The 144,179-nt window shown below is 40.8% G+C and overlaps 1 protein-coding gene and 1 non-coding gene across 5 annotated transcripts; both read right to left on the minus strand.

Annotated features, from left to right (window-relative positions):
• Positions 1-24,027: 24,027 nt before the first annotated feature.
• On the minus strand, positions 24,028-118,803 carry LOC126095261 (RWD domain-containing protein 2A-like). 4 transcript variants are annotated; one of them, XM_049910020.1, is made up of 4 exons: positions 118,283-118,803; positions 117,774-118,196; positions 71,703-71,823; positions 24,028-24,083 (listed from the first exon to the last, which is right to left on the minus strand). In XM_049910020.1, exons 1-4 carry the CDS (start codon positions 118,547-118,549, stop codon positions 24,043-24,045), a joined length of 852 nt encoding a protein of 283 aa, XP_049765977.1. In that variant the 5' UTR covers positions 118,550-118,803; the 3' UTR covers positions 24,028-24,042. The 4 variants fall into 4 exon arrangements, with proteins under 4 accessions (XP_049765977.1, XP_049765978.1, XP_049765976.1 ...); XM_049910021.1 differs by lacking the exon at positions 24,028-24,083 and adding an exon at positions 46,695-47,096; XM_049910019.1 differs by lacking the exon at positions 24,028-24,083 and adding an exon at positions 47,103-48,207.
• On the minus strand, positions 54,757-54,831 carry Trnas-cga (transfer RNA serine (anticodon CGA)). The gene has a single exon. It is a non-coding gene; the product is annotated as a tRNA-Ser (tRNA).
• Positions 118,804-144,179: the final 25,376 nt, after the last annotated feature.

Below are 144,179 nucleotides of genomic sequence, written 5' to 3' on the forward strand. Positions count from 1 at the left end.
GAATCTTCACATCAGTGCCTATAAAGAGAAAAATAAAAATGTTCCTGTGAAAAATATAAAAGAAACTATATAGTTTTCTTATATTATTATTCACCAATGATCATGATGTAAATGCTTATTGTTTACAGATATACATAAAATTTTTGCTTCGCTTCATTGCTAAAAGTTCAGTGCACAAATGAGTAGGCTGACAAAGCTCACTGACACAAGATACGTACTGTAGAATACACAAATCACTGATGACCTGGACACTGCTGTTCCCTGCAGGGCCATGTGCAGCTCTTGTTGCCACGACTGCATTGTTATGCAAGTTCAGGAATAATATGCTGTGAGATATGTTATTATTTCAAATTGGGATCCTCCTGCCCCAATGCCAGGCAATCTATCATGGCTCAAAAGAACCACAGCCTACAAGGGTCTGCATTCTCCTTTCTGGAAGGCAATGATTGCCATGGCTCAAAAGAACCAAGTTCTACAAGCAGCTATCTTCTTCTTTCTGGATGAGAATGAAAGATGAGTACAAAATAATAACAATAATAATACTAATACATGAACAAACAGTGAGGGCTGGCTACCATCAGATCAATGGAAGGCCACATGTCTGTGCATCCACGTATAACTGAATAACTAACAATGATTTTTCCTATAATCATGCTATCTCCCCTCCAACATAACTATATAGCATATATTATCAAATGGCCAGTGACAGGTGGTATGCATAGTCTACATTACATTAATCATACTTTATAGATATTGACTTCCTTACCTCTAATTTAATAAAATCTTTGTGCACTTCATGTGTATAAGTGCAGACATCAGGAGCTATATGACATATAGCAGATACTGCTGAACAATTATTATTAACATAACTCTCCAGTTGCTAAGAACCAAAGTGTAGCTAAATAACAGCATTCATTCATGCTATGTTGCTTATTAGTAATTAGGGTACTGATTTTAAGTTTCCTCTAAATTGTAAGTAGAATCCACTAAAAAGTGTGAGCCAATGCACAAGAAATGTTTTGGATTAATATTTAAGGGTGGTCGACAGGCTACGATTTGTCTGCGCAGATACCTGTGCATGCAATAAATAGCCAGAAACCTAGCAGTACTGCATGTTAAAACTGTGAGATGGATTGGGGCTCACAAGCGGAGTGTTTCTTTTTGTGAGCAAGTGCTCTACTGAGTGAGCTATCCAGGAAAGGTCCACAGCCAACCCCCACAGCTTTACCTCTCCAGTACCACACCTCCTACCTTCCAAATTCCACAGAAGTTCTCCTGCATACCATGCAGGACTAGCACTCCTGGAAGATCAGATATTGTGAAGCAATAGCGTAGCCGCATTCTAGAGGCTTGTTTCCAGGGTCTTGCCTGGATATCTCAGGTCCAGAAAGGTGTACAGAACTCCCATGAAATATGGAACATAGGAGGTAGGTATTGGAAAAAGTAAAGTTGTGGAGTGTATCACGAATTGTGCCTGGATAGCTTAGACAGTAGAGTATTTGCCCACAAAAGGCAAAGGTTCTGGGTTCAGGTCCCAGTCTATCACCCAGTTTTAATCTGTCAGGAAGTTTAAGATCAGTGCACACTCCACTGCTTAGTGAAAATTCATTCTGTCAATATTTCTTTTCGGTTAATGGGGAACATTTTCATGGGTGGAGCGGAGAGGGCTTATGGCATCATTACACTGCACACAATCACTACTGTTGACAGAACTGAAGGTGAACTGTCTCAACAAAAATGTCTCACATATTGAAGGTTGCTGATGCTGAGTTCTTAAATTTGTAGTTTGTAGATCCATGAATAAGATACAAGAATGTCAAAGATAAGTTAAGGATGATCATGAACAGCTAGAAAATGAAGGGTTATACACAATACAGGGTAGATCTGAGGAGTGTACATTAGTAATTCGAAGAGCAGAATGGAAAAATGGATAGATTTGTGCAGAACATGCTTTGCACCAGAAAACTACAGAATTCAGTTTGGTAAAGCCTAGTTCCTGGCAGGAATGAGCGGACACTATGATATGCTGAGGAGAGACGAAACAGAGATAGCAAAACAGGGCAATTTCAGTCTCTAAGAATAGGGCATTAAGCACAGTGGTATTTAGCTTCCAGCACCATTAGGGAGGACGTACACTTCAAAATGTACAATGTGTACGACTTTGCTTCCGCCGTTTTTTCCCTAACATTTGAGTCTTTAATGAAACAAATTGGTTACACATGTATCATTCGAAGTATTTTCCATCACTGGCCACTACTTTCTCCCATCTTTCGAGCACTGTATGAATCCTGGGTCGAAAAAATTGTTCATCTTTTGAAGCAATCCACGAATCAATCCAATTTGTGACTTCTTCATGAGATTGGAAGTTTTGGTCAGCCAGATCATGCGCCATTGATCTAAACAGGTGATAGTCAGAGGGAGCAATGTCTGGAGAATACAGTGGGTGGGGGAGGACTTCCCATTTTAACATTTACAAGTATGTTTCGACCTCTTGTAACGTGGGGTTGAGCGTTGTCATGCTGCAAAATCATTTTATCGTGCCTCTCACTGTATTGCAGCCCTTTATCTTTTAATGCTCTGCTCAAACACATTAATTGCATTTGATAACAAGTACCTGTGATTGTTTCACTTGGTTTTAACACCTCATAGTACAAGACACCAAGCTGGTCCCACCAAATGCAGAATATGATCTTGGAGCTGTGAATATTCAGTTTGGTCATCGACGTGGAAGCATGACCAGGATATCTCCACGATTTTTTGCAATCAGGGTTATCGTAATGAACCCATTTTTCATCCATGGTCACAATGCGATGCAGAAATCCCTTCCGTTTTTGCCTCTGAAGCAACTGTTCACAAACACACAAACACCGTTCAACGTCTCTTGGTTTCAGCTCACACGGGATTCAATTTCCTTCTTTCTGAATCATGCACATAGCCTTGAGACATTTTGGAAACAGCTTGCTGTGTCATTCCCACTAATTGTGCCAATTCTTCTTCAGTTTGATGTGAGTCTTCACTCAGCAAAGTCTCCACTTCTGCATCTTCAAAAACATTCTCTCTTGCACCATTATGCCTGTCTATGACATTAAAATCACCATTCTTGAAGCATTGAAATCACTCACGACACATTCTTTCACTAATAGCATCCTTACCATACATACTTGAGAGCATTCAATGAGACTCAGCTGCTGTTTTCTTCATATTGAAACAAAACAGTAACACCTCCAGCAAACGACGAGAATTAGGCTCGTAAACCGACATTTTCAATCAAGAACAACTTTATGATGCAGACACAAATTGACTAATGTTTGAATGAGGTTATGTTGATTGAGGTCCAAGCTAACTGCCTGAAGTCTGCAATCTCTTTCTTTCGACCTTTGCTTACCGCTGTCACCACCTATCGGCAAACGGCAGAAGCCAAGTTGTACACCTTATAGGATGGCAGCAGATGGTGAATTTAAAAGAGAATGATGTCACCCCTTGTGACTTCCACACTATGATATTTCCTTGTGGTTACATAAGTGTAACATTTATTGCATCTGAAGATTACTTTTATGGTTATAGGAGTTCTTATTTCTCATTGTGCTGCACCCTTCACAATAAAAGATTTCACATATTCTATTATTATTATTATTATTAGTAGTAGTAGTAGTAGTAGTGGTAGTAGTAGTAATAGACTTTCAACTTTACAAATGGCTGATTCACATCATGGCACGTTTAAATCACGTTGTGTTCAAGTGTGGCAACATGCATTATTAAGCACTATACAACACTTCTTTCACAACAGATTCACAGTTCTTTCAAATAATGCATAGCCCACTTCACCCCTTACTCTAAATTTGACAGTTCTAATGAGGCTGTACAGTAGTTTATTTCAACTTAGTGCATTTTTCTAAGTACATTTTCTATACGTTGCATACATTCCCTCTACAAACCACTGCAAACTGCATGGCAAAGTAATTTCCATTGTTGTGGTTCCTTCAGATATCTTTTGTATATGGCATACAAGGAAAATGGCTGTTTAAATATCTGTGCACATTGTGGAATTAGTTTAATCTTGTATTTGCAGTCCCAATGGGAGCAATGTGTAAAGGCTGTAGTTTATTTCCTACTTAATATTCATTCTTTAAACTCTGTAGAGAAACATTTGTAGGATAGTTGACATCTGTCATTAGGTATCTGCCAATTCATGTTCAGCAGGATTTTTGTGACACTCTTTTCCATGCCAAACAAACCTATGGCAATTCGTGCTACTCTTTGTTGTATCTATTCAGTATCTCCTGTTAGTCCTTTTTGGCAAGGGTTCCACACACTTGAGTAATCTTATACAACTGATTGCATTATTGTTTTGTAAGCAATTTCCTTGGCAGACTGATTAAACTTCCCATTATCCTACCAACACATTTAAGTCTGCTCCCTGAGCCTAAGTGATAATTCCATTCATATCCTCACAAAATGATACACACAGATGTTTGTTAGAGTTGACTTATTTCAGTTGCAGTTTGTGGAGCACAAAACTTTAGATTTATGAACATTTAAAACAAGTTACCAATCTTTTCACCATTTTTAAATCTCATCAAGCACTGACTGCATATGTGTGTAGCATTTTTCAAACTGTATTTCAGTATATGGGACATAACTGTGCCATCTACAAAGATTAGGTTAGGTTAGGTTAGTGTTTAACGTCCCGTCGACAACGAGGTCATTAGAGACGGAGCGCAAGCTCGGGTTAGGAAAGGATTGGGAAAAAAATCGGCCGTGCCCTTTCAAAGGAACCACCCCGGCATTTGCCTGAAACGATTTAGGGAAATCACGGAAAACCTAAATCAGGATGGCTGGAGACGGGATTGAACCGTCGTCCTCCCGAATGCCATCTACAAAGAATGAGAGGTTATTATTAGTAATGTCAACCAGTTCAGTAATATACAACATCAACAGGGTCTCAACACAGCTCCATGTGGCACTCCTGAAGTTATGTCTGTTGATGATTCACTGCCAGAGTCCATCTCCAAGTTTCATTTGAGAGCCCTCTATAATTATACTTTAGTTAATAATGACTGGTGTGGTACTAAGTCAAATGCTTTTACAAAGCCTAGAAATACAGCATCCATGTGATTGCCATGACCTACTGCATTCAGAGTTTCATCCGAGAAAACCATTACATTGGCTTTTGGTTGACCTGTATTTTCCGAATCCATGCTGCTCCACATGAAGGAAGGCATTCTGTTTGAGATACTTCATTATGTTTGAGCTCACCAAATGTCCTAAAATTCAACAACATATGGATATCAATGATATGGAATAACATTTCTGTGATTCACTTCTACTGCCTTCTAATAGTTGGGTGTGACTTGTGTTTTCTTCCAAAATTTTTTCCCTTCAAGGGGTCTACAAAATATTAGGGGGGAAAAATCAACTGCAAATATTGTATAGCATCTGACACTCATTCCACAGGTGCCTGGAATCTTGTTCAATTTCAGCAGTCTCAATTGTCTCTCAATGACTCTGATACTAATATCTATATCAATCATCTTTGCAATGACGTGAGAGACAGCACTAGCAGTTCTGCTTTTTCAATGCTGCCCTTAATTTCGATTCTTGTGTCATCCACTGGACACTAACTTTGGTGCACTGACAGGCTTAACGTAAGACCAGAATTTCTTTGGATTTTGTAATGTAGCAAATGCGGCAGCACCAGGAGTGCATCAACCACTACAGGCGAGATGTGGTGGTAAGTACGAAATCATGCTGGCCCTGGATCTCCTGTATTCATACTACCTTTTTGTCAACAAGCGTCACTGATATGTCCTCGGAGGGAAAGTCAGAGAAGTTGAGTTGCAGTGTGAAAGGGGTAGAAGACAGTTTGTCAGATGCAGGGCTAGATGGCAAGTGTAGAGACAATTCTGCATTAGTCCAAGCTGGCTTCACTCTATTAACAGACATGGCAGTCATTTGCCCACATTCATGATGTCGAATGTGTTTGTGTCGTGAGTAATTACTGTATTAGGGTTGGTACGTGGCAGGTGCAAGGCCTGTCTCACAGCGTCGATGTGTAGCATCCATTGCGAGCAGATGGACAGATTCTTATGGATGAAGATCTGTGGCATTGCATGGTATGATTAGGGATGAGGGTACATGCAGGTTCTGTATGTGACGCCTGACAAGGGCAATGAGATCTGGCAGGTCATGATTGGTGGGGGTTGTGGCCCATACGACAATATTGGTGGGAAGAGATAATAGCTCACTGTACAGGATCTCGGCTAAAAATGCATCAAGGTCTCCCTCATGGGGGGTGCGGATGCCAAGTAATACCCAGAGAAGGGCTTCTGTCCATGATTGAGGACAACACATTAGCACTGTGCTTAATGTGCAGTGCCATCTTTCAATGAGACTGTTTGCCCGTGGGTGATATGTGGTGGTATGGAAGCGGAGGCAGCCATAAAGATGACAAAGTTCATTGAATAGAGAGGACTCAAACGGTCTGCTGTGGTTGGTAGTGAGTGACACAGAGCAGCCAAAATGTGTGATCCACTTTGGCAACAATCTTGAAGGATATATCAGCAGTAGGTATGGCCTCGACACACAGTGTAACTCTATCAATCAGTTATATAACATAAGGCTGTCCATTCAAAATTGGCAGTGGTCCTATTATGTCCATGTTGGAACCTCCCCTTGGGGATCAGGGATTTGCCAAGGGTGAGGGCCTGTTTTGCTCCATTGGCATGGGATGCATGCTCTGTTCCATATGGTGCAGTCTTTCTGCTCATGGGGTCACATAAAACATTCTGTCACTAAATGTACAGAGGACCATACCCCCCAGGTGTAAGAGATTTGTGGATGACATCAGTGATTTGCTTATGAAAAGGTTTTGGGATGACTGGTCACAGGACAAGTCACACCAAATTGGTCTGGTGAAGCCAGGGAAGGTATATTGCTCAAGTTTGAGGCCTGTCTCCACATTTTATTTATTCATTTATTTATTTCCACGTCAAGTTCCACAGGACAAAATTGTGGAGCACTTCTCCAAGGTCACGGAACGTGTCGGTACATGAAATTACAACATAAAAGTAATAACAGATAAAAATAAAATGTTTATGGACCCCAAAAAAGTCAATCCATAAGTTCAGTAAAAGCAACCAACAATACAATAAGAATCAGCTTAATTTTTCAAGGAACTCCTTGACAGAATAGATGGAGTGACCCATGAGGAAACTCTTCAGTTTCGATTTTAAAGCATGTGGATTACTGCTAAGATTTTTGAATTTGAGTGGTAGCTTATTGAAAATGGATGCAGCAGTATACTGCACACCTTTCTGCACAAGAGTTAATGAAGTCCGATCCAAATGAAAGTTTGACTTCTGCCGAGTATCAACTGAGTGAAAGTTGCTATTCTTGAGAATAAGCTAATATTTTTAACAAGAAACAACAGTAAGGAATACATATATATATTGAGAGGCCAATGTCAAAATACCCAGACTCGTGAACAGGGACTGACAAGAGGTTTGTGAACTTACACCACTTTTTGCCCAAACCGCCCATTTCCGAACCAAACATATCGTTTTAGAATGGGAAGAGTTACCCCAAAATATAATACCATATGACATAAGCAAATGAAAATAAGCAAAGTAGACTAATTTTTGTGTTGAACGATCACTCAGGTCAGATACTGTTCGAATAGTAAAAATGGCAGCATTAAGTTTTTGAACAAGATCCTGAATGTGGGCTTTCCAGGACAATTTACTATCTATCTGAACACCTAGAAATTTGAACTGTTCAATTTCACTAATCATATGCCCATTCTGTGAAATTAAAACATCAGGTTTTGTTGAATAGTTTTAGAAACTGTAAAAACTGAGTCTCACTGTGATTTAGCGTTAGTTTATTTTCTACAAGCCATGAACTTAGGTCATGAATCGTACAATTTGAAACCGAGCCAATGTTGCACACAACATCCTTTGCAACCTTTACTACCAAGCTAGTGTCATCAGCAAACAGAAATATTTTAGAGTTACCCATAATACTATAGGGCATATCATTTATATAAATAAGGAACAGGAGTGGCCCCAACACTGATTCCTGGGGCACCCTCCACTTGACTGTACCCCACTCAGACCCTACATCAGAGCCATTCTCAACATTGTGAATAATGACCTTTTGCTATCTGTTGCTAAAGTAAGAGGTGAACCAATTGTAAGCTACTCTCTGTATTCCATAATGGTCCAACTTCTGGAGCAATACTTTGTGATTAACACAATCAAACGTCTTAGTTAAATAAAAAAATATGCCTAGCGTTCGAAACCTTTTGTTAACCCATTCAGTACCTCACAGAGAAAAGAGAATATAGAATTTTCAGTTGTTAAACAACTTCTAAAGCCAAACCGTACACTGGATAGCAAATTGTGTGATATAAAATGATCAATTATCCTTACATATACAGCCTTTTCAAGAACTTTAGCAAACACTGATGGCATATAAATAGGTCTAAAATTGTCTACATTATCCGTTTCTTATTTTTTATTAAGCAGCTTTACTACTAAGTACATTAATCATTCAGGAAACACTAATTCTAAACGAAAAATTACAAATATGGCTAAAGACAGGGCTAACATGTGCAGCACAGAACTTTAATATTCTGCTAGGCATTCCATCATATCAATGAGAGTCCTTAGTCTTCAGTGATGTAATTATTGACTCAATCTTTGCCTTACAAATGTCTGCTTGTGTCTGTGTATATGCGGATGGATATGTGTGTGTGTGCGAGTGTATACCTGTCCTTTTTTCCCCCTAAGGTAAGTCTTTCCGCTCCCGGGATTGGAATGACTCCTTACCCTCTCTCTTAAAACCCATATCCTTTTGTCTTTCCTTCTCCTTCTCCTTCCCTCTTTCCTGATGAGGCAACCGTTGGTTGCGAAAGCTAGAATTTTGTGTGTATGTTTGTGTTTGTTTGTGTGTCTATCGACCTGCCAGCGCTTTTGTTTGGTAAGTCTCACATCTTTCTTTTTAAATATATTTTTCCCACATGGAATGTTTCCCTCTATATATATATATATATATATGTGTGTGTGTGTGTGTGTGTGTGTGTGAGTGTGTGTGATTTATCAGTAACAGAAATATTTTTACTACGAACTGACTTTATATCGTCAACCTTGTGCTGCTGACCAGACACTTCCTTCACAACTGACCATATGGTTTTAATTTTATCCTGTGAATTATCTATTCTATTTGCATACCACATATTCTTTGCCTTCCTAATAGCATTTTTAAGCACCTTGCATTACTGTTTGTAGTGGGCTACTGTAGTTTGATTGTGACTACTTCTAACATATTGATATAATTCCCGCTGTGTTCTACATTATATCCTTATCCTACTAGTCAGCCATCTGGACTGCTTATTACTGCTAGTACCCTGTTTAGAATGTTCTAATGGAAAACAAATGTCAAAGAGTATGAGAAATGTGTTAAGGACAGCATTATATTAATCATCTATCTTATCAGCAAAACATCCTGCCACTCTTGTTCCTTGACAAGGTTTAAAAACTTCTCTATTGCTGTTAGATTAACTTCCCTACATAGTTTGTAATTATATGTGGCATTTGTTTGAGTATGAAAGCTTTTTAGTGTTAAAATTTGTGCATTCACACTTTTCCTAACAGAATGCCCATCTAGTAATGAAGAATGAATAAAAATATTGTCTATGGCTGTGCTACTGTTCCCCTGTACCCAGTTGGAAAAAACACAGTCTACATTAGATCAAATGAATTTAGGGGTCTACCAACATCCTTTTCCTTGCACCATCATATACAAAATTAATATTGAAGTCACCTCATATAACTAATTTCTGGTACTTCCTTCAAAGTGAATCAAGAACCCTCTCTTGCTTCAGCAGAAATGCTCTGAAGTCAGAATTAGGGGACCTATAAACAACAACAATTAGAAGTTTAGTTTCACTAAATTCATTCTGCCCCTGCACAACATTCAAATATCTGTTAGTGCATTGCCATGATGTGTCTATCGAATCAAATGGAATACTGTTTTTTAGCCACTCCCCACCATGCAAGGAACTCCTTGAAAAACAGCCAGCTAATCTGTAGCCTGGTAAAGGAAGCCTTTGAATTGTCAAGTTATTTAAGTGATGCTCCAAAATACCAATAATTTCACAGTCTACATCTATAAGCAGTTTACTACTTTTATCTCTAATACCTCTTATATTCTGATGAAATATGCTAATTCCTTCTCTACTTGGAAACCTTACGTCCTCTGAAGGTGAGCCCTTAGTTAGAGGGACTTCCTTTAAGCAGGTATACCTATCAGCTCACTTCCACCTACTACTACAGGAATTTTTCCATGAGTGATCCCACCACCACCCACTACACTGTCACCTATAAGCTTTGCCACCTCCCCTTCCCATAACTACTGAGGTACAGGCCATGCCAAGTGAAACCAGATCAACTGATAGAGGTTCATTTCCTCACTGAAGGAGGTTCAGTAAGTCTTGATCAAAGTCTTGTGCCTTGGCAATCTGGTTGTAATCGAGCCGGGCAGAGGAAGAGGCGATGCATGACAAACAGTCCGCGACGATGTTGTCAGTGCCTTTGATATAGTGCACATCAGTCATGAAATGAAATCAAGGTATCAAAAACACCTGGGGGAGGGTCCTCAGGTGGATTGTGTAACGTGTCAGCCAGGGGACGGTGATAGATGTAAACAATAACAGATATGCCCACTATCTCTTCTCAAATGCAGTGGATGGCCTTGTAGATGGTGAACAGCTCATGGTCAAAGGTTGACCTCTTATACTGCATGCCTGAAAGATTACAACAGAAAAACTGCTGAGTCTGGGGAAAGCAGGCTATCTCCTGCTGTAGCATGGCACTGACAGCAAGGGCACTTGCATCCACTGTTATAGTAAGGTGGGCATCAGGAGATGGATGAGCCAGTGTTTTCATGCTTGATTTTATCAACGGTGGATTGTGTAGTATGTGTCCACTTGAGGTCGCATTTTCCCACAGTATTCTTCTCATGCAGGACTTTGGTCGGAGGATGGAGAGGCTCAGCTGCTTGCGGGATGTATCTCCTGTAGAAATTTATGATGCCTAAAAATCTGCATAACTCTTTCTAGGTGGAGGGAGGTGACAAGAGTCATATCTAGTCGGCCTTCTCTGGTATTGGGCAGATGCCTGAGGCATCTACGTGTTGGCTAATGAGTGGCACACAGGCTTGCCGTAACTGAAATTTGTCTTCGTTAATGATGACCAATAGGAGATAGTCTGCTGAGCATTTGTAAGTGAGCCTTGTGCTCTTTCACTGATGGTGAGAATATAAGGATGTTGTCTTTGTAGGTATAATGAAATGGTGTACTGAACAAAACTTTGTCAGTAAAATGCTGTCATATTTGCATGGCGTTTTTTAATCTTTAAGGCATACACAAAAATTCAAAGAGTCCGAAAGGTGTAGCGATCACTGTCTTTGGTATGTCCTCTTCCACCATGGAGGTATACTGTTTTACAGTCAATAACATAGAATATTTGGGTCCCCGCTAACTCTTGGTGAAGTGCTGTAAGTTAGGGACTGGATAACTATCTATAATAATTTGGTCATTGGGCAACTGGTAGTTGCCACAAAGGCACCACAATTTGTCTTTCTTTGAAACGAGCTCTACAGGAGGTGCCCAGGGATTGTGCGACAGGTGGACAATGCCTACTGCCATTAGTTTGTCCACGGTGGCCTTTGTTGCTCTAAATTTATGGGGAAGGAGGTGTCAAGGTCTACGTTGGATAGGCGGGCCAGGTGTAGTGTTTATAAGATGAACAGTACCATCAAGAACAGCACAAACTGCATGTGGCTGATAGTAGGGTGCACATCAGTGGCCAGAAACACACCATGCTGTAGAACAGGCTGACTGGGCAGAGCAGTGGGTACACTGTCAGAATTGCACACTGAAGCTGGATACAGGCACTTCACTAACCTGTTCAGATTCCTTGCAAATAGGCTATGGAAGTATGATGGCATCCTCTGATGAGGCAGACAGGTGGTGTGGCTGTTGTGAATGCTGTAGGACAGCAACATGAAGTGATGCTGCAGTGTCAGCAATGCGCTGCCGAAGGTCCATGTTTCTGCATCTCATGATGTCATTTGTGGTGCTTAGCAAAGAATAGTTGGACATCAGAGAGAAAAGTTTGCTGAGTACTTTAGGAGGTGGTTTGGTGATGTATCTCCATCTGACGAAGCGGTGGGAGGTGGACAGGAATGTTCAGGGAGAACTTTGCTGATAACTTCAATGATTGGCTGCTGCCCATCACAGTGTAATAACAAACCATGGGTGAGGTCAGGAAGCAGGTGTTAGTAACGCAGAAAGTCTGCTCCCAGTCTCAGCGATGACGAAGGTCTAGTGCATGTGACACTCTGCCCCCAAGTCCAAAGTCATTGATGCTGTGCTGGTGGCTGCCACGACAGTGTCCTTTATGGCACGTAATTGGAACGATGATGGTAAGAGAGTAGGTGGTGCTCAAGCTGGCGGGAGGGTGCCGATGTCAGCATCTGTGTCAATGAGGAAATAGGTTTGTGTCAGACGGTCATAAACAAATAAGCGTGAGCTGTCAGAAAAGGGATGTTAGGTGGCAGAACTTTGCAAGTGTAGTTGATTAAGGCATCCTGTGGTTGTAGAGTAGCCTGGTGTGCCTCCATCAGGCTGCTGTGCTCGTTTGGGTAAGCTGAAGGCACTCTGCAGTTGCTATCATCCCTTCTGAATCTGCTATGGAACCAACAATATCCCTCGGCTATCAAAGTGGTGGAGGCGAGTGGTGGTGTTCTCTGAAGTGGTGTCTGTCTGTAAACAGTTCCAGGGTGGGGTGGGGGTGGGGGATGGCGGCAGGCTGTGGAGGTGAACGTACTCGCTGCATCATACAGTGATTGTTGTCCATTGGCACTGTAAAGGTCATGCAGTGTGGTGGTGGGAGTGGGCTCTAGCCACATCAGGCAGAGTCAGCTGACCTCGGACGTGTCGCGGCTGCACAGAGCGGAGGCAGTGATGGGGGCTGGTGGCTAGGGGGGGGCTCGGACTGACTCGGTAGTAGTCAGTTAACCTCAGTTGCCTTGCAGCCAACTGGGTGATGGCCTTGCTCTCAGTCCAAGAGGTGAAGGCTGACGTCAAGGGGGTCATCCTCATGCGATAGCATTGTGGTCTGGATGTGTGTGGGAAGTTCAATAGCAACATTGTCCAGAGCATGCAGTCAGGCATCAGTGTAGGACCATCTGCATTCATAGGCATCGCCAGAGTGAGGAAGGATTGTCTTCGAGGGTTTCTTCATGCATAACTGCATATAGCTGCTATTCCAGGGAGTGTGAGAAGTGCTGGAGCAGCAAAGCCTTAGTCATCTTGTACGTGTTGTGAGGGTGTGCTGACAGGAATAGGACACTGATTAAGTCTGCATCATCAGCGAGCTGGATGAGTAAGGTCACAAATCTTGTGTCATCGTCGATGATCCCTTGGGTGGACATCAAGGCCCTCGCATAGAGCAAACCATACTGCAGGAAGGTCGGTACAGAATGGGAGGATGGGTGGTGTGGACACTGTCCGTGGGTTGTACACACGGGACCTGCCAGAGCATGGTGTTGACCAGTGTAGCTGGCGCGGGAGCGATGGCGCATGTAGTATGCGATTGCTGTATCTCTTGGAAGTCCTTTGTCGCAGCAAAGCAGCAGCATGCGATGAGGATGGCGCGGACGTCGCATCATACAAAGGCGTTGCATCATACAGAGCATAGACCTTGTGTGACATACCGTACTGATGAGGCAGTTGCAGAAGCAAGATGTGTGTGGCTTGAAAATCAACATGCAGGCACGAGGTGTATAATGCTTAGTCAATCGAATAGATGTATCTCGTCTCTGTGAGTGGCGCACGAGAGATCCTCAAAGGGCACAGCACATCTAGAGTAGGTGTGACATCAAATGTGAAAGGGCGCAATGTAGATGGAACCTGAAGCAGTGAATGCTGCAAAAGTTCAGGCCTGTCTGTAGGCCTGAACTTAGCACTGTACATGGAATGGGCATGAGAGGCATGAGACGCGAGGTGTGTGGCAGCTTTTAGATTAAATATAATATGCGGCACAGGAGGCATGGCTGGAATGAGCGTGACGTCACCGTTCAATGCACCAGAATCACTTTTGAATGGAACGAACAGTGCAGAATAGTCACGGCATGAGACTCGGACACTATGGCAGGATTGGTCATCATAATTTTCTGTCCATGCATTCAAGCAGTACATGAGGTAACAGCAGGCTTGTTTGACAGAGTGCACTACTAATGTGTTGGAAAGATGCTATTAGGAGCATTATTATAGCATTGTGGCTGGAGAAAATTACTCAAAACATCAATGGAAAGGTATGGAAGACCCTGGGTAGGTGTGAGAGCTGGAACAGAAGGAAAACTACGAGCACACCCGGTAACAGTTTTAGCATAAACAGGGCGCCATAGTTCATTACTCCACTCGACATTGTTTCTGCCTAAATCACGGCACCAAAGTTCCTCTATTCCAGATTATACACTCCTGGAAATGGAAAAAAGAACACATTGACACCGGTGTGTCAGACCCACCATACTTGCTCCGGACACTGCGAGAGGGCTGTACAAGCAATGATCACACGCACGGCACAGCAGACACACCAGGAACCGCGGTGTTGGCCGTCGAATGGCGCTAGCTGCGCAGCATTTGTGCACCGCCGCCGTCAGTGTCAGCCAGTTTGCCGTGGCATACGGAGCTCCATCGCAGTCTTTAACACTGGTAGCATGCCGCGACAGTGTGGACGTGAACCGTATGTGCAGTTGACGGACTTTGAGCGAGGGCGTATAGTGGGCATGCGGGAGGCCGGGTGGACGTACCGCCGAATTGCTCAACACGTGGGGCGTGAGGTCTCCACAGTACATCAATGTTGTCGCCAGTGGTCGGCGGAAGGTGCACGTGCCCGTCGACCTGGGACCGGACCGCAGCGACGCACGGATGCACGCCAAGACCGTAGGATCCTACACAGTGCCGTAGGGGACCGCACCGCCACTTCCCAGCAAATTAGGGACACTGTTGCTCCTGGGGTATCGGCGAGGACCATTCGCAACCGTCTCCATGAAGCTGGGCTACGGTCCCGCACACCGTTAGGCCGTCTTCCGCTCACGCCCCAACATCGTGCAGCCCGCCTCCAGTGGTGTCGCGACAGGCGTGAATGGAGGGACGAATGGAGACGTGTCGTCTTCAGCGATGAGAGTCGCTTCTGCCTTGGTGCCAATGATGGTCGTATGCGTGTTTGGCGCCGTGCAGGTGAGCGCCACAATCAGGACTGCATACGACCGAGGCACACAGGGCCAACACCCGGCATCATGGTGTGGGGAGCGATCTTCTACACTGGCCGTACACCACTGGTGATCGTCGAGGGGACACTGAATAGTGCACGGTACATCCAAACCGTCATCGAACCCATCGTTCTACCATTCCTAGACCGGCAAGGGAACTTGCTGTGCCAACAGGACAATGCACGTCCGCATGTATCCCGTGCCACCCAACGTGCTCTAGAAGGTGTAAGTCAACTACCCTGGCCAGCAAGATCTCCGGATCTGTCCCCCATTGAGCATGTTTGGGACTGGATGAAGCGTCGTCTCACGCGGTCTGCACGTCCAGCACGAACGCTGGTCCAACTGAGGCGCCAGGTGGAAATGGCATGGCAAGCCGTTCCACAGGACTACATCCAGCATCTCTACGATCGTCTCCATGGGAGAATAGCAGCCTGCATTGCTGCGAAAGGTGGATATACACTGTACTAGTGCCGACATTGTGCATGCTCTGTTGCCTGTGTCTATGTGCCTGTGGTTCTGTCAGTGTGATCATGTGATGTATCTGACCCCAGGAATGTGTCAATAAAGTTTCCCCTTCCTGGGACAATGAATTCACGGTGTTCTTATTTCAATTTCCAGGAGTGTATGTTTATTTGTAAATTGTCACACGGAATGTTCATATCCCGTCATGGCATTGTCTGTGAAATATCCTTGGTGCTGTCGTTGACACAGTGAGGAGATGTGGCAAACAAAGGCAGCATTGTCGAATACCCAAAATGCGTGGCAGATTTCCATAAAATCAGAACGTAATGTGGTAGTTGGGGTCACCATTGTCAGAAATGTTGTACCAGCAGGAGTGCACATGTAATAAATGGTACATGGAATGTGGTAGAGAAATCCTTACTTTTTTTGCTGGACAGAATTACATTGTGGTCTACACTGGTCAGAGATTCGACACATACTCCCAGCACAGATTTTATTGTTAACTCTACAGCACAGGACAGTGATGTGTATTTTGTCAGTCAGAAGTGTCATACAGTTGCTATGTCACCATAATGATTTTCAATAATATTTTGCTACAGTGGCCAAAAGTTTTGCACATGACAGCCAAGTGGGTTTCATTTATTAAATCTCCACCGAAGTCCCTAAGCTCTAATTTGCATCTATTATTCTTCTAAACTTGAGTCACAGTTCCTCTACATGTTCCAACCCAGAGCAATGTTTCGAGTTCCTGCTTGTGGTATAATTCTGGTAATTTTAGTAGCGTTGAGAAATTGAAACATATCCAATATTACTTTCCCCTATGACTTCATGAGATAATTGACATGCTTACATGCTACACAGCTTCAGGGGAATATAAATCAAATTTCAGAAACCAATTTTTGCTGTCTGAATACATGTAATCAGAGATCTGGTGCTGCTGTCTAAACAAATATCTATTTTATGAGCATTAGTTGTTGTACATGAATGGTGCCTTTAAATCAATTGTTCCAGTTTAGTCCTTATGATAAAATGTGGTCATCAGTATTGAGTAATGTTTGTAATTAAGAGAGAGTATGATATCCTTAACAGATGTCAGTAAACTTTTTAACAGGAGGAGGAGGAGGAGGAGGAGGAGGAGAAAGGGGTGGGGGGGGGGAGGGGGCTGTGCAAGAAAAGATGATTAAAAATCTTATCCACACCGCCTAATGTGTGTGGAACTGTTTTATTACATCTATCTGGACCACAAATGCTGTGGAACAAGTGAAGCAATAACTGGTCAAATATTATTACATCTCAACATTTTGGAGACTTGGAATGGTTAGAAGACTTCCAACTCAGGAACGACACATTCTTAGGAATATTTTATCACCAGCAACTGATTGTGTATAAGTCCTTTGAACTTAATGCAAGAAAAAATATTCCAGTTTACAAATTGGTCTGCCATGTAGTATATAAAGCAGTACCCTAGCTGTTCAAATTTGCTGATTCAGAGAATATATCAGCATTCATGCATCAGATACAGAAAAGATGTGCTTCTTGTCAGTTAAATAAATGAAATTAATAACTTCCTGGTGAGTCTAGTACTTCCTCTTGTCCATCACTCCACACAAAATCACTCTGTCAACATCAACAACATAAACATGTAGCATTCAGACAAACCTATCACAACTCAGATGCAGTATAGCATTTACATGGACTGAAGACTAACTGTGAAAGTCGAAATCTGGCAGCTAGAATTGCATTTCTAGAACCACTATTGGAGTATTTACATGAACAACCAAAATTACAGTTGGGAAATCAGTTTACTAAAGCAAAATTTGGGAGCCACATGTAAACACACTAAACATGAAGCAATGCAACTAAAGTAAAAATATATATATAAATAAATTTAAAAAATATTTTCCAAACAAAAATAAAAGCAAAACCATATGCAGAGTGGTTAACTGAACTTCTAAGATTTGATTTTTTAAGCATTTTTGGAATTCTTAAACTTACTCACATTACCACACTGGTGACTAAAGTAGTGCAACAGTGAACACATTAAATTAGACAACAGAAGTCAACAGTCAATGTTCACATACCTTTGGGGGGGGGGGGGGTTTGTTGGCTAGACTGATTTTGACATTTATGTCACTCTCAACTGGAGATCAGCAGAGTGGGGATTTTACTCACTCATAGTCACTTAAATGTGCTGAACTCAGGTATGGCTTGTTCGAGTATGAGTGCTCAGAGCTGGAAGGCTGCACTCAAATGTGTCGTGGGGAATGAAGGGTAGAGGTCACTCAGCCTGGCAAGCTCTCAGCTCTGATGATGTGGCCGCCACAGCAGCTAAACATCTGCAGAAGCACATCTTGCTTCCGACATATTCCCATCAGCTGATTGAACTACACTCATATCAATTTAATTACGCTGCACATTGATATCCCTGCATGGAAAACCAACCACTTTAGACAACAAAGAAAATTTGGCAACAGTTAAAAGTCTTGCAGACCACATCAACTGTTCTGTAAAATAGCAATGTCAGGTCATTGTCAGGTGTAACTGTAGCCAACATAAACACAATTTTAACCATTATAAAATTTTTGCACATATACATTCATTATTTTTTCATATGGTATCTGTTTATGAATAGCCTTCTCTCTAGTAAGTCATGATAAAGATAATCTTAACATTTAGAATAGCTTTTGTTTTATTACCTACTATTTTTCATCATTTTGTAATTAACATAAAACTTAATAATAGTAATGGTCTAAATTTCAACTAGAGCCACATTTTAGACATTTTGGCAGTATGACTAACCTGTGCCAATTTTGTTCTGCGGTACCAAAAACAAAGCAAATATATAGCCCACAGAGAAAAATGAACAAATGGAATGAAACAAATATTGCTAAGGTGATTCATGAGCCAGAAATAACACTATATAGACAATGACACTTGCTAAAATATTTAACATGCCACAATTGACATTACAAGTACAGGGTGATTATAATTAAAGTTAGACTTTCAAAATGCTGTATAAATGACACCATTGGTCAGAATGACGTCAAATTGCAACGGAATATTATCGGAGAAGGGGGAAAACGTATGGCAGAAGAAAAATAATAGTGTGGAAATTGATCAATAGATGGTGCTGCATGTGTCAAATACATAAATGAAAACACTGTCATGCATACGGCCCACTGAAGTTGGTATAAACACGCCAGGTACACAGCGTACACGGCATCTGTGACATTTGCTATGACTGTCTCAATGCAGGATTGCGCCCTGCTTGTAAAGCTGTATTACAAGAATGATGACTGTGCACACACATCGCTCTGCAGAAGTTCCGGACACTAAAGGGTTTGAAAAAAGGCGTTGGTCTGATGACTGTCGTGGATCTGGAGAAAATGATTTGGAAATTTGAAAAGATGGGTTCTTTTGATGTGCAACCTGGTAGAGGGAGGAAACAAACTGATACGGCGTCAGTGGAAGCAGTGGCCACAACAATGCAGGAGGAGATGAGTGGCGGCATGCAGACATTTAATGCACAGAGAATTGCCTGAACGTTGGATATACCCGTGAGCACAGTTTGTAAAATCCTAAGAACCATCCTTTTTTTGCTATCCATTCAAAATTACCCATATGCACGAGTTGCTTCCTGTTGACCTGCCAGCAATAGAGACCTTTTCTTTAGAATTTCTTGCTAGCATGGAAGTGGATAACGATTGGCTGTGGAAGATTTTGTGGACAGACAAAGCCCACCTCCATCTGACAGGATATGTCAATACACAGAGTTCTTGAATATGAGCAACAGAAAATCCACACGTAAATCAACCAGTACCACTTCTTCCTGAAAAGGCCATATTTTTTCGAAGAGACAGGTGCTTCTGGTCCTGTTACCTGTACAATCACTGGTAAGTGTATGAGTGTCTTTTGCACAACAGTGTCTTTCCAGCTCTCCAACAATGTGGATGGTACCATTTTTATGCAAGATGGCACACCTCCACACATTGTAAATCCAGTTAAGCAGCTGCTGAAGTGCCATTTTGGAAATGCTAGAATTATCAGCCACCATTTCCCTACAGCCTGGCCGTCGTGATCATCTGATCTTAATCAATGTGACTTCTGGCTGCAAACTTAGCTGCACTGAAGGCACGCGTAGCGCAACACATTCTGAATGTGACCCCAGAAACATTTCTGTCAGTGGTGGAACATACTGTTTCTTGATTGCTTGTTCTGCGGTACCAAAAACAAAGCAAATGCTTGTGCACAGCATACTGAACATGTTTTGCGCCAGTCACACGGAAATTAATAATCCGATTTGATCATAGCGTGTAGGCTTTCACGACCTGTGTCTTCAGTGGTTAAAACTCCCCAGCTGAGAGGCTATGGCTGATCTGTAAAACTACTCCTTCTTGACGTTTTGTTGCCAACTGTGGGTAACATTTTCCAAGTCAACAACTCACCTCGGAAGATGTTGCCTGCAGTTGGCAATGAAGCATCAGGAAGAAGAAGTTTTAAGATTGACCACGGTCTCTCAGTCTGGAAGTTTTGACTAATGAATTAGATATGATTTTGATTGATGATTTTTATGCAGTTTTTGGCCTCAGGACAATTAAAAATCGATGATATTGAAGCTTTTAATGCAGTGCTTGGCCTCAGGACAATTAAAAACCAATGTGATTGATGCTTTTTATGCAGTTTTTGATCTCGGCGCAATTAAAAACTGATGTGAGTGATACGTTTTATGTAGTTTTGGCCTTAGGGCGATTAAAAACCGATTTTCCCCATCTGATGTGATATGACCTTGCTTGTGGTGGATGTGCTTACATAACTAACAGTATCACACCTGCACACCCATGCACATAGTGTAATACAGTTTGTTTAACATCAAACATACACCTTAGGCTTTGTTGTATGATTCCTATGTCATTTGTAGTTGACCACTATTAAATTATGATGCTTACAGTGCCATCTACCGCTACATTTTGTAACTATTTATTTTTCTTCTGCCATATATTTCCCCCTTCTCCGATAATATTATGTTGCAATTTGACATCATTCTGGTCAGTGGTGTTATCTCTACTGCGGTTTGAAAGTTTAACTTTAATTATAATCACCCTGTATTTAACAGGACTGAAGTTTCTCCTTCAAAATTAATTTAACAAAAAACTGGATGAAAACTTGAATTAGGTGCAGAATTGGAAATGGAATTAGTGTTTTATCTACTTTACATAGAAGAGAAATTTTATGGCTTCCCTGAATGGGTTACCAGTTGGTGGCAAGGAATGGTCTACAACATCTGTTTAAGAAGGAGATGCATGAAGAGTTTGGATGGATCTATTTTTGCAACATCATATGAAGTTGACAAGAATTAAATGTTTTTTGGTATAATGTAGAGGGTACTATAAGACTGTATTAGATGATTCTCCAGTGTAATCAGTCACCACTGGGAGAACAATTTCTATATATTTGATGTTTCTGAACATGGATGATTAAAATCACACTAGGGTTTGACACTTTGCCTGCACTGATCTCCAGTAATCCATTTTTCTCTCCTACAGTGCTTGACACTACGCTATACTCATGAGAATGGGTTGGGTTGTTTAGGGGAAGGAGACCAGACAGCGAGGTCATCGGTCTCATCGGATTAGGGAAGGATGGGGAAGGAAGTCTGCCGTGCCATTTCAAAGGAACCTTCCCGGCATTTGCCTGGAGCGATTTAGGGAAATCACGGAAAACCTAAATCAGGATGGCTGGATGCGAGATTGAACCGTCGTCCTCCCGAATGTGAGTCCAGTGTCTAACCACTGCGCCACCTCGCTTGGTACTCATGAGAATTGTGCTGGCTTGTGATCGCAGCATTGGCTGGCTCTGAGCACTACGGGACTTAACTGCTAAGGTCATCAGTCCCCATCGCAGCATTGTCACCATTTAATAACTTCATTTACTTATGAAAGAAGACAGATATCAGTGTCACTACCATTTTATAAACCCTTTTGTACTTTTAGCTATATTTCACTCACTGTAATGTATGGCCTACAACATAGTGATCAGTGAGCAGCATGATGTGACACTTTCTCGATACAAGATTTGTAAATCAAGTCTTGTGCTTGACAAATAGGGTCATTTCATAATGACTGTTATGTGTTATAAGTAGGGAAATAATTTATCAAGAAGCCAAGATATCATGCTACTATGTGTGAAAAAAATCAGATTTTTCAACCAAGTACTTTCTTCAAAATCACTTGAGAAACATTACACACGCACACACACAAAATCAAGCAGAATGAAAATCAGTCATTTTATTTTTTCACAAGGAAACAAAAGATTTTGCTGGAAAAATAAGTTCATAAAATGATGTGGCATACTCTCATAAACCTTCAAGTGTTCCTTTGAACGAAAATTGGAGAAGTGGACTTTTCTCCCTTTCCCAGAGTGGACAGTCGGGTCATTTCAGCACATGATGCCCGAACAAGCGTAAAGGAAATAAAATGCAGGTACTCCCCACATGCAGAGCACCTACATCGTCACCTACCAGACTTTCACAGAACAACACACACAGAATGATTTGAGTATAAATGACACATGCATACTTCTGTTCTCAATAGATCTTAGCCAGTGGCTGGGTCAGCACATAGTAGGATCGCTCATTTCCTCAGGTCTCCTACTAAAGCAGTGGTTTCCAACCTTTCTTAGACTATTACCCCTGAGCACAATCATCCATTAGCTAGTGTACCTCCCCCCCCCTCTCCCCCCCTGCCATCTGTTGCCACCCTTCCACCACATTATCACCAACTTTAGCACACAGCTAGACTGTGGAATGAAAGATTTTTCTTGTGTGTGTGTGTGTGTGTGTGTGTGTGTGTGTGTGTTTGTGTGTGTATATTTGAATGAATGATGAACAAATTCATGGAGCATCACAAGTGCTGTCCACGACTCCTTCTCAAGTAAGAAAGCTAACTGTCCACAGTGAGGGTAGACACTTGTTACAAAATATACTTCCCCTGCATTACTCCACACAATTGTGGCACTTACTTGATCTACACACTGGAATCCCATTTAAAATCAACCACATTAAAATGTGAGCACCATACTTACTGCTCATAAATCACTTGATTGCAGCAGTTCTTACTTCTGAACTGGTAGAAATTGGAAGTCTTCAGGCTGTTAATGCATTGTGTCTGACCACGGCAACTACTACTACTGCTACTACTACTACTACTACTACTACTACTACTAATAATAATAATAATATTGTGTACAGCACTATAGTAGCCCTTACCTGTGTCACGCTGTCAATAAATACATTTTTCTCTTTCACTGTGAGTAATGAAGCAATTTCTTATTTCTAGACTACTGCAGGTACTATCTACGACTTGGAAAAAACATTTTCTCGAGATATTTAGCATTTGTTACGTATATGTCTCACTTTTATCATCAGAGATGTAGAGGACAGAGCACAACATACGTGTGTAGTGGGTGGACTATGTGAGTAACCTATAACCTCCACCACTTTAATGCTACTAACTGAGGAAAAGTAATTATTGATAACTTATATAATCAATATTATAGTCTTCCAAACTTGTGATAATAGTAATGATATTTTGAAAATAATTTAGTTTCATGACTGAAAAAGAATCAAATCGTTTAGTTTTTACCCCTTAGAAAATTTCGTTTTACCCCCCAGGGGAGTAATTACCCCCAGGTTGGGATCCACTGTACCAGAGGCTCTAACAGGAGACCTGAGGAGATGAAGGATCCTACTACATACTGACCCAACCACTGGCTACTACAGGCTCTAGTAGGAGGCCTGAGATGAACAATCCTACTACTGAATGACACAGCCACTGGCAAAGAGCTTTTGAAAATGACATAAATGTTAAAACCAGTCTAGCCAGCAAATGATATACGTGAGCATTGACTTTTAACCTCTGTTGTCCCACACATTATATTTACTCTTAAATGTTATCCATGGCAAATAGTCATTTTCAAATAAAATGCCATAAACAGAACCACAATAGCAGCAGTAAAAAAGGAATTTACATTTGAATCTTGTATTTCTATCTTTATTGTGACATAATAGTATTAACAAGTTTCTCACAAATGTAACTGGGAAAAATTGGAAGCTTTCAGAAATTCAAAACTAATTTAAAAATACATTTTAGTAGCCACTTCTGTGACTTCTGAATATTAGTAACGAGGTGATATAATAACCACTCACCACAAAGTACTGGATCTCTGAATATTGGGATTCTGGGTTCACAACTCCCTGTTACCAGAGTTACTGTCACTAGGGCCACCTAAATAGTGTAATTAGAATAGAATCTATGTGAAATGTGGAGTAAAATATGATTATATTTTTTGACAATTAAAATAAATTAAATTTTTTTAATGATAGTTATTAATCGAACCAACATAATTCATCCTAGGATCTGTCTACTAAGTTATATACTGATGAGCCAAAACATTATGAGCAGCTGCTTAATATCTTGTTGGGCCATATTTGTAATGCAATATATAACTGATTCTGTTTATCATTGATTCTACAGTTCATTGGTATATTTGTGGAGCTATGTTACACCAGGTGTCTACGCACAAGTCATGCAGTTCCCATGAACAACTAGCTGCTGATTTGAACAACTAGCTGCTGATTTGTGTATGCGGTAATGGCACTCGACAGTGACCCAGACGGAAACCATTGGATCCACATCAGGTGAATCTGGTGGCCAAGATGATAATGAGAATTCACTGTCACAGTTCTCAAGCCACTGCAGCACGATTCTGGCTTTGAGACAAGGATAATTATACTGCTGAGACATGACATTGTTTTCAGTGAAGACATCAAGCATGAAGGGATGCAGGTGGTCCGCAGCTGATCTGATGTCCTTGATTACTACCACAGGTCACACGCAAGTGCAGGAGAATGCCTATCATAGCATAATACTGCTCCCACCAATCTGCATCGTGGCACAGTGCCTGTTTTGACCCATTGTTTGTCTTGATGACAGTCTTGGTAGAGATGACCATTGACCTAGTGTTGCAAAAATATGATTCATACAATGAGCTGACATGTTTCCAGTGATACACAGTCCAATCTCAATGATCCTGAGCCCACTACAATCATAACTGACAATGTCATAGGGCGAACATGTGAACATGCAAGGGTGGTCTGCTGTGGAAACACTCGTCAACAATGTGCACTTAATGGTGTGCTCCGAAACACACATGCTCTTTCAGCATAAGTGCCACAGATCATCATCCATCCCATTTCACAGAGCAGACAGGCCTTCAAACCAAATGTTCTGTGAAGATTTGTAGACTTCCAAACACTTTCACTTAGTGGTAGATTCACAGGCCTTCTACCACTTTCCGAAGATGCTCACAACTGTAGCAAATTAACATTTGACCAGCTTCGCCAATTTCAAGATACTCATTCACATGCTCTATGTAATAATAATATGTCCTTTGGCAAAGTCGCTTATCTCGGTGGATTACTCCATTTGCAGCACATATCTTCGCTAGGGTAATCCCCCATACATTTCTGCTTGGCCTACATACTTTTCTTACTGTGACACATGCCCTTAACACTGCCAAGAGGCATCCAACCTTGCAGTTGGCAGGTGTCATAATGTTATGGCTTATAAGTGTGTACTAATCAGCCAGAACATTATATGACCACCTAACAAATAGCTAGTATGCCCATCTTTGGCATGGATAACAGTGGTGACACACAATGGCATTGAAGCAATGAGACCTTGCTTGGTCGCTGGAGGGAGTTGGCACTACATCTGCATACACATGTCACCTAACTCTCGTAAATTTCGGGGAAGGGGGGCAGGGGGGGGGGGGGGGTGATGAGATCTGCTGCCATGTTCAATCACATCTCAGATGTGTTTGATTGGGTTCAGATCTGGTGAGCTGGGGGGCCAGCACATCAATTGGAACTCGTCACTATGCTCTCAAATCACTCCATCACACTACTCGCAAATTATCTTTTTGAAAAATGCCACTGCTGTTGGGAAACTTGATTGTCATGAAGGTAATGTACAGGGTCTGCAACCAGTGTACAATACTCCTTGGCCACCATTGTTCCTTGCATAAGCTGCAGTGAACCGAAGGATGCTCACCCAAATGTTCCCCAGAGCATAATTGTGCTGCTGGCACCTTGTCTCTGACCCGCAGTACAGGTGTTGAGGAGCTGTTCTCCTGGAAGACGACGGATTCGTGTTCCCCCATCATCCTGATGAAAAAGGTATTGGGATTCATCATGATGCTCTGCTACTGTGCCAATGTCTAGTGCCAGTGGTCACATGCACTTTTCAGTTGGAGTTGCTGATGTCTTAGTGTTAACATTGGCACATGCATGGGTTGTCGGCTGCAGAGGCCCATTGTTAGGAGTGTTTAGTGCACTGTGTTTTTCAGACACACTTGTACTCTGTCCAATATTAAAGTCTTGCCACAAATTTGCCACCTGTCCTGTTTTACCAGTCTGCCCAGCCTATGACATCTGACATCAGTGATGAGGGGTGGCCGCCCACCCCCACAATGTCTGAAAATGGTTTCACCTTGGTTTTGCCACTTGTTGAAGACACTCACCAAGGCACACCTCAAACACCCAACAAGTAGCGCAGTTTTCGAAATGTTTGTGCCGAGCCTCCAGGTCATCACAATCCATCCTAGGTCAAACTCAGATACATCGCACATCTTCCCCATTCTGCACACGAACAGCATGCTCACTGATACTACATGCACCGTGCTTGTGTCTGGTTAGCAGTCATTCCTCCCTAGGTGGTGCTGCTATTGCCTGGATGGGTTTATATTGATAGTAGGTCAGTGCTCATAATATTCTGGCTTATCAGTGTATTTTGACTCTTGCTTTCATGACACCATCTATAAAGAAAATCAGTGGCAACATCTATGAAGACAATAAGTAAAAATAATACTGCCACAGATAACAATAAATGCTAAGCAATAATTCTACTTAAATATTTTTATAAAATTTATGAGATAAAAAAATTTTTAAATGAATAAAAATCTGACACACACACACACACACACACACACACACACACACAATGCTTTTGGATGCTCTTACAGCGGTATACAATACAAGTCAGTATTTGGACTTGTGATTTTCTTCAAAGGACTCACCTACTGGTACACCCATCCCTATTAGGCAAAAGCACTGATATTTTTTGCTCTGCTAGAAAATGAGGAATGTATTCTCCAAAATCCCTCCTACCCCACCACAAGTATCCTATCACTTCTCAAGCCAGTGAAAAATCCTAATCCACGATAACACTGTTATTTCTCCCAGTTCTGTACCAAATGGATTACATCCATACAAAAGATGCAGGTGGAAGTTTTATCCCATTAATCCAAACAGAACTGCCATTCCAGCTCTGATCCAAACTACCACTTGTGCACTGATTATAAATGACCGCTGTCAAACTGTGACCAAGTAAAAGCTTGTGGCAGATCATGTTTCTCAGCACAACACAATCAAGTTTCAATGGCTGATTCAAAACACATACCATCAGAATCCTACCCTAATAGCATTAGCTTTCCTGAATTTCATGTGTAGAACTGTCCCTCCAGCACATTCTTCAATGCATCAATCTCCTGGTCACAGCCTCCATTACTCACTGTCCTCCACCAACCCCTTTTCCTTTTCCTAATCCTCAACCCTTGTACACAACTTTTATGTAGTTACAGTTCGACCTGAAACTAACAAAGCAAGTGCTGCAGATTGGTGTTACACTTTTATCTTGTTAATGTGTGTAATGTATTGTTTCTAATCAGACACTGCTTGTAATTACTCTGCAAGACATGGCTGCATATTTTGGTTTAATATTCTAAAAATACCAGATTAGTGGCCAGCAGAAATTATAAATAACAATCAGCACTCAATGACCATACAAATTATCATAAAAATTATAATAATTAAAAATTTAAGAATGATGAGATGTTTGTAGAGTATGTAGGCACTTTATTTGCAACTACTGGTTTCAAGTCAGTGTATACACATCTTCAGGTTTATAATGGTTATATTTCCATAATATAGATGGACAGTTACAGACTCCCAGCCTTTGGGAGGTTCCCCATGTTAACAGTCAAACCACATTGGTGGGTTGTCATACTAAAATTGAGTTCACCCAGAAGATGCTTGTCAAAATGAACAAAGCACGATTACTGAATGAGCCAAGGCAGATAACACCCCCAGAACGTCTTGTAAGATCCGGTAGAAATCAGCTGTACAAAACCAATGAAAGTGAAACTTAAAAAGATGTCAGTCTATCACTAGCCTCCATGGGCTGCTTACACCACATCAGACTGTTAGCAATATTACAATTATATATACCTTCAGCTGCTGACGGGCATTGATATATATCAACGGGGACAGGTGAAAATGTGTGCCCCGACTGGGACTCGAACCGGGGATCTCCTACTTACATGACAGATGCTCTAGCCATCTGAGCCACCGAGGGCACAGAGGATAGTGCGACTGCAGGGACTATCTTGTGCATGCCTCCCACGAGACCCACATTCTCACCTTATATGTCCACACACTACATTCGTAGTGTTCCTACCCAACACACTCATTACTCGTGGAAGACATTCTTACCAAGTCCCGTAAGAGATCAGGTAATATGTGTGATCTGCACTATATACTTATATGGATATGATTCTAAGTTTTACTTACTTTGGTTTCACACATCTAGTGTCTGCCAGATCTTATAATATATCCTATGGGGTGTTATCCAGCCTGGCTCATTCAGCAGTCATGCTTTGTACATTTTGACAAGCATCTTTTTGGTGTACTCAATTTTATTCTGACAAATCATCAAAGTGGTTTGACTCTTAACATGGATAACTTCCTGAAAGCTGGAACTCTGTAACTGTCCATCTACATTATGGAAATATAACCATTATAAACCTGAAGATGCACCTACACTGGTGCAAAACCAATAGTTGCAAATAAAGCACCTTAATACATCTACATGTCCTCGGAAACACCTCATCATTTTTGACTTTTTAATTCTTATAATTTTTTTTATAATTTCAATGGTGATTGAGTGTTGTTATTGTCATTCACAGTGCCCTTGAACTGTGGTTGTGCTCCCCAGGAAATTGTTTGTAGCAGAAATTAGCAATAGCGCATTGCTAACAGCAAGACATAATCGCTGACACAACGATTTCTCTAAATACCAGTTCAGTGGGTCTGATTGAAAAGTTGAGGAGAAGAGAAAACTATAGCATATGGTAGTTCAATAATCCAAATGTTCCTAGATCACAAACAATTGTGTGATTGCGTAATGCAAGTAAAGTATGCACAGCATGAGCCAAAACTATACTCTCTGCCCATCTGTTGATATATGAGGCCAGTTCAAAAAATTCTGGAACATTCGGAATTTTGCGCCAGTGGTGTGCTGGAGCGAAATGCAGTTGACATACCTGCACATGCCTGTGTTTAATTTTTAACTGGTGGAAGTTGCAATATTTTATGTCTGTTAATTATTGTTCAGTGCTGTATTGAGGAGAATGTTGTGTCACACAGTTTATGAATTTCGAGATGGCAGAGCAATGTGTTTGCATTAAATTTTGCATGAAACTCACAAAAATCTTTACAGAAACACACCAAATGATGGAGGAAACCTACAATGACGAGTGCTGAAGCCGTACTTGATGTTATGAATGGTTCACACGGTTTAAAAATGGCCAAACAGAAGTTAAAGTTGACTGTCATTCAGGATGTCCTTCGACACCAACCAAAGACACTCATTTCAGGAACATCTGTGAAATTGTGCATGCCAATGGAAGACTGACTGTCCAAGTGATTGCAGAAGACTGTAAGACTTCAGTTGGGTCATGTCATGAAATCCTGACACAGCATCTTGCAATGCATCATATTGCCACCAAGTTTGTCCCATGGCTTATGAGTCCAGACCAGAAAGACCTCCACCTCACAATCTGTGTAGAGATTTTGGATCGCGGAAATGAGAACAAGATGTTCCTTAAGAGAATCGTAACTGGTGATAAGACATAGGTCTATGGTTATGATGTTGAGACCCAAGTTCACTCTTCACAAAGGATTGGGGAATGTTCTCCATGACCAAAAAAAAGCTCGTCAGGTCAGGTCAACTGTCAAAGCCATGCTGAAAGTTTTCTTTGACTTGGAAGGATTAGTACATCATGACTTTGTGCCACAGGGAGGAGGACGCCTGTGAGAAGTAAACAGCCTGAAATGTGGCAAGACAATTAATGGCTCTTGCATTACGATAATGCACCTGTATATTCATCCCTGTCTGTGCATGAATATTACACAAAGAATGAAATCACTATGCTGCACCGTCCTCTGTACTCGCCAGACCTGGTCCCTGCAGACTTTTTTTTATTTCTAAAGTTGAAAACTCTATTGAAAGGAAGAAGATTTGCAATGATAAATGAGATAAAAGAAAATCAACAGACAGTGCTTTGCAATATCGAGCAAGAGGAATACCAAGACTGTTTTTAGAAGTGAAAATGACATTAGGAGCAGTGCATTAAATGTAGAGGAGAGGATTTCAAAGTAGACTATACACAATAAGTAAAAGGTACGCATAAAAAATTTTGCGAACAAAGTTCTGGAATTTTTTGCACAGACCTCGTATGTTCATCTGCAAGATATCTCTACTGCTAAAGCAGCATGGGACAAGCTAACAGAAGTCTACAGAGACTTTGGTTTCTTCTGACGAATAGGGATATTAAAGAAATAGCTGACACTGGACTGGACTTATTTGGGGCAGCAGAAGAGTATGTGTGAAAAATAATTTACATACCACAAAAACTGAATGGCTTGAGCTTTGGAATTAGAGAAGAATGGACTAGGTGTATTTAATTTGAAGAGCTACCAGAAGGATATAAACCAATGACTCTGAGCCACAAAAATTTGAGCTTACCAATCATAGGAGATTCCTTAGAAAATAAATTACTCCAAGAAATAAATGATGCCTGTAATTAACCAGAAACTGGTGACGCTGCGCTGTAAGTCAACAGGAAGTAGTAGGAACTGCTGTGTTCCAAAACTGTCCTAGGTGTTATAATTGAAGCAGGTATGGGTACTTGGCAAAAAATTATTGCAGCAACAACGAAACTGATGGAAAAACTTCAGCCAAGACAGGAAACTACCAGACATTTCTATCAAATGCAGCTGCATGTAAAAGTATCCAGACTGAATGGTATGCAGTAGACAGAGGTAAACCATCACAGAGGTCCCAATATCAAAGTTATGAAAATACTGTTAAAACAGTGATAGGTTCTCAAGTTGTAATAGCAAATACTGACAACTTACTTGTAAAAGGAACAGATTTTCATACAATGGTGCTTTCATAGGCCACAAAAAAATGAAATGATCATATAGCATTGTTGGCCAGGAGGTCCCATTCGGGTTCGGCCACCAAGTGAAAATCTTATTTCAGTCGACGCCACATTGGGCGACTTGCAACCGATGAGGAAGATGAAATGATGATGAGGACAACATAACAACCAGTCAATGAGCAGAGAAAATCTCCCATTTGGCCGGGAATCGAACCCGGACCCAGTACATGGGAGGCAAGCATGTCACCACCGAGCTAAGCAGGCAGACCATAGGCCTCAAGAAAGGTATGATTAAAGTACAAGATATTCTGTACATACCTCATCTTAGCACGGATCTACTACCTGTTAGTAAAACAATAGAAAAAGGTCATTCAGTTTTATTTGACAGGCAAGACTCCCAAACTTACAATACATCCAAAACCACAGTTGCTAGTGCACCATTTGCAATTGGAATGTATTGACTAGACCAACAACAAAACTGGAATTTTTAAACAAAATCAGTATTTTGTCATACAATGCAGACTTTTGGGTTAAAAGACTAGATCATCTGCATTTTGAAGCTATCCATGCACTACAAAAAGGTCTGCATTTCATAAGAATGAGCAGTTAACATCCCATGCTTAGAGGGTCCACAAATAACGCTTTCTTTTTCATGAACTAATTCCAGAGTCAACGAAATTCTTGAACTAATATCTGGAGACATGTGTGGGTTGATGCAAACTAGGTCCTTTGGAGAAGCCAAACACATCCTTACTTCAACCGATGACTTTTTCCAGGAAAGTACCTGCATGATGTTGTTGTGGTCTTCAGTCTGGAGACCGGTTTGATGCAGCTCTCCATGCTACTACATCCTACGCAAGCCCCATCATCTCCAAATAACTACTGCAACTTACATCCTTCTGAATCTGCTTCCTGTATTCATTTCTTAGCCACCTCCTACAATTTCTACTGCCCCCCCCCCCCTCCCAACCAAACTTTCCTCCAACACTAAATTCATGATCCCTTAATGTCTCAGAATGTGTCCTAACAACTGATCTCTTCTTCTAGTCAGGTTTTACCACAAATTTCTTTTCTCTGGAATTCTATTCAGTACGTCCTCATTCTCCTGTGGCATCATATTTCAAAAGCTTCTAATCTCTTCTTGCCCATACTGTTTGTCATCTGTGTTTGATTCAAATAGTTCAAATGGCTCTGAGCACTATGGGACTTAACTTCTGAGGTCATCAGTCCCCTAGAACTTAGAACTACTTAAACCTAACTAACCTAAGGACATCACACACATCCATGCCCGAGGCAGGATTTGAACCCGCGACTGTAGCGGTTCCAGACTGAAGCGCCTAGAACCGCTCGGCCACACCAGCCAGCATCATCTGTATTTGACTTCCATAAATGACTACATTCCATACAAATGCTTTACTAAAAGACTTCCAAACACTTAAATCTATATTCGATGTCAACAAATTTCTTGCCATTGCCATTTTATATCATCTCTACTTTGGCCATCATCAGTTACTTTACCCCCCCCAAAAAAAAAAAAACTTATCTAGTACTTTAAGTGTCTTTTTTTTCCTAATCTAATATCCTCAGCGTCACTTCACTTAATAAGACTATGTTCCATTATCCTTGTTTTGCTTTTGTTGATGTTTAGGTTATATCCTCCATTCAAGACACTGTCCATTCTGCTCAGCTGCTCTTACAAGTCTGTTGCTGGCTCCAACAGAATTACAATGTTATTGGTAAATCTCAAAATTTTTATTTCTTCTCATTGAACCCTAACTCCTTCTCCAGGCTACAAATCTGTCTCACTCTCTTCTAAACCATTCTTCCCTTTCATGTCCGTCAACTCTTATAACTGCCGCCTGGCTTCTGTACAAGTTTTTTGTGCCCTATATTTTATCCCTGCTACCACTATAATTTCATAGAGAGTATTCCAAGCAACATTTTCAAAAGCTTTCTCTAGGTACACAAACGCTACAACGTAGATTTGCCTTTCCTTAACCTATGTTTTACGGTACGTCATAGGGTCATTATTGCCCCGTGTGTTCCTACATTACTTTAGATTCCAAACTGCTCTTGGTTGACTTCTATCAGTTTTTCCATTCTTCTGTGCTGAATTTGTGTTAGTATTTTGCAACCATGACTTAACAACATGACAGTTCGGTAATATTCACAACTGTCAGTACCAGCTTTCAAATTGGAATTATTATATTCTTCTTGGAAATCTGGGGTCTTTCACACGTCTCATAAACCTTGCACACCAGATTGAAGAGTTTTGTCGTGGCTGGCTCTCTCAAGGCTATCAGTAGGTATGATGGAATGTTGCCTACTCCTTCATTTGACTTAGGTCTTTCAATGCTCTGTCAAATTCTTCCCGCAGTTTCATATCTCCCATCTCATCTTCATCTACACCCTCTTCCATTTCTGTAATATTGCCTGCAAGTTCGTCTTCCTTGTATAGACCTTCTACATAATCATTCTACTTTTTAGCTTTCCCTTATTTACCTTGGACTGGTTTTTTATCTGAGCTCTTGGTATTCTAAGAGTTACTTTCCTTTTCTCCAAAGCCCTCTTCAGTTTTCCTGCAGGCAGTATCTGCCTTTACCTAGTGATATATGCTTCTAAATCCTTGCATCTGTCCTCCAGCCATTCCTGCTTAGCCATTTTTCACATCCCGCCAGTCTCATTTTTTAGAAGTTTGTTTTCCCTTTTGCCTGCTTCATTTGCATGTTTGTATATACTACTATCACAAATAAAAATCAAGTACCACAGCTGATTCATGTCTTTCAAATCTGTGGTGAAAGGCAAACCACAAAAAGGACCTGCACTCTTCACACTCTTAATGGTAGGGAGTATGTGAACAACATTCAGATAAACTTTATCAAGAAAGAAATGATCTGACATCAGACTACAGCATCATATACACTACAACAAAACAGAGTAGCTGACTATTACAAAGGCTCAATAATAGAAAAAGCACAATGTCCGTGCTTCGAAGCAATTTTGACAAATAAATTCTGGGCAGAAGCAGTCCCAGTTACAGTCCACCTAATTAACAGATCTCCAACTAAGGCTTTAAATGAAGACTCCAGAAGAAGCTTGGAAAAACAAGAAGCTGGATCTTCAGTATCTCAATATATTTGAAGCTAAGCCTTTGTTCACATAATGGAAGCCAGTCAACAAAAATGGGACAAATATCTGTTGAGTTTATCTTGGTAGGATACTACCAAGGAATTATAAAGGCAAGAGAGATTATTTGGATGAAGGTACTTCTAAACAGCATAAATAGGGAATGATTCACCATGTTGATTATTCTTTCCATTCACAGAACAAAAAAAAAAAAAGAATGAAATATCAACTCAATTAGAAGAAACTGATGCCAATCCTTATACTAACACATCAAGAACTACTTCAATGACTATTAGCTACAATGAGGGATCAAGTCCAATAATGCAAATTATGATAATGAACAATAGCAGCAATATGGGCCAATACAACGATCACCAAGAATTCCAAAGCCAAAGAACCTGTACGACTTCATTACTCATCAGTCTAAATACTCAACTGAATCCAGTCCTTTGTCACTGGAAGGAGCAATCTTAAAAAGAGAGCCACATGTGGGAGTTTGCCAATTTACCTTCAGACAAGAACTCAATAAATGAGAAAGAGGTCTTTAAAACTAAGAAAGATTTGAAAAACCACATTATATGCTATAACACATAGCTAATAGTAAAAGTTTGTACTCTGAAGAAAGGCCTGGACTATGATGAGATATCTGCACCAGTTATAAGACAGAACCCACTAAAGTATTTATTTGCTATGGTGCTAAACACACTCTTGACATCGATCACCTAGATGTTGTCACAGGTTTCTTACAGGATGACTTAAATGAAGATATCTGTGTAAAAGTTTCAAAAGTGGATTAAGTTATGATGATAGTGGTATTAAAATGGTGAAAAAGCCAGTATATGAACTGAAGCAAGGTGGCCACTGCTGGGACTTGAAATTAGACAGTACACTGTTAAATCTAAATTTCAAAAAGTCAGCAGCTAACCCATGTATCTACTCCAAAAATCATGATTCAAACATTACAACAGTTAACATTTATGTGGATGATATGATAATTTTTAGTAAAAAATCCAAAAGAGAAAGGAGTCTTCAAAAACAAACTACTTTTCCAAGATTCAATCAATCAAAGAACGACTCAAAAGGAACTCGATGAAGCTGGACTGACTGGTTGGAGGCCAAAGTGTAAACAAAACAAAGTGCAACAAATAATCCAGAGTGAGAAAGCCTGAAACTTAGTGAAAGTGGAGGTCAAAAACCAAAAATGTGTTATGACAACAGATTGTTGTGATATGAATATATCACTGAGAACCATGTTCCTATATGGCAGAATTTATAGGGTGGCTGTGAGCTCCAATTGGGCAGTGGAATTCTATGTGGCACTGCAGTAAGGCAGTGTTAGCACTTGTGCTGTAACAGTTCTGCCTAGTAGCCAAGATACAATTCCATGTCCTCCAGCAGGCTTTCAAAGTCACTGGGCCAGGATTCTAGTCAAAATAAGAGAAAAACTCTAGCTGAAAGATTTTGGTGGAGTTACTAATTGTTTAAGTAACCAAATTACCAGGAAGCCCAGAGAACCACTAGCTATAGATGCAGAAAGTTGGTTGTGGACAGACAAACCTCTCTATGTGGGGCAAATTCTCAACATTTAACATGAAAGAGAATAACCAGTATGTAGATCACTGGCCAATAACCAAGTAGTGACTCATAATACGAGAACAAAAAAAGACTAAGAGCAAGAAGCTATGGAGAACATACTGTAGCATGAAGCCATTGGAAGTTTCATATATGCCCAACTAGGAACAAGCCCAGACCTAGCTTATTCAATAGGAATTGTCAGCTACTTTTGTAATAATCTGTGGATATCAAACAGGCAGGCAGTCAAGTGGCGCTTTAGGTATTTAAGAGGTACCAAGAACATGAAGCCACTGGTTTTCACAGCAGAGGACTGCCACATAATATGTTACTGAAATGCAGAATGGGCCACTGATTCTGAGGACATAAAACTGAAAACTGTGTATCTGTTCAAATATGAAGGAGCAGTGATATTTTGGCGTAGTATGAAACAACTGACAGTAGCCTTATCCACAATTATGGCTGGAAGCTCTGGGGCTTCAAAGGTTAGACATGAAATATCTCCAAATGCCACCTTCAGGGAATACTTTCAGATGTTTCAAACACTTATATAACCAATTTATGCAGAACTGTATAGTAGTTTATGTTGTTTGTGGAGATTATAATGTTGGTATTCTGTCAGACTGTTTATATTGGTCACACTTATGGTTGCTGATGTCCAGTTTCAGTTTTGTGTTATTTCCCACCTCAAAGTTACCATTGAAAGTCGAAGAGTATACTGTTCAAAAAAGGTTTTAAGAGGATGAGAGTCAAATATTATGAATAAAATGAAATTACTGCAGAACCTAATATTCATTAATGACTATGTCACAATATTTAAATTCTTAAACATCATAAAATAGTATCTTCAATACTGATACCCTATAAAAGAGATGAGGGTCAAATAAAACAGAAGCAATAGGGGAGGGCAACATATGGTACTAAACAATTTAGTGTCGGGAACACAGTACTGTGTCTAATCCATCGCAGCATTATTAAATAACAAATAAATATTAAATAAAAATTATTAAACAGCAAATAAAAATAAAGATACATATAAATATGAAGCCTGATAACAGCCGTAACAGTGATTACTGCTGAAAGTGACAAGAAACCATGAACCTAATTATACACTGTAAAACAGAAATGCATTCTACATCTACATCTACATTTATACTCCACAAGCCACCCAACGGTGTGTGGTGGAGGGCACTTTACGTGCCACTGTCATTAGCTCCCTTTTCTGTTCCAGTCGCGTATGGTTCGCGGGAAGAACGACTGTCTGAAAGCCTCTGTGCGCGCTCGAATCTCTCTAATTTTACATTCGTGATCTCCTCAGGAGGTATAAGTAGGGGGAAGCAATATATTCGATACCTCATCTAGAAACGCACCCTCTCGAAACCTGGTGAGCAAGCTACACCGCGATGCAGAGCGCCTCTCTTGCAGAGTCTGCCACTTGAGTTTGCTAAACATCTCCGTAACGCTATCACGGTTACCAAATAACCCTGTGACGAAACGCGCCGCTCTTCTTTGGATCTTCTCTATCTCCTCCGTCAACCCGATCTGGTACGGATCCCACACTGATGAGCAATACTCAAGTATAGGTCGAACAAGTGTTTTGTAAGCCACTTCCTTTGTTGATGGACTACATTTTCTAAGGACTCTCCCAATGAATCTCAACCTCGTACCCGCCTTACCAACAATTAATTTTATATGATCATTCCACTTCAAATCATTCAATTATTTCAACTGACATTGTATACACAACAACATAATTGTGTTCATGGTACAAAACCTTAGAAGAGTATGAAAATCATTAGATGAGTAAAAAATGAGAATTTCAAACATTTCTGAGATAACAGACTACAATAAAATTCTGATCCACATTTCCCTGCGTCCAGTTTTGCTTACAGGATTCTCAACAGGCACAATCAGTTATGCTTATTTACAGGATTATCAACAGGCATAAATTATCTCCTAGCAGATCTATGGTACAAATGGCTCTAAGCACTATGGGACTTAACATCTGAGGTCATCAGTCCCCTAGACTTAGAATTACTTAAACCTAACTAACCTAAGGAGGTCACACACATCCATGCCCGAGGCAGGATTCGAACCTGCGACCGCAGCAGCAGCGCGGTTCAGGACTGAAGTGTCTAGAACCACTTGGCCACAGTGGCCGGCTAGCAGTTCTAAAAATGACAAATTGTACTTTTGGTATTTACTAAGACCTTACAAAGACGTTGTTTTAGTAGACAATAAAGCTATATTTGGTAAACTGAAATGTAATAGTAAGCTCCTTGTGTGGATGTATTCTTATTTTCATTGCAGGCAGCAGAAAGTCAACAAACTACATGTTGAGCCATCCGCGGCTCGTGTTCTTGCCGTTTATTGTTTGTCATCTCCTCTTATGGTACCGCCACCTCATTTTCTTATTCCATTTACTGGCATCACTAACTTCCTGCCTTACCTGCTGTGAGTGACAGCAGCAGCACTTATAGATAAGTGCACTGTCGTACCATCTCTGCAGCAACCAATAGTATTTCCGGGTCATTGTGTGTCGGGAGTTCAGTCGGGATGCGGCAGCAGTGAAGTCGGGGTAGGAGCGCAAGTGAGGCGCGGACAGCCAGTGCTCGCCGACTGCTGGCAACACTCTTGAACTGTCTGACGAAAGGAGACTGGAGCGGGAACAACCATTGTTTGGTCGTCTTACTGGCTGACGTGTATTTGGTCCTTTGACCGTTTCTGGGCCTAAGCAGTCAGTTGGTTGGAGCAGAGGAGTGAGGAAGCCTCCATGGCGCGTAGGCAGGCTGGAGCCGCTGGCGACATGCATGTTCGGTTGGAGTTGTGAGGCACTTCTTGCGACGGTTACGAAGTTCATCACCCACCGATCCTGGACACTAAAATTGAGTGCTCACTTAACCTACTATCAGGCCTCAACTGCTATCACATCTCTTTGTTTGATACTGGTTGTCGCTTTCTGGGAGATTCCTGCGAGCAACAATGTGTGTGAATTGAAGTTGGCTAGATTTACAGCCGTATTCCTGTGTGGTGTTTAACTTAATTTAATTCATTCCTTCATTAATGAAGTGTACCAGCAGTATCTTCTGTCTTGTGGCCGTTGATGTTCCAGTGACCTGCCCTGGTTTTTGGCAGTGTATTTTCGTCGTGTTGATGCTGTCCAGCACAGTGTGTATTTCGACAGCTGAGGTGTTGTTGGTAGTTTTGGGCATTATTATGACTTGGCTGGATTGGGCACCAGTATCCAGAACGTTGTCCAATTGACATCTTGTTGTTGATTTGCTGGTCGAGTGGAGCAGAACAGATCTTGTTGGTTGGTTCGTCGGCTGCCTTTCAGTTGGGTTGCCTTCTGATTAATAGGTTGTCAGTCTGGCTGCCTGTCTCACCTAAACGTGCATTAGTGTTACCTTCCCAGGCCGATCCTTGGAACCTTCTGAATGCCACTCCTTGTGTTTTACATAGTGATTTACTTGTTAGTCTTAAGTAAACTGTGTGGCCTTCGGCCGAGTTTCAGCTTTTCAAAATTAAAATTGAAAATTCCTTGTGCCTAGGCCTTAAGCCATAAATTGTTTCAAGTTGGTATGTGGCCTTCAGCCGAGTTTTCAGCCTTTTCAAATCAAAGGTTGAAAAATTTTGTCTGGGCCTTAAGCCATAAGAAATATTTTCTAGTTTTTATGTGGCCTTCAGCCAAGTTTTCCAGCTTAAATTAAAAACTGGAAATTTCCTTGTCTGGGCTTTAAGCTGTGAGATTGTTTGGGTTTCATATGTGGCCTTCAGCCAATCTAAATTAAATCAAAAGAGGCCTTTTGTTAAAATCTTGAGAGTTTTGATTCTTGCTTGTGTGTTTTAAGAAATAAAGTTTATATGTTGAGTGCAACTGACAGTAACTTATTTTGGCCCCTTTCCACAAATATAACCTCATCCACTCAGTCCAGAGGTTTCACACATCTATGGCAAAACTAAACTCAGAATTGGAGTGTAATAGTTTGGAGTGGGAGGGGGTGAGGTGCATGAAATATGGAACAGCATAGCAATATAGTCATAACGACTTATGACACTTCAGATACACTGAAAATGGTATACGGATTCCAGAAGCAGATATTAATGCAGTGAAAAATATAGTAACTTCCAGACTTTATTTTCTTTGTTTTTTTCTCTTCTTCTCTAAACACACACACACACACACACACACACACACACACACTCTACCCGCAGACACATACGCATATATGTCTTATTATCTGCTATTTTACACCACACCAATCCAGAGACAAAGTTAAATGTTTCTGTGGTATTCAGCTGTTTGGCATGATCTTAGATCCCAAAACATCTTGACAAAATTATAGGCTCCCTATAGTGCTCATTCTTGCGACCTGGCTGATACGCTGAACAGCACAAATGGAGAACCAATTGTACACCATACTTTAATCCATTCCAATCAACTAAATACAAAAAAGAAATACCAACACATTATTTTACAACTTTTCACATGTCACAACCTTCTCATGCCTATTCCTGGGAGTACTGGGAATATTTTTTTCCCACAGTACTTTTATGCAAAAAAAGAGTAATGTATATATCAAACTTAGCTTAATTTGCTCCAGGCACCCCTGAGTTATGCTTTTATGTCACTCCTTTTCACCTTCACTCTCAGCTGCATGAATACTGGGAGCGGGGGTTGTCTTCACGGTCATACTAATTTTTTTCCAGGTTGCAGGTGATATGTGTGCTTTAGGTATTACAGAGATGATCTGATGTGCCACTGTCTTTGCACCACACCTCCCTAAACACACACACACACACACACACACACACACACACACACACACACAAAGGCAAAATGTCATTAGGACTGTCACAGATGAGCCTAGTGCCCCCAAAAATTATGGATTCAGAACTAATTAAGTTCATTATTGAATATTTTTACTTGGCATGTCTTCTCATCCACACACCCACATATTTTTATAAAAGTAATACAAATAATGTGCCATGTATACACAAAATTTGGATGAAATTGCTCCAGACATTCCCAAGTTATGCCGCTGTGTCACCCTGTTTTCTCACTTCCCCTGTGGAAGGTAGGTGGTTCTTATTCACAGCGCTTCTTTCCAGAATGTGAATGACATGAATGTGAAGTTTGGTTTGAGTCGATCCACTGGCTTAGGAGATGGGGAACATACATGCATACATCCATTTTTATAATATACTAGATGACAAATTTGGTGTTATGTACCCACCATTTGCCTAAGGATTGGCAACGAATCAGACACTGAAGCATCATGGGTTTTCATATGTAAAAGGCGTTGCCTCCCCAGACTGCGTCGATCACAACAAGGACGAAAGATGGCAGGACAAGCGCCACCAGAGGTCCTCTGTGCCAGGGACCTATTTCCTCCGCTCTGTGTCACATATGCGAAACTAGATTGACACAAATTCCTCTGTATCCCAGCTACGTAGGGCAGTGCAAACCGACAGCACAGCAGTTTGCTCTACTGGAGCTCTGGGCCAATATACGTGCTGGCTCTTGGCAGCCCATCAGTCAGAGCCCTGTCAAAAGCTACTGCAGTGAGACCTATGACTTTCCAGTCATATACCGAGATGTGCCAAATGCTCAACCTCTTTCATTAGGAATTATCATTGATTCACTGTGTTTTGCAGGTATATGCCTGTTAGTGTCTGAGAAGTTGTATTGTTTTTTATTGAGAAGATTTTTTCTTTTGTTATTAAATCTTTCTACTATGGTCATAGTAAACCCTTGTTCTTGATTATCTGTGTCTCCTTATTTCTTATCAAGCATATCCCTGTGGGAAATATATCACCCAGCATATTCATTCTGCCAATTTTTCATTGGAAACAAAAACAAAAAATGAACTGTGTTTTTAGCATAATACTGAAAAAAATTTAACTTCCCTGTGTTCTTAAAAATACATTTGAAACTATGAAACAGTAGTGCAAAGAAAAATACATAATGTATAAACGTATAAGTACAATGTCTGATAGTGTGCAAAATGCAAATTCTCTGTAATGTTTATTTAACTCAGAACTTGTTTATAAATGATATTTCTAGTTACATGTCCAGGCAACTGGGTGCAGCTGCTTCATGTGTCTACAGCACAATTTTATAAATGTCTCTATGGCAATGTTTTTTCACAGTTCTATAGACAACTATTTTTTTTAACTTACAGCCCTTTGTACTTTGCAGATGAAAGCTATCAAAAAGGCTGCCAGGTACCAGGAATTTCCAAAAGTTGACTCGACTAGAGGCATGTCTTAGTAGTAAAGAATAAACATATTAAAACTTCACACATGAAGCCTGATTTTTTTTTCATGCATCTCAGTGTTTATGACATCATATCTCTTGAACTGTGTGTCATACACTGATTTATTTGTATAGGTGCATTTAGTGGCATATGTGGATACTGTCTGTAACATATATTGAGAATAGACTAGCAGCAAAGAAGTAATAAATTTAACTGTTGTGCACAATGCAGCAGTTTTTCATGTATCACAGTTTTTATGACACCATAGCTCCTGAACCATGATAGATAGGTGGTTCTTACCCCCACAGCAATTGTTGCGTGATACTAAGGGATCTGTATACCAACTTTGGTTGAAATTAGTCTAGTGGCTTAAGAGGAGACGTACCTTTTATAGTATGTATGGATAAAACTGCTTGAAAGTGGGAAAGTTGGCACATGGAGAAAAATAAACATTTTATAAATGAGAGTGTGCTTTAGTGAGAATCAAATTCCTGCATAAAATATAACATAAATATTTTGATAACAAAATTTAATGAATGCTCAAGGCATACAAAATCTGGCAGTTATACAAATGCTTGGAACATGAGATTATGCTATAAAAATTACATTCTTATAATACGTTGTAAAGCCAATAACAATATATTATATTTACAATATGTATAATGTAAAAATATGAATTTAATTAAAAGAATAATATCAAAATTTTATTTCTATAAAAGGTGATAGATAGCAGCTGTCATTTTGTTTGAACAAAATAACCATCCAGAATACAGGCAAGAAACTCAAACCTTGTCTCACCTACAGCTCAAGATTGATTACATGAAAGTTTAACATCATATCCAATTGTCTGTAAGTACCAGTGGCACTTACCACAAGTATGTGTCAGGATAATTAGTGGCCTGTTTTATACCCAAAGATGTAAAGTACACAATTCTGCCAAGTAAGTTAGCTGAGTAGTAACAGATGCCTGACTTGCCTCTTAGCAAAACTGATCCTTCCAGTCATTTGGATGAAAGCTATTACTCAAAATGCCACCAATGGTGCCTGTGTCACTGGAGAGCATTTTCTTTGTCTAACAACCTTATGTCGTAGATGATATAAACCACACATGATGCTATTATACTGAAACCAACATGTTAATCAGCTGATGGATGTCACTTGTTTGCAAGTGGCTCATGGAATCACCATAAATTATTCTTGACTGTAGTACTATCAGTAAAGATTTGTTTTATTGCAGTGGTGAAGCCTTATGCGGTGAGTAACTGCACCAAAATATAGCTATGTGTAAGGAAGTAACATTTTGTTCATAGACAGAGTTATTTTTAAAATACAAAAACTCTGCAAATACATTTTTCAAGATAAGTTCAACAAATTACAGGATAAAGCTAAGGAATGATATCATTACCCAACAGAAATTTATGAAATATTAATTGCATGGTCTTTTTTTTCTAATCATGATGTTAACTTTCTAACATCTTGTTACATAATCTCCATACTGAAACAGGTTTCACACTGATGAAGTATGGAAGAATGTTTGGACCTTTGTCTTGAAAAGAGAGAAATTTAATGCATGAAAGAATTCTAATGATGATGATGATGATGATGATGATGATGATGATTGGTTTGTGGGATGCCCAATTACGTGGTCATCAGCGACCATACAAAGTCCCAGTTTTTTTGTACACAGTCCAATCTAGCCACCATCAAGAATGATGATGAAATTATGAGGATAATACAAACACCCAGTCCCTGGGCAGATAAAATCACCAACTTGGCTGGGAATCAAACGCGGGACCCCATGATCCTGAGTCAGCCATGCTAACCACTAGACCACGATCTGCGGACTCAAGCACACTAAGTTTTTCACCTGAATGTTTTGACAATGAGGCCTTAGGAATTGGAGGGAAACTCAAGCCAGATACATCATCAGTTTATGATTTACTACACATTTAGTGCCTAAAGAAAAAGAGGAATCCATAACCTTTGAGAAACACACAAGAAGAGTCACCTTTATCAGAAACGTGTATGATGCCTTTTCTTTTCACCAGAAAATACATTTAGCTGATCTTTGGTTTAGTTTGCCTAACACTCTTTGATAAACACAACTTGGTTTACCGAATCTTAGCTGCTATTGTCAGAATATGAATAGTCCATATGCTGAGATTTATGTCACAGAATGTGGTGTCTATTCTTGAAGAAGTTAGTGGTAAATTGTTGTTAAATTTCTTCCACAATCAGTGCAGAAAATCTGATCAACATTTCACAGATGAACCATTAAAATGGCCAAGGACATTCATAAAATCATAGATAGATGATTACAACAATGAAACATTAACAATGTCTTTCAAGAAGAGGGAAAAACCGTATGTACTGAGACAAAAATGTTGTCATGTAAACAAAATCATCAGCACTAAAGCATTACTATCAGATCTAAAATAGAATGCTGAAAGTACAACTGATGTGTTAGAAGTACACCAAGTCTTATTACCTAAATAAAGCAGCATGATTCCTGTCACTTTCATTCCTCATTGTGATGTTTCGGATTATTTTGTAGTTCCATTGTTGATTTGTTGGTTACTTCATATTGTGATATTTTCTGATGGAAGATCACAGGGATTTTGTGTTTAATGTCCTGTTGGCAGCGATCACAAGGGGTGATGCTATTGCAGGAAGATAAGCACCAGGAGTGGCTTTATTACAAACATATAGACATAAATTCTCTGAAAAGTCATGAAGAGCAAAATAATAATCTCACAGTTTGAAGCAGCTTTCAAGAGAGACTTGGTGCGCATTCAGAACAGTACAACTACCAATGTAATTGCTCTGCTACGGATGCTACCAAAAATGTTAGCACAACACCAAACAACCAAGAAAATAAGGACTTTATCTATAACAAGTTGCCACCTGTCCATGGCGTTACATTCATAAATCATGACCATGATTACAGGCCTCATTACATCCATACATAACTGATTTGTGGCTAAGAAACTTTATACAGAAGTAAAGTGCAGCTTTTGACAACACACACTATGTTCTGTTGTTTTAAATTCATGTATCAAACATAGAAAGGAGGAGATGACGTGTGTCAAATCTAAAGATGTTTATCTGTGTAAAGTGGTGGAGAAAAGATTTTTTTAAAGTGAATAACCCTTTAAAGAAATTATTTATTTCAGCTTTGCAAAACATAAGGGATTATGTTTTCAAGCAGCTGTGTGAACGTGTTACAAATTCTCCTCCCTTCAATCACCATTTTCATCAACGGAAGAAAACTGCAATCCACAAGTATTTCCAAATTAGGCTCCATCATGAAGTGAGACTCCACAGAAAAAAAAGCACCATGCATGGATTAAGCGCTTTGTTATGAAAACTGGCTTTTTTTAAAAAAAAACAATGACACTGTGAATTCTGTACATTTCTTACTAAAGTAGTTTTTATATACATTTATGTGTTGTGATTGAAACAGCTGATTTTTTATTAAATGCACATCTGTAATTTTTGCTTCTTGTGGGTGAGACACAAGCATTAATAAATAAATGAAGTTGAATTCCCTTCTTTAAATTTTCTCTGTATTTTCTTTAAATTCTACTTGGCTCATAGGTAAAGTGCCAGATTATGCATCCAAAGGTCTAATGACTGGTCACCTGTCAGTCCTAGTACTTTTATCTGTCACTTAGCATTTGTTTCGCCTCTGGCAATTCTAGTTAATCTCAAAAATGCCAAGCTGCATTGCGGTTCAGTATACATGATAAATTGTAACTTACCTATAAATGCCTGACAGTTAAGATTGGTGTAGATCCTCGGGTCTAAGATTCTAATATATTCTGCTTCTTATATTCATGATGCTTCAGTATCTGTACTGGATTTAGCAAAAAGCTTTTAAAAGCATAAAAAACATTTCACATATATTTTTGAGAAATTGTCAGGATACTAAATACTTCCTGCCAAACTAATAATTTATCATTAAGGAAATGTAATTCTAGTGAACTGTAAATACAAAGCTTTAAACTTAGTAAGTTACTCTATCATCTGGCCACATGTTAACATGAGAACCAACACATTAATATTAGTAATTTCAAAAAAATTATATTCATTGTTGTATTATATATGTAGTACTAATATAAGTTGCTAATACATCCCCAGATAGCCACACATGCTAGCATACTACTTCTGGGATTCGAGGAGACACTTCGACTCTGTATAGAATCTGCCCAGTGAATTAATGATCCAAGCTAGAGTGCCGGCCAGCCTGAGTGTTGTTTTTAGGCACTTTCTCATATCTGACTACAGGAATACCAGTCTGGTACCCACTTCCCACCTCATTTACATGATTCACAAACATTTAGAAAAACATTCACACACTTTCACATGAGATAACATTAGACACAGACAGTTGTGGTTCAAACAAATTATGTCACACGTGCCTGTGTGTGTGTGTGTGTGTGTGTGTGTGTGTGTGTGTGTGTGTGTGTGTGTGCACGCGTGCACATGTGCGGGTGTGTGTGACAGAGAGAGAGAGAGAGAGAGAGAGAGAGAGAGAGAGAGAGAGAGAGAGAGAGAGAGAGAGAAGGAGGAGAGGAGAGGAGAGGAGAGGTGGTTGTTGTGGTTGTGGTTGTGGTGAACAGGAAGGGTGTCCGGCCAGCCAACCTCTATCACTAACACTGTAAAATACCATAATTAACATTTTATAAAATGCTCTTTAACAATAAGCTGTTTATTTCTACCATTAGTCATCTCCCAGTTTCAGCTATTAACCATCACCCACGATGTAAGGTACAACAGATTAGTTAAAAGCATCCCATATTCCTTTGAAGTTGAACTAGACTGAAATTATCCAGTGAAATAGCACAAACACCTGACATACTTTGCCTTCAGAGTACTGACAGTTATATCCCATGTCAGACAGACAGACTTCCTTTCAGTATTCTAAGGTAAATTCTTCCTTGTCAACAATTAGGAGACAACAACAAATTAACAGTTTTTGTCATCCTTTTTCAGCTCCTGGAATTATCAAATTTAAATAAGAGCAAATACGTAAGATATTAGAACATTTCACCAATTTTTCGCATAATATTAAGAATAACTGTTTGAAGGCTAAAAATAAAGTGTCAGTTTCTCTCTTTACATAAATTAGTGAAAAATGTAAAGCTAAACATAAATCCAATGATTACAAGTTAAAAAATTAAGCGCACTGCACACAATTCTGTTAATACATAGTGTTTGCATTACAATATAGATCATAGCACTCACTCGCTTGAATCTCTGCAGTTTACTCTTCACAGTTTACATTTATACATTAACAAATACAATTATTTATAACCTGCACTCATAAGCATGTTATGTGATGTTAAGGCTTACGAAATTCATTGTCTTATGCCGAATTATAACACAATATGGCAAAAAAGATCTGTAATATTTATTTATGAAGTACATGAAAAAAAACACTGATCACCACAGATAAACAATTGGCTCATATCCCATATAATTTCGTTGTAATCTTACAGTAGCACTGACAGAACAACTGTAATTGGTACTGTGACTGCCTTTGTTTTCAGGGACAAAGAGTGATGCTCAAATAAAAACAAGGCAAAACCTTCATTACAACAAGAATACCAAAGTTAAATTGCAACTCTGTTTACAAGCATCTCCTCTGAATACAGCTACCATTAAAATGTGACAGTTACAATGTAGAAATTAAATTTTCCAGTTCACAAAAAATTCAGGTTCATTTTTTTAGTACAAATACTTGTCTCAGGTATGAGCTAAACAGATAATATTAAAAAAAAATGCTTCTTCCCATCATATCCTACAGTCTGGAGAGCTGCATTGTAAGGAAAAGATGCAGGTGAACTACAAGCTTGTGAAGTGGAACTCCTTAGACTGCTCTCCAAACAACAAGGAGAAGCAAGATCAGAAACAAGCAAATAATGAGATACCTGTAAGTTTAAGTGACCATGGAGGAAAGTCTGAGTGCAATGAGACTGAAGCAGATTAGTCAAGCACAACAGAAGCAGCCAAACTTAATACCCCATCAGTATTTGGAAAGGAACGTGCCAGGGTGAAGACATCTTGGAAGTCCAAGAAAGATGTGGCTGGACCAATTTCAGGAGACCTTTAAAGGAAATGTGAGACAAAAGATGCTGTAGTGAGGGAGGAAACCTAGCAAGACAGAAACAACAGGAGGTAAATTATTTACAAAAATCTTACCTGGTTTGCTGGAAAGACTTCCCAATGATGAAGATTTATTAAAGAAAATATTCACAACATTGCACAATTTCTGAGCATCCTATTGTAGTAAGGGTCTATGTTATGTAATACATCAACATATTAGCTGGAAATGTCACTCACGTTGATAGTAGATCTCAGAAGTTCCCAATTAAAATTGTCTTGCCTCTATCTGTAGTACACTCCTAGGACATATTCTTAGTATAAACATAATAACCTACCTAGAACAAAAGAACTTCTTCATGGAGTCAGTATTAATTCCAAGAACACTGACCATGTAAAGCCCAGTCAATGATCAACAATATGAATTAGGGTAGACTGCTATTCACATGGCGCAACAGACAGGCACATTTAAAAGTAGTGTGAGGAATCATACATAGTCCTTAATTATATTAAGAAAAACACGCACATTTGTATACGCACAACTCTCACACACAGGACTACATGAGTGACCAGAGATAACAGTGACTGTAAGTGAATGTGCGTATGAATGTGTGTGTGTTTTTTTCTGAATCTGAAGGACTTAGTCAGATAGCTTAGTGTACTTTTAAATGTGTGTGTGCCACTCAATACCCCCTCTCTGTGGTGAGTAGCAATATGTACTGTTTCATATAATTAGTATTCCAGCTTGGATTTTCCATTTCCCTGGATTTGTCCACTTCAATGCTCAACCAAGAGCTGTTGGCATGGTTGCCCAGTTGGATTGAGTGTGTCATGTTCTTGAAATGAATTTTGATGCAGTACCATACTAATGCATGCTAAAGAAAATACATTCTTATAGGGTTTCAAGCTAGTCCTGTGGTTGAACTGAATTTAAAAAACAGCATGCTGACCAGGTCAGTGTGAGTAATTTTAATAACCTTGGGTGTGGACCACCAAAGGGTGAATTAATGGCTGAGAATGCAACCTCAATCTTTCTGCAGATGAGTTGGGCATCTATGAACGGGTGTTACCCAGAAGCAAGACCTGTCCCATACATCCTCCCAGCACAGCCTATCCAATCAAAGGCAGGGCTACCTGTGAAAGCAGCAATGTGCTCTACAAGCTAAGCTGAAACCACTGTGCTGCATTCTATGTGGGCATGACAAACAACAACCTGTCTGTGATTCTTGAAGCTTTCCCAGCGCACTGAATGTTCGTTGAGGTTTCAGGATTGCAGCTGGATCATGTTGACTTCTTGCCACAATATTTCGGCTGGCAACCATCTTCAGGTGAGTGTCCATTACTGGAGACAGTAAGTTCCTGGCATGAGCTTTAAAGCAAAACTTGGCACAGAAATGCATATGCATTGGTGGCTGTCATAGGAGCATCCTCTATCAAAATCCGCGCCCTCTGGAAATACTGATCTATCTGCAGCACACAGGCACGTGCGTAAAGGTGGAAACTACACGACCGCCCTCTGCCAGAATGGGCACTCATGTTGCTAAAAACAGCTGGAACACCTACAGTCAGTGTTCAGAGGTAATGGTTACTCTCCACATCAGATTAGCACAGCACTAAGAAGGAAGAAACATGACCACCCACAACATAAAGAAGATAAGGATCTGTTCAAGTCCAGGGTGCTTGTTCCATATGTCGGCAACCTTTCATCTAAAATAGGCAGGACCCTAAGGAAACATCAAGTTAAAGTAATCTCCCAGCCACCAGCGAAGATTAGTGCCCTTCTCGCTTTGGTAAAAGATGATCGGGTCTGCTGAAGGCTGGGATCTACAAAATTCCTTGCTAGTGTGGCAAAGCTTACATAGGTCAGACGACTTGCACAGTACATGAAAATGTGCGTTGAACATGAGCAACACACTTGCCTTTCGCAGCCCAGTAAGTTGGCCATAGCTGAGCATTGTATTACCAAAGGACATGCTATGGATTTTTCTGCCACGAAGATCTTGTCTCCAGTAATTAAAGAATCTGTGTTGATATGCCTAGCACAAAATCTTATAAACCATGATGGAAGTTTTCAACTGGACAAGGCTTTGGACCCGGTGAACCCTCTAATTTCTTCTGAGAGAAGACAGTTTATTCATAATGACATGTCTGGTGACATCCGATGTCTGTTGTTAGTGATGTGAGTGCACATTCCGACAGAGGGCATAGTTTTCACCTTTACGCATGCACCTGCACGCCACAGATAGAACAGCATTTTCAGAGGGCGCAGATTTCGATAGAGGATGCTCCTGTAATGGCCGCCAATGCGCGTGTGTTTCTGTGCCATTTTTTGCTATAAAACCGATGCCGGAAACATGCAGTCTCCAGTGACGGACAGTCACCTGAAGATGGCTGGACAATTGCCAGCCGAAATATCGTGGCAAGAAGTCAACATGATTCGCCTGCAATCCTGAAACCTCATCAAACAACAAGCTGTCTGTCTGAGTGAATGGCCACCGACAAACTGTGGCCAAGAAACAGCTGGACCATCCACTTGCTGTGCAACACAATGTTCTTCACTTCAATGACTGCTTCACAGGCTGTGCCACCTGGATCCTTCCTAGGAACACTACCTTTTCTGAATTGTGCAGGTGGAAACTCTCCCTGCAATATATCCTATTTTCCTGTAACCCTCTTGGCCTCAAACTTCTTTAGTCACTGTCCCCTTCCCTGTTCCCATTACAGCACTACAAGCCTTATTCCAACAACACACCCACAGTCTTTTTACATCCCTCCTTTTTCACTCAATCCCCCCCCCCCCCCCCCGTCTAATGCCGTGTCTGCACCTAGCCACCCTCCCTCACCCCACTATGTATCTGTATACTCCCACAAGCAGCATTTCACCATCCCCCACCTCCACCCTGCTATTCCTTCTCATTGCTGCCACAACGTCCTTCTCACACTCACCATCCAGATTGCTCCTGTTATGATGTGCTGTGGCTCGCAGTCTGACCGCAGTGGCCAGAGACAGTGATTGGTTTTGTGTGTGTGTGTGTGTGTGTGTGTGTGTGTGTGTGTTTATATATATACCTAATATATACCTAAAAACAAAGATGATGTGACTTACCAAATGAAAGTGCTGGCAGGTCGACAGACACATGAACGAACACAAACATACACACAAAATTCAAGCTTTCGCAACAAACTGTTGCCTCATCAGGAAAGAGGGAAGGAGAGGGAAAGACGAAAGGATGTGGGTTTTAAGGGAGAGGGTAAGGAGTCATTCCAGTCCCGGGAGCGGAAAGACTTACCTTAGGGGGAAAAAAGGACGGGTATACACTCGCACACACACACATATCCATCCACACATATACAGACACAAACTTTCATTTGGTAAGTCACATCATCTTTGTTGGATCTTTCTTTTTAAATATATATATATATATATATATATATATATATATATAGTCCATTTCAGAAGATAGCCTTTTGGCTTAAAGTTACTTGTTTAGCAGTCTGTTTTGCCTGTCTGCGACTCAACATCTCCACTATATGGTGAGTAGCAATCCATCCTTTTCATAATACTATTATGAAAAGGATGGTTGCTACTCACTATTCTTTTCATAAGTTTGTTACATTCCATCCTGGATTTCCATTGTTTCTTTTCATAATACTGTTATCCAATAAAAACAGTAATAATATTTTATCCAGTAATATCCTGATAGACTACATACTCTGCACAGAGACGTAACAAATTTATTACTGAAATTGTCAAACCAGTAGATGAGTCTATGGTGGTTGTTATTAGCAGCACATTATTTATAATTTTCCATCGAGCTCACACAATGTTACATATAGTTCACAATATTACATGATTTGGTGCTTAAGCCATCATCAGATTCATTCTGGAGTGTTCTTCACATACATATATCAGTGTCAATATCACTGTCCACATGGGTACCAAGACACTCACGAGCCAGAAAAAACATCTGAGAATGAATCTGATGAGGACTTACAGCTGTTACTATATGCAACATGGTATAATATATAAGGAAAATTACAAATAAATTGGAATCTATCTCTAAATGTACAGCATTATTAGCAGTGACAACAGTGCAAGCCACTGAAGTGGCATTAAGATTGGAATGCTAGAAATAGATTGTGAGCCACATATTATTATTATTATTATTACTGTACAAGCTAACAGTCTGTTAAGTTTTAAATGGCATATACTCAAAGCAACATGTCAAATATAGGAAAAAAGCTTTCACAGAAGATAACACAAAATTCTATTTTCATGCTGAAAAACTGAAGATTATTTAGTTCTCCATTTCCAAGTCATTGTGAAATATGAGAAGTTTATGTTGGTAGATTCTCCTTAAAAAACACAACAGGGGAAAAAAATACCAAATTTAATTTTGCATCCTAATGCTGAGTCAAATATGAGATTTTCAAAAACTCAAATTCCTTTTGAGAAATAAAAGAAAGTACCTGTTTCAGGCAGCCTATCTAAACAAATCAGTTACACTATGGTGTCGCATAGGTGGTCTAATCGACAGGAGATCATATATACTAAAGCCTACATAATTTCAATTTTCAAAAACCATTGTTCATAAATGTCACAAAATGTTTAACAATTACCATCATTCATTTATAAACTGCAATTCTAAATAAATGATGATGTGTTTTAAGGACATGTAAGGCTATCATTCATTCAATTTTAGACACCCATACATTTCCTGTGAGTAAAATGTCTAGAAAGTTATTCTAAGGAAAGTTCTGGCAGTATGGACACATGGGTACCAGAGCTGGTGAGGTGCAGTGTGAGATGAAGATGACAGAGGTGCGGGTTGGAAGGGGTTGACTTGTCCGTCACCCAATATCATTCTAGATTGAAGCACATTCTTTATTACGGCTCTGATTATTTTTCATAATGCCCGCAAATAAGGGATACTCTTCCCAAGATTCTTCTTATTCCTTCTAAAGTGGAATTCCATGTCCACCTGACTTACATAATATTCTGATCCATCTCTACGCTACTCCCTTTCCCAATCCCTAGCCATATGGGTCATATCTCTGTGAAAGACACAGGTGAAAGACCCAACTGATTCGTACGCCGAGCACAACCTGCTCCAGTCCCATCACAGGCTTATCCTACCCCAGCAGAGGAGGAGCCATCTGTGACAGCAGATATGTCATATACTAGCTCTGGTGCAATCACTCAACAACCACCATCGAACTGTGGCCAAAACCAAAGTTGACTACCCAGTGGCACAACATGCTCAAGTTCAATGGCTGCTTCACAATCCTTCCTCCCAGCAACAGCTTTTCTGAACAACATATATGGGAGTTATCCTTGCAATACATCCTATGCTCCTGTAATCCTCCTGGCCTCAATCTGTGCTAACCCACTGTCTCACATCCTTTAGCAAACAGTTACCCCATTGTCTGTACCATAACCCCCTCCCAATCCATGCCTCCACGTCATCATCATCATGTGCTTCACATCATCGGCTTTGGTACCCATCTACCACACGCCTGACTTGTGTACCTGCAACCCCCTTCCTACCTGCAGTCCTTGCCTCTCTGCTGCCTCACTCCAAGCTGTTAGCTATCCATCCCCAACCTCTCCTCCTCCTTTCCATGTCTTTTTCCCTCTACCAATCCCAAATGACACAATCCTCTGTCCAGTCCAACTGCAATCTCGACATAAGTTGTTCGCTTATTGTTTGTCATTTCCTCCAATACAAACATGGAAAAAAAACCTGTTGGATATGTTACTTTAAAAACTGTTGATTGATCTATAAAGTCCAAATTAACAGCATTTATGTCAAATCAAAAGACATATATCCTTCTTGCATCTCAGTGATGTTTCAGTCATTTGGGTAGATGAGAGAGGATAAACTACTATTGGCAAATGATTTTCTGAGACTTTATACTACTGACATCTTCAAAAGATTTGTGAGCCCCAATTCACACTTAATAACTTGCCACTTGCATGATCCTGGGACATTATAATCCTCAGGAATGACTAAGCAGGCTACTGTGAACAAGTTTTATAAACTTTCTGGTTTTAATTTCAATTGTAACAGAAAATGCCTAAAAATATTGACATTCTGTAACCTCAAACTGTAGCTCTGTACTCTCTGTTCACTTAAAAAATTTTGAGGAAAATCTAAAGAAGATTCACGCAGTTCAAGATTTATTATTTTATTCGGTGCTTGTAATTTTCAGCAACTATTGTAATGAAACTTCCTGGCAGATTAAAACTGTGTGCCCGACCAAGACTCGAACTCGGGACCTTTGCCTTTCGCGGGCAAGCGCTCTACCAACTGAGCTACCGAAGCACGACTCACGCCCGGTACTCACAGCTTTACTTCTGCCAGTACCTCGTCTCCTACCTTCCAAACTTTACAGAAGCTCTCCTGCGAACCTTGCAGAACTAGCACTCCTGAAAGAAAGGATATTGCGGAGACATGGCTTAGCCACAGCCTGGGGGATGTTTCCAGAATGAGATTTTCACTCTGCAGCGGAGTGTGCGCTGATATGAAACTTCCTGGCAGATTAAAACTGTGTGCCCGACCGAGACTCGAACTCGGGACCTTTGCCTTTCGCGGGCAAGCGCTCTACCAACTGAGCTACCGAAGCACGACTCACGCTGTGAGTACCGGGCGTCATCTTCAGGTGGTTAATTTAAAGGGATAATGCCACGGTATGTTGAAACTGGTAAAGCATAATAAAATTTATTTGCAACTGATAACTAAACTTTATCCTGGGAAAAAGGGATTCAAGATTTGTTTTTCTTTTCAGTCATTTTCACCCCACATCAGATTATGTTTTGGTTCTAATGTGTCTAGTGTGTTTAAGCTTTTACTAAGTGTGATGTTTAACAATTTTTACTGTGGAATAAAACAGCTTTCTATCCCTTATTGATTAACTGTTTCCCACTGTCCCTTTGTATCTGCTTCACATTCAAGTAACAATATATAAAAGGCTGGCAATGGGTTACTATAAAACATTCCGAGACTTAAAAAAAATAAGGCATGATAAACACACACAAGGAGATAACAAGCAGTGACATTTTATTGGACACCATCTTTTCCTTTGATATTTTGGTCATGAATACAGCAACTGCTGAAGATCTACTTTCACAAAAGTGTAGGCAATATAACAATGAGCATTTTCTGGCAGAAAAAAATGCATCTTCTTAGTGGTGTTAGACAGACACAGTCCCTTAAATACCAAAACATGGCATGCTCTTAGTAAGAAATATCTACCAGAAGTCTTGGTCAGAAAATGGCAGTGACAAATTATGGTTTTTACCAATGCTATCTTTCTCCAAAATATACAACCAATACAGGAATCTTTATCAAAATTACTATGTAGTTCCATTATTCAGTGTATATTTGTTATTGAGTAAATGTACGCTGCTTAGAACATTTTAGTAGGCGCAGCAACACACAAAACAAGTATGTGGAACATTAATAAATCAAAATGAAATTTATCCCACCTTAGTTGCCATTATTACTTTCTAAGAGTCCCAAAATATGAAATGAAGTTCATTAAATTGTTATCATATGTTGTTTTGCAACAATAAACCAAACAAACATGTATTTAATAAAATGGAGATACACATTCCCAGCATACTAGGCTAACTTATGCTACATACACATTCACAGGAAAAGCTGCCTTACATTACAAAAAGTTCCTTAAATACATCACATGAAACCACCTTACTGTGAATAAACAAATTATTTAAACAAAAAAGTTAATACTTCATCAAACCCAACCATGGTTGCATAAACAAATCCAAAATCCATATGTAGAAACAACTAACTATAACCAAGTTATTACTAGTGCACAGAGTAATTATACGCAAAAATGGGAATCTCTGCACAGCATTTCATGCTACTACAGATCATAGAATTTTAAGCATACAATATGATTCAAACTTATTTCTGCAAAAGGGAGATTTCAATATCTGCTTAACACTAACATCACAGTGTCTGCTGATTATATACACAATGATAACTTTTAGTTAAACTATAAAGATTGAGGCACCTCATTTAGTGTACACAGCTCTGCTGTGAAAACACCACTTACATCAATATTACTATTATAAATTAGAAATTTACACTATCACAAATAAAACAGCAAGCACTCTTGTGTCTGATATTACAGCACTACCTAGTTTTGTACTCAAGCTCAGAGTCATAAAATAAATTAGCAGACATAGTTGTGTGAATCAGGCATAATCTTAGCATATGTAAAAAGTAGCAATATGTATTTACTGCCCTGAAGTGACAAGCATTTTCTACCTCATTTTACCAGCATATTTTACTGAGAGCTAGCACTACATCAAATCTGCAACACAAGACATTCTAATATGCTTTGGAGCTAACAAAATACAACACACATTGAAACAGCCGAGGAACCATGAATGGAAGCATGGAATAAACCAAACAGTGTTGTCATTGATGATGTCAATTAAAAAGTTAGAGATAAAATTCACAGGTTTTAACATTTTACAAGCAAGTACAGTGATCACATTGTAGAAAGTAATGCAGAATATCTGACGTCAAAAAATAAAAACACATCATTCTGCTCCTATCTAGAAACAACATTTTTTACTGCTTGTCTGTCCGCTTTTTTTACATTCTTTTATTACAATGAAAGAAAAAAAATGCATTATTTATGTAAATCTGTTTGATAACAGTACTTATTACCACCATAAAAGTTTCTCAAGAACCAACATTACTGGTTAAAATAATTACCAGTCACACAAGTGATTTACTATCACAACTGGTTTTAATTAATGTATCTTCAAATGTCCACCAGGAAATACGGTAGCGCAGTACAAGGTTTATACAAGCGAATTACAGTGAAACAAATCTCAAGAGACCACAAAGCATACTTTGTACAATATTTCATGGTGGATGCCAGCCACTAGATAAACATCATGGTGACAAAAGACCTGTCATATTGGAACTAATTGTTCACTATTTTACATTTCTACAGTCAAGAAATACCTTGTTAAATTTAAAATTTTCTTGGCATACTGTTCGTTCTATAAAATTTTGGAAGAACTGCCAGGTGTCTGGAACAAGTTCCACAAAATTGGCTGTTCTCCTAATATTTTCAGAACAAGAAATACCTTATCACCACAGGTAAGCTGTGGACAAAATAGTTACAAGTTTATCAGCTGTATCACAGAAACTATGAATATTTGTGACATTCTAGTTTTTAACACAGGTATTTCATTTACTCCAGTCCCCTGGTTGTGCTCTGAAGTAGTACATTAGTTCATAATTTGAGCTACTATGCCCCAGTTCTTGTTTCGAAGATTACCCTTTGCTCAATACTTCCACTATACATTGAGTAAGTTATCTTCACTCATTCACAAAATTAGCATGAATCAGACTGATACATAAGGTTTATCATCTCTTAATATTTCCAAGGGATTTCTAATTCTTTTCTAGTGGGCCCACAGCATGCATGAGATTGAATAATGACATATTTTCATTTGTTGGTACAGGTTTCTGTTGCTCTATTTATTTATTTACTTATTTATTTATTTGCTTGTAGTGATACAAGTTACACAACGAGTTCGTTTTGACATTTTGACATTATCAAGTGTACCTATGAAGGTGGTATGATATTGTTCCTTACATCTATATTAATCAATGTCTATGTACAGCACATTATGCTTATGTCTTAGGGAAATGACATGGTGCATATCACATCTTGTAGCATGAATGTTAGTTGCCTTTTTGTTATGTCAGTGGCATGTTATTTACATGTAATTTTATTTGCATGGTCCTGGTAAAATTATTTTTGACAGGTATGTCTAAAAAATTGAACATAATCACTGACTTTTCATGAAATAGAAATTCCATTGTGAACATATAGCATTGCCAGAGCCCTAACTGTCAAAAATAATTTCATTGGGATCATACAAATAAACGTAGTATAAATAACATGATCACAACAAGACAAAAACACAACCGACATTTATGCTCCAAGATGTAATATGGACTACGTCATACCAGCTAAGACATAATGTGCCATACATAAACACAGATTAACACAGACATAAGGAACAATATTATATCTTATACCATCTTCACAGGTACACCTGATAAAGGCAAATTGCTGAAATGAGCATGTTGTGTAACTTACCACTATTGGTAAATAAATAAATAGTGCAGCAAAAACCTGTACCAAAAAATAAAAATATTTCCAGGGGAGTTATTTGCAGTTTATATTGGCAGTAATTCATCAGTTTAGCACAATGAAACTGTAACAGCTGCAGAGCTCTTAAAGTTATTAACTGAATATGTATGATTCCTATTGCACTCAAATTGTAGGTGGTCAGTTTGAATTCTAGAGGTAGGAAAATTTTCATCATCAATATTTGGCTGCCAAGAAAAAAAGAGAGGTAGTGGTGCAAACTTCCTGATTAACTCTCCAGACTTTACACCAATCTATGTGTTAAATTCCCAAAACTCTCCACCATGTCTCATGGAGTGAGGGCATGCAGCAATGTTGGCAGTGTTCCACGCATTGGAAAGAGAAGTTTATCTTGGCAACTCCCAGGACATTCAAGAGGAATTCTCTCTCTCTCTCTCTCTCTCTCTCTCTCCAAGAAAATTACATTTATGACACTTGACATATGAGCCATCCAAGTTGATCAATGAGAAACACTTACATCAGGTCCTGAGTCACATGAGTAAATGCACTAAGCTGTTTCTATTATTAACCCACTATCACAGCTCTGTACAAATTCCTGAACAGATGGCAAATGTTATATCTGACATATCTTATTTGTTGATACTTGTGTAATAATCACTATCAAAATACAGCCAAAAAGTAAGTATTATGGACACACTGATAAAAAACACTGGGCTAATTTAAAGTCTCTAAATTTGGAAGAAAAATTAAAAATCACGATTACACTGTTGAAGAGAACTAGAAATAAAACACAATCTGATTCATAAATATTTTACATCAGAAATGTGTCTAGAAAAAATTATGCTAAACAAGCTTTGGAATGTCTTTAATTTCAGTATGTCTTTGCTCCTCTTGGGGTTCAGTTTATAAGATCTACTGTGCCACAGAGCTGCAAGAGAAATAGAAATCTCCAAAATGAATATGTCACTCTGCAATGAAATAAGTGCTTCTGTAAAACTCCCTGACAGATCAAAACTGTGTGCCAGAATAGAGTTCAAAACCTGGTTCAAGTCCTTAGCGGGCATACAATTTTTATCTTCCAGAAAGCAACAGAAACCAATTACCCCGTGTCTCAGAAAATGCCATGTCCAAACACTCCTTAATGGTAATACTATTCAAGTTTTGTACAAAAGAAGCCTCACAGAGGGATTTACAATGGCAAATGGGTAGGCTGTATATCCACATCTACACTTTTTGTCCTGAGTTGGATGCCACACTCCACAAGACATCAGCTACAAACAAGAATACTGAAAATAGATACCAACATGATGAACATTTTAATCAAACCACACTTCTCTTGAAAAGGTTACCCAAGCTCATCTAAGTATTAAGGGTGCAGTTGTATAGAGCACAATGTTTTCAAAATGCACATATCTGAAGAACAGCAATTGTTTCATCAATGTATGAGCCTTCTGTAAGAAGTGTGAACACATAGAAAACCAAACGACTGCGTAACTTGAACCTAGAAATATCCTACCAAACTATTCTGTTTTACAGTGGCATCCAAAACTGAGATACACAACAGTACCTACGCTGACCACAAAGCTTTGTCTTCACTTCCATTTTGAAACAAAGATTTGGGGTCAACATCCTGGCAAAAAGATGGGGTTGTCAGAGACAGCAGTCAAGATCATATCAGACAAGGATAGGAAAGGAAATCACTAGCTTTCTTTTCAAATGGAGATCCTAGCAGTCACCAAAATGACTGAAGGAAAATATGGGAAAATTAAGTCTTGTTGGGAGGACAATTTGAACACAGTCCCACTTAAATGTAACAGATTTACCCCAAGAAAGATCCGTGAATAACTATATGAAATTGGTGTCAAATACCAGATTGTAGTTGTTTCTATCTTACTTGCTTGACTATGAAAGCTGGGCACTTTAACACCATAGCATTAAGAAACTGTACAACATTTCAATATCAGAAACTTCAGTCAATTATGAAATTAAAAAGAGAGGATGAGATAACCAATGTTCCAGGTCTTACGAGGACTGAAACCATATTGAAGTATTGTCATTAGCCACGTAGATGAACTGGCCACATACAGCACATATGCGATGAAAGAATTCCTGGACAAATCTCTCCAAGAAGTGTCTCTAAAGCCCTAAAAGGGCAGTTCAAAAAGATCTTGAAGAGTGCAATCATAAATCTAAATACTCTGTTACTTAACCATCTCAACTGGAGATGTTCTGCATAAGTGAGATGGGACCTAAATCTTCAACAGACGTGACAATCCTCTGATAAAGCTGACTCTGATCCTCTCCCCACACCTTCAATTAGCTGCAACAAACACTCTCTCTCTCTCTCTCTCAAACTGCGTTCCATGTCACGCACTTTGAGAAAAAACTCATAGAGAAACAGACCACTTGCTTGATACAGAGGTCTACCAATAATCAAGCCCTAAAAGTAAACAAGACACAGTAAGTAACAAACATTAAAAGTTATATAACTAACAAGGGGACTTTACAGGATGAACACTCAAATTTTCTTCATACTTATGGCAGCTGAAGCTCAGTGCACAGACATCAGTTTTCTAAAGCAGGAAGGCACAATTTTCAAGAGAACTTGCAAGCTATCGAGTAAAAAACAATCTGTAGTTGAGTGCTTAGAGCAAAAAATCCTGAAACTGTAATACTGATAATTCGAATCTTGATAGTCATTTTATTAAAATATTATGATTAAACATATGTTAATTTACATTTATTCAGAAATATGGAATTGCAATAAAGATAAAAAATGAAGGAAAAATATAAAGGAAAAAATGTTGCCATTAGTGGGATTCGAACCATTGACAGTACAACACAAACTAGCCCCTGATTATGGGCTAATCTCATTCCTAATCATTTCACAGATTTAAAACAGCTGCCGCCTATAATAGTGCCACCCATTTTCACTACATCCAATGTAAGCCAGCTACTTCCCCCAAGAATACTGGGAAGCCATAGCTGGACAGTTGAATTTACATCCACTATTTTATGGACATGTTACTGAACAGGGGTGCCACTGTTGACAAACTCAATAGCCTTTGGTCGTGTTTGTAGTTAGTAGGCCTGCATGTTTACGATTGCTAAAGAAGAGTACATTAATAGATCGCTACCTGCAGCCTGTACAACAACATCTCCATGCCAAACAAAGTTCAGTTTGCAATTACAAGCCTCAATGGTGTGGGAGAAATGACTGGCTAATATTGACTACCACTGCTGCAGAGAATCCAAACAAACTTCCATTAATCCTTAAAAATGGAAGAAAGGTCCAATAGCACAAATAGTTTATGTTCACATTATTGCTCAGAAAAAAAAAATAACTTGTATGTATCTTCCATAGTAGAGTATAGTTTGGAGCAAACACAAAGAAGGAATTGTCCGAATACAACAAAATCAGTTCAAATACTAGAAGTCAGTTTGAATGTCTGGAAGTACAAATTGGTAGTTACATACAATTGATGAGTTCATCGAATGAATGTTCATTGAATAATTTTATGCACATGAAGAGTGTGACTGAAGCTGATTTTGCTACCTCACTGGAAACTCCCTGAGAGTGACAGAACACAGATATATTGATGCAAAGAGAATCAACTGGTAAATTGGCACAAAGGCACTTTCTGTAGAACACACCATTTATAATCAAAAAGTATGCCATCATAGTTTGTTCCTCCAGGTACAAGAAAAAACTGGACAACAACCTTACAAGAGGCAAGGTACTACTGTGTCAACATGGTGGTGTATTGTACAGAAGCTAGTTTTAGATGTAGCACACAAAGAAACAATATGGCTGTGTGTAAGATCCATCATGAACCATATGGTGAAAGAGCAGAAATGTTGTTATAAGTATATCAACATATTTACTTCTTGTCCCCCACCTCCTGCATTATATGGTCTTCTAATTTCTCATAATGCTCTAAACAGCATCTAAAAGTATGAGAAACGCCTCTAAAAAGTGGATCATTGTTTACTAAATAAAGCATTAGTATTTGTCCAAAAACTGCTTGTTTTCTATAGCTTACTGTATAAAACACATCCAGTCTATCAGATTTAGTCTACATACTAGGCAGTACAAATAAAAATTTTGAGAGCAGTGCTAATCTTCATTAACATTAAAAAGCTGCCTTCACTTTCTACCAGTAAACAGGGATCTTCACAAAATAAAACAAAAAATAGAAGCATATCATATAATTCATTTCTGTCAGTTATTTGGGGCTCAATTCTTGGGCTGTAAATTTCTCTCGCGATTAAAAGGTGCAAATGCAATATATTTCTTGTTTTCAGTGCAGAGGCAGTAATTGTTTTCCATGAGGTATATGTACTTGAATTTGTGTTAAAAAGAGAAAAAAAGGAAGGAAGGAGGGAAGATCAGGGTTTAACATTCCATCTATGACAAGGTATTATAGATGGGACATTGGCACAAATTGATTTAGGGAAACCACGGCAAACCTAAATTTGGATGGCAAGAGGATTTAAATTGCTACCCTTCCCAATGCCCTCCCAGGGGACACCACCTTAATGGGGTGGGAGGGTTTGCGTGCTTCGATGAAGTCAAGGGCTATGCTGACAGTAGTGTAGCTACCAGCAGAGCCACCCAAGTCGGACAGGCCTTCACAGAGGAGCCAGACGAAGTGTGTCCCACAACATAGAGCAGGGAGGGCTCTAGAGGCATAGAGAAGCTAGCTTTCCTAGGGGAGCAAACTGTTACAAGAAAATGAGACACATTGCAAGGCCTCAAAGTGGCAGCCCCACTATCCAACTATAACTGTGCAGCCCCCATAAGGCGGTCAGGCGAAATAAAAAGTTACTGGCAAGCTACGTAGGGAAAGCCAGATGGAAAACCATACAATGAACTGGAAAAGGAAAAAGGTTAAAGATTTTGGGATAGCAGAACATGTAAACTTAATAACATGGAATGTCAAAGGGATATCGACAAAGGAAGGATAAATAAAATATTAGAAGAGAAGAGCTGTGATATATAGCGTTTATCACAGAAACTAAAAATAAAATGAAAGGAACTAAAGATATAGGAAATTATACTATGATATACAATGGAGTAGAACAAAGCAAAAGAGTACAAGCTGGAGTTGCCACAGTAATAAATAAAAAATGGACAAACAGACTGATAAGCTATGCATGGATAAAAGAGCGGGTATGCAGTATAAGATGCAAGATTTCTAGAGGATATCTAACCTGTATAGCAATGTATGCCCCAAAGGAAGAAAGAATGAAAGAAAGCGAGACATTCTATGAAGATCTACAGAAAACACTAGATAAATATGATAAATAGGAATGACTATATCGTAATTGGTGGAGACTATAATGCAAGAATAGGAAGGGAAAGAATAGATAATATAGTTGGCTATGCTGGAGAGACTACAGTCAACAACACTGGAACCATGTTAAGAGATTTTGCAACTTTCAACAACTTCAGAATATTAAACTCTTCCTTTAAACACAAAGCACACACATGGTCCACCCGAGGATTTAGAACCATAATTGACTGCTTAATAGCAAACCAAGAAACAGCTGTTCTGTTTCGGGATGTGTGTGTATATAGAGGGTACGACATTAACACAAACCACTTCCTGCTACAAGCAAAAGTTGCCCTAAAGCAGAGTTGCCATAAAACGCGTAAAAAATCCCCAGAACAACTAAGGGAGGTATATAAAGTCTACTTACTAGAACAGGAGTCAATCAAGAGCCTTTATCAAAGACGCTTAGATGCAATAATGGGCACAGTTCCCGAATCTGAGAGTACTGAAAATGAGTGGGAACATATTAAGAACTGCAGCCAGTGAAGCTTTAAGTAAAACAAAACACAGGATTTGGACAAAAGCAATTGAGGAGGCTGTTGAAATAATGAGAAAACTATATAAAAAATATCTACAACACCCAACTCAGGAGAATAATGAAGCATACAAGAAGCAGACAGCAGAAGTGAAAAAACTAAGCAGGAAGCTCGATCAAGACGATAGGGATAACTCTGTTGCCAGGATCGAAAACGATGGCTATGGGAGACAAACACTTGCATATGAAATGGTAAGACACTTGAATAACAGTGAAAAGGTGTGTCAGATATCAATATAATAAAGAAAAAAGAATGGCTGCATTATTACAAGGAAATGTGGACTGATGAAATGAACACAGAAAATGATTGCAATCCTGAAACAAATCCAGACCATATTGAATTCCAAAAATTAAAACATGCTCTCAGATATACAAAGAACCAAAAGGCATACGAAGTGATGAAATTAACAGTGAACTCATAAAATATTCTTCAGTAGCATTTCAAGATAGGTTCCTCAGATTTTTGAATCTTTGCTGGATAACAAAGGATATACCAACATAATGGATGATCTCACTTATAAAACCAATATCTAAAAAAGGAGACAGATCAAAACCTGAAAATTATATAGGCATATCACTATTAAATACAGTGTATAAGATCTATGTTAGAATAATAACCAAAAGACTATAACCCATAATGGAGTGCCTGCTGTCAGAAGAACAAAATAGACTCAGAAAGGGGAGAAGCTGTACAGACAACATATTTATGCTACAGCAAATTATAGAAAACATAAGGAATTCAATAAAGAAACACACATCCTTTTCGTTGATTATATAAAGGCTTTTGATAAAGTAAATAGACAGCTATTGAAAATTTTAATAAGAAGAGGTATACCAATACACACTGTACAGGTAGTTGAAAAGATCTATGCTAACACAAGAATCCAAATAATTGAGGATAATGAAGAAACAACAAAGGTTATTAATTTAGGAGTTTGACAAGGTTGCAGCCTCTCTCCACTGCTTTTTAATATATACACTGACGACATTATATGGCAATGGAGAATGAAACTCAAGAACTATACATATAACTTCAATTGAAAAGATTACATTATGACACTGTTATTGGCAGATGACCAAGTGTTAATTTCGAATAATGAAGATGGACTGCAGAGAGCTGCCTATGAACTATACTAAACATGCCAGATATATAATATGACAATATCAATACAAAACACAAAATCCATGGCTTTCTGTGGAAAAAATCCACTAAGAAGAAAAATAATTATAGACAACAAGATTATAGAGCAAGTAGATAGATTCAAATTTCTAGGAACCATGCTGTCGTACAGGGGAGACCTAGATCAAAAAGACAAAATTGAGAAATTTAACTACTTAAATGGCACTGTCAGAAGAGCCCTCCAACGTAAAGTACAAACACAAACATATCTAAAATTTTATGAAGTTATGTCAGTACCAACATTATTATATGGAAGTGGATCTCGGGTAATGAAAAAGAAAGATAAAATAAGATTACACGCCAATGAAATGAAATTCCTCAGGTGCATAGCAGGACACCAAGCTAAATTTCAAAAGAAATACAGATATCAGGAAGGAATTAAATATTTTCGATATAAACAGTAACGTTGACAAATGCCGGCAAAAATGGATATCCCATCTGTTACAAATCAAGATAACCACTACTTTTTTGGCGATACTCCGCAAGGTAAAAGAGCCATTGGAAGACCTGCAAAACGATGGAAGGACCGGGTGTAGCTGCAGAAGATCCTTCCCAATGAGAATCCAAGACACCACCTTACATTGTTTTACCTGTGACAGTTATGGGGTGCAAATGGGAGAGTAGCAAATCTTTTTGACTGACTTGCTCCAAAATTTTGCGTATTAATTTAACACAAGAGTTTGCTATTGGAGCAGAAAGTGACAACATATATGAGATTAGTATGTTGCACCACCCCAAAGGAGTTGCACTGGCCAACAGGACAAGAAATAAAAATGCCAGTGAAAAAAGAGGGGGGTGGTAATCAATTATACACAAAGTGATGACTAATATGTAACATTTTGGGGCATACAACACAGCTGCAGCAATGACAAGCCCCAGGAGAAAAGAGTTGGAGAAAACTTACTACCAGCCAAAGGCTTCAATGAAAATGTAAAATGATCAACAACCCAAGACTCACTGAACACATGCAAGACCTTGAAATGGCAGGAAAGGTTGCCTGACCCTGCGGTGGGAACAGCTGTGGAAAAATAAAAGATATCACAAAAACTGTTTCCCTATGAACGTGAATATTCTGAACTACACCTGCTACAAATAAGGTATAGGTTTTGCTTGGAAAACTGTCTTTTGCAGGGCATGGGCACCAGTTAGTTGTACATACACTCTCAGTGTTGCCATAAGTTTCCCCAAGTGAAATTCCCTGACATTTCCCTGATTTCCAGACAAGTTTTATCATTTTTCCCTGACAAATTTTGAGATTTCAAAAAGTAAAGACATAAGTCGGCAAAAAAAAAAAAAAGTAAGGACTTCTGTTTCTGTATTTCTCCCCTGTGTGAGCAAAAATCTTAAGTACCAACATCAGCATCTTTTGTAATGACATGTTTTAGAAGGAGAAAGCAAGCCAAATGGTCCAAATGGTATATATGTTTCATTAAGGCCACTATTATTTTATTTCAATAAAACAAAACACAACTGGTGACAAAAATATGCATTTACTTAGGGTCACAAAACAGATTTAAAATATTTTCACTGATTTCAGATATCACCACAGAAAAAAGTAGGCATCTTGAAAGAAGTTTATAAGGCAGGGAAGAGTTGTGTAAAGCAACACTATAGATGACTGCCAATAAAATGTTGGTTCTACTATGTTCATTATTGTCGATTATTACCCACTGTGTTATGTTTATTATTATACAGGTATTGTGTGATTTTTCAAATGGTTCAAATTGCTCTGAGCAATATAGGACTTAACATCTGAGTTCATCCGTCCCCTAGAACTTAGAACTACTTAAACCTAACTAACCTAAGGACATCACACACATACATGCGCGAGGAAGGATTCGAACCTGCGACCGTAGCAGTCACGCGGTTCCGGACTGAAACGCCTAGAACCTGAGTGATTCTTCTTCCGAGAAATATATGAGTACATAGCATACAAAACACCAGCGATTGCCAGAATTTTCTTCTTCTTATCGTCCATAATTTCTAATATATGAGGACTGGAACTTTAATAGTGGCAACTATTTATTTACAGCTTGTACAAAATAGATACATGTTTCAAAGTTTTACTGACCTTAAAAGTAGTCACCAGCGTTGTGTATAACCTGCTGCCAGCAATGTGGAAGTTGTAGGATACTCGTAGCAGTGCCAGCTGTGTTGACAGTTCGAGCGGCGCAATCTATTGCCTGACAAATTTGTAGCAGTTCTGAAGTAAATGCCGTAAAGTGTTTCCTTCAGTTTAGAAGTAGAGTTGAACTCGTAAGGACTTAAGTCAGGGGAGTGCAGTTGGTGGTATAGCACTTAGCAGCCCCATCAGTCAAACATATCAGTAACAGCTAGCACAGAATGTGCTTGAGCATTGTCCTACAAAATGATGGTCAGGTTCTGCAGAAAGTGTCATCACTTCTGTCTCTAAGAGGGTCGTTGGTTGTGTTCCAAAAATGAACAGCATAGAGACAGAAGCGATGCCACATTCTGAAGGACCTGACCATCATTTTGCAGGACAATGCTCAAGCACGTACAGTGCAAGCTGTTACTAATTTGTTTGACTGATGCTATACCACCAACTGCACTCCCCTAACTTAAGCCCTAGTAAGATCAACTCAGTTTCTAAACTGAAGGAAACACTTCATGGCATTCACTTCAGAACTGCTACAAATTCGCCAGGCAATAGACCGCACCGCTCAAACTGTCAACACAACTGGCACTGCTAAGAGTATCCTACGACTTCCACATCACTGGCAACGGGTTATACACAATGCTGATGACTACTTTGAAGGTCAGTAAAACTTTAAAACACGTATCTATTTTGTACGATTTGTAAATAAATAATTGGCACTATTAAAGTTCCAACCCTTGTATAAACTATTTTTGAAGTGCCAAAATGTACTACAGTAAATAAAAGTCTATAAAATGCTGCACTGTACAGCAAACTTGGGGTGAGACTGTTGCATTTCCTGAAATCTATCACCTGTGGCCTCTAGCCTGCCATGGAGCACCTCTGTCCTGGGTCCATGGATAAACCACGAAAATCCACAGCATTATGCCACACACAAACAGATCCAGCCTGCGGGCAGATCGGTGAGACGAGATTCGATGGGCAGGGCCTGTACATTAGTGACAAATGATGAGCTTCAGATCGGCAGGTCTGATCCGTTAGAGAAGACCGCAGAAATGGCGTGCGGTTTTGGTCCGTTGCAGAAATCCCCTTGTGTGGCCGCTATTCACATGTCACAGACACCATGTTGATGAAGTGAGACTGTGGTGATCAATACATTCAAAGATAACTTGCACAAATAATCTGAGAATCAATACTAATGAGGATAGGCAGCAACTCATCATAAAGGTTATCGCTGAGCTACAGTCAGATATGTAGAAAAGGCAATCAGACTCTCATAATTAAATTTTCAGCCATAGCCTTTGTCAGAAAATGAGTGCGCGCACACATTCACACAATCACTCAGACACAGCTCACGCACACGACTGACATCTCAGGCCACAATATCAACAATCTCTGAGAATTAGATCCAAACAAACCACTCCTCACACGTCCCTGCCTCTTGTCGGCAGCTGCTAGGCTAGCGGCAAGAAGTGGTGGCTGCACCGACTGCAAGCTGAGGGGAGTGGTAGGAATGTAGCAATAGCAAAGTGGCGCACATTCTCGGCTGCACATAGCCAGTGACAATGCTTGTCATCTCAGTAAAGAAACCATTTCATCTACTGACACAAAACAAGATTTTTTGAGTGTCTTCTTCAAATTTCCCTGACAAGTTTGAAATTCCCTGATTTCCAGAACTTGTGGCAACTCTGGCTCTGGTTAAATATAAATACTACATATGATGGGCACCCTAGAAGTGAACTTTTACTAATGCTTTTTTCACATCAGCGTGCTATTAATTCACAATCATCGGCCATGAGCTTTGGTTGTACCAATTGTCACAAAATCAAATTGTACACCAGAAAGCATTTTACTGCAGCAGTTGTTCACAAGAGGCAATAACGTCAGGAACTCTAGAATCTAATAACTACTGTATTAAAGCATCTTTAGCAACTCAATATGATCTCTTTACACTTGTTCACCTTACTAAAATACATGGTTTTCACAACTGGTATTTCAACAATTCACAGAAAGCCCTGGAGGCCATCATTTAACCATCAAGATAAACACACATTTCTGTCAAAACTAGGTTTAATGGTTTGAGATTCAATAGATGTTGATAATGAGGATGAAGCAGAAATTTGTACAGCAACTCAACAATCGGATACCTGCAGAGGTACCTGCAATGATATTATTATTTAAATAAATGAGTAATTTATTGATACACATGACCTTTCCCTGAGCTTTTTGATTGATTTGATCCAATGACTTTGTGCGTTAACTCACCAGGCTTTTCCTTTCATTCTTTCCTTGGTCTTTGCTGGCTCCAACCTCTATCCATAAAGAAGTTCAAGAGTTTCTGCTTCCCCCCCCCCCCCCCCCCCCCCCAATCATTTCCACATCTCTGACAGCTCTTTTTATTTCATAATACTGAGTGTAAATAAACAGATTTAATTTATGTTCTTGCAACTCAAAATCACATTTTTGACTTATTTCGCTCTTTGTTCAGACAAAGAGTAAAGAGATGACAGAATTACAAACAGACAATCTCAGTTGTGTTAAGACAGACTACTCGGACAGCAATCTAGTGTAGCTATCAAACTTACTGAAACAGTCAAAAAGTTCATGTCAAGAAGTTCTAATGGATTTCGTCAACTTGCTCTGATTAAGTTGTTTGGCATGTTACATGGAAAAGGTTAACATGGAATTGAGGTTTTTGGACACCAAAATGGACCTCACCTACTGACTACTTTTTTCAGCTGAAAAATAATGACTTATGAATTTGTAACAAAACATTAACTATTTGAAGCTTTTTTGAGTTTCTTCCAATTCTCATACGTGATAAGCTCCGATGTCATGATGCGTGCGCCATATAATGAGCCCTAAGTGGCAACAATGAAAATCCTGGAAAACTGAAATGTCTCTACGCTGAAGTCAAAATCGTAGTGTAACTCAGTCAAACAGCAATTCACTATTGCATTTTTGTCAAGCAGTCAACTGTTTATTAGAGCAAAAACTGACTTTCTTTGGTACAAAACTGTGTAGTTTTTGCATATTAACAAGTGAAATGGAACAGATATTTTCATTACAATAAAAGATTTCTATGCATTGCCAAAATCATTTTCTATTAAACAATGTCCACAAGCAAGGAGAAACAATGAATGCTGTAAGACATGACCAAACTTGTAACCTGAAAGGGATAGCACAAAGACAGAGGACTTTGTCACTTATGTATTTCTTTTCCATCCATGTCATCTTACTAATGATTCCAGATGAACTACTGCCTCTACTGTTACTTCTCAGTGCTTTTAGCGCCAATCTCATCTATCCTGTTTTAGAAACCCATGCTTCTGAAGGACACAGCTCCAGTACTTTTTTCCAAAAGAGTTAAGAGTCCTTATATAAAACGAATCAATACATTAGGCCAGCTCATGATGCAAAAATATAGGCTTCCAATTCGTATTTTCTTGTGTGCATACAAATGTGATGTAAATACAAAATACTGGTATTTACAAAGAATACCTCTGGTTGTATATTTTAAAACTCTGAAACTACTTGAATTCTAGTTTTGTAAAAATGATATGACACCAAATTGCGTATTAGTTATAACTAGAAAATGAAACGCAAGATTGGTGTGAATGCCACAGTACAGTAATGTCTTTTCAACGAGGAATTACTCTCAACACTGATTCAACTTTTGTTCACTTTAGTACTGCTGATACTACATGGAAATGACAGCTGCTTAAATTTTATTCCAGTGTATGAGGATTTCCTTAAACATCATAAGTATATCAAACATACAAAAATTAAAAAAAAGAAAGCATTCTTAAATAGAAATAGAACAGGAATGAAACATAATTTTAATAGCTAAATGACAGAATTAATTAAATCTGTGAAAGAAACTTAACAACAACAATGGGTTGACCTGTACAACTACTTAAGACTTCATTTGGAAAATAGGTGTAATCATACATTACTATTTACACTAGAACTGTGATAAAGTACAGCTGTGACACAGACATACTGTAATTCAAACCGAGAAACAGTGAGTATTTTTATGGGTGTTTTCTTCATTTACCATCCACACCGAAATAGTCTTTGAATACATAGCTGCAGTTATGTTCTGCAAGATACCTATAAAATTCACCCATGTCCATGTGATGTTCCTGAGATTTTCCCTTACCAGATTCAAAAGAAATCTCACGAAAACTGGGAAATTTCCGAAGTTCATCCATTTCTCCTCCATTTAACTTGAAAGTTTCCTTCTTCTTACACATGATCTTTTTCCAGTTCATGCTCTTCACCTGGAAATTAATCATATAAAAATTTGATTAAAAACAGAAAAAGTTAGAAATGATGTATTTATTGATTTGTATTTCTGAGAGTCTAAGATAAAAACACTTCTTTAATTACATGGAATAATTTCATCTACATCTACATCATTACTCTGCAATTCACATTTAAGAGCTTGGCAGAGGGTTCATCGAACCCCAATCATACTATCTCTCTACCATTCCACTCCCGAACAGCGCGTGGGAAAAACGAACACCTAAACCTTTCTGTTCGAGCTCTGATTTCTCTTATTTTATTTTCACGATCATTCCTACCTATGTAGGTTGGGCTCAACAAAATATTTTCGAATTCGGAAGAGAAAGTTGGTGACTGAAATTTCATAAATAGATCTCGCCGCGACGAAAAACGTCTTTGCTTTAATGACTTCCATCCCAACTAGCGTATGATATCTGCCACACTCTCTCCCCTATTACGTGATAATACAACACGAGCTGCCCTTTTCTGCACCCTTTCGGTGTCCTCCGTCAATCCCACCTGGTAAGGATCCCACACCGCGCAGCAATATTCTAACAGAGGACGAACGAGTGTAGTGTAAGCTGTCTCTTTAGTAGACTTGTTGCATCTTCTAAGTGTCCTGCCAATGAAACGCAACCTTTGGCTCGCCTTCCCCACAATATTATCTATGTGGTCTTTCAAACTGAAGTTGTTCGTAATTTTAACACCAAGGTACTTAGTTGAATTGACAGCTGTGAGAATTGTACTATTTGTCGAGTAATCGAATTCCAATGGATTTCTTTTGGAACTCACACTTTTCGTTATTTAGCATCAACTGCCACCTGCCACACCATACAGCAATCTTTTCTAAATTGCTTTGCAACTGATACTGGTCTTCGGATGACCTTACTAGATGGTAAATTACAGCATTATCTGCGAACAACCTAAGAGAACTGCTCACATTGTCACCCAGGTGATTTATATACACTCCTGGAAATGGAAAAAAGAACACATTGACACCAGTGTGTCAGACCCACCATACTTGCTACGGACACTGCGAGAGGGCTGTACAAGCAATGATCACACGCACGGCACAGCAGACACACCAGGAACCGCGGTGTTGGCCGTCGAATGGCGCTAGCTGCGTAGCATTTGTGCACCGCCGCCGTCAGTGTCAGCCAGTTTGCTGTGGTATACGGAGCTCCATTGCAGTCTTTAACACTGGTAGCATGCCGCGACAGCGTGGACGTGAACCGTATGTGCAGTTGACGGACTTTGAGCGAGGGCGTATAGTGGCCATGCGGGAGGCCGGGTGGACGTACCGCCGAATTGCTCAACACGTGGGGCGTGAGGTCTCCACAGTACATCGATGTTGTCGCCAGTGGTCGACGGAAGGTGCACGTGCCCGTCGACCTGGGACCGGACCGCAGCAACGCACGGATGCACGCCAAGACCATAGGATCCTACGCAGTGCCGTAGGGGACCGCACCGCCACTTCCCAGCACATTAGGGACACTGTTGCTCCTGGGGCATCGGCGAGGACCATTCGCAACCGTCTCCATGAAGCTGGGCTACGGTCCCGCACACCGTTAGGCCGTCTTCCGCTCACGCCCCAACATCGTGCAGCCCGCCTCCAGTGGTGTCGCGACAGGCGTGAATGGAGGGACGAATGGAGACGTGTCGTCTTCAGCGATGAGAGTCGCTTCTGCCTTGGTGTCAATGATGGTCGTATGCGTGTTTGGCGCCGTGCAGGTGAGCGCCACAATCAGGACTGCATACGACCGAGGCACACAGGGCCAACACCCGGCATCATGGTGTGGGGAGCGATCTCCTACACTGGCCGTACACCACTGGTGATCGTCGAGGGGACACTGAATAGTGCACGGTACATCCAAACCGTCATCGAACCCATCGTTCTACCATTCCTAGACCGGCAAGGGAACTTGCTGTTCCAACAGGACAATGCACGTCCACATGTATCCCGTGCCACCCAACGTGCTCTAGAAGGTGTAAGTCAACTACCCTGGCCAGCAAGATCTCCGGATCTGTCCCCCATTGAGCATGTTTGGGACTGGATGAAGCGTCGTCTCACGCGGTCTGCACGTCCAGCATGAACGCTGGTCCAACTGAGGCGCCAGGTGGAAAGGTCATGGCAAGCCGTTCCACAGGACTACATCCAGCATCTCTACGATCGTCTCCATGGGAGAATAGCAGCCTGCATTGCTGCGAAAGGTGGATATACACTGTACTAGTGCCGACATTGTGCATGCTCTGTTGCCTGTGTCTATGTGCCTGTGGTTCTGTCAGTGTGATCATGTGATGTATCTGACCCCAGGAATGTGTCAATAAAGTTTCCCCTTCCTGGGACAATGAATTGATGTTTGGTTTGGTTTGTGGGGCGCTCAACTGCGTGGTTATCAGCGCACGTACAATTACCCAATCTTTGCTCAGTCCAATTTCGCCACTTTCCTGGATGATGATGAAATGGGACAATGAATTCACGGTGTTCTTATTTCAATTTCCAGGAGTGTAGATCAGGAACAGCAGAGGTCCCAGGACACTTCCCTGGGGAACACCTGATATAACTTCAGTTTTACTCAATGATTTGCCGTTTATTACTACGAACTGCGACCTTCCTGACAGGAAATCACAAATCCAGTCGCACAACTGAGACAATACCCCATAGGCCCGCAGCTCGATTAGAAGTCACTGTGAGGAACGGTGTCAAAAGCTTTCCGGAAATCTAGAAATACGGAATCAACTTGAGATCCCCTGTCGATAGCGGCCATTACTTTGTGCGAATAAAGAGCTAGCTGCATTGCACAAGAACGATGTTTTCTGAAACCATGCTGATCACATATCAATAGATTGTTCCCTTCGAGGTGATCCATAATGTTTGAATATAATACAGGGTGATTCAAAAAGAATACCACAACTTTAGCTGAATTAAGGGAGCTATAAAGTTTCATTTAGTTGTACATTTGTTCGCTTGAGGCGCTGTTGACTAGGCATCGGCGTCAGTTGATGCTAAGATGGCGACCGCTCAACAGAAAGCTTTTTGTGTTATTGAGTACGGCAGAAGTGAATCGACGAAAATCTGCGGGAAACAACTCAGTATGAACGTGACTCGCCTAAGGTGAACGTTTTCTGTGCCATTTCAGCCAATAAAGTTTTTGGTCCCTTTTTCTTCGAAGGTGCTACTGTAACTGGACTACAGTATCTGGAGATGTTAGAGAATTGGCTGTTCCCTCAGCTTGAACAAGAAGCACAACAATTCATATTTCAGCAGGATGGAGCGCCACCACATTGGCACTTATCTGTCCATAACTACCTGAACGTCAACTACCCGAGGCGATGGATCGGCCACCAGGCAGCCCGTGACAGAGCACTTCATCACTGGCCTCCAAGAAGCCCTGATCTTACCCCCTGCGATTTTTTCTTATGGGGGTATGTTAAGGATATGGTGTTTCGGCCACCTCTCCCAACCACCATTGATGATTTGAAACGAGAAATAACAGCAGCTATCCAAACTGTTACGCCTGATATGCTACAGAGAGTGTGGAACGAGTTGGAGTATCGGGTTGATATTGCTTGAGTGTCTGGAGGGGGCCATATTGAACATCTCTGAACTTGTTTTTGAGTGAAAAAAAAAACTTTTTTAAATACTCTTTGTAATGATGTATAACAGAAGATTATATTATGTTTCTTTCATTAAATACACATTTTTAAAGTTGTAGTATTCTTTTTGAATCACCCTGTATATGCTCCAAAACCCTACTGCAAACCGACATCAATGATGTAGGTCTGTAGTACGATGGATTACTCCTACTACCCTTCTTAAGCACTGGTGTGACCTGCGCAATTTTCCAGTCTGTAGGTACAGATCTATCGGTGAGCGAGCGGTTGTATATGATTGCTAAGTAGGGAGCTATTGTATCAGCGTAATCTGAAAGGAACCTAATCGGTATACAATCTGGACCTGAAGACTTGCCCGTATCAAGCAATTTGAGTTGCTTCGCAACCCCTAAGGTATCTACTTCTAAGAAACTCATGCTAGCAGCTGTTCATGTTTCAAATTCTGGAATATTCCATTTTGAGAAACACATAAATGAATAAGTAATACTCTTAATTCAAACTCCACAGGTTTCAGTACCAATCAGAAAGTATTAATGGTGTCTTTCATTGAAGCTCACTATAGCAAAATCGAGCTGATCACGTATTAAGTCATGGCAGGTCAGTGGGGACAAAATCTGAGGTCCAACAATAATACGAAAATATTGCAATCGTAAAGGCAACTATTTGCTAGACTGATTTCATTAAACAAATCAAAGGTTCTAGTCTAATTATAAAGCCTCACAGAATTCATACATTAAAATTTTAGGAGTATAAGGAAATATCACTCCAAGGTTCTGCAAGTTTTAGTGAAAAATAACCTGCCAAGAAGCACTGCTGCAAAAATTATATTCACTCCATCCAGGAATTTTACGAGGTCTGTCTGGAAAGTAATGTCACTAAGTCCATAAAAAATAATTTATTGATCAGAACAGTATAATCCATCCAAACAGAACTCTTCTGAGTAAATACATCTCCACCACTGAGAGTTCCAAGTGTAGTAGGTGTCCTGGAAGGTCTGGGTGAGAGTGTACTTATGACACATGTAACAGCAGCTTTCACGCTGTCAAAGGCCTCAAAACAGTGTCTTTTGAGGGCACCTTGAGACAGGAAACAAAACCGAGGCTGCCAGAGAGAGATCAGGAGTGCAGGAGGACTGGGCCAGTGTTGCCACATCGGCTTTTGATGACATAATTGCTCACCAAGATGGCGGTGTGGCTGCATGCATTGTCTTGATGGAGCTTCCAGGTAACGGTGATGTGTGGTTTGATGTGCATGACCCTTTTCTTAGCTTCTGAGCACTTCAACATAAAAGGTTCCATTGACAGTCTGTATGGCTGGTACAAACTCAACATAAAATAAGATAAAAGAGATTAAGGCTCGTATGAAGGCATACAGACAGTCATTTTTCCCGTATTCCATTTGCGAGTGGAAAAGGAAAGGAAATGACTAGTAGTGGTATAAGGTACCCTGTGCGACACTTCAAACAGTGGCTTGCAGAATGTATGTGTGTGGATGGTGGACGATACCACTAGCAGAAAAAAAGGAGTTGGAATCATTTCTACACAATTGTGATCATCAGTCAAAATTTTTGAGATCTGTTTTGCCTACATTTTCTTCACCCCCAATTGTTCATTTATAGTTCTGTGGACTTTGGTTTGGCTATATCCAGTGTCTGAGCTATCAGACGAATATTTATTCTACAGCCTTCATTCAGAACTCTTTACACACACACACACACACACACACACACACACTCAGTTTTCACCTTTTGACACTGAGGGACGTCCACAGTACGTTTCATCACTGACATTATTCTGGCTTTGCTAAAAGGCCTTGTGCCACCGAAACACCAGCTGTTGTGACAGACATTAATTCTCAAACATTTGTTCAAAAATTGGAAATGTTTCAGCAGCAGATTTCCCAATTTTCAGGCATAATTTCATTGTGCACTGTTGTTCCAGTGAACGCTACATCACGGTTTGAACTGGACCACCAAACAGGAGTTCACATAGGGACTCATCCTGACTCTTCAGGATCTTGGAGGAAATTATGGTTATTTGAGTTGGGAAGATAACTATTGCTACCACCTACACCGGGAGGGTAGACCAAGTACCGATGAATAGGAGTGTCAGATTTATAAGTCGGTGACATTACTTTCTGGACAAATCTTGTAGTATTTACCAACTGATTCTGTCCAGAACACTCAGTGGCTCTTCTTCATTAGTTACATTTCTATTTCAGACAATCAGAGCACAACAGGTAACGGCTTCTGCTATGAATATGAGTAGTTGTTGTCATTGTTGTTGTGGTCTTCAACCGAAGACTGGTTTGATGCAGCTCTCCATGCTACTCTATCCTGTGCAAGCCTCTTCATCTCTGAGTAACTATTGCAACCTAAATCATTCTGAATCTGCTTACTGTATTCATCTCTTGATCTCCCTCTACAATTTTTACCCTCCACACTTTCCTCCAGTACTAAACTGGTGATCTCTTAATGTCTCAGAATGCATCCTGCCAACTGATTCCTTCTTCTAGTCAGATTATGCCATAAATAATTTCTTTTCTCCCCAATTCTATTTAGTACCTCCTCATTAGTTACATGATCCACCCATCTAATCTTCAGTATTCTTCAGTAGCACCACATTTCTAAAGCATCTAGTCTCTTCTTGTCTAAATTGTTTATTGTCCATGTTTCACTTCCATAAATCTATACTCAATGTTAAAAAATTTCTCTACTACAGAAACATTTTTCTTGCCATTGCTAGTCTACATTTTATATCATCTCTAGTACAAACATCATCTGTCAGACTACATTCCACTACTCTCATTTTGATTTTTTGAAGTTCATCTTATATCCTCCTTTCAAGACACTGTTCATTCTAGTCAACTGCTCGTCCAAGTCCTAACCCATCCTCTATGAGAAGTCATAGGGTCAGTATTGTGTCATGTGTTCCCACATCCCTCCAAAATCCAAACTGATCTCCCCTAAAGTCGACTTTTGCCAGTTTTTCCGTTCTTTTGTAAAGAATTCGTGTTAATATTTTGCAACCATGACTTACTAAACTGATAGTTCGGTAATTTTCACACCTGTCAGCACTAGCTTTCTTTGGAATTGGAATTACCAAATTCTTCTGGAAGTCTGAGGCTATTTTCTTCTGTCTCATACATCTTGTGCACCAGATGGAAGAATATGAGTATATAGAGTTAATGAGTACTAAAGGATCTGAAGTTCACTGCTATACACTAGATGTCACATGAATACCTGGGTATAAAAAACTAAACAAACCAAGGGATATTCAATTCTTATTCGATTGAGAAAATATCATCTACATATTAGAAACATTTTGGAATGCACCTGGAAGACCATGAAAGCAAACTATTTTATACCAACCAGCAGGCCAATGCCACTTGCGAAGAGAAAAATCCAATTTCTGAGCACAGCGAGTTCTTATTGTGCATTCAAAGATAACACTCAGAAAAAATTGCACAGTGGCAACCTGGAAGAAATGGTTGGTGTGGTTCTCTTTCTGAGCTAGATGTATTAATTGCAGTTTTGTATGTTCATGACTTTTTTGGCCCAGGGGAATTGAAATTTGTGGTGTCATCTGAATACACAGTGGGAGTTGCAAAGCTGGCACCACCAGAGGAATTATTAAGAGCATCAGACCAGCCCAGCAGCCATTAGTCACAGTGGCCCATGAAGCCAATGCCTCCAGAAAACTTCATGATGCTGCCAGCACCCCAGGTCACTGCTGAGGTATTCTCGGCAATTCCTTTTTAGCAGTGTTACTCATGATCTGCAGAGCCTACTACAGAGAGAGAGAGAGAGAGAGAGAGAGAGAGAGAGAGAGAGAGAGAGAGTCACAATGTGTTACTACACAAAGACTATTAGTGCACTGGGCTCAGAGTACTTTGTCCAATGTTTAGTAACCCTCAAGAATTGAACAGTCTACACACGGGCTTGCTTCTAAACCTCAAAATCAAGTTCTTATCAATAAAGGTATTAACTAAGGAGTGTGTCACAGTTGTTTCTTGTTTTAGGACATAACTTCTCTACTCCAGCATATCCTTGCTTATCACGTTGTTCTTCCTATGAATGGCAACGGATTGGATTGACTGGGTTAAAGGAACCAAACTACCAGGTCATCAGCCCCTCCATCCTATATGCATCAAGCCAGAAGTAGTCCTCAGAGGGAAGGACCAGAAGACAAATCCCAATGAACACGGCCAGAACCAGAATCAATAAAACTAAGAAATAGAAGCAGGCAGAAGTGGGAGAGGGGTAAAAGGGTGGAGAGAGGGGTAAGTTGCTTCACTCATAAACTAGCTGGAGGCCACCAGGACATATTACATGATGAGAAATGCACCCTCTGCATCCAACCAATGTTTCTTCACCATCAACTACCACAAGAAAACAAGCAACACGCACAAGTTGATAAAATCTGAGGAATGAGATCAACAATGATGAGACAGTAAATAGACTACAAATGTTAAAGAATACAAAGAGTTAAAAAGGTGGGAAGGGAGGAGCCAGGCTGGACCACCGAGCAAAGGCAGCCATGGGGCCCCCAGGTCAGAAACAGGCAGTGGGGCAGCAATCAAATCCCTCAAGTGACCGATGAGGCTACTGTGCCCTACCTCAAAGAGCAGCAGTAAACACATTCAACAGTAAAATATAAAACTAGATACGCCAATTTGGTGTAGTTTACTAACACCGGAGGCAGGGTGTCAGCAAGTTTAAGATTTCATCATATATTGGCCAAATTAGGGTAGTCTAGTAGGATGTGAGCTACTGTCAGACGGGTACCAGACAGTGGAATGGCTCCTCATAGGACACGAGCATGGGTCAGCCAAGTGCGAACAATGTGAAGCTGACAGAGAATGGTAGAGAAGCATGAAGCCACATAGTCATGGTCCCCTTTATTGCTAGCAGTTTGCTCAGAGAAACCAGAGCACTCCAGTCTGTGTTCCAGGCCTGCAAAAACTGATGGTGTAGAGCCACCCGAAGGTCCAGTTTCTGGTACCCCACCTCCAAAATCAGCATCCTGGTAGCCAACTTCGCCAACTGACCAGCATAGTTTGTTCCCTGGGATCCCAACATGACCTGTGGTCCAGATGAAGATGACTGACCTTCCAGTGAGATGGAGGTCAGGAAGAAGGTACTGGATAGACACAACCAATGGTTGTCAAGGGTAGCACTGGTCGATAGCCTGAAGACTACTCAGGGTGTCACAGCCAATTAAGAATGCCTTACTGTTGCAAGAAAGAACATGGCTGAGGCCTCTTTCATGTAACTTAAACTTACCTGTTGTATTAGAAACCTTCAGTAGCTGTGCAGCTTCACTGGATCACTACCTGAGATTGCTGTTGCAGGACTTATCCTTAAAATCAATAGCCAGAAGCTTCTCTTCTAAGTTCAAAATTGCAAGTTCAATAACCTTTAATTACTTCTTTCAGATCCTACCAGTAATGACCAGGTCTCTTACAGTCTATAATAATGTTTAAAAAGAGGTAGTTAGTATGAACATATGCGAAGCTTAATTGTTCTTATCTATTCAGAAAATAAAAGTGCACACAGTACAGAAAAAGTGATTACAAGTTGCTTCACACTCAATCAAGAGAAAAAATTCATCACAAATATTATTCAACTGAACCGAAACACACACATTTTGATGTCTACTGCTCTTAACTATAAAATATGTTCTCTCAGCCTGAATTAAATGAACAGAGAGGCAACACAAATAGTTCCTGATGCTGGTCTAAAAAGCTAACTGAAGCTATATCAGACCAAGATTAAGAGCAGAATAAATGAATACGAAAACGAGACTAAATGAAGACTAAGAGCAGATTGACTGAAATGGCAGACTTATAATGATTCACTCAATGGTATTAATGAACTTGATTAATTTATAATAGTTTAAAAATTTTGTAGGTTAGAATGTTGTCTTTCATTGTCTACTGACTCTCTATTATTTTTTGTTTGTGTATTTATCAATTTAGTAATTTTAGGTAGGTACTCTTGGTCATGACTATGTGTGTCCCTAGATTCAGAAAAATCTAGCTATCAAAAGCTTATTAACATATCCCAGAAATGTAAAGCAGTTTGGCTAAAGCTGGCACTGAGGGTTCAGACCATGTGAAATCTTTTACTGACAATACCTTTTGAACTAATTAAGTTTGGGGTAATGTAAATACAGGGCAATTATAATCAAAATTTCAAACTACTGTAGAAATAACACCACTGGTCTGAATGATGTCAAATTGCAACGGAATATTATCAGAGAAGGGGGAAAACATATGGCAGAATACAAATAAATAGTTACAAACTGTAGCAACAGGTGGCAGCGTAAGCATCATAATCTAATAGTGTTCGACTACAAATGACAAATGAATCATACAGTAACACCTAAGGTGTATGTTTGATGTTAAACAAACTGTACTACTCAGTATGCGTGGGTGTACAGGTGTGATACTGTTAGTTATGTCAGCCCATCCACCACAGCAAGGTCATATCACATCGGATGGGAAAAATTGGTTTTTAATTATCCTGTGGCCAAAAACCACATAAAAAGCATCACTCACATCGGTTTTTAATTGTCTTGAGGCCAAAACCCCCCAAAAAAGCATCAATCAAAATCAAATCGAATTATTAATTTCTGTGTGATTGACACAAAACATGTTCAATATGCTGTCCACCGTTTTCTGAAACAAGTTGAAATTGAGATACAGCATGTTCTACAACTGATCAAAGTGTTTGTGGGGTCACATTCAGAATATGTTGCGCAATGCATGCCTTCAATGCAGCTAAGTTTGCAATTGGATCACTGAACACAACATCTTTCAGATAGTCTCACAACCAGAAGTCACACACATTAAGATCAGGTGATCGGGATGACCAGGCTTTAAGGAAATGGCGCCTGATAATTCTAGCATTTCCGAAATGGTGCTTCAGCAGCTGCTTAACTGGATTTGCAATGTGCGGAGGTGCCATCTTGTATTAAAATGATCCCATTCATGCTGTTGGAGAGCTGGAATGACATGGTTGCGCAAAAGACACTCATACGCTTACCAGTGACGACATAGGTAACAGGACAGGAGGCACCTGTCTCTTCGAAAAAATATGGCCCTATGATAAATGATGCCGTAAACCTGCACCACACAGTGACCTTTTCAGGATGAAGTGGTACTGGTTGATTTGCGGGTGGATTTTCCGTTGCCCATAATCCAAAATTCTGTGTATTGTCCTATCCTGTCAGATGGAAGTGGGCTTCGTCTGTTCACAAAATATTCCATGACCAATCATTGTCCACTTCCATGCAAGCAAGAAATTCCAGAGCAAAGGTCTCTCTTGCTGGCAGGTCAACAGGAAGCAACTCGTGCATAGGGGTAATTCTGAATGGACAGCAAAGAAGGAGGTTTCTTAGGACTTTATGCACAGTGTTCATGGGTATGTCCAATGTTCGGGCAATTCTCCGTGCACTACACGTTTGCGCACCACCACTCGTCTCCTCCTGTACTGCTGTGGCCACTGCTTCCATAGACATCAAATCAACTTGTTTCCTCCCTCTACCAGGCTGCACACCAAAAGAACCCATCTTTTCAAATTTCTGAATTGTTTTCTCCAGACCCATGGCAGTCATCGGACCAACATCTTTTCTCAAACTCTTCAGTGCCCGGAACTTCTGCAGAGTGACGTGTGCACAGTCATCATTCTTGTAGTACAGCTTTACAAGCAGAGCACAATCCTGAAAACAGTCATGGCGAAAGTCGCAGACGCGAAAGGAGGAAAAGCCATGTACCCAGCGTGTTTATACCAACTTCAATGGGTCGTGAGCATGACAGGTGTTTTTATTTATGTATTCTGACACATACAGTGCCATCTGCCATCTACTGATCAATTACCACACTTTTTTTTTCTTCTGCCATACCTTTTCCCCCTTCTCTAATAATATTCCATTGCAATTTGACGTCATTCTGACCAGCGGTGTTATTTCTAGTGTTTTGCAAGTTTAACTTTAATTATAATCACCATGTATGTCACTGAAAAGAGGAAAAATAGCTCTTCAACTTGAAATTAGTCTCTCCTTTTGAATTTATCTTTTAGCATATAAGATTTTTTCCCACAGCTAGATGTACAAAGTTTTATAATTGCATTAACTTTTGATTGCCATCATTTCTGATAAAACCAACTAACTCATTGCAAACAGAACAACAAACTAAATGATCTGAACACCAAAGTTTTGCAGGAGGGGTAGGATGGGGGAACATGCTTACTGTAGGAACTTTAAGACCGCAATTTCGAAAAGAAAATTAGCGATAATTTTATATGGCCCGTAATATTTGATACAGGAGTGTGCTAAAAGCAGGATGGTGTGAGCCAACATGCTTCGTCACAGCCTGAACGATGGCCACCAAGCTCTGCTGTGAATACACTACATCCATTTGGCAGGAAGTTTAGGTCACTGCTCCTTGCATGTGTGTAGGGAAAACTGGTTCAGAGGTCGACCATAGAACCGACAGTGTATACCACACTGGACACCTCGTAGCTTGTGTTGTCAGCTTCCGGACCCAATATTTTTGTGGATTACTTTTATGAGGGGCATTGTCTGTTACTTGTCATGGACCTACAAAAACAAATTTAAGCTGGTAAAGTGATGACAGTTCTTGATTTTAACACAGACTGGACATTCACCATTGATGATGGTTGTTATCAGCTGAGGAAGGCTGAGAACTCTACCTAGCCACACCAACTGTTGTTCTGCAGCATTCTGTAATAACTCCCTAAACCATCTGATACAGCATTTATTTACACCAGAAGATGGAAACCGGTTGTGTGCATCTCTAATTGAATTAAATAAATACAGCTACAGTGGACTACTGGACTTTTCATTTGGTTTTATATTTTAATAGTTTTAACATCTATCCGTAAACACCTGTCAGAATGTATGAATTAGTCAATCAATTATGTGTAACTACCCTGGCTGTGGCTGCCCTAGTTTTTAAATTATCTGTTTAGAGATTCTGACGATAAGAAAGAGGAATGAGTCAAAAACCATTCACAGCTGGATGCACGTTTTATTGCGTACAGCATACAAGGTACACAGTGTAGATCTCATTTTATTTCAAACGCAGGTGCAAAGATCTCTTGCTTACATTCAAAGTTACTCCTGGATTTTGAAGCATAGACAAATGTCGCAGCTGCCCATTTTAAGTTTTTTGGATGAGGAAGCAACTGGGTCAAATAAAAAAAACTGACAGTGGTTACCCAAATTGAGGGTTCTTGAAGTATCCTTGTGGACTTTCACACAGTGATTCTATGCTCTGTGATGCCATTGCTCAAAATGTGTCTGAAACATGCATTTGCGCTGCAATTTTGAAGCTTCCCAACCCCAGTCTTCAACCTGTACTGCCAATAATAGGTTCATAAGACAGTCACGTGTGATACAGATAAGACTTCTGGTCTCTGGCTATATCAGTGGTTCACAGTGCGCACATAGTCAATCAAATTGTCAATCAGGTGAGGCGCATTAAGCAATGACCATTTAAAATAACAGTCACTCCCAGCTGAGGTGCGCACTGTCGTTTCCCGACTAATGACATAAAATTTTGCCCACAGTCTTTTAGTGAGCATGATCACCAACAGTATCTGTTCTGGGAGTTCCAAGTGATTTGTGTGTGGCAAGCTGGGACACATTCAATCAATTTTTTTATGATGATGTATTGCCTTGTGGCAGTCAGATTCCCGCTCACAGAGTTCTGAAACAGAAGTTAACACATTATCAGCCAAGCCTTCCGTAAACCACACACCGTCAGGTGGCTTGCGGAGTATGGATGTAGATGAAGTGTTGTTTTCCCAGGACAGTCCAAAAATTTTTGGATTTGATTCCTTTGATTAATTTAGTCTTTAAATTCAAGGCAATGTGCTGCAAGTGAATTCTACAGTGCCTCAACTGTGTGACAAGTAAAGTCAGTTGTTTCAGGAAGGACGTAGTAATGATTTGGAGCCTCATCTTAGTCTTAAGAACAATTCTCAGTCAAGATTTTGACATGCTAGGGGTGTCCCACATGCAGTTCGCATTCAGGTCACACAGGAGTTGCTATGCTGGCAGGACAGTGGTGTCATTAAACATGTTTCAGCAAGTTTGTGGCCATCCTCCCTGGCTGATATCAAAACACTGTCAGATGGATTATGGCTCTGCACGGACTTTGAGTCTACAGTCAATCCTAAGACAGTGCTGGACTCCTTTCCTCTCCCTAGGCACGATGAACTCATGGACAATTTGGGACAAGGCCAGTTCTCTTTCAAAATAGATTTGCAGGGAGTTGCAGCAGTTGCAATTGAATAAGCAGACAAAACATTTTTCTGTAATCAATACTCACACAGAAAAATATATCTAAAAACAAAGATGATGAGACTTACCAAACAAAAGGGCTGGCAGGTCGATAGACACACAAACAAACACAAACATACACACAAAATTCTAGCTTTCACAACCAACGGCTGCTTCGTCAGGAAAGAGGGCAGCTGTTGGTTGCGAAAGCTAGAATTTTGTGTGTATGTTTGTGTGTCTATTAACCTGCCAGCCCTTTTGTTTGGTAAGTCTCATCATCTTTGTTTTTAGATATATTTTTCCCACGTGGAATGTTTCCCTCTATTATATTCAATACTCACATAGAGTTATTCTCGTTACAATGCTATTGTTCAGCACTGTGTCTGTTCCAGCCATTCAATATTTTTTTGGAACACCCGACAGCTAGGTCTCTCGGTGTTAAACTGCGTTGATAACACTGAGGTTTTTGGTCAAATGTCTGGAGAAAATTTGTCAAATTTGGAGCATCTCTTCAATGTGCTTTCTGGTGCTGGCTTCAGGCATAACAAGGAAAAGTGTTCAGACAGAGATCGAATGTTTGGGTCATGTCATTAAAGCTCAGGGTATTAACTTTCTGCAGTTGAGTTTTAAGCTATTAATGACTCACCAGCACCTCACAATGTTCACAAGCTGCACACAATGATGGGCAAGTTTACATATTACATAATGTTCATCCCTAATAAAGCGTAGATTGCTATTCTACTGCACAGGAAGAATTTTCCTTTTGTATGGTCCAAGGAGTGTCAGCATGATTTTCAGCACCTCAAGGACGCCCTTCTCTTTGGTCCATGTTTATTCATTTCAATCCAACCAACCCTGTCATGCTAGAAGTGGATACATTATCATATGGAATTGGAGCAGTGCTCTGCCAAGGAATAGGGTCTGCAGACAGGGCTGTTACTGTTGCTTTGAAACAAAACTCAGCACAATTATAGCCAGCTAGAGAAAGAGGCACTTGCCATTACTTAAGGGCTTACTAAGTTCCATCGATAGTTGTAAGAGTGAAAATTTTGTATTGTCACAGACCACTCATCACTGATGAGTCTTTTCAGTCCTTATAAGCTTGTTCGGCCAATGACTGCACAAACGTTGCAATGGTAAGAAATTTTGTTGTCCATTTATCAATATGAAATTCCATATAGGCCCACAGCTCAGCATTCCAGTGCTGCAATTGCTCCACCTGGGTCATTGTTTGCATGAAACAACCAGCTCAGCACCACTGTATGTGGCTGGGTATGGATGCACAGCCCCCATATGTGGCTGGGTATGGGCGCACAAACTGAAAAATTGACTGCCCGCTGTATGGAATATTGGAAGCATCAGATTGCTCAGCTGCCGTGTTTCTCTGACTGACCTCGGCCAAGTGGCCAATGACATAGTCTTCACATATATTTTCTGGGACTAACAGGGGGGGCTGAATGTTTTGTGTGTACATTTAATACTCACATGGGCAAGGTGTGCTCCTCTGACACATGGGACCAAGCCCTCCTGAAGTTTCTGTCGACCTATCGCTCCTTGCCATGTGCTATTGGTGGAATTATTACACAGTCATTGAAATCATACCCTCCTGCACTCTCCGCAGATATCCTATATTCCACCACATTACACCAAGTTTCACCCCCAGGACATGTTTCACAGATTGTTCACTAAGGGTCACTGATGGCAGTACCATGAATGTGTTAGGCAGGGCCTCATATACAGTACAAGGTTCATCAGGATTGCACCAGAACCAAATATGTCACCCTTGGCTGCATGATTCTGTCACAAATGTTTTGTTTGCAGACTCAGTGACCTACAGAGGCCCGCAGCAGTAGCTGTCTTTGTCTTCTCTTAGCCCAGAGCAGTCACTGCCTCTAGTCGAGGCACTCCTGGAGTACGATATCGAGCAGCCAGCTCTGATGTCGCTGGAGGTCCCGCAGCCAAATTTGCTGCCTGTTGCAGTGCCATCTAGCCACCTACCAGGGCACCACAGAGGCTCCACCTGTGTCCTTAGACGCCTATTCAGCAGAGTCAAGAGCCTGTCGATACAGCCGCGCATCCTGTGTTTGATGTCTCTTGACGTCCCTACGTGAATGGAGAGGCATCTGTCATTGGCAACCATGACAGATCCACTCCCCTCATTAACATCTGCATCCAAACAAACCCACTGTCAATGGTACATGCCTCAACAGTACACAATGACAGTGCAAAGGTTTGGGGACACCATCAGAGGAATTATTAAGGGCATTGATGCCAGCCCAACAGCCACCAATCACAAACCACAATGGGGCCTAGAGCAAAATGCCTCCAGCAAGCTTCATCGTTGCCGCTGGCCACTATTTACATATGCTCAGCAGTTCGTTAGTGGGTGAGGCAATCTAGGTTCAGCAGTGTTAGTCACAATTCACAGAGCCTACTACACAGAGAGAGAGAGAGAGTCACAATGTGTTAGGACAAAGACGGTAACTGCATTGGACTCGAGAGTACTTTGTTTGGTGTTCAGTCATCCTCAATAACTGCACAGCCCACACACAGGCTAGTTTCTATACCTCAAAGGTAAGTTCTTATCAGTACAGGCATTAACAACTGATTAAGAACTATTTTTTTTTGTTTTTTTGTTTTGTTTGAGGGCAGAACTTCCCTACTCCAGAAAATATGATACAACGAAACTGAGCACTTGTTCTCAGAATACTGAGAGAAACATTTTTTATTAATTTTAGTAACTATCATCACTATGATATGATACCTAATTCCTGCCACTATACTAACACCACCAATAACGCCAGACCTATTTGAAGCTACCAGGTCTAACATATTTCCATTGTTTGTGAGCTGTCAAGGTAGCTGCAGAAGCAGATTTTGGAAAACATGTTTAAAAGTACTTTACAAGACTGTCTGTCCGTACTCTGTGCAATGAATCTATTGGTGTCCCAACCTACAATTGGTAGGCTTAAATTGCCTCCAACAAATATTGCATGATTTGGCTATTTTGCACTACTGAGTGTACACATTCTTTGAATAATTCTAAAACTGTCACAGTGGATTGGGTGGCTGGTAAAAATATCCGATAATTAACCTGAATTCACCAAGACCTGTTACAATGAGTCCAGATAATTTCACAGTCAGACTGAATTTCAAGTAGACACCTGGGTAGCTGCCTCCTTTGTGCAGTGCACTGCTGACCTATCAAGGAGAGTCCTACAATTTTTCACCCCATAACACAGGTCTAGAAATATGCAGCCAAGACCATCACTGAATAGCTGCAGCTTTTGCTGAGACCTCCACTTGAGTCCAAACCAAAGGACCCCCCTCAGCTCTGGGTACAATGTTGCAAATTGTGAGCTCTGCTTGTACACCAAGTATGATGCCAGCAGCCTTCACCATTTCCTACAGCTCCCCTTACAAGCTGAGGAACACCTCAGAGCCAAGGCGACAGATGTCACTGATGCTGATATGAGCCACAACTTGGAATACGACTGCACCCTGTATGCTTGATTGCCACCAGCAGGTTGCCCTTCAGATCTCGGATGATGCCGCCCAGCAGAGATACCAATTGCACACTGGCTTGCTTTCCAGCCTTGGATGTGATTTCCCAAGGGGCTCCATAACATGTCTAATGTTGGAGTTCCTGATAACTAATAAAATCCTTTTCTTATGTGACAGCTGCGACCTTGTTGAAGGAGTGGCGTCTGTAAACTCACAGAATAGATGGGCAAGGCCAGATGACCATGCCTCTACATTGACTTTCTGCATCGAGCAACGCGGACTTGTTACAACCCACAATTGAGTCTGTGGTGAGTGCAGATCCCCTTCTATGGATATGTCACAATGTACCTTATCAGCAGAGCCAGTGGGTGAATCAAGTAACACCTGAGGTGTCCCATGTATCGCGCCAGATGCTTCGCCATCGCTACTCTCCGAGGCAGCAACCTGCAGATAGCTGATCATTGCTAAAAGTGTATTCAGCTGCTCGCAAGCTGTGCCCATCTTCTCCTGCATTCACACACAGCATGCACATGCCCTACCCATCTTACTAACTTAAGAATTAAACAGAAAAGCTAAATATGTGACTTGCTAGTCTCCTGGTGCTTCACCAATGAAGGATGAATGCTGATGCCTATGGTCAGGATGGCACATTCCCAGACGATGCTGCATCATCACTAAACAGCTGCAGATTGCTGTCCACCCTGCCCTTCAGATCATTTACATATACAAAAAATAATGTGGGCTCGATCACACTTCCCTGGGCCACTCCTGACAATACCTTCGTCTCTGACAAACACTTGCCATCAGAGGCAACATGCTGGGTCCAATTTCTTCAGAAGTCTTACAGTCAATCACATACCAAGGATCCTATTCTGAATGCTATTATCTTCATTAAAAGTCTGCAGTGGGGCACTGTGTCAAATGATTTTCAGAAATCCAGGAATATGGAATCTGCCTGTTACCCTTCATCCATAGGTCGCAGGATATCGTGTGAAAAAGACAAGCTGAGTTTCACATGAGTAGCACTTTCTAAAACTGTGCTGATTTGTGCTGCTTTTCTGTCTCAAGGAAATTTATTATATTTGAACTGAGAATATGTTCATGAATTCTGCAGAAAACCAGTATTAAGGATATTGGCCTGTAATTTTTTGAGTCTGTTCTTTTACCTTTCTTATACACAGGAATCACCTGCACTTTTTTTCCAGTTACTTGGGACTTTGCACTGGGCAAGAGATTCTTGATAAATGCAAGCAAAGTAAGGGGCCAATGCCATAGCATACGCTTTGTGAAAATGAACTGGGATTCCATCCGGACATGGCGACTTATTTGTTTTCAGCTCTATCAGTTGTTTCTCTATGTCAGGGATGCTTATTATGATGTCATTCATATGGAACTCTTTGTGATGGTCAAATGAAAGTATGTTTGTACAATTCTCCAGTGTGAATAATTTCTTATAGGCCTATGTGAAATTTAAAACTCTGGCTTTCATTTTTCTATCCTCTACAATCGCAGCAGACTGGTCAATGAGTGGCTGGATAGAAGCCTTCAACCTGTTTATCTGTGTTTATACATAATTATAACTTATGTCCTAGGAATAAATGGTGTTTCACTGCACTTGCACATTGAGGATCTTTTAAACGTATCATTATTGGTACAATTAGTTGGAAGAAAATGATGGGGAAGCTCCAATCGGTGGTTAAAGAATTTTCATTGTTTTTGCACTGTAACTTGCATGTAATGAAAGTACCCCATTTCAAGACAATGTTGCATTGCAGATGTATTAAAAACTTATTCTTGGTACGCTTTGTTATAACCAAATGACAGTTAATGACATATCGGCATTTGGGCCATGACATAACCTAAGCTTGTGAAATCACAGTAGTTTAGTGGATTTAGTCATGGATTGCAGAGTTATGGAATTAAAGTTCACGGGTTTGCCTCCTGCTCCCTCTGAATTTCTTTTATTCACTTTCGCATTTTTAAAAAGATCCTGAAACATTCTTGTTAAGTTAATAAAAGTATGTTCCACAATATTAGATGTTACATACATACAAGAGCTCTTTGTTTCATTGTGTCAACATTCTTGAGAATATGGACCAACAAAGATTGTTTTCCGTATCACTGCTTGATTTGATCATAATTAAGGTGGTTAGAAGCAAAAGGGAGTAAATGACAAAATCAAACATATGGAGATATATGTATAATACTGTAGAGGAAGAACCAATCTCTTTGGCAGGAAGAACCAATCTCTTTGGCACCAAAGGGATATAGCTGCATTGGGTGATCTGAACTGTTTCTTAGCTGTTTTTGAAGAAATGGTTAACAAGACATGTTTACTTTTTGGATGCAAAGAGATACAAGTGCACATACAGGTCTTTGGTTCCAAATGTTTTGTACACTGTTGTCACCAGATGATTTGATGGATTAGAATCTGGCACACACAAGATGTTTTTGCATTCAAACCATTAAATTAGAAGACTGGAAGAAGATGAACATATTAAGAAGAATGGAGATAATAAGCAGATCGGCAGTGAAAATGCCAATATTTATGGTTCCCTGAGGCATTTAAGGTAACTTCCTGTCTGTAATGATCCTTGTTGCCTTTAGTTTATTTTTATTTATTTATTTACACATCAAGTTCTGTAGGACCAAATTGAGGAGCAAATCTCCAAGGTCATGGAACATGTCAGTACATAAAATTACAACAACGGAACAATAAATAAATAAAAAATAAAAAAGTAATAACTAATAAAAATAAAATGTTTATGAACCCAAAAAAAGTCAAGCCATAAGTAACTCTTCAGTTTCGATTTGAAAGCACGTTGATTACTGCTAAGATTTTTTTAATTCTGGTGGTAGCTTATTGAAAATAAGACGCAGCAGTATACTGCACACTTTTCTGCACAAGAGTATTAACTGAGTGAAGCTGCTTATTCTTGGGAATAAGCTAATATTGTTAACAAGAGATGACAGTAAGGAATATACATATTGAGAGGCCAATGTCAAAATACCCAGACTCGTGAACAGGGGTCGACAAGAGGTTCGCGAACTTACACCAGTTATTGCCGTTTATGAGCCAAAAATATCTTTTAGAATGGGAAGAGTTACCCCAAAATATAACACAGTATGACATAAACAAATTAAAATAAGCAAAGTAGATAAATTTAATTTTTGTGTCGAATGATCAGTCACTTCAGATACCATTCAAATAGTAAAAATGGCAGCATTAAGTCTTCGAACAAGATCCTGAAGGTGGGCTTTCCATGGCCGTTTACTATCTATCTGAACACCTAGAAATTTTAATTGTTCAGTTTCATTAATCATATGCCCAGTCTGTGAAATTAAAACATCAGGTTTTGTTGATTTGTGTGTTAGAAACTGTAAAAACTGAGTCTAGCTGTTATTTAGCATCAGTTTATGTTCTACAAGCCATAAACTTAGGTCATGAACTGCACTATTTGAAGCCGAGCCAATGTTGCACGACAGTGTCATCAACAAACAGAAATATTTTAGAGTTACCCATAATACTAGAGGGCATATCATTTATATAAATAAGAAACAAGAGTGGCCCCAGCACTGATCCCTGGAGCACCTCCATTTGACCGCACCCCACTCAGACCCCACATCACAGCCATTCTCAACACTGTGAATAATGACCTTTTGCTGTCTGTAGCTAAAGTAAGAGGTGAACAAATTGTGAGCTACTCCCTGTATTTCATAATGGTCCTACTTCTGGAGCAATATTTTGTGATCAACACAATCAAACGCCTTAGTTAAATCAAAAAATATGCCTAGCGTCCGAAACCTTTTGCTTAACCTATCCGGTACCTCACAGAGAAAAGAGAATATAACATTTTCAGTTGTTAAACTGACTTCTAAAGCTGAACTCTACATTTGACAGCAAATTATGTGATATAAAACAATCAATTATCCTTACATACACAGCCTTTTCAATAACTTAAGTAAACACTGATGGTATAGGAATAGGTCTAAAATTGTCTACATTATCCCTTTCTCCCTTTTTACGAAGCGGCTTTACTACTGAGTACATTAATCATTCAGGAAACTGACCATTCCTAAATGACAAATTACAAATATGGCTAAGTACAGGGCTAACATATGCTACACAGTGCTTTAATATTCTGCTAGGCATTCCATCATATCCATGACAGTCCTTAGTCTTTAGTGATTTAATTATTGACTCAATCTACCCCTTGTCTGTGTCACAGAGGAGCATCCAAGACATCAATCTCGGTAAGGCATTTTCCAAGAGAGTTATATGATTCCCTGTAGAAACTAAATTTTTATTTAATTCACCAGTAATGGTCAGAAAATGATTGTTAAATACTGTACATATATCTGATTTATCAGTAATAGAAATATTTTTACTATGAACTGACTTTATATTGTTGACATTCTGCTGCTGACAACTGACCATATGGTTTTAATTTTAGCCTGTAAATTAGCTTTTCTATTTGCGTACCACATACTCCTTGCCTTCCTAATAACATTTTTAAGCACCTTACAGTACTGTTTGTAAAGGGCTACTGCAGCTTGATTGTGACTACTTCCAACATTTTGACATAATTCCTGCTTTGTTCTACATGATATCCCTATCCCACTAGTCAGAGACCCAGACAGCCTTTTAAAGCTAGTACCCCATTTAGAACGTTCTAATGGAAAGTAACTCTCGAAGAGCATGAGAAATGTGTTAAGGAATGCATTATATTTGTTATCTATGTTATCGGCACCATAAACATCCTACCACTCTTGATCCTTGACGAGGTTTAAAAAACTCTCTACTGCTGTTGGATTAACCTTCCTACATAATTTGTAATTATATGTGACATTTGTTTGAGTAAAAAAGCATTTTAGTGTTAAAATTTGTGCATCATGGTCTGAAAGGCCTACAGAATGCCCATCCAGTAATGAAGAATGAATAAAAATATTGTCTATGGCTGTGCTACTGTTCCCCTGCACCCTAGTTGAAAATAACAGTGTCTGCATCAGATCATATGAATTCAGGAGATCTACCAGCATCCTTTCTCTTGCACCATCATATACAAAATTAATATTGAAGTCACCAGATATAACTAATTTCTGGTACTTCCTATAAAGTGAAACAAGAACGTCTCTGGCTTAAGCAGAAATGCTCTGCAGTCAGAGTAAGGGTAGCTATAAACAATAACAATTAGAAGTTTAGTTTCATTAAATTTAACTGCTAGTTTCATTAAATTCAACTGTCCCTGCCCAACATTCAAATATCTGTTCAGTGCAGGGCCGTGATACATCTATGGACTCAAATGGAATACTGTTTTTTGACGTACACGGCCATTCCCCCACCCCGCAAGGAAATCCTTGAAAAACAGCCAGTTAATCTGTAACCTGGTAAAGGATATAACATCAAGGTTGGAACCAGAAAAAAAAAAATCATTAAGTTTTGGACATACACTCCTGGAAATGGAAAAAAGAACACATTGACACCGGTGTGTCAGACCCACCATACTTGCTCCGGACACTGCGAGAGGGCTGTACAAGCAATGATCACACGCACGGCACAGCGGACACACCAGGAACCGCGGTGTTGGCCGTCGAATGGCGCTAGCTGCGCAGCATTTGTGCACCGCCGCCGTCAGTGTCAGCCAGTTTGCCGTGGCATACGGAGCTCCATCGCAGTCTTTAACACTGGTAGCATGCCGCGACAGCGTGGACATGAACCGTATGTGCAGTTGACGGACTTTGAGCGAGGGCGTATAGTGGGCATGCGGGAGGCCGGGTGGACGTACCGCCGAATTGCTCAACACGTGGGGCATGAGGTCTCCACAGTACATCGATGTTGTCGCCAGTGGTCGGCGGAAGGTGCACGTGCCCGTCGACCTGGGAGCGGACCGCAGCGACGCACGGATGCACGCCAAGACCGTAGGATCCTACGCAGTGCCGTAGGGGACCGCACCGCCACTTCCCAGCAAATTAGGGACACTGTTGCTCCTGGGGTATCGGCGAGGACCATTCGCAACAGTCTCCATGAAGCTGGGCTACGGTCCCGCACACCGTTAGGCCGTCTTTCGCTCACGCCCCAACATCGTGCAGCCCGCCTCCAGTGGTGTCGCGACAGGCGTGAATGGAGGGACAAATGGAGATGTGTCGTCTTCAGCGATGAGAGTTGCTTCTGCCTTGGTGCCAATGATGGTCGTATGCGTGTTTGGCGCCGTGAAGGTGAGCGCCACAATCAGGACTGCATACGACCGAGGCACACAGGGCCAACACCCGGCATCATGGTGTGGGGAGCGATCTCCTACACTGGCTGTACACCACTGGTGATCGTCGAGGGGACACTGAATAGTGCACGGTACATCCAAACCGTCATCGAACCCATCGTTCTACCATTCCTAGACCGGCAAGGGAACTTGCTGTTCCAACAGGACAATGCACGTCCGCATGTATCCCGTGCCACCCAACGTGCTCTAGAAGGTGTAAGTCAACTACCCTGGCCAGCAAGATCTCCGGATCTGTCCCCCATTGAGCATGTTTGGGACTGGATGAAGCATTGTCTCACGTGGTCTGCACGTCCAGCACGAACGCTGGTCCAACTGAGGCGCCAGGTGGAAATGGCATGGCGAGCCGTTCCACAGGACTACATCCAGCATCTCTACGATCGTCTCCATGGGAGAATAGCAGCCTGCATTGCTGCGAAAGGTGGATATACACTGTACTAGTGCCGACATTGTGCATGCTCTGTTGCCTGTGTCTATGTGCCTGTGGTTCTGTCAGTGTGATCATATGATGTATCTGACCCCAGGAATGTGTCAATAAAGTTTCCCCTTCCTGGGACAATGAATTCACGGTGTTCTTATTTCAATTTCCAGGAGTGTATATTGTAAAGTACACCTCACAGAAGACCATATATCATGAGTTTCTGATTTCAGATCATCCCTGTATGGAACGTTTTATACTACTGCCCTCAATGACGACATGAATTTTGATTCCATTGACTTAAGATGATTGAACCAACAATTGCGAAGTTCAGCGACAATACAGCTGGATGCATTGTCAACACCTGCTAACAGAGAAATGTTAAAACCTGCAGCAGTTATTTCCATTTGTGCCTCCAATTTACCATCCATTGTATACGAATCTTAAGAACAAATCAAAAATATCTGTTTCCCAATCATAAAGATCACCAGCAAGTGGAGGACCAAGCACACCGATCTGCTAATGATTTGGTGCCTTCGAATGATGCTATGTGGGGCTTGGAATAGATATTTTCTGCAATAAAACCAATGGGAATAAATGTATGCATATGTGCTAAGAGCTTGCTCACAATAAATGCCCCAAATGAACACACACAAAATATCAAACTTCTCAGGTCTAGAACTGAAAACATGAAAAACATTAAGCATTCTGTGAAGCTGACATACCCACATTAAATATATCTCCAAATTGCACATTTTAGTACAATCTGTTGTGATAAACTGTCGGAAAATATGACATTGGTGAAAAAATGTGCTACCTATAGAGTTTATCTTAAAGTTAGCTTTTGATGTGATTTAGTAGTTGATTATGAAATGGGAAGACAATACATTAACAACTTTTGGCTAGGGTGTGATGATGTAGCTCAAGGTCTAGGTTAGCTGTGATCAATAAATGTTGCAGCCTTTCCCAGTACAGAAACCAAAAGCCAGGCATGGTGACAACCATAATTATTCACATTTTGACACCTGGCTGAAATGTTGGAGAATAAGGGTACCAGCCTAATGGGTATACTTAAGCATTAGAGAAGAGGGAATCCCCATCAATAAGAATTTCAAAAGCACCGCTATTATTATTATTACTCTCATATCAGATACATACATAAAACAGTTTCTACAACTGTTTGCAGATCAGCACAGTTTACATAATCTTGGTGAAGGTCATCATCTGTGCAGGTGTCTGGACACAGTCAACACTGATGCATATGTTCGACAGTCTCTTCTTCCCTGCAGTCACATTAGGTTTTGTTTTCTTCAGCGTATCCCTATTTTGCCACGTTAGCGAGTGATATTCCCACTCCTGACCTCAGCCTATGCAAGGACATGACCATGCAGTAAAGAGTCTGAAAATCTTTTCCAGCCAGGAGCATGGGATGTCTCAGCCCTCCACAGTTGCAGATGGCTTCTTCATCAATGGTTGTTAGTTTGTCCGATGTTCTGAGGAAACTTTTTCTTGACCTTTGTTGTAGTGGGTAGGCTCATTGCCCAGGCATGAGACGCATTTTTTTTATTTTTTTGCTTCAGTTCTATTCTTTCTCTATTTGCTGCTATCTCTCTTCGACCACAAGGTGGTGCAATTCCTGCAAGGTGGTGGAGCCATTCAACTGGAGTTAACTTCAAGCAGCCTATGTGTCGTTTTTGGCATATGTTGACTTGTACCAAGCAGGACAGGCATACTCTGCAGTGGAGTAGTATAATGCCATTGCAGAAGTTCGAATGGTTTCAGATTGGCTGCCCACTCTGATCTGGTCAGATTTCTCAGTAGGTTGTTCCTGGTGGAGACTTTTGATTTGAAATTGATACTGTGGTCTTTGAACATCAGAGATCTGTCGAGTGTTATTCCTAGATATTTTGGAGTGCCACAGTGTTCCAATTTAACCCCTGACCATTCTATCTTTAGCTTGTGGGTGGTTACCCTGTTTCTCAGATGGAAAGCACTATTTTGTGTCTTTGATGGGTTTGGTTTAAGCTGATTTATTCTGAAATATTTTGACAGATCTTCAACGGCACTCTTTCTATTGACTAAAAGTTTGTGCTTTGGGCTGCCAGAGTGAGAACATCAGCACTTAAGAAACTCCTGCAGCTGAGGACTACGTGTTGGTCGTTAAGTGCATATACTGAACAAAGCTGGAGCCAACACACTTCCCTGGGGAAGGCCATTTTTCTGTAGCCTCCATCGACTATGCTGTCCAAGTCAACTGATTTATCAGTTTTACTCTGTTTACGAGCCTTCTGTAATTCATCCATTGTAAATGGGGGTGAAAAGTCATTATTTTCCTCTTGCTCAGTTCTTCATAGTTTTGGTTTTTTTGGATTTATGGCTGGGGTTCCCATTTAGCAGTAGCTGGTGTGCTATTTGGTTGGCAGTGATATTTTTGTATGTAGTGGTCGTAAGCACCACTATATGAAACTGCTGTGATGAAGTATGGAGACACAGTCTTGTATGTTTATCAAAACGCAAAAATAAAAAAAAATGTTTTATTCTCTGAACACATATTCAAGTGCATAATTAGGAATGATTGGAACAGAATTCCAGAAACTGCAGAATTTTATAATGAAACAAAATATGGTGTGTGTGCACTGAATGAGATGGCTAGAACATATTCAGTGGAAATGTCCTCAGAGAGGAGTACAGTGCAAGTGTTTTACAACATATTAGAGTTTGTCCACCTGTGTGAAGATCAGCTTGGATTCCAGAGAAATGTAGGATTACATGAGGCAATCCTGAGCCTACAATTTATCTTAAAAGTCATAGTCAAGAAAAGCAAACCTACTTTTATAGCATGTGTAGGCTTAGAGAAACCTTAAGTTAATTTCATGTACCATGGATCATATGTCTGATTAATGGTAATGATGTAGAATAAGTCATTTTACATTAACATTACATAAAATGCAGGGAGCAAAAGTTTATTTACAACTTGTACAGCAGCCAGACTACAGTTATAAGAGTCGAAGGACACGAAAGGCAGCAGTGATTATGAAGGGAGTGAGGTAGAGTTGTAGCCTGTCCCTGATATTATTCAATCTACACATTAAGCACAGTAAAGGAAAGCAAAGACAAAATTGGAAAGAGAACTTTAGTTTGGGAAGAAGAAATAAAATCTTTGAGATTTGTTCATGACACTGTAATTCTGTCAGAGAGAACAACAGCTGAATGGAATGGATGTTGTCTTAGTGTATTCATCTCTTGGTCTCCCTTTACGATTTTTACCCTCCACGCTGCCCTCCAATACTAAATTGGTGATCCCTTGAAGCCTCAGAACATGTCCTACCAACCGATCCCTTCTTCTGGTCAAGTTGTGCCACAAACTTCTCTTCTCCCCAATCCTATTCAATACTTCCTCATTATGTGATCTACCCATCTAATCTTCAGCATTCTTCTGTAGCACCACATTTCGAAAGCTTCTATTCTCTTCTTGTCCAAACTATTTATCGTCCATGTTTCACCTCCATACATGGCTACACTCCATACAAATACTTTCAGAAACGACTTCCTGACACTTAAATCTATACTCAATGTTAACAAATTTCTCTTCTTCAGAAACGCTTTCCTTGCCATTGCCAGTCTACATTTTATATCCTCTCTACTTCGACCATCATCAGTTATTTTGCTCCCCAAATAGCAAAACTCCTCTGCTACTTTAAGTGTCTCATTTCCTAATCTAATTCCATCAGCATCACCTGATTTAAATCTGAGCTCTTAATGTTCATACAAGTGGTTCTCTTATCTCCAAAGGCCTCTTTAATTTTCCTGTAGGCAGTATCTATCTTACCCCTAGTGAGATAAGCCTCTACATCCTTACATTTGTGCTCTAGCCATCCATGTTTAGCCATTTTGCACTTCCTGTCGATCTCATTTTTGAGACGTTTGTATTCCTTTTTGCCTGCTTCATTTACTGCATTTTTATATTTTCTCCTTTCATCAATTAAATTCAATATTTCTTCTGTTGCCCAAGGATTTCTACTAGCCCTCGTCTTTTTACCTACTTGATCCTCTGCTGCCTTCACTACTTCATCCCTCAAAGCTACCCATCCTTCTTCTACTGTATTTCTTTCCCCCATTCCTGTCAATTGTTCCCTTATGCTCTCCCTGAAACTCTGTACAACAACCTCTGCTTCTTTCAGTTTATCCAGGTCCCATCTCCTTAAATTCCCACCTTTTTGCAGTTTCTTCAGTTTTAATCTACAGGTCATAACCAATAGATTGTGGTCAGAGTCCACATCTGCCCCTGGAAATGTCTTACAATTTAAAACCTGGTTCCTAAATCTCTGTCTTACCATTATATAATCTATCTGATACCTTTCAGTATCTCCAGGGTTCCTCCATGTATACAACCTTCTTTCATGATTCTTAAACCAAGTGTTAGCTATGATTGAGTTGTGCTCTGTGCAAAATTCTACCAGGCGGCTTCCTCTTTCATTTCTTAGCCCCAATCCATATTCACCTACTGTGGATAGTGTCTCAAAAAGAGGTTATAAGATGAGCATCATAAAAGTAATACAAAAATATTTAAACCTAATCAAATTAAATAAGGCAATGCTGGAGGTATTAGATTACTAAATAAGGCACTAAGAGTAGTATATGAATATTGCCCAGCAAAATAGCTAACGATGGCCGAAGTAGAGAAGGTATAAAATGCAATATGGCTACGGCAGGAAAAGCATTTCCGAAAAACAGGAATTTAATAACATATAATACAAAGTTAAATGGTGGGAAGCCTCGGCTGAAGTTATTTGCCTAGAGTGTAGTCTTGTACAGGAGTGAAATGTGATACTGCAGAAGAATGCTGAAGATCTGATGGGTGGATCAATTAATTAATGAGGAAGTACTGAACCAAAATGGGAAGAAAAGAAATTTATGGCACAAATGGACTAAAAGAAGGGATCAGTTGACAGGATATGTCCTGAGGCACCAAGCAATCATCAGTTTTATATGTGTGTGTGTGTGTGTGTGTAATGTAAATCTCACTTAGACTCAGTCATAGGTAAAGCTGGTGGCAGACTAAGTTCATTGATAGTGTAGTACATCACACCTCTGCCGGCTGTGACATAACTCTTTCTGTTTGGCTTCATGGTTTTATGTGGTGTTTTCACCTTTATTTTTCTCATTAGATATCCTTTGCTATTGATTAGATGCTCACTTGGGCAATTTTATCTATGATGCTGTCTCATTTTCAGCTGTCTTGAAATAATAATGAGAAATACGGAAGCAGATGAATTTTGTCTTCTGGTGGATGTTGAGCTGACTGGACACAATTTGAGACACATACTAATTTTCGTAACAATACTAAATAAATCGTAAGCTTCAAAATATTTTGTACTAGAATACATTAATTAATAATGTATTCACAGGTTATACTTAAGTTGCGAGAAGGACACACACCCAGAAAGGAACAAAGGCATTTCGTCTGCCAGATGCTGCATGTCATACGAGAGTAGGACACTGGGAGCAAGCAATCAGTACGAACGACATTGCTTTCAAAATGTTCTTAAGACCTGTCCTAGAATATTTCTCAGGAGCATGGCGTCCATACCAAAAATGCCTATAGGGGATAATACTTAATGTATGGAAAGAAGGGGAGCATGAATTGTCGTAGATTTTTGACCCACGGGATATGTCACTGTTACTGGCAGGTGCTTGAAGATTGATGCAAACTATCCCAGGACATACCCCTTATAATGTGCTGAAGTAACGCTCTCTCATCAAACCAACTCAGGTATCTGAGAATGAAGTCTTCTGTGATGGCACTATTGTATAAAACTTCTTACTACATCATCAGTTCAGGGTAAAACCTCGAGCTTTCAACAATTTTCATCACTGTCTTTGTCAGGAGCAACTGACTGTCAAAATTGTCGTTGTGGTGACCTTATATAGCCCAAAGATGACTTCTGACTTATTGGTAGTTACATCATGCTGGCACAAATGTTGTCAATGTCTGCACTGGTGGCGCCACTGTTCCTGCAGTAGCGTAAACATTGCAACAAATACCTATGGCTCTTCTCTGCCCATAGAGCTCCTTTCTGCACTGCTAAGATTATATATGCCACCACGGTTGAAGGTTTTCTTACACATTATCATTTCTACAGTCTCTTTAATTATAGAATTCCAATGTGTGGAGCCTGGGACAAAACTTTTGTTTCATCAAACATTATTTTATGTTTATTTATGAGGCTATGCTCAGCTCAGCAACTGATTTTTAATATGCCGCAACTACTTCCAAACACACAAGGGATGTTGCAAATCCTAGGAATCCTGAGGCTGATATTGTCCTTAACAGGGCGTAGCATCTGCTTCATCTTCTCAGGAGTTCGGAAAATAGATCTGATACCTTGTCTTTCCAGGACTGGACTCTACCTATTTTGATGGACGTAACACAGCAGAAAGTAACGAATGAAATCAGTGGCTCATCATGTGAATGTTCAACATTTTCACATTTCCTTTTCTTGGAGAATGCTGACTTGATATCGCGTGATCCATAGCTGTTCTTTCAGAACACATGCTTCAGATGATTAATTTCGGAATCCAAGTGGTCTTCATCAGAAACGGCTTTTCCTCTGTGTACCAATGTATTTAAAAGCTACTCTTTTCTGGACTGGGTGGAAAAACTCTGAGCACTATGATACAAATCAGTGTGTGTTGACTTGCAGTACAATGAGGGCCTGAGACAGCCATCCCACTTTCATTGTGCCAATACATCTAAAAATGGCAGCCTTCCCTCTTTCTTTGACTCAACAGTGAACTGGACATTTGGGTGCACGCTGTTTGTATGCTCACCCCGTGGGCCAGACCATAAACATGTCGTCAACATAACGGTAAAATGAAGATGATTGATGGGGCACCAAATTTAATGCATGTTCCTCAAAATGTCCTCTAGATTCCTGGGATATACAATACCCCATGTGAGTGTGGAAGCAATTACATTGATCAGTCATCTGAACCATTTCCGACAGCTGTACAGAACATCAACAGCATATTAAAAATCAAGAAATGAAGAAATCTGCAGCTGCTAAGCACAGCCTCACAAACAAACATAAAACACTTGTCTGATGAAACAAAAGTTTTGTCCCACAGTCCCACATACAGGGACTCTATAATTAAAGAGGTTGTAGGAATGAGAACATGTGAGAAAAATTTCAACCTTGACAGCAAATATAATCTTAGCAGTGCATGGAAGCGAGTTCTCGATGCAGAGAAGAGCCGTAGCTATTGGTCGTGATGTTAACACTAATGCAGGAACAGCAGCACCACCAGCACAGACATTAACCCCATCTGTGGCAGAATGATGTAACTACTGAACAATCAGAAACTGTCTTTGGGCTAAACAAGGCCACCACACAAGAATTTTGACAGTCAGTTGTACCTGACAAAGACAATCATCGAAAGCTCAAGGTTTTACCCTCAACTGATGCAGCACGAAGTCTGAGAAGTTTTATATATTTCAGGAAGTAGTAAAATCCATTTTTCACCATGTATGCTATTGCTCTAAAATTGAATTACAGATAAAACTCATTGATGATACTCTCAAATCTTATCCCAGAAAACAACCTGGATGCAAAACCAGAAATCCATACTACGAATGAAACTGTAAATGTTTCAGGCTCTTCTATCCTGACATAGCAGAAGATTAAGGGTGTGGGAATGAAAGTAACTTAGAGGAAACTGAACAAACTGTTGAAGATAACTCTGAGCTCGTGACTTCAGAAGAAGTGAAGAAGGCAAAACCTCTGTGGAAAAAAAAAAAACAGCCTCGATGCTTGGCTTGCAGTGGTAGCCTTGAATGCAGAAGCATTTGTGGAAAACTTACCTCAGAATACTGAAGATGTGAAGTGTTGGCATGATGAAGAAGAATGGACAAACACAACAGAGGAAGAACGCGATCCTCTGGCACATATTGGAATTTTGACTTATGTGTGGGAAATGAGGTCATATTAGGGCACAGTGCAAAGTTAAATGATCACAAAAGCATAAATGTAACAATTCTGCAAATTTAGCAAAAAATTTGCAAGAAATACATGGAATTGAAAATAGGTTTTTTACTATCAGCTGTTACAGGAAGTTTTTCAGGTGGCAAAGCAGAGTAGTTTCTAGGCTCAGGGGCAACAGAACATTTAGTTAAATCCTATACGAATAAAGGTTGCCATAATAGATACATTTTTGTTTGCCAGAAAGCTTGGAGAAGTTGATGTTGAAAGCACTATTTGTGGAAAGAATTTCAAATAAAAATATAAGATGTTCTTGTAGTGTCAGGTTTACTAATTAATTTGTCAGTGTGCAAATTAGAAATAGCAGGATACTGCATTGTTTTTGAAAATTCTGTGGGTTCAATTTAAAAGTGTGTAAAATTTATAGCTGTAGCTAATAGAAAGGATTCTAGCAAGTATACCCTTTCATTAAATAGTACTAGGAATACTATGTGTAGCGCTTGTGTTTCAGACAGTGATAAAGACTTGTAGCATAAACACTTATGACATTTGAACCTTGAAAATACAAAGAACCTTCATTATCTAGCAGAAGGCCTGGGTAAAATAAAATTTTATGCACCGGTAAATAAATATTTGACCTACACAGAGACTAAACAAATACAATTACCACATATTCAGTCTCATAGTCCGGCCAAGTGTCCACTTGAACTGATACATAGAGATGAGCTTGGTCCTATAACAGCTGTCTCTTCTGATAGAAAGAAATATATAGTGACTTTCACTGATGATATACTCACTTTATAGCAGCTTACACTCTTCGAACAGTCTGAAGTGTTCCATTATTTTAAAGTAAACTATGGAGAGCCTACTGCTCATTTTAGTGAGAAAAATCAGCTGATTTAGATGTGACAGTTGTTGTGAATACATTCCAAAGGACATGGTGGAATCCCTTCAAGAAAATGGAGTGCAGTCCAAGTTTACCATTAGGTACACACCTCAGCAAAATGGAGTGACAGACGACTAAATTGCACTATAATTGAAAAAGGTTTATTTACGATTCTTGGGCATAGACTTGGAAAGCAGTTATGGTCAGAAGTGGTGTTGGCAGCTCTTTTTTTCATAGTCCTCCTTCAGCTTTAGATAGAGGAATTCCAGCAACACTGTGGTATGGAAGAAAGCCAAATTTGAAGAAACTGCATGTGTTTAAGTGAATTGCATATTTGCTCATTCCAAAGGAACATAGTGTCACTACCCAGTCTTTTAGCGAAGTAATATGTGGTAGTGAGAAAGCCACCATGAAGTAATTGCATTAGCAGATGCAGGGCGGCAGCCACAGTGTGCCAACATGCAGGTCAGAATAACAGGGTAGCGCAAGCTAAGGCTAGCCGCACTCACTGAACAACTGCACCACACAGAGGGATTAACCACAGCAGGTGGGTCAGTGTAACCACACCCCAGATTTTAGTGAAACAAATGTGCCTTGGAGTGATATAAATATGTCTAAATATTGAAGCAAAAGCAGTCTCATCGCCGGAATCCAGTTCCTTGTGGAACTTAGTGCCACAGCACTGTCAATTGGCCGCCCACACCTGCTGCAACCAGCACCGAGGGGCCGTTTCAGGCACCATCACCGATGGAGAAGTACCGTGCCAGTGATATTGCGACCATAGACTGCAGAGGCCGCTGGCTGTCCATAGGCCTGCTATCAGCAACACAGAATGCTTAAGTAGCAGAATTTCACTGGGGCAGAAGCTGTTGCCTGTACATCAGCATCAGCCAGAGTCAACAGAGTGAGACACATTTTCCCTCGCTGAGTCACGACAAAGCATGTACCCCTAGGACGAGGTGTAATTTTTGAAGAAGATAAGTTTTTATTTGAAGATGAAAGTAGTAACAACTGGATCTTGAAGGAGACCGTTAAAATGGACAGCAAAACACAGAACACAGCGGAAGATTGAGGACATCAGAATGAAACTAACATTGAGGAAACTGACAACCCCACTGAAGAGATAACTCAGACCACATGACCACAGAAGAAGTGAAGGACGCAGAACCCCTGCAGAAAAGCAGTAGATTAACAAGGAAACCTAGATACTTGGACAATTACGCAGTGTTATCTGTGAATGCAGAAGTATTTGTGGGAAACTAACCTCAGAATTTTGAAGATGTGATGGAGTAGCATGCAGTGGAAAAACAATACAAAAGAACTGCATCTCTGTCATCTAATGCAACTTTAACTTATGCACCACTTTCAGCAAATAAAAGAACCATCGACAGAAAGTGGATGTTCAAACTGAAAAGAGATGCGTCTGGAAGTACTGAAACATATAAGGTGCATTTAGTTATTAAAGGATGTGCTCAGGTAAAAGGATATGACCACAAGGAGACAGGCATGTGTTTCACTATGTTCCACAGAAGAAGAATATATTGCTTTGGCAACAGCTACAACATACACTCTGTGGCTGAAGAATTTTCTTGAAGAATTTAAAATACCTGTGAAAACTCCAACAGTTTATGAAGATGATCGGTCATGCATACGTCTATTACAGCTGTGGGAACACATGACTGAAGCATGTGGATATTAAATACAATGTCATACATCAGCAGTGTAACGAAGGACATTTGAATGTTCAGTACATTAGATCTGAGGAACAAGTGGTCGATTTTAACGAAAGCAACTATGAGTGAACAGTTCGATATATTGGGCCCAAAGATGGAGACAGTGAAACTTGGAATTAATTACAATTTAATAATTGTGCTTTCATTTTTTTTCTTTCTTTTTTATTTATGTGCTTTTTCTCGTCATGTTTTTTTTGCTTCTGTCTGTATTGTGTCTTCATGGTTGTAATTGTGATAGCTAATAAATTGATATTACTTATCTTAACACCCGGTAATTTCTAGTATTAACACCACTAAGAGTCATGAACTAGTTTTATGTGAGAAATCTAGGAATTTACATAATCCAAAATGTATTATTCTCATATAGATTGTGAAGACAATATTAGATTAATTAGAGCACACATCACGGCATTTAAGCAAACATACTTCCCATACTCGATATGCAAAGGGAATGGGAAGATGCCCTAATACGTGGTACAAGAGGAAGTACCCTCAGCCCTGTATTTCACAGCGGTTTGCAGAGTAAGAGTACAGATATAGAACAAGAACAAAAGAGAATGAAATACTGACCCCTGTAGTACAACTGCAGTGGTTACTCCCAAGTCTATGTATACATTCCCTGGACTTTTTAATGCGACGCCCAGCATTTGATGGTAAAATTTTCTATCAGTAGGCCATGTCATATCCCTCTTAAAACTTTTTCAATGCTTGTTATTTCAGTCCCTCTGCTGCGCCGTGGATGGCTGAGCACTGAGTATTCAGCCATCTATGGTCACCTGTGAAGTCCTGAAGAAGGTGCCAACAGAGGTATCGAAATGTTGACCATGGAATTTGAAGACGAATACGATACAGCCTACTGATAGAATATTTTACCATAAATGACAACAGCCAAAAAATCTGCATACCCGCCAGTTACTACCAAGACTTCTGACACAATAATATTTTAATTTCTCTAGAATAAAATGAACTGTGCACAAAATACTTTTTTTTTCTAACCTACAAATACTGTAATTCATTGCTCAAACAGTACACACACATGGAATACAAGGTAAAATACAATTAGCAACACACATTTGACTGGCAAAGCTCTACACTCCAGTGTACATATTCCCTAGTTCCAGCATTCTACTGCAAACATAAATACTATTTTATACGGCAAAACAATTTCTCAAAGGATCAGAAGCATAGCCCAGAGGTTTGTCCAGCCAGCCATGTTGCACAAAACAAACAACTTTGCTTAAAACAGGATCTGCGTCTACTGCAGCTGCAATTTTAGTGCTAGTAATAAGAAAACAATCTGCAACATTTTGAGCCTCCACATCTAAATGAAAACAAAGTGATTCCTTTTTATCAAACTCTGGATCCGGACCAATTGGCAACACAACAAGTTGTTAGCATCTGCATGTTGTGCCATAGGTTGAAAATGTGTCTCATAATTGTATTGTGACAGGAACAGAGCCCGCCACTGTAAGTGGTGTGCAGCTTTGTCTGGTAGGCCTAAGGATGCCGAAGAGTTAAAAAGAGACACCAATGGTTTGTGGTCTGTGAACCAGGTGAAACTTAGACTTATACAGAAAAACATGAAATCGTTTAGAGCACATACAACTGCCAAAAAGTGTTGTAAACTAAGAACACTGCAATTAATTTCTAAAACAGTACACACACATGGAAGACAAGATACAATATAATTAGGAATACACAAGCAGTCAGCGGAGCCTTGCAATTCAGCCTATATTTCCATTAGCTTCAATAGGGGGTGCAGCCAGCAGGCTGTGCACAAAGCTGCTGTCATATTAAAAGGCCGGGTGGCCTCTTGTGGCTGAATCAAGCACAAACTTCACGTGTGAACTATGAAGTGGTGCACTCAGAAAATTGGTAGTTACAACACTTTTGGCAAGTCCTGTAAAAACCAGTTGACAACAGTTGGTTTCTTTTATAATCTGATTCATGCACAGAAAAAAAAATAACTTTTTGTGGGGAAACATTTTTGAAATACAAATTGAATCCAAACATCTTATTCTTGGATGTGTGTGATATTGTTCTTGCATAAACAGTATTTTACAGTACAATTACAAATGAGTTAAGCATTGAGACTGCTTGGCAGTTATTAATATCTGTCTTACTACCTACCTTGTAAAGGCATCTGACAGCAGTATATTTCAGCCTGTCTGAAGATATACACTGAGATACTGCTCTATTGTACTGTGTGGTGACAGCTGAACTGACAGTGTTCCGAGTGCTGCAGTACAGGCTGTACAAAGTGCAAGATGCTGTATCATCAATCATCATAAATAAGTTCATTAACTGATGTGCTCACCGGGTGTGCTTGGGGGGGGGGGGGGGGGGGGGGAGTTCCATTTTCTGCTGCCACCAAGTGAAAACATGGTGCTGTATGCCATCAGAATGTGAAATGTTTGTGTGATTTCTTTTGCGAAGTGACTGTTGGTGTCAAGGTTTAACAATGTTGAAGTTTTCCATACCAAACACAATGGCTACAGAGACAGGCTGTGCTCTGCTGGTAACGTTGTTTTATCAGAATGGTAGCAAAAGCAGTGCTGTGGGGTCGACAGAAGCGTCCGATCCCACGCGTCGGCTTTGACCCGTGACGTAAGGGTGTTGTCGTGTGTGACGTCATGACGGCGCGGAGTTTGGTTTGAGTGTGGCTGTCTCCAGTTCTGTTTTATCTTATTTTGTTTACTTTTCTGATCTGTTCGTTCTATCTCGTGAGATATTTTTTTTTTTTTTTAAATTTAAAAACGCTTATTACTTATTTTAATTATCTGTTTCCTCCTATTTCTGTTTTAGTTTATTATATTTATCTTTCTGATCTGTTCGCTCTATCCCGTGAGATTTTTTTTTTAAAAAAGACAAAAAACACTAATCAGCTACTGAAGCATCTTTATCTTCTATGGGTTGCAGGGGTTACGACCCCTGGGGAGGTGGGTGGGTATTCATGCATGGCTGGCTTCACTTACACGTTGTAGCTATGCAAGACGTCTAAATTTGTTTATATTTAGTTTGCCCCCCCACCCAAAACACCCCATTTCCCGCGCTTGTCCCATTAGTGTCATTAGGCTTCTTGTGGAAAGTGTGTGCGTTTGTTTTTGTTTCCGCCATATTTGTGACGTCATGGGTCAAAGCAGACGGGCGGGATCGGACACTTCCGTATTTCCGTGCTGTGTTCTCGGAATACTGTCAGAAGAAACAGCTATAAAGAGACCACATGTCAATAAATGGGCTAAAGAAAATGATCAAGAAAGCTGAAGAAACAGGTGAATTTGATGGTGCACCAGGGAGAGGGAGATGGCCCATTCCCATGGCAGTAGTTGATGATGTTGCTGTAGCTATAGCTGACGCTGCAGCACATGCCTCAAATTCTGCAGCCAGTGCTGGAGCAGCGTTATATGAATTGTCTCTCCCCTGGTCAAAAGTGCAAAAGATTTTGCAGCGTATTTTACACTTGTATCCCTACAAGACTCAGAATATGCGCCAAATAAAGCCCCAAGATAGAGTGCAATGGTGTGACTTTGCCCTCTGTTTTTTGGCGCACAAGGAAATGGATGACGTGACGCTGGCACACTTTAGTCTGCATGGTGCTGTGAATGCACAGAACTGTTACATATGAGGTCCTACTCTGACACATGCTGTGCAGGACTATCCAATGCACTCAGGTTATGTGACTGTGTGATGGGGTTACAAAAGCTCCTTCATTCTCAGTCCTATTTTCTGTGAGGAGTTGACACTTCATGAGGCTGTCAGATGTACAGTGACATCAGCACATTATAAGGACATCGTGTGCAACACATGTTCCCGGCTTTACAAGAACACAACTGTGTCCACACCATTATGTTCATGCAAGATGGGGGGACACATGTTGCTCACCAAGTGAAAGATTTGCTTTGAGAAAACTTCAGTAATGACCACACCAGCTCTAGGGAATTTTGTTAACACCTGTGAGCTTATTGGATTGAGGTTTTTTTTCTTCAGTTTTCATGGCGCAAGTGCGCCAGATGTTTATGTTCATTCTGTGTGTGGCTGCATTCTGTGACATTATAAAAATATATTTTTGTTTTTTTGTTATGGTTATGGTGTAACTTTTGGTTGCAATAAAGAAAGGAGCAATAAGTTATTTTTACTCCAATACACCGTATTTCACTCTGATTTTCTGCCAAAACATAATTAAAGACATCAGGTTCTGTGAATTCACTTCTTTTTAACAGAGTTTTATTTGTGTGAACCATGATGTTCAAGTTCTGGAAGCGTCATATTTCACTGGTCTGTTGTGGAAAAACCTTTGTTTTCATTTTGATCTGAGTATTATAAGTTTGACTAACATTCAGCCCACACGAATATGGATAAATTGAAAATGTACAATATCCAGAGGTTTGATGGTAAAAATTTCCAAATGTGGAAATAGCAGTTGCAAATTATTTTTTGTGCTGAAAAAGTGCTCGATATTGTCGAGGGGAAACAGAGGCCAAATGAAGCTGGTGAGAGTCAAACCGCTTGGGATGACTTAAATGCGAAGGCGATGCTCATTCTATCTACTGCGATGGAATTTTATCTGTTATGACGTGCACAAATGCAGTGAAAATGTGGGCCAGATTAAAGACTATTCATGAACAGCAATCCACAGTTACTAAAATGAACTTGAAATAGAAATTTTTCGATTACAGAATGTCACCATCGGACACAATCGCACAACCCATCAGTCGAGTCCTTGGCACAAGCATTAGCTGATATTGGGGAACCTGTTACAGAAGCTGACAAAATGGCTAAAATTTTGGAAAGTCTGCCAGCAAAGCTGCCTGGGCTCATGTGCTGACAATCAACAAATGTTCAATAATTTGACTTTAAGGTTATTCAAAGAAGAAAAAAAACTTTTACAATGTGATGGAAACTCAACAGCCTTTGCAGTAGTTAATGTGGACAAAACACTCTAGTTCAGTTCAACTACCGGCAACAACAGTGCGTCTAACATAGTAGAAAAGACATTGAATGTTGTTATTGTCACAACAAGGGACATTTTAAACCTGAGTGCATAAAACTTTTAGCAAAACTTAATATGAAAACTGATACGCCTGAGCACCAAGATTTGAGTGCAGAACATGCGTATGTTTTTGCTCCAGGTTGTGAAAACATTTGGTTAGCTGACAGTGCTGCGTCATAACATAAGACATCGCACAAAGAGTGGTTCAACACATTGAGCCAATTCAGTCAGATGACTCACTTGTTCAAATTGGAGGCCACTCGATCATCAATGCAGAAGCATTGGCTCAATTGAAGTATTGTCATTAGTTGATGGCACATGGCAACATCACGCTTTGGAAAACACATTATGTATTCCTTAGCCAAATAAAAATTTATTTTCTGTGGTAGCAGTCACAAAAGAGGAATGAAAGTTATTTTTTATGACAAGAGAATGGAAGTTCACAGTTCAGGTCTAATTGCAGCAGGAATTAAGATGGACAATCAGTGTTATCAAATTTGTTTAAATGTCCAGATGTATTGCAGGCAAATCCTGCTTCCCTGAATTCTACCATGAGAGACTTGGGCACACTAATTTCAGTGGTCTCAGCAGTATGGGTGATCTGAACTTAATGTCTGGTTTCAACAGGAAGAAAGCTGAAAAATCTTCATTGTGAACCGTGTCAGTATGGCAAGATGAAAAGAAAATCTTTTAATTCGAATTTGGAATCAAGATTGAAAGTTCCTGGTGAATTTATTCATGGAGATTTGAAGGGATGGATAAGAAAATTGTCTCTTGGAGGTGCACAATTGTACATAGTTTTCAAGGATGATTGCGCATCATACAGATTTGTGTATTTTCTTAAATGTAAGCATGATACTTTCCATGTGTTTTTGGAATTTCACAGACTGCCTGAAAGACAAACTGGAAACAAAATCAAAGTTCTGAGAAGTGACAATGGAACTGAATTCATAAATAAGCAATTTGAAGATTATTTCAAGCAAAATGGTATGATAAATGAGAAAACAAACCCTATACACCACAGCAGAATGGCTGAATTGAATGAGAAAACATGTCCATTCCTGAGTGTGCATGCACTATGTTATTAAGTGCTGACTTGTCTCACGAATTGTGGGCAGAGGCAGTAAACTGTGCAGCATATATATACACACCCAAAAAGAAAGATGATGAGACTTACCAAACAAAAGCGCTGGCAGGTCGATAGACACACAAACAAACACAAACATACACACAAAATCTAGCCTTCGCAACCAACGGTTGCCTCGTCAGGAAAGAGGGAAGGAGAAGGAAAGACAAAAGGATATGGGCCCTAAGGGAGAGGGTAAGGAGTCACTCCAATCCCGGGAGCGGAAAGACCTACCCTAGGGGGAAAAAGGACAGGTATACACTCGCACACACACACACATATCCATCCACACATACAAGACACAAGCAGACATTTGTAAAATTTGTGGCCTTTACAAATGTCTGCTTGTGTCTTGTATGTGTGGATGGATATGTGTGTGTGTGCGAGTGTATACCTGTCCTTTTTCCCCCTAGGGTAGGTCTTTCCGCTCCCGGGATTGGAGTGACTCCTTACCCTCTCCCTTAGGGCCCATATCCTTTTGTCTTTCCTTCTCCTTCCCTCTTTCCTGACGAGGCAACCGTTGGTTGCGAAGGCTAGATTTTGTGTGTATGTTTGTGTTTGTTTGTGTGTCTATCGACCTGCCAGCGCTTTTGTTTGGTAAGTCTCATCATCTTTCTTTTTGGGTGTATTTTTCCCACGTGGAATGTTTCCCTCTATTATATTCATATCATATATATATATATATATATATTTCCTGATAAATTTAGATCAAAATGGGATAGTAAATCAAAGAAACCAATCATGGTTGGCTATGAAGGGTACAGTACTAATTATTACCTCTACAATCCTGAGTCAAAGAATATTACAATCTCCTGCAATGTCTCTCTTAATGAAGAACAAACCCATAGCTTAAACAAGAAAAAAGATGTACTGAATTTTACCTGGGAGACCATGCTACAGAAGATGTTCAAGAGGAATCTGAATAGTATGATCCTGGTGAACAAATGAAAGAAAATCAAAGGATGAATCTGAGAGATCGGGCTAATCTGCAAGCTCCTGCTCACTTTCGGGACCAAGATATAGCTTTTTCAGCCATTATCTTTGAACCTCAAACTTTTGGAGAAGCAACGACATCGAAAAAGTCATCAAATTGGAAACAAGCAATGGAAGAGGAAATAACATCCTTGAGGAAGAACAAAACTTGGGATCTAGTACCATTACCTCACAACTGCAAGGCAGTTGGATGTAAGTGGGTCTATCGTGTGAAGCAGAATTCTGAGGGAAGAAACTGACTGCTTTAAAGCTAAATTATGTGCAAAAGGTTATTCACAACAAGAAGGCATTTATTATGAAGAGACATTCACTCCTATGGTCCAATATGATTCAATAGGAGTTTTATTAGTCATAGCAGCTCCACAAGATATGGAAATTAGGCAGTTCGATGTTAAGACTGCATTCTTGAATGAGGATTTGAAAGAAGAAGTTTCCATGGAGCAAACAAAAAGTTTTGTTGTAAGCCCAAATAATGTTTGCAAACTGAGGAAGAGTCTACATGGACTCAATCAATCATCACATTGTTGGAATCAAAAATGTTTGGCTCTATGCAAATGAATGTTTTCCATGCTGTAACAGATGGCACTGATGCTTACCTGGTACTTTATGTGGGTGATGGCTTGTTTATTTGTAAGTCTCCCAGAATACTGGAAAATGTTTTGACAGCACTGGGATCAATGTTTGAAATTACTGTGGACAATGAAAGATACTTCTGTGGATTGGAAATTGAACTCAGCCCTTCTACAAAAGAAATCTATATAGGCCAGCAGAGATACATCAAATATTTACTTCAGAGGTTCAACATGGATAATTCAAAACCGAACTCCACTGCTTTTGATGTTGGAACCACGTTGCACAGTGGTAAAGGAGATGGAAAGCAAACCTTACCGGCAGGCAGTCAGCAGCTTAATGTTTGCAGCAACTGTCTCACGGTCAGACATTATGTTCGCTGTGAGTAGGTCTTCACATAATCCGGATCTTGATCATTGGCATGCTGTTAAAAGGATTGTGAAGTATCTACAGGGGACCAGGGACCTGACCATAAGGTACGAAGATGACTCTACTGGAATAGAGGTCTACTCAGATGCCGACTTTGCTTGTGACTGTGACACTCGTCGGTCAATAACAGGCTATGTGAGCTTGTTAGCAGGTGGGCCTTTGACATCGTGTTCACGTCGGCACAAATGTGTAAGCAGATCAACAACAGAGGCCAAATACATAGCAGCTTCAGATGCTGCTACTTAAGTAGTTTGGTTGTGCGGTTTTCTCAGTGAACTTGGTTTTCAGTTAGACAAACCTACAACACTCCATGTTGACAATCAAAGTGTTATTCGCCTGATTAAAAACACAGAACATCACAAACACACCAAGTGCAGTGACATTAAATACCATTAGATACGTAAAAATGTTGAAAATAATGAGATTGATGTCTATTACGTTTATTCTGATAAATAGTCGGTAGACTTACTCACAAAACCTCTAATTACAGACTAATCAATATCAAACAGAAAAGCTCTGTCAATGATCTCAAAACAAACTCAATAAAACAAGGGTGGGTGTGTCGACAGCAGTGAGCTTGTTGTATTGAGTTTTTTTTTTTTTTTTCCCCATGGTGGGAGTGCACCAGAATATTTATGTTCATTCTGTGTGTGGCTGTGTTCCATGACATTCTAAAATTATATCTTTGTTTTGTTATGTTGTTATGGTGTAACTTTTAGTTACAATAAAGAATGGAGCAATAAGTTATTTTTACTCCAATATACTGTATTTCGCTCAGTGATTTTCTACGAAACATAATTAAAGACATCAAATTTCAAGATGTGTGGACTTCCAGGCCCATTACCTAAATTCACATGACTTCTGGTTGTGTGGATATTTGAAAGACTGTGTCTTTTAGGGATGTGCCCAGGCTCTTCCTGATTTGAAGGACAACATGGCATTTTTTTTTAGGACAACATGGCATTCTAACTGCACTGGATACGCTGAAAGTAACTGTCAGGCATGCCATGTTAAGGAACAGGATGTTGCTGAGTCAGGAGACCATACTGAACACATATTGTCACTTGTGACTGTATCCTAATAAATGTACTGAAACTACCATTAAGTGTTTGATTGTTCCTCCCCTTTTCCTGCACCTATACCACATTCTAATTGCTTATGGTGCCATATTTTCACCCAGTGGCAGAAAGTGAAGCTACTATGCTTTTCAGCATACTCTTTGAGTGCAACAATGAATGAACATACCTATGATGTTTCAGCATCCTGCAATGTATACAGGCAGCACTGCAGCACACTGAGCACTGTCCATTTAATTATAATAATCTAATATGTGACTGAATACACGAATACAGAATAGGACTTTGGTAATTTACTTGAGACATCAAGCCTGTGGAAGTTTTTGTTATAGAGATAATTAAGCACAATCTTAATTTTTGTGGCAGAGCATGAAGTAAAACTTACTACAAGATGTGGATAGGGCATATTTGACAAAATTTGAAAATTTCCTTTATTTGCATAAACTTGTAGCTGAGTTTAACTCTTTGCACTGTGTAAAACTGTCAAACATATACTCATTGGGACATGATTTCATTGGTTGTCGATTATCATAAAAGATGCAGAATGGACATATCTAGCACAGCTGTTCCCTTTCTGCAAAGTGCGAAATGTTGTCGTGGTTCACTTGAATCCATGTATATAATTTTTTTCCCCCTTCTTGCTGTTACTTTTGTATAAAGTGTAATATTAAATTTATTAAAATGTTATCCAGTGGAGAATAACTGGTGTGTGGTAAGAGAAAGAATAATAAACAGATGAACTCAAGAAATGTTATTAAAAATAACAGGGAAAGATTATATAACATGGAAGGGAAAGGAATTATAAAATAGGCATCACACATGATTCATTTTCTGCTTAGTATGGCTGACAACAATACATCATGAACTGCAACATACTATTTCTCTGTATGAGAGCACTCGTTTCAGCCAATTTAAGGGGCTTCGGGGCTATTAAACGGCTCTCCAGGAAGAGTAATATAATATATACAGTGGAAGGACACTGAGTTTATGAAAAAGACAGTGCCTGGAAATTTCTACATCATAGTGAGGAATTCAGGCAGTGATCTAGCTTTCAAGAAATGGTGGCTCCGGTGCTACAAAAAGGTGTGCATCAGATAATACAGCAGGATAAGGTATTCGTAAGGAAAATAAAATTACAAAAGTGTCAAGGCTTTCGTGGTCACTTGTTGACAAATTGCCTGTAGGCTTCTTTCTTGGGTTCTTTGGCTGACTTTTGTTTGATGATTCTTCTGATGTTTCACCAACTGAGTGGAAGGTATTATCAAAGCTGTTTTCTTGAGTACACTGGTGGATTACCCAAGGACGCATTTACTCTGAACTGCTACAATATCCCTCTGAGTCTACCTCATGAGAAATCATTTGTAACTGGTAGTGTTCCACAACTGAAAAAACGGCGAAGGACCTGCAAAAACTTGCACAACTTATTCCTGCATAATGCAGTGAGTTTAATGAGACACTTTTCAAATGCTCCACTACATTCATAGAAGAAGAAGACTGTGAACGAGGAGAAAAACTGCCCACAATTACCATTTTCATAAGTTTTTTTCTGAAGATTCTTATTAGTTTTGATCACTTCCTAATTATATCATTTGAAATAATATTATAAATGCTTTTTCTGACAGTTTATTTCATCACACACACTATAATCTGCAAAATGGTTATAGGTACAATACAAGTAATACACAATAATTGCCTGATACATCACATGTCGGAGTAGTTTTCCTTCAATTATTGTGACAAAGCGTGATTGCAAAGTTGCAAAAAAGTTTCACATGAAAACTTTGTGTATCAAACTATGCATGACTTTTTTCGCGCCCACTGAAAATTTTTGCTTTAATCAGATATGTCCTTTCTGCATCTTTTAGTTCAAAGGTTTTTAATGTTTTGCTAATGGCTTTCATTAGCAAGTGGAAGTGAAGAACAATAGGCTACACATAATACACTAGTCAGCACTTGAGAACTGTGGGTAAAGGAAAACAATTCACCACCCTAAATTGTTTCACACATGACATGAACTAAAATGTCTACTTTTTACAAATTACCTTCTGCCACCATTCACCACAATCCATAGAGGAACCTTCAGCGCAAATAATTCCAGGTTTTCCAGGAAGGCAAAATCCTGTGATGTTAAATTCATGAGCAAGATCCAATACTTCTCTCCTTTTTATTTTACTGTAAATGTGATGAGAATATATCCAGTACCGGGTAAACAAATCTTCATCTTCGCAAATTTTCACTTGTGGTTCTGGTTTAATTGCAACGTAATAATGAGTAGCATTTTCTTGAAGCCAAGAAATTGCGGAGCAGATACAGATTTCACCTCGATCAAGATCAGCAATAAATTTGCTAAGGTCAATATTTAAACTGTGTTGCTGGTTTCTGCTGAGTTTGTCACTTCTCACAAAAATATCTGGCTCAGTAGCTGGATAATCGTGTGGGAGGTTCACACAGACTTCGAACTTGGCCTTAAAGAAAGAAACGTAACAATAAATAATATGGTTACAACCTTCTAGCTGGCTAAGAACTAACGTTTTTAAATGCGGGTACGTACCATATCTATAAATAAATTTATACTAAAATCTAAACGAGGTGGAATGATAGAACACCTTCCGTCCACAAACTCATTTATATCGGCTATAACGCTTGGGTCATCCACACAAAATTCTCCTGGATTTGAAAACATGGACTGTAACATTTCAAACTCCGACAGTTGTATGCGAAGCATTTCCTCGAGGTTTCCATTGTCTACTATCTGAGTTATCTGTTCTTCCAATTCTTTAAAGTCCAAGAACTCGCTGTCATCGTAATCACAAGACATAGTTATACCGAATAAATTTCGCAAGCCGCAACTTGTAAACAAATCTGAGGTTAACGATAGGGCCACGTGGAGAGCATATATCCATTTACGGTCTCTTAATTACCTGGGAAGTACTAAACAAATAGAATGCGATAGCTTAATCCCAGGAACTGACAACACAATGTATACACTGCCACTACATTTGTCAGCCGCGCGACAACATACGCCTGTCGCACTTCAACCCACGCACAACTCCTCCAAAGCGAATAACAATATTTACACCTGCTCTGAAAGATATTCACAGGATGCAGTTGACGCCCACTCTTTCCAATAGCAAAGCAGTTAGTTTGTGGGTCATGATTCGACCAGTTACCCTGCAATTCTGGGAGAGGTAATGTACTCAAGCACACACATGTATATCTTCCAAAATACTACCCTACAAGTTTTTATCCAATGAACGTTTCATTTATTTATTTATCAATTCATGAGAGCTTTCCCCCTCTGACAGATTTGTTCTGCATGATTCATCCCGACACTACTAATCGTGAAATGTTCAGATCTAATTGCACTGTTTCCCTAACAGTAATAGACGTGATGTTTCCACAATCCCATTGATGGAATAATAATAATAAACTTAATAATAATAACAATAATAATTATGCATTGAGATACGTAGTAAGCAGTATGCGGTTACCAGGCTCATTGTTGAAAGGCATAATTAGTGGGACCATGGTGATAACACATACAAATGATAACCGATTTTGGATATTATTCGCGAAGCACGTTGCTAGTCCTACTGGCAACGTAAGGCCTTAACGAAATGTGATGGACCTGAACGAGGCAAGAATAATAGTTGATACTACTCTATGGGACCATTAGAGCAGGGTACAAATAAAACAGGTTTCGCATCTAGTAGATGAAGTTGTGAGAATATATTCATGCCCATCATGTGGAAAGGATTTCTTTCAAAGCTGACCAGTCTTCCATTTTTACGATTGTAGTACATAAGTGCAAATGTTTCCTAGAGGACCTGTTGCAATTGCTGTTGATGATTAAGATGCCAGACCACCTGGACTACATTTACCAAATAAAAAACATATGCCTCTAACCAGGATCGAACCATCAACCTCCTGTATGCTAACCCAAAAGTCTATCCACTGCACCAACTGTATAGAATGACTAATATCTGCTGACAGATGAAGTTACAATACATGTGGTTACAGCATTTCCAGATTGTCACACTTTAACGTCCTTTTCCTGCGAGATGTATACTCGCTGGATGAAATTTTGTGAGAGAATTTTTTTTTTCGTTGCTGGTATTCGAGAAGTCGCGCTGCGAAGCCTGAGTGTGTGAATTTCGCTTCACCCTGTATAAAAACTTTTCTGGCTCCAGCAGAGTAAATCCAACCTCATTACACCATAATTTACATGTGTGAAAAATGCGTAGTATACAAGAAGTTGCTGTTTTGCACTAAGATGTGTTTTTCATTTCCAGTTTAGTTATAGCACACAGAATAGTTTGCTGCATAAATCAGCCCCCTTTCTCTCTCCTCTCTCTCTCTCTCTCTCTCTCTCTCTCTCTCTGTGTGTGTGTGTGTGTGTGTGTGTGTGGTCCAGTTCAGACTGGTGTCAAAGTGGGTACCCAGTAATGTCATAGAGTCTTTGCCAAGGCATTTGTTACCTTTAGGGAGAACACTATACTCCCAGTTTTGGTATTGTTTAATGTTAATTCATTTGCCTTAAGCTTGTAAGATGCCTTCTCCATCACAGGTTAATTCATTCCCTCTGTAGCATATGTGCCACTATGGAAAGTGATAAAAGTGATATTATTTGCGTATATTACTATTTAGAATGGTAGCAGGCTATGCAGAACATTAAAATAGACAGTGAACAAAATCGGGCCAAGCACGATCACAGAGGTACTCTTCTTATTAAATTATATTGGACATGACTTAAGAGGTGTTGTTATCAAAATATTAATTTATGTGCTTGGTCATTATCACCTCAAAGATTTAAAATATTATTGGAACTATAGGTATGGGTCTATAATTTTGTGGAGCTCCCTTTTTATGCAGAAGTATAATTGAAATTAGCTCGAAACAGTCAGTTAAGGCACTTTCCTGAAACATCCATTATATAAGGTGAGACAGGAGATGACATACTATTTCTGTTATTTTGTTTTACAGTAAAATGGAAAGGTCGTAACAGCCTTCAGTTTGTGAGTTAATGTATTTTGTTACTTCATCTACTATACCATTAGGGGAAACATATTTCCATTCAAAATCATTATTACTGTGGTGGCTGACTTCAAATTCTGCTCCCAGTGAGATTGTTAAGGCTGTTACACTGTTATTATTGGCTACTGTCTCATCATTATGTACAGTATATTTCCCTGAATAGACAATGCATTTCACTAATCGTAGAAAGAAATATCATAGACTTGTAACTTGTATTAACCATTTGAATGTGCTGTTACAACATTATGAAGAAACTTGAATGAAATAAAACTGAAGACACAAATAGAAAATGATAGTATATAGCACAAAACACAGAAGTCAGGCAGTTTCATTTATTTATTCACACGTAAATCCATTCCTGAAGGACAGACATCAGTGATGCAGAATGAGTTAATTATAGATTAATAAACTGGTGTAGCAGCTGTAGACCACTTTTATCAAGTAAACCAGCAACAAATTGCGACTTGTGCTAATTTAGTGAAACTGATAATTACAAGAAATGCTTGTAAAATACTATATGAGAACTGCAGCTGGTTTCAGAAAAGACACTGATGCCCCTCTTACACTACTGAGCAGTTGTTTTTCAATAACACTTCAAATGAAGTATTTACATCGTTTTTCATAGGGCAACATCAACTGTTTACAGTATCCCAGAGTCAACGCCATTTAATTTAGTGATCAAAAACAAGCCGAATTTAAATCCGTATGACCAAGTTATAGGACTAACTTATAAGGCATGCTTTTAAGCTGTTTCTTAATAGCTGAGGATATTCAGTTTCTTGACCCATATTTATGAATAACTTGGATACCCTTTTTTGCCAGGATATAAAATTCCATTCAGAACCCTTGACAAGAAAGCATAGACAATATGAAAATCATTTTTTGTTCCTGAATTGTGGGTTGTCAACTTTACACTTTTTTCCCTTATTAACTATGTTATAGAACAAATCCTCTTTTGGCCTTATCTCCTTCCCCCAAAAGAATACAATATGGGATGGTATCGAGTGAAAGTATTCTAACAATCCTGTATGTGAGTCGACAGAACAAGAGAGATTTTTAAGCATAAAAAGCAGACAGGACTGAGCTTTGTGGTACTATTGTACCTCAGTTTATTATCGTTCTGGATTAATAGGAATTTCATAAATAGATCCTTTCTCTGTCGGTGAGTACTGATCTCTGCTTCTGGAATCTGCAGTAATTTTTATTTCTTTGTTGGGATCAATGTATTTAGAACTGATCAACTTAATACTGATTGATTCGATGCCAAAGGATTACACTTAACCGAAAGCTCTTTATTCAGTGAGAGTAGGAGGCTAGCTGAACTGTAACCCAGAGCGACATTACAGAATATAAAAAACAGGGAACATAAAAACACAGGAATAAACATTGCACATGGAGAAGGCAGAAGCACTCGCGAAAAATAAAAAAAACACAGCGCTTCTGGCGCCTGGCGTGGAACTACCTAGTCAGTCACGATTAAGCTGTTACACCACATGACACTCCGCACACACACACACACACACACACACACACACACACACACACTACACGAACACTTCACTTCTCTGTACTAACACATAACTTCTGTCATTTCAGACGTTATGTCAGCCCTCTCAACGGAAGTTGAGCGTCGGTATCTAGGAAATGGGCAGGGAAGTGGACTTACGTCTGGAGCAGGTCATCCGATGTTCTGTGGGCGGCTGCGGCGGTGGTGGCGCTTGCGGCTGGGCGTCTAGTTCAAGAAGGTTCTGAGGTCTCCGCTGGGTAGTGGACGGTGAAGCCTCTTGAAAAATATACACAAGTTTGACTCAGTTCAGACAAACGATTGTTGGCTTGCTATTCACCAATATGTCCGTTGTCTGCATTCTTCTTTGCAACTCGTGGTATGGGTCAGTGCATGGAGGTAGTAACGGTGGTTTTACGTCGTCGGTGTGGAGCATGACATGCTAGCAGTGATCCAGGTTCTGATACACACAACAAAGAGGCGTGCCATGATGTGAAATCTTTGGAGGATGGATCTGTGTAACGTGGTCCCACAGGCAATGTAAGAAATCTGGCTGATCTTTCGAGGAAGTTTGCAGTGTATCAGCGTCGACGATTCGCCAGACAGGTTTATAAGTTGTTCGTAGCCCAAGTAGAATCGTTGGAATACCCAAAGTCCATGTGTTTTCGTGGCACATGAGCGCCACCTTCAAAGAACAATGCCAGTGTTTGACCATGCCAATGCTAGCGAGATGATGACTGGTGGTCTTATTGTGGGCATACCCACAAAACATAGCGAGCTGCGGCAACAAGTCCGACTCAAACTAGTCGTTAGTGATATGCTGCAGGCACCCAAACTTCGCTGACACAAAGGTAGAGGCTGACGATTCGGCGGTAAAGTTAGCGGTTGACACAGCCTTTGGCCAGTGGCTAAAACAATCGATGATTTTGAAATGGTAGCGTTGACTTTTCGATGGAGGAAGCGATCCCACAACATCTAGGTGTCCAATGGCGAGACATTGAGTTATATCTGGAAAGTCACTTTTCAGGGCATGTACATGGCGAGACATCTTACATCTTTGGCACTGAAAACATGTCCTTGATCATTCTCGACCTTTTCCATGTCCGACCACACAAGACGTTTGGAGACGAGTCGAAAAGTGGGACGTACTCCTGGATGACACAAGTTATGGATGCTGTCGAAAGCTTGTCTTCTGAACGCTGGTGGAAAAAAACGGGAGAGGTCGCAGTAGAGCTTGACATCTTCTCCTGGATCGTCGGCGAGCTGCAGTTGTAATGCTGATGCATCTTCGCCAACAAACGTCAGAGTTCCTTATCTTCTTTTTGTGCCCAGGCCAGTGCAGAAAAGTTAGTAGCACTCGTCACACTGCTGACACTTGGAAGACAGTCAGCCACAACCTTATCGATTCCCGAAATGTGCCTGATGTCAGTAGTGAACTGAGCGACAAACTCCTGACGGATGAATTGGAGAGGAGAGCAGCTGGCACTGTTCCTCTTGAACGCAAAAGTCAATGGTTAATGCCCATGAATATCGTAAAAATTCACACTTCGACTTGAGGGTGGAAGTACTTCACAGCTTCATATAATTCCAGGAGCTAGCTATCATAGGCGCTCCACTTTCTCTGACATGGTGAGAGTTTTCGGGAAAAGTATGCCATTGGTTGCCATGAACCGGCTGACCACTGCTGTAGCGCCACATCGATAGCCGTCTGACTTGCTTCTACCACTATTGCAATAGCTGCGTTGAGCTTAGGATGAGCTAGAAGCTCGGTTGCAGCCGTGCCGTGTGCCATGGCCTTGAATGCAGAACACATAGTTTCAATCCACTGCACTGGGGAGTTTCCTTTCGTCTTAGGACCAGTCAGCACTGCAATCAATGCTTCCTCAAATTCTGCTGTGTTAAAAAATTTAGCTTATCAGGGAACCGAGGCAATTTCTTGATTGTGGTTGGCCTAGGTAACTGTAAAATTGCGTCTACGTTCTTTGCCAGAGGTAGGGAGTCGGCAGCAGAGATTCTATGTCCCAAGAAGGTCACGGCATGTTGTTCAAAAACGGGCTTGGTGACGTTCAGCACGACTCCATAATTCTACAAACGCTTAAACATCTCCAGTAGACGTTGGAGGTGTTGTTCCTCAGCCTCTGAGAACATGAGCACATCATTCAGGTATGCGAAACAGAATGGAAGGCCTTGAAGAACAGATTAATGGATCTTTGTCACGTGTGCACTGCGTTTCATCATTTGAAGGTAATATATAAACTCTCAAAAAGGTTGAACGGTATTATAATTGTGGTCGTCTGAATGTCCTTTTTAGCCACAGGTATCTGAGTACAGGCTTCAGCGCAGTCTAAGATGCTGAATATGGTCGCACCATGTGACAAACAGTTGTATTCTCTTAGTAATAGCATAGGATGTTGGTCCAACACTGTCCTCGCATTTAGTGCATGATAGTCTCTGCAAGAGTGCCAGGCCCCACCTTTTTTTAGGTGCCAGCTACAAGGCAGAGGACCATAGACTGTTTGACAGTCTAATAATGCCCTCTCGCAGCATGGTGTCGAATTCAGTATTTGAGACTGCAAGGCAGCCCAGTGCTAAAAATCTAGGTCAGCACGCCACTAGTGGTCCATCTGTCGTCTTGACGTGATGCACTGTATTACGTGGAATCAGTTTAGGTGCACTGGATGGCTTAGTCAGATTCGGAAACTGCTTCAAAAGCGAAGCGTATTCGCCCTCAGATGCCTGCACGAACTTTGCGCTGTGGAGGGTTGCACTGTGATGAAAACCGAAGACACTTAAACCAACAACGCTGTCCAACAATTGGGCGTTTGCCACGTCTGGAAACAGGTTGTAATGTGCCAGGAGATCTGCACTGATGATTGTTTCCGTGACGTCTGCAATAGTGAACTTCCATGTGAACTGACGATGTAGATATAAGTTCAGAGCCATTTGCTGGGTTCCATTGGCTGCAATAGTCGACTTATTGGCAGCTGCTAGATGGAAGGCAGTTGGTGGCCTACAGCAACGCAACGAAGACTGTGACATGATGCAGAGGTCCTCACCAGTGTCTACGAGAAATTTCAGGCCAGAGCCTCTATCGCTGATAAACAGGCGCCTGGATGTGTGACGGGCAGTCGGTTGCGCCTTTGCGTCTGCAATCGACCGCCACCGACATTTTGGTGGATCCATTCTCGCTAAATATGTGGTGGTACCAACGCACAGGCAGCTCACCTTGCGAAGATGTAGCATTGCTCAAAGACTGCCTCCTCCAACGTCTGTGGTAACGCCCTCTGCCGTTGTTGTTTCCAGCGCCAGCTTGCGAGGACAAGGCGCTCACTTGCGGCATACCAAGTCTACTTTTCCTGGGAGTGAGTCGTAAACAGGGCACGCGACTATAGCTGACGCTGTCGTATCCGCTGCTACTGTGCCGCGACCACGTTAATCTGGGCAGGTGTGATAGCTTCCTGTACGCAGTCTGCCAACGCTATCGCGGTGGCCAATGACATATTAGAATTATATATTAATACCTTCAGCTGCTGATGGGCATTGATATATATCAACGGGGACAGGTGAAAATGTGTACCCCGTCCGGGACTCGAACCCGGGATCTCCTGCTTACATGGCAGACATTTTATCCATCTGAGCCACTGAGGGCACAGAGGATAGTGCGACTGCAGGGACTATCTCGCGCACGCCTTCCGCGAGACCCACATTCTCACCTTATATGTCCACACACTACATTCGTAGTGTCCCTACCCAACCCACTCATTACTCGTGGAAGGCATCCTTACCAAGTCCCGTAAGAGTTCGGGTAATATGTGTGCATCTGCACAGAAGAAGAAGGTCATGGTCGATATTGTCAGAACTATATCCATATAAGTATAATGACATATTAGTTTGTGATACCACTATTGCCTTAATCTGCAGTGGTAATCTATTACTCCACAATTGACAAAATTAGTTGTGTGGCACCGTGACGGTGTCCGCTTTATTGCACAGATGCCTCAGATTTTGTGACGGCTTATGATAACCGGTGTCTTCTTGCGTAAGAACTTGGTGAATTCGATCTTCCTGCGAAACAGTGACACTCTGTCTCCGTCTTGGATTTCTCGTAGGAATCCGCCGCCGGGACTACAGTGACGACGGCTTGCACCCTTGCCGCGAAATAGTGGTGCAACTGGCTTACAACGAGTATGAACTTCGTGGTATCGGCCGAAATTCCAGCACTACAAAAACTTACTCCCACCTAAGCAAACCGTAAGACTGCGTTATCGGGTCAAAACGGCGGCAAACAGATTGCTAGTCTCAATACGGTGCGTTCTTCAGATATCTTCTGAGCTCACTAGAAAAAAATGGCTATAATTCAGTATCTTCAGCTCGGGGATCACATGGGCGTCACTGCTTGTCAGAATCGATGTAACTGAAACCGATCGATTTAATAGCACTGATTAATCCGACGCCAAAGGATTTCAGTTGACAGGAATTTTTAGTCAATGAGAGCTATGATCCGTTCATCGTAAGAATAAACCTGCTGTAAACATTGCACTATGTATTCTTTCACGTTTTCTGGAACCTTATTAGATTTACGTTTCACATAGGACTGCAGCCAAGCTGTCTCGAGTATTGTCAAGTACAATAATAAGGGTACGTTTTGTGCTGTGCGTTACGCGCACATCTACTTAGGCCGGTATTACATTATCAAATTTCTTTGTCAAAAATCTTTGTCAAAGATATTTGATGGTGTAATAGGAACTTTGTCAAATGTCGTCCAATATTTGATCAAATCTAGGGCCTCGCTGTAGATTTGATCAAAGAAATCGCTTGTCTTCTGTTCACTGCAATGTGACATGTTACCACATGGAGCGCTAGCATCGCTGCAGCGTTCTGTCGTCTGTAGTGTTTTTATAAACATAGCCAGTAAATACAGTTGGTGTGTGCTGACAACTACAAAATTAACAGACATGTATGAAGCTGACGTGGCGCTTTACAACGTGAGGCACCCTGAATACAAAAATAGATTAAGAAGATTGGAGACGAGACCTGACCTGACCTAACATAACCTAACATAACCCTCTCCTGTGGCAAGGAATAGGAGTGTTACAGTGAGCCTGTCTTCTGAAGATGTAGCAGTTCTTAGTGAATATTGTGCTTTGTGATATGAGGATACACTTATCTTAGCACATACAGAAATGTATGCTCATCCATTCTTAAGTAATTGATGTACGACTTGACGTCTTCCACTGTAAGCTCACGTAACAAGTTTTGTTGAATGCTTTTATCGTGTCGTCGTAAAACCCACGGCTTCACCCAGATTAGATTAGTTTTTCGTTCCATAGATCTGTGCTAAGGAGATCCTTGTAGATGTGGAACATGCCAATTTTTTAAGCTGAAATAACAATACTAATAGTATGAATAAATACAATACATCATTTGTTTCTATTAAAAATTTCGTCAATGGAGTCGGTTTCTGCAGGACGTCCGTGAATTTACTCCACAAATAATACGTATTACACGCTTTTGGACTCTGAAAACTTTTGTTTGACTTGAAGGTTTACCCCATAATATTATATCAATGACATTATGGAATGAAAGTAGGAAAGGTATGCAAGCTTTTTCATTTTTATGTTGCCTATGTATGCTAACACTCGAATTGCAAATACAGATTTGTTAAGGCGTTTCTGCAGTTCTGTGGTGTACTCCTCCCAAATGAATTTATTATCAAGTTGTAATCCCAGGAATTTAAGACTGTCAACCTCGTATGTATGTTTCCTTTTTTTCCCCCACTTATTTTCCGCGTGTGCACACAATGCAATTGTGGTACGTGCAACTGCTGCAGTTAATAATAAGTTGTTGTCAGCCATCTTGAACTTTAACAAAAAATTTGATGACAGTGTAATACCCCTTCTAGCGCTACATTAAAGATTTTTGTCAAATATATTTGACGGAATATTTGATCACATCTTTGATCAAATCTTTGACAAAGAAATTTGATAGTGTAATACTGGCGATAGTACGGGACAACAGATTTACCGGCACATTTAACTTGGACAGCACTGGCTGGTCAGCTGGTACAGCTAGCCTGCAGTGACGTGGCCAGCTGCAGTTCACACGTAAAAATAGACGAGCAGAGGAGTAAACAGCTTCGAATGTCATTTAATTTTCAAGCAGAATGAAATAATATGGTGCAAATCTCCTACAGTACGCTCCTTTGACAACTAGACGAAAACCGCAACAAGGTATCGTTTTTAGCTAACTTACTATCGTAATTAAAAACGAGAATGATGAAAATTACTGACTTAACCACAGGGTAATTTTCCTGCATAAGCTGTGTGTAAGTATTGAAGGATTTCACCGTGCCGGCCACTGTGCTCGAGCGGTTCTAGGCGCTTCAGTCCGGAGTCACACGGCTGCTATGTTTGCAGGTTCGAATCCTGCCTCGGGCATGGGTGTGTGTGATGTCCTTAGGTTAGTTAGATTTAAGTAGTTCTAAGTGTAGGGGACTGATGACCTCAGATGTTAAGTCCCATAGTGCCTAGAGCCATTTGAACCATTTTTAGGATTTCATTGTACAATTAAGTATTGAAGCCACTGAAGGTACGAGTATTACTTACAGTCAGTCGTTTGGTAATCTCTCAGCACCTTGCTTATCTGAATCCGAGAAATACATTTCAGTTCTGGAAGTGCCACCTGTTACGTTGATAAACGAGCCTATCAACAACAGAATCCACGAAGCCAACCAGGCGCAGCATTTTATCTTCTTCTTTCGTGACGAACCGTTCTATATCCCGCCAGCATTGTCGTGTTGGGGGTCACGACATGGAGGAGGATCCGAAACGAGATGATTGCTTCGGCGAGACGCAGGGCGTGACAGATGCGGTCCAAGGGAGGTTTCCCGGACGACGGCAGCGTCTGACCCCCCACCATCGACGAAGACGACGAGCGATAGTGATGCTCGCGGCCGCCGGATGGACGCGGAAATTTCCGCGAATGTTCGGCGCCGCGCCCGCACACTCTCAGGACGGAGACGACGTACCGGGCCGCCGATGCCCTTGACAAAGGAGGAAATTGCCACCGCCATCGCCAGGCTGACCCCCGAGGGGAGCTCCATCTAGATGCAACGTTTCGCCGTGGGTACAGAAGAGGACTGGAAGGAGTTACTTCAGTCCTTGCTACCTGTGGGTCGCGGAGGATGCTAAGTTCACCGGACTTGGATACGATGTGACGTCATTATGACGTATACACGCTACATCGAAAACGATAGAAACCGTATATCGACTATTCGACTTTTGTGAACTTTCGAGAGGTTGTGACAGGGTAGCGCTGTGCTCTGCGCCATTCGTTTAAATGTGTTTTGCGTTCCTTGCGTTTAAATCGTGTATTGTACTGTGTGTGTGTCCTGTGCGTTGTTTTTCATTGGTCGTCTCTAATTATGTGTTCAGCATTCGAGAGACTAATGAGAGAAAAGCTGAAAAGAGTTCAGCATCGATGACGACGGGCAATTGCGTGGTTATTGTGAATCTCAAGCAGAAATTGATGTACTTCTGACCCAGCTGAAGTGCGTCGGTTATTCGTACTCGGTGAGAAGAAGCACTCAGCAGTCAAAATCTTTAGATGCGTCAAGACACTAACCTTTCGTTAAGATTACATTGAGAAATCCACTTCCCCTCGTATTTCATTTCCGGTCGACGATTTTTCTTCAACAATGCCTCATATTTTTCTTTTTAAGTTCGAAATTCAATCATTCTACACACCAGTCATTACTGGACACTAAGGTACCTGTCCGAGTGTCAAATTACTTGGAATTATGGTTGATAAAATACTATCTTGGGATGGACATATACATTACTTAGCTAACAAACTTGCACGAGTTCTCTTTCAGCTATATAAATTAAGAAAAAAAAGTCAGCAATAGTATGCTGCTACAATCTAATATGTACTGACAAGACCAATTCGATGAAACCATACTAAAATATTGATAATAAATAAATATTATTTTCGGCGTAAGCATTCAATACAACAATCACACAATCTAACCTGGTCGGGACATAAGAAGACTTCACTTTTATACGAAACGTGTTGTCCGTGGTGTTTTCAAGGCCACAGTCAGGAATATTTCTATTAATATCCAGCTCTTTTATTTTGGCGAAATACATATACGCTGCCACACTGAGCTGTTATCAGAATCGAACGTGTCAAAGCAAACCACTAGCTGACGACAGTTTAGAATCTCGAACGTTCGTAAAAGTCGATAGGTGTGTTAATCGACTAAAGCGTATATACGTCATAATGACGTCACATCATATCCAGGTTGGGTGAACTTCGCATCCTCCGTGGGTCGCGACATCCAAGCGCATGTCGCAGCCGCCACGACAGCTGCCGCGCCAGCAGTCGCACCAGCCACACCGGTTACAGAAGCCGCCACGCCCTCGCCAACGTCCAGTCTGGCAACACCGGACAAGCCTGCAGAGGTCGAGCAAACCTCGCGGAAGCGCCCAGCCGCGGCCGTAGAGGATACTCCCTCCCCCCAGGCAAGTTGCGGCCGCGACAGGCGGAAGAAGAGGAGGATGCGTCGCAGGACGACCGCATCGCCGAGGAAACGCGATGAAGAAGGCTTCATCGCGCCCTCCCGGCGCCACACAGCGAGAGGTACGGCGTTCGAACTGGTGACGCCAGAACAGGTCCAGGGTGCAAACCAGTATGCAGATCTGCAGGAAGTAGCTGAGACTGACGGGGTCGGGACCTCACCGACTACGGCGACGAAACCGCCTCGCCACCCGCCGCTGACCACCATCCATTGGCACGAGGGCTACGGTGAGCTGAGAGAGAAGCTCTACTCGGTAGTAAAACCGCGAAAGATGATCGCGGGGACCGACACCTAGAAGGTTAGAGCAGAATGCATAGAGGACCATGCGAAACTCATGCAGCTCTGCGAAACCGAGAAGTGGAACTGCTTCACGCAGAGCACTGAATAGCTGAAGCAGCTGAAGGTCGTCTTTCGCCACCTGTCGCTGAAGATGGAACCGGCGTTCCTACAGCGGCAGGCGAGCCCAGTGCTTTAATTGCCAGCGCATGGATTAAGGGGAAGCCGGCCGCTCCCTCCGAGAGGCCAAGGCGCTCGCGGGGGAGGCCGCACCGGCACCGCAACCGTCGCAGGTGCCTTCGCCGACGGCGCCGCCTGCAGCCGGGGGAACCGGCGCCCGCGGCTGCGAGGAGGGTTGCCGCCCGCGCAGGGCGTTCCCAGCACGCCGCTCCGCTGCCGACTATTGGAAACGTCGCGATGGAGTCAAACCTTCCCGAAACGGCGAAGGAAGACACCACCGAGTTGACCGCGCTTCTGCGGTCGCTCAGCCAGCTGATGAGTCAGCTACCGGTGCTCGTGGCAGCAGTGACGGCGGCTCTCCGGGCCACCGCCGGGAGAAACCAGCCTTAAAATGGATAGCGAGCATATTTACGGGTTAAACATTTGCACGTTCAACGCTAGGGGGCCTCCACCCCCAGCAGGGCGAATTTTGCCAATTCCTACGAGACATCTGCCTCGTGTAGGAGATCTTGCTCAAACCCGGGGTCGACGTGCGAGCAGCAAATTTTTCCTGCTACCGAGATGAGAGAGCCAACCATGGGGGCGGCACTGCCATCTATGTGAAGAAGTCACTGCGCCACCACCGGGTTCAACTGCCGGCGCTTAATGCGGTGGAGGCCACAAGAGTGGCCGTCAACACCACCGCGGGAAAGATTCTTTTCGTGTCGCTGTAGCGGCAGCCTGGCAGACCGCTAGACGAAGCCGACTTCGACGCCCTGCTGTCGTTGGAGGGGCGAGCTTTCACTGCCGGGGATTTCAATGCGAAACACACCGAATGGAACACGCGAACCGTCAACCGCAGCGGGCACCGCCTCTCCCGCGCTGTTCACTGTAATGGTGCGATCACCGTGGGGCCGTTTGACCCCACAATCTTCCCTGTGCGGGGACCACCGGACGTGCTCGATATTCCTCTTCTCAAGGGCATCGGGCAATTCGTGACCGCCGAGACGTGAAACTTCCTGTCCTCCGACCACGCACCGGTCATTTTTGGCCTCGACGTGGTCAGAGCCGTTGCAGCTGCAGCCGTCCGAGCTATCGCAGGCTGGACGCCGAGCGCTTTCTGACGAAAGCCCTAGAACTGCTCGAGGACGCGCCAAACCCCGCAGAGGTAGGGGCAGACGCCGCCCTAACATTCTTCACGCGAAGAATACTCTGAGCAGCGGATGAAGCCACGCCGAGACATCGCCAAGGGCCACGAGACATCTCGCGACAGCTACCGCGCCCTATTCTGGACGCGATCACCGAGAAGAACCGACTGTTTCGTGAATGGCAGTACACTCGCCAACCAGACACGAAGCGCCATTTAAGCCGCATGGGACGGGAAATTAAGGCAGCAGTCGAGCAACACCGGAACCAAGAATAGGCAGACCTTGTGTCTACCCTCAGTCCTCAGGATGGTAGTGCATGGAGGGTGATAAAGTCCTTCCTGCGCCAGCGACAGTGAATGTCGCCCTTACAGATCGGGAACGACTTCGCCAGCGACCCGGACGTGAAGGCCCGCGCTCTGGCTGACGCATTCGCAGCGTTCACACCGGTAGCCGACGTCATCGACGTGAAGCACATATGGCTGGTCAGCGAGCAACTACCAACTTTCCGCGCCCCAAGGGAAGAAGTTATCGAGCAGATAACAGAGGAAGAAGTTGCTGTGCAGCTTCACTCGCTGAACCCCAAGAAGGCTGGAGGCAGCGATGGCGTCACAAACCTCCTGCTGAATAACCTTCCGCCGGGACTACACCGGCAACTTGCCCATGTTTTCAACGACATCCTCCGATCAGGTGTCTACCCCTCTGCGTGGAAACACACGGAGGTCGTGGCCATTCTGAAATCCGGCAAAGACCCACGCCAGGAATCCAGCTACCGACCCATCAGCCTGCTCCCGTCCATCTCGAAGGCTTTCGAGAGGCTGTACGCGAAGAGACTAATGCGGCACATCACCCAGGAGGGCATCATCCCGGACGAGCAGTCGGGTTTCGAGAAGAACATGCGACTTCCCACCAGCTCCTTCGGGTGGTAGAACCCACGATGAGGGCTCTGGAAACAAGGGAATACCTTAGGGCAGTGTTCCTCGACGTCTCCCGAACGTTTAACTCGGTGTGGCACAACGGTCTCGAGTTCAAACTCTTTGAACAAGGGGTACCGACGTCTTACATGACGCTACTGCGGTCGTACCTGTCTGAACGAACCTTCCACGTTAGGGCCGACGACGGCGCGTCCACAGACCGGCAGATACGTGCAGGAGTGCCGCAGGGGTCGGTACTCGGCCGCTCGCTGTGCTCCCTGTACACTGCCGACGCCCAGAAAGTGGCAGGAGTTGAACTGGCGCTGTACGCGGATGATACAGCCCTGTTCACTTGCAGCATGAACGCCCAACAGCCAGGTAGTTGTCTTCACCCGAAGACTTCTGCCGCCAGGCCCTACGCCAGTCGAAATCCTGGGGGAACCTATCCCATGGAGTGGGATGGTGAAATACCTAGGGATCACCCTAGACTGCAGGCTCACCTGAAAGCACCACATCCGTGATGTCAAAGGGAGAGCAATCACGCTATACCTAACATTGGTCCGCCAACTGTTAGAGTATGCGGCCGTGGTCTGGGGGAAAGCCGCAGATGTTCACACTGTGACTCTGCAGCGGATACAGAATCGCACCCTGAAGACTGCCATGCATCTTCCGAGGCGCTACTCGACGCGCCAACTCCACGAGGACACCAGGATCCCGCCTCTCCCAGATAGGATTCGCGCCATCGCCAAGAAGTTATACGAGAAAGAGGGACACTCTCGCAACCGGCTCAACCGAGTACTGGGCCAACAACCTCACCACAGGCCGACCACGCGTTGGTCTGACATGCTGAAGGAATAAGTTTTACTAATCCCCCATCAGAGTGTGTTTACCTCTTTTATAGGCTCCACCAGCAAGGACAAATCAACAAGAATGGTAATATCTATTCTCTCCCCCTCTAGGAACCACAGGAATGACAATTTTGTCTAAACTACACCATCTCGAGCCAAGGACAGGCTCATCTTTTCAGCGTCAGAGTCAGCGTTCAGCAGTGACGTGTGAAAAAGCTGCTTGCATTTAGTTCCAGTACGTATGGCAGCCCAACATTCTTGTTACTTATTGGGCCAATTCCCGCAGCTTGGCTCCAGAACAGTTCTGTTGGACTCATACTGTAGTGGTACAGTAGCAAATGTAAAAATGCAGCATTTTTATGATGTGCTTGATGCTGTGAAAATGATTGTTTTTCATGTTTCTACAATACTTATCTAGCTCTGTGTTATAAAACGATGAACATATTCCAAATAAAGAGGGTTTGGTTTTTAATTTTTGACTTAAAAATTAAATTGTTATTTTTCTTTCTTTCATAAAACATCCATAATTAAGAATTGTATTTGAAATAAAAACAGGAATTTTCAGTCCATTATGTACTTAGAATCAACAATACGTGCATTATACGTAAAAATGTTGATAAGTTTTATAATTACGAGACGTAAAAAAATTGAATGAGAAAAAAATGTTATTGGGGTGATGTGAATCAACGCACGAATAACCGCATTTGGTGTACATTCCATCACGCTACCGTCTGCGCTATACATTCAATAAACATTTGTTTATTAACTGCAGTATATCTAGCGTTGGGAAAACTTCAGAGTCGATGATCTTAGTAAATATATGAAAAACATTAAGAACAGCCTATTTCTCGGCACTTTTAACCGTATTCCCCATGCGTGTTTCACTACGGAAGCAGCCTCCGCCATTTTCATACTGCACATTAACTACGCGACAATCCGAGCACAACGCTGCAAAGGCTGTGACTGTACACGATTTTTGAAATAAAAACTACATAGGTAAAGCGTGATTACGAGAAACGTTGATGGTTGTTAATACATTTGAATATCTTAAAGTTTCATTTAACGTAACTTAGTAATAACATATCTAATACATAAGTAGGACCTACTTCCAAGAGCGTAACATCACCCGTCTACATGTGCTACGGCTTCTGACCAATCATCGCGTTTGTGTTTGTTTACATCAGGTTTATTCTTATGATGAACGGATTATAGAAGCTATTTGAACTGTAACCGGAGCGACAATATCGAACATAAAAAGCATAAAAACATGGAACATAAAAACACAGGAATAAAGATTGCGCATGGAGGAGGTGCAAGTACATGCGAAAAACAAAAAAAAACCGACGTCTCTGGGGTCCAGCGTGGAACTACCTTGACAGCCGCTATTCAGTTATTACACCACACAACACTGCATGAACACACTGCGTGAACGCTTCACTTCTTCAGACTAGTGCATAACAGCTGTCGTGTCAGAGCTATACTTTACACTCATGTAATATGTATCTGTGTAAGAATAATGGATGTTTTCTAAAACCAGCTTAAGTTTTTCCATTGTTGTAATCGCTGTGTCTGATATGGATGTGTTTGGATCGTTCACCAGCATATTTGTGTCATCAGCTAACATCACAGTTTTTGAAGAATCCTAGAATGTCCTAAGTAAATCATATATGTAAATCAAGCAAAGAAACAGGCCAAGCATCAAACATTTCAGAAAGCTATATGCACTATTACATCAGCCCAGACGTACTCTACCTCTTGTGATATCATTTCTTAAAGTGAACTCCGGTTTTCGTTTGTTAAAATATAAACCATCCAAGGAAGAAGAATGCCATGAACACATACATTTTAATATCTTGTGTAGAATTTTACAGTCTACACCAGTGGTTGTCAACACGCAACTTTGCCCATGAAGCTGTCATTGCTGTGGTCATGGTATATGGAACAAAATAAGTGGAGATACTATGCATCCCTCTCACAAGAAAATACAATAACAATAATTCAATTCTCATTACTGCAATACACAACGTCAAACACATAGTACAACACAGTTGATAATTTAAAAGAATGTCAGGCTAATTATTAACATTACAGTGTTGTATTACAGTTGTTACTTTCCTTTACTTACAGCGTGGTTGGGAAAATAACCAACCATGCAGTGTTTTTTTGCACACTTGTTCTGGTAAATCTTGTATAGTTGGTGAATTCTTTTTAAATAATTTGTGCCCCATGAACTCATAACTGTTAAGTGGTTTTGGCAGTCCATGTTATAAAGTACAAGTTTATCTATGGGTTGTAGAATACTCGTTTTTCTTCTGCGTGTAAATTAAAACTTAATAAAGTGTTCTCCATAAAAAAGCAGTAATAATTCAGTAATATACACATAACCACATTAAATGATTTTATTCTTACAGTTACGAAAACACACGTTGACAGCAGAAGGTCAACAATGAACTTCAGACACTAAAAAAAAAATGAACAGTATATACATTTTTAGCCATTATCCAAAGTCAATGCTTCCCACACCCCACACAGTCCATCCTCGCATCTCCCTCTTCCAGCAGCAGACTGGAGCTTCCAAAACATGTGGATATTATAGCGAAACCTTCAGCCTGGCTTAGTGTAAACTACTTTTGTCTCTGGTGCCTTCTGTGGGCTTGCTTGCTGAGTAGAGGGGGACAATAGGGTTAGTGACCAGTCCAGCTACTGGGCTGGTTTGCAGTTGATGATGTGGAGTCCGAGGCTTCCTGTTGTTGTCTGGGGCAGCTGTTCAGCAAACATGTAGGTCTGACTGATTCCAGTGATACTGTCAGTGGCCTGTCATAGCACATTATCTGCATATGTTCACCATGTTTAAGTGCTTAAAAAGGTTCAGAGTATGGCGGTTGTAATGGTGGGTGCACAACAGTTGTCCATAGCAACAGATGTAAGCTTTTTTAAAGATCCTTACGGACAAAAACTGTCTGGTTTTCATGGTAGAATCCTGGATAAATGTGTAGCTTAGAGATTAGTATCTTGTCTTGTTGCAGAAAAAATGGCAGCTGTGGTTTAAGTGACAGTTGTTGTGGAGAAAAAAAACTGATGTGGCAGATGTGATGTCTACCCATAAAACATTGCCACTGTCGATGCTCCAATATCTGGTTTGAAAACTGTGTGGAGGCCTAGTTATACGAGTGGTAGCATGGCGATCTTGCTATCCTCGTGGCACATAAGTGCAGTTTTTAATGTCCTTTGCCAGCACTCCACCAATCCGTTCCCTGCAGAATGGTAGCTGATCGTGTGAGATGTTGGAATACACACAACTTGGACAGTCTGAGGAATAACGTCAACTCAGAACCACTCATATTCATATAAATGATGTGAAGAAGCACAGACATCTTTTAGATTTTAAACTGCATTTTTGTTTGTTAAAATTATCAGTCTGCAATAGTGGCATTGGTAAGCAATAACTTATTTATTGTTGTATTTTGATCTTCTGTCATATATATCTTCTATGATCCAAGTCAACAGTACACAGTGGCAAAAGCTCATTCAGCATATGAAGCGAGGAATATTCAAGTATTTAACCTATTATCACCCAAAAATTCTATCTGAAATATAAAAAAATGGTGCATAAGTTAGTGGCATTTTCGTTTGGCATGGTGTAACACTGTTTGCTAGGTACATATTGAATTTTGAATACCTGAAAGTTATGATGGTATTGTTTAAACGTTAGAAAGGAGAATGTCAAATGGAAACAGTCTAATATTTTTGACATTTTGTTCACTTTTTTATACTGATAGGTTAGAGGGGTGATGGGGAGATACAGTGCATGTGGTACCATACAGAGATTGTGGTGCCATACCAAAGACGGCAACTCACATTGATACCACGGTGTCTCACTGCAATCCACAACGACGAATGGGAGAGGCTGAAGAAAAGATTCTCTCTGCTCTCTCTCAGCACAGCGGCGCCTTCGCACGGAAGTGAATATAGAGCCACCCATTGAAGCACTCTGCCCCAGTTTGTGACCTCAATTGAAGCATTCAGCATTATTGAGTAGGATTAAAGAGTGATTCAAGTCTCTGATGGAAATGTACTTTTGCAAATGTTAAACAATGTTAAACAATGTATTTCAAGAGAACAGTTTGTAATTGTATGCATCAAGTAGTGCTTTAATAGTCAATGTCAGTTTAAATTATCAACCACACCTGTGGCAAAGGATTGTATCAAGCTAAGTAAATCTTTTTATCTTTCACGTAATGAAGTGAACTAATATTTCACATGTTGTATACCTAATGGGTCAGCTCCCAGAGCAATGAAACAACCCACTGATATGGCTGGACGATTGTAGTCTCGTCTGGTCATAACAAATGCGCCAAGAACTGGGGCTTAACCTGCTCGTCTTTCATGCAACTGCCTGCCCTGTGTTGCACATGTTTTTCTGGCTGTTGCCCTGTGGTTGTTCTGTCTTGTTCTGTTGTGTTAGTGTGTGTCCAGTTCGTGGTCGTGCGGTAGCGTTCTCGCTTCCCACGCCCGGGTTCCCGGGTTCGATTCCCGGCGGGGTCAGGGATTTTCTCTGCCTCGTGATGGCTGGGTGTTGTGTGCTGTCCTTAGGTTAGTTAGGTTTAAGTAGTTCTAAGTTCTAGGGGACTGATGACCATAGATGTTAAGTCCCATAGTGCTCAGAGCCATTTGAACCATTTTTTTGTGTGTCCAGTTATATCTCACTTGAAATTACAGTAATCCAGACCTTTGTAGCTGTTTACAGGAATTGATAATATCAACAGGGGCAGCTGAAAATGTGTGCCCTGACCATTACTCGAACCCAGGATCTCCTGCTTACATGGCATGCTCTATCCAACTGAGCCACCGAGGACACAGAGGATATGCGACTGCAAGGACTTACACCAATGGCCATTAAAATTGCTACACCTTCCCCCCATGAACCATGGACCTTGCCGTTGGTGGGGAGGCTTGCGTGCCTTGGCGATACAGATAGCCGTACCGTAGGTGCAACCACAATGGAGGGGTACCTGTTGAGAGGCCAGACAAACGCATGGTTCCTGAAGAGGGCAGCAACCTTTTCAGTAGCTGCAGGGGCAACCGTCTGGATGATTGACTGATCTGGCCTTGTAACACTAACCAAAACGGCCTTGCTGTGCTGGTACTGCGAACGGTTGAAAGCAAGGGGAAACTACAGCCGTAATTTTTCCCGAGGGCATGCAGCTTTACTGTATGGTTAATGATGATGGCGTAAAATATTGGGTAAAATATTCCGGAGTAAAATAATCCCCCATTCGGATCTCCGGGCGGGGACTACTCAAGAGGACTTCGTTATCAGGAGAAAGAAAACTGGCGTTCTACGGATCGGAGCGTGGAATGTCAGATCCCTTAATCGGGCAGATAGGTTAGAAAATTTAAAAAGGGAAATGGATAGGTTAAAGTTAGATATAGTGGGAATTAGTAAAGTTCGGTGGCAGGAGGAACAAGACTTTTGGTCAGGCGAATACAGGATTACAAATACAAAGTCAAATAGAGGTAATGCAGGAGTAGGTTTAATAATGAATAAAAAAATAGGAATGCCGATAAGCTACTACAAACAGCATAGTGAACGCATTATTGTGCCCAAGATAGACACGAAGCCCACGCCTACTACAGTAGTACAAGTTTATATGCCAACTAGCTCTGCAGATGACGAAAAATTGAAGAAATGTATGATGAAATAAAAGAAATTATTCAGATAGTGAAGGGAGACGAAAATTTAATAGTCATGGGTGACTGGAATTCGGTAGTAGGAAAAGGGAGAGAAGGAAACGTAGTAGGTGAATATGGACTGGGGCTAAGAAATGAAAGAGGAAGCCGCCTGGTAGAATTTTGTGCAGAGCATAACATAATCATAGCTAACACTTGGTTCAAGAATCATGAAATAAGGTTGTATATATGGAAGAACCCTGGAGATACTAAAAGGTATCAGATAGATTATATAATGGTAAGACAGAGATTTAGGAACCAGGTTTTAAATTGTAAGACATTTCCAGGGTCAGATGTGAACTCTGACCACAATCTATTGATTATGAACTATAGATTAAAACTGAAGAAACTGCAAAAAGGAGGGAATTTAAGGAGATGGGACCTGGATAAACTGACTAAACCAGAGGTTGTACAGAGTTTCAGGGAGAGCGTAAGGGAACAAATGGCAGGAATGGGGGAAAGAAATGCAGTAGAAGAAGAATGGGTAGCTTTGAGGGATGAAGTAGTGAAGGCAGGAGAGGATCAAGTAGGTAAAAAGACGAGGGCTAGTAGAAATCCTTGGGTCACAGAAGAAATATTGAATTTAATTGATGAAAGCAGAAAATATAAAAATGCAGTAAATGAAGCAGGCAAAAAGGAATACAAATGTCTCAAAAATGAGATCGACAGGAAGTGCAAAATGGCTAAGCAGGGATGGCTGGAGGATAAATGTAAGGACGTAGAGGCTTATCTCACTAGGGGTAAGATAGATACTGCCTACAGGAAAAATAAAGAGACCTTTGGAGAAAAGAGAACCACTTGCATGAATATCAAGAGCTCGATGGAAACCCAGTTCTAAGCAAAGAAGGGAAAGCAGAAAGGTGGAAGGAGTATATAGAGGGCCTATACAAGGGCGATGTACTTGAGGACAATATTATGGAAATTGAAGAGGATGTAGATGAAGATGAAATGGGAGATATGATACTGCGTGAAGAGTTCGACAGAGCACTGAAAGACCTGAGTCGAAACAAGGCCCCGGGAGTAGACAACATTCCACTAGAACTACTGACGGCCTTGGGAGAGCCAATCCTGACAAAACTCTACCATTTGGTGGGCAAGATGTATGAGACAGGCGAAATACCCTCAGACTTCAAGAAGAATATAATAATTCCAACCCCAAAGAAATCAGGTGATGACAGATGTGAAAATTACCGAACTATCAGTTTAATAAGTCATGGCTGCAAAATACTAACGCGAATCCTTTACAGACGAATGGAAAAACTTGTAGAAGCCGACCTTGGGGAAGATCAGTTTGGATTCCGTAGAAATATTGGAACACGTGAGGCAATACTGGCCCTACGGCTTATCTTAGAAGCTAGATTAAGGAAAGGCAAACCTACGTTTATAGCATTTGTAGATTTAGAGAAAGCTTTTGACAATGTTGACTGGAATACTCTCTTTCAAATTCTAAAGACGGCAGGGGTAAAATACAGGGAGCGAAAGGCTATTTACAATTTGTACAGAAACCAGATGGCAGTTGTAAGAGTCGAGGGACATGAAAGGGAAGCAGTGGTTGGGAAGGGAGTAAGACAGGGTTGTAGCCTCTCCCCGATGTTATTCAATCTGTATATTGAGCAAGCAGTAAAGGAAACAAAAGAAAAGTTCGGAGTAGGAATTAAAATTCATGGAGAAGAAATAAAAACTTTGGGTTTCGCCGATGACATTGTAATTCTGTCAGAGACAGCAAAGGACTTGGAAGAGCAATTGAACGGAATGGATAGTGTCTTGAAAGGAGGGTATAAGATGAACATCAACAAAAGCAAAACGAGGATAATGAAATGTAGTCGAATTAAATCAGGTGATGCTGATGGAATTAGATTAGGAAATGAGACACTTAAAGTAGCAGAGGTGTTTTGCTATTTGGGGAGCAAAATAACTGATGATGGTCGAAGTAGAGAGGATATAAAATGTAGACTGGCAATGGCAAGGAAAGCGTTTCTGAAGAAGAGAAATTTGTTAACATCGAGTATTGATTTAAGTGTTAGGAAGTCGTTTCTGAAAGTATTTGAATGGAGTGTAGCCATGTATGGAAGTGAAACATGGACGATAAATAGTTTAGACAAGAAGAGAATAGAAGCTTTCGAAATGTGGTGCTACAGAAGAATGCTGAGGATTAGATGGGTAGATCACATAACTAATGAGGACGTGTTGAATAGGATTGGGGAGAAGAGAAGTTTGTGGCACAATTTGACTAGAAGAAGGGATCGGTTGGTAGGACATGTTCTGAGGCGTCGATTGGAGGGCAGCGTGGAGGGTAAAAATCGTAGAGGGAGACCAAGAGATGAATACACTAAGCAGATTCAGAAGGATGTAGGTTGCAGTAGGTACTGGGAGATGAAGAAGCTTGCGCAGGATAGAGTAGCATGGAGAGCTGCATCAAACCAGTGTCAGGACTGAAGATCACAACAACAACAACAACCACAACCAAGAAGAAATGCTGATGATAAACAGGTATTCATTGACAAATATATTATACTAGAACTGTCATGTGATTACGTTTTCACGGAATTTGGGTGCATAGATCCTGAGAAATTAGTACCCAAAACAACCATCTCTGGCCGTAATAATGGCCTTGGTACGCCTGGGCATTGAGTCAAACAGAGCTTGGATGGCGTGTATAGGTACAGCTGCTCATACAGCTTCAACACGATACCACAGTTCATCAAGAGTAGTGAGTGGCGTATTGTGACGAGCCACTTGCTCGGCCACCATTGACCAGACGTTTTCAATTGGTGAGAGATCTGGAGAACGTGCTGGCCAGGACAGCAGTCGAACAGTTTCTGTATCCAGAAAGGCCCGTACAGGACCTGCGACATGCGGTCGTGCATTATCCTGCTGAAATGTAGGGTTTCGCAGGGATCGAATGAAGGGTAGAGCCACAGGTCGTAACACATCTGAAATGTAACGTCGACTGTTCAAAGTGCCGTCAGTGCGAACAAGAGGTGACGGAGACGTGTAACCAATGGCACCCCATGCCATCACGCTGGGTGATACGCCAGTATGGCGATGACGAATACACGCTTCCAACGTTCGTTCACCGCGATGTCGCCAAACACGGATGCGACCATCACGATGTTGTAAACAGAACCTGGATTCATCCGAATAAAAGACGTTTTACCATTCTTGTACCCAGGTTCGTCGTTAGTACACCATCGCAGGCGCTCCTGTCTGTAATGCAGCGTCAAGGGTAACTGCAGCCATGGTCTCCGAGCTGATAGTCCATGCTGCTGCAAACGTCGTCGAACTGTTCGTGCAGATGGTTGTTGTCTTGCAGACGTCCCCATCTGTTGACTCAGGGATCGAGACGTGGCTGCAAGATCCGTTACAGCCATGCGGATAAGATGCTTGTCATCTCGCCTGGGATCCAGCACGGCCTTCCGTATTACCCTCCTGAATCCACCGATTCCATATTCTGCTAACAGTCATTGGATCTCGACCAACGCGAGCAGCAGTGTCGCGATACGATAAACCGCAATCGCGATAGGCTACAATCCGACCTTTATCAAAGTCGGAAACGTGATGGTACGCATTTCTCCTCCTTACACGAGGCATCACAACAACGTTTCACTGGGCAACGCCGGTCAACTGCTGTTTGTGCATGAGAAATGGGCTGCAAACTTTCCTCATGTCAGCACGTTGTAGGTGTCGCCACCGGCGCCAGCCTTGTGTCAATGCTATGAAAAGCTAATCATTTGCATATCACAGCATCTTCTTCCTGTCGGTTAAATTTCGCATCTGTAGCACGTCATTTTCGTGGTGTAGCAATTTTAATGGCCAGTAATGTATCTCTGTCACGCTCCCCGTGAGACCCACATTTTCAACTTATTGTCCACACACTACATTTGTAGTGCCAAAAAGTGTCTCACGCAGAGCGCGCCAGGGATAAGTCCCTGCAGTTGCACTATCCTCTGTGTCCTCGAGGGCTCAGTCGGATAGAGCGCTGCCAATCTAAGTGGGAGATTCTGGGTTCGAGTCCTGGTCAGGGCACACCTTTTCAACTGTCCCCATTGCTTTTATCAACGCCTGTAAGTGGCTACAAAGATCTGGATTACTGTAATTTCATTCTTCGAGAGCTGCAAGATCACCATTGATGTCTGTTCTTTTGGACACCATATTCATATACCTCACTATGTCTGAGCTGTCACAAGAAATTTTTCTAGCCGAGCTTGCACAGTTTCAGGAGTGGCAGACTGAACGGCTGTTGCTCACTGTTAGCTAGCT

This window comes from Schistocerca cancellata, chromosome 8 (assembly GCF_023864275.1).
Source record: "Schistocerca cancellata isolate TAMUIC-IGC-003103 chromosome 8, iqSchCanc2.1, whole genome shotgun sequence".
Lineage (NCBI taxonomy): Eukaryota > Metazoa > Arthropoda > Insecta > Orthoptera > Acrididae > Schistocerca > Schistocerca cancellata.

Bases quoted from the DNA above. Each gene is read 5' to 3' on its own strand.
- LOC126095261 (XM_049910018.1), bottom strand. From the start codon at position 118,549: ATGTCTTGTGATTACGATGACAGCGAGTTCTTGGACTTTAAAGAATTG. The intron at 118,197-118,282 runs GTACGTACCCGC...TCTTTCTTTAAG, and splicing joins TAAATTTATTTATAGATATG to GCCAAGTTCGAAGTCTGTGT. The intron at 71,824-117,773 runs GTAATTTGTAAA...ATTAATTTCCAG, and splicing joins GTGGTGAATGGTGGCAGAAG to GTGAAGAGCATGAACTGGAA.